The sequence below is a fragment of the Thermobia domestica genome, chromosome 15 (genome assembly GCF_964235325.1).
Source record: "Thermobia domestica chromosome 15, izTheDome1.hap1.1, whole genome shotgun sequence".
Classification (NCBI taxonomy): Eukaryota; Metazoa; Arthropoda; class Insecta; order Zygentoma; family Lepismatidae; genus Thermobia; species Thermobia domestica.
The window spans coordinates 161823169-161967347 of NC_137468.1; the positions used below are offsets into that span (position 1 = coordinate 161823169).

At 36.8% G+C, this 144179-nt stretch overlaps 1 protein-coding gene across 1 annotated transcript; it reads right to left on the reverse strand.

Annotated features, from left to right (window-relative positions):
* Nucleotides 1–40482: 40482 nt before the first annotated feature.
* LOC145671324 (uncharacterized) lies at nucleotides 40483–119120 on the reverse strand. The gene is made up of 7 exons (XM_081740325.1): nucleotides 118995–119120; nucleotides 104878–105055; nucleotides 90291–90395; nucleotides 54289–54461; nucleotides 53424–53454; nucleotides 51625–51730; nucleotides 40483–40703 (listed from the first exon to the last, which is right to left on the reverse strand). Exons 2-7 carry the CDS (start codon nucleotides 105049–105051, stop codon nucleotides 40633–40635), a joined length of 660 nt encoding a protein of 219 aa, XP_081596451.1. The 5' UTR covers nucleotides 105052–105055; nucleotides 118995–119120; the 3' UTR covers nucleotides 40483–40632.
* Between the last annotated feature and the right edge of the window lie 25059 nt (nucleotides 119121–144179).

The window sequence follows — 144179 nt, forward strand, 5'->3', positions numbered from 1 at the left end:
GGCGTACAAGAACATTTTTGATTCAAATTTATTGGATTTTTCGATCCAATAAGCACCCGAGTGGATTTTCTCCAAAAGTGAAATTGGGTTTACTATCAATTCGAGAAAAACATGAAAGTTGGAATAAATAGTTCCATCTCGATTCTTGCAAATATTTGTATCTTTCGACCACAAAGGAAGTTTAATAGTTGAATATAGCTCGGAAGCCGTCGTTTGTTATTACTCCGCAGGAACAAGCTATAATTTACCCAAGAATATCAGTGGGAATGCGTATAAAGAAAATTGACATCTGGCGGGTGAGAATAAATGTGTATTTGCATGATAATTGTTTCGAATATTTAGCTTCCCGGTCTCCAAGTCACTAAAGTAGTTTCTAACTTAGTTTATTTGTTTGTAGAAAAGTGATGCATGAGTGTTACCTCTAAATGTACATATTAAAAAAATGTCTACTTTCACTTGTTTTCTTTTTATTCCAAAAAATGAGTTACTTTCTAGATAGCCCTCGTAGTTACCATACATGTATTTCGCGCCGGAGAACCCAAGTTCGATGCCAAATGAGAGATCACGTGGTTCGAATCTTACACTAAAACTGTAGGTCCACGTCTCACATAGCTTCGCTATTGAAATGGATGCTAAACTCTAATCAATTTAATGCTGTATGCAAAAATATTTCAACAATAAACGTAACGAAATCGAGAATTGTGCCATTGCTTTGTGAACTAAGAAAGGATGAACTTGAATGAAGTTACAGAGTTTTAAGTTGACGAACTACGTGTTGAAGGTGTACTCGAAATCTAATACGCAATCGATTTTATTACAGTTCTTTCTTTAGGATACTACTCTCGACAAAATTGATATGATATTATCAATTGTATAAATCTGAATAAATAATTAAAATTGAAAGGCACATTAGATTCCTGTAAATACGATATTTCATTCCCATAGTCATACCACTCGAACGTTCTCTCTTGGTTTTATGATGATCAATTAAAACTGAGCTAAAAACACAAGTTTTTCTTATAAAGTGTGTTATATAAAGTATACAGACGTCGCAAATATTCACCCTGGATTGGTATTCCAATGGAGTTATCTTCTTTCCGAAAATTAAACGATACAACAAATGTAATCTTTGTACATTGTGATAATCATTTAATCATGTACTAATATTATATTCTTACACAATGGGCATTTGTAGAGTGAATGGTAGTAAGAATTCATGACTCTATTTCGAATTATAACTAATTACACCCAGGGTTGGCCCTAGGCAATTTGCTGCTCCGTGCAATGACATCATTTTCCGCCTCCCCCATTCTTTAGAAAGAACAAATCTTAAAAGCCACAATTTTAAGTATGCTACCCCCACCATGAACAACAAATGGGAGGAAAAGCACACTCGCACTCGCACTCTGAAAGACCGAAACATTACAAATACAATGTCGTTGTATGTTTTTTTTTTAAAAATAATAATGTATTATGTTAGTGAAAGATAAACACGCCTGTAGAGAAAAGACGGTAATCCTTTTTATAAAATTCAATATCGAGCTTCAATCTCAATATATGAGATTGCAATTCCAGCGCAACTAGCTCTTTTATCCTTATTTCTTGATTTTCCTAATACATCTTTTAATGCTTTAAAACTTGCTTCCACCTTCAGTGATAAAGAATTTGTTTATGACAAAGACAAGACTAGTTTTCATATGAAAATTGTGAGAACTAACTAAATGGAACAAGTGTTCGCTACTGTTCGAAAATTGAGTTCTTGTATTTGACAACAATTAAGCTATTCATGCTGGGATTTAGGCCTATTTAATCATTTGTTTTAGCACTGTCGATGTGACCTTAAACTAATGCGACCTAAACATGATTTACGAATGTAGTATTCAAGTAGAAGTAGCTTAGTAACTTAAACTACCATCATCATGAAGTCTGTTTCCGTCAAGAAATATTTATTTCAGATAATATAGTTATGGCAGATTTTGCCGTCCCTCAAAATTTGCCGCTAAGTGCAAATGCACGTGTTTCACACATGGTAGAGCCGGCCGTGATTACACCTTGAAGCAAGCAAGTGAGATCTTTTTATCCCAAACACTGAAAAATAAATCACTGTTAAATTTGCAACCCTATGCAGGGTTCCCTAAAAGAAAGCAGTTAAGGCGCCCTGAAAGTAGTGTCCCGTCGAAATGTTTTATGTTAGAAAAACTCTGCCTCGTCTCTATCCCGTCGGGAAAATTCTGTTTTGTCACGTCTCAAAGGGAAACTAGTTAATACTCTACTTACATACACAATAGCGTAAGTTACAGCTCTAGTGAAGTATTCCAGAACTCAATGAATGAAAGATATTCAAGATAAAATACATATATCCAAAGCTGTATTGAAGCCCTGACCGCCCCAGTCTCCATGCAAAGTGGGAAGAACAGAACCTCTAAGCAAAGTTGAGGTTTGAGTACAGAAAACGTTCTTGCCTAGGGTTATAATAAGGCGGCCAGCTCCTTCCCTAGGTTACCCACAATGCACTTCAGACTGTTGTATCCCAGAGGTTACAAGAGCTTTTGCCGGGCTTATCGTTTCTGTTAAACACCTCTGAGATATGAAGGGATGTAAAAAGGGGACAAAGGTCAACGTCAAGTACAAAATATTCTAACATACTTCTCTCCTTAATAATAATCCCTAGGCTCATACATGCAAAACTGAAACCGAAATATAAAATACAAAATCATAAATATATATACAATACTATTTTATACTTACTAACAACCAATTCTCTCCACGTTCCGGATCTATATCCTCTGGAATTAGTTAAACATAATAATCTTCCTGCCAACCTTCTCATTGGCTTATCAAGGAGTCAAAAATACCTCGTTATCTGCGGTTATTTAACGTCGAATCTTCTAATCTTCTTCTTCCTCTTCAATATATAATTTGTCCTCTTCTTTCTTGAAATGGCGTAACTGGAAGCAAGGAGTCTTCGGGCATTTGTCCTCATCCTAATGTGCTTCTACAGAAGCTAGGAATCTCAGAACGCCTGCCCTCGTCCTTATTGCTTCTATAATGAGGCGTCAACAGACTTTGGTCCTCCTCCTAATTCGCTTCCGAAGAAGCTAGGATTCTCTGGACTTCAGTCCTCGTCCTCTGCAGTTACTTAAACGTAGAATCTTCTAATGTTTTTCTTCTTCCTCTTCCATATATAAAATGTCCTCTTCTTTCTTAAAATGGCGTAACTGGAAGCAAGGAGTCTTCGGGCATTTGTCCTCATCCTAATGTGCTTCTACAGAAGCTAGGAATCTCAGAACGCCTGCCCTCGTCCTTATTGCTTCTATAATGAGGCGTCAACAGACTTTGGTCCTCCTCCTAATTCGCTTCCGAAGAAGCTAGGATTCTCTGGACTTCAGTCCTCGTCCTCTGCAGTTACTTAAACGTAGAATCTTCTAATGTTTTTCTTCTTCCTCTTCCATATATAAAATGTCCTCTTCTTTCTTGAAATGGCGTAACTGGAAGCAAGGAGTCTTCGGGCATTTGTCCTCATCCTAATGTGCTTCTACAGAAGCTAGGAATCTCAGAACGCCTGCCCTCGTCCTTATTGCTTCTATAATGAGGCGTCAACAGACTTTGGTCCTCCTCCTAATTCGCTTCCGAAGAAGCTAGGATTCTCTGGACTTCAGTCCTCGTCCTCTGCAGTTACTTAAACGTAGAATCTTCTAATGTTTTTCTTCTTCCTCTTCCATATATAAAATGTCCTCTTCTTTCTTGAAATGGCGTAACTGGAAGCAAGGAGTCTTCGGGCATTTGTCCTCATCCTAATGTGCTTCTACAGAAGCTAGGAATCTCAGAACGCCTGCCCTCGTCCTTATTGCTTCTATAATGAGGCGTCAACAGACTTTGGTCCTCCTCCTAATTCGCTTCCGAAGAAGCTAGGATTCTCTGGACTTCAGTCCTCGTCCTCTGCAGTTACTTAAACGTAGAATCTTCTAATGTTTTTCTTCTTCCTCTTCCATATATAAAATGTCCTCTTCTTTCTTAAAATGGCGTAACTGGAAGCAAGGAGTCTTCGGGCATTTGTCCTCATCCTAATGTGCTTCTACAGAAGCTAGGAATCTCAGAACGCCTGCCCTCGTCCTTATTGCTTCTATAATGAGGCGTCAACAGACTTTGGTCCTCCTCCTAATTCGCTTCCGAAGAAGCTAGGATTCTCTGGACTTCAGTCCTCGTCCTCTGCAGTTACTTAAACGTAGAATCTTCTAATGTTTTTCTTCTTCCTCTTCCATATATAAAATGTCCTCTTCTTTCTTGAAATGGCGTAACTGGAAGCAAGGAGTCTTCGGTCATTTGTCCTCATCCTAATGTGCTTCTACAGAAGCTAGGAATCTCAGAACGCCTGACCTCGTCCTTATTGCTTCTATAATGAGGCGTCAACAGACTTTGGTCCTCCTCCTAATTCGCTTCCGAAGAAGCTAGGATTCTCTGGACTTCAGTCCTCGTCCTCTGCAGTTACTTAAACGTAGAATCTTCTAATGTTTTTCTTCTTCCTCTTCCATATATAAAATGTCCTCTTCTTTCTTGAAATGGCGTAACTGGAAGCAAGGAGTCTTCGGTCATTTGTCCTCATCCTAATGTGCTTCTACAGAAGCTAGGAATCTCAGAACGCCTGACCTCGTCCTTATTGCTTCTATAATGAGGCGTCAACAGACTTTGGTCCTCCTCCTAATTCGCTTCCGAAGAAGCTAGGATTCTCTGGACTTCAGTCCTCGTCCTCTGCAGTTACTTAAACGTAGAATCTTCTAATGTTTTTCTTCTTCCTCTTCCATATATAAAATGTCCTCTTCTTTCTTGAAATGGCGTAACTGGAAGCAAGGAGTCTTCGGTCATTTGTCCTCATCCTAATGTGCTTCTACAGAAGCTAGGAATCTCAGAACGCCTGCCCTCGTCCTTATTGCTTCTATAATGAGGCGTCAACAGACTTTGGTCCTCCTCCTAATTCGCTTCCGAAGAAGCTAGGATTCTCTGGACTTCAGTCCTCGTCCTCTGCAGTTACTTAAACGTAGAATCTTCTAATGTTTTTCTTCTTCCTCTTCCATATATAAAATGTCCTCTTCTTTATTGAAATGGCGTAACTGGAAGCAAGGAGTCTTCGGGCATTTGTCCTCATCCTAATGTGCTTCTACAGAAGCTAGGAATCTCAGAACGCCTGACCTCGTCCTTATTGCTTCTATAATGAGGCGTCAACAGACTTTGGTCCTCCTCCTAATTCGCTTCCGAAGAAGCTAGGATTCTCTGGACTTCAGTCCTCGTCCTCTGCAGTTACTTAAACGTAGAATCTTCTAATGTTTTTCTTCTTCCTCTTCCATATATAAAATGTCCTCTTCTTTCTTGAAATGGCGTAACTGGAAGCAAGGAGTCTTCGGGCATTTGTCCTCATCCTAATGTGCTTCTACAGAAGCTAGGAATCTCAGAACGCCTGCCCTCGTCCTTATTGCTTCTATAATGAGGCGTCAACAGACTTTGGTCCTCCTCCTAATTCGCTTCCGAAGAAGCTAGGATTCTCTGGACTTCAGTCCTCGTCCTCTGCAGTTACTTAAACGTAGAATCTTCTAATGTTTTTCTTCTTCCTCTTCCATATATAAAATGTCCTCTTCTTTCTTGAAATGGCGTAACTGGAAGCAAGGAGTCTTCGGGCATTTGTCCTCATCCTAATGTGCTTCTACAGAAGCTAGGAATCTCAGAACGCCTGCCCTCGTCCTTATTGCTTCTATAATGAGGCGTCAACAGACTTTGGTCCTCCTCCTAATTCGCTTCCGAAGAAGCTAGGATTCTCTGGACTTCAGTCCTCGTCCTCTGCAGTTACTTAAACGTAGAATCTTCTAATGTTTTTCTTCTTCCTCTTCCATATATAAAATGTCCTCTTCTTTCTTGAAATGGCGTAACTGGAAGCAAGGAGTCTTCGGGCATTTGTCCTCATCCTAATGTGCTTCTACAGAAGCTAGGAATCTCAGAACGCCTGACCTCGTCCTTATTGCTTCTATAATGAGGCGTCAACAGACTTTGGTCCTCCTCCTAATTCGCTTCCGAAGAAGCTAGGATTCTCTGGACTTCAGTCCTCGTCCTCTGCAGTTACTTAAACGTAGAATCTTCTAATGTTTTTCTTCTTCCTCTTCCATATATAAAATGTCCTCTTCTTTCTTGAAATGGCGTAACTGGAAGCAAGGAGTCTTCGGGCATTTGTCCTCATCCTAATGTGCTTCTACAGAAGCTAGGAATCTCAGAACGCCTGCCCTCGTCCTTATTGCTTCTATAATGAGGCGTCAACAGACTTTGGTCCTCCTCCTAATTCGCTTCCGAAGAAGCTAGGATTCTCTGGACTTCAGTCCTCGTCCTCTGCAGTTACTTAAACGTAGAATCTTCTAATGTTTTTCTTCTTCCTCTTCCATATATAAAATGTCCTCTTCTTTCTTGAAATGGCGTAACTGGAAGCAAGGAGTCTTCGGGCATTTGTCCTCATCCTAATGTGCTTCTACAGAAGCTAGGAATCTCAGAACGCCTGACCTCGTCCTTATTGCTTCTATAATGAGGCGTCAACAGACTTTGGTCCTCCTCCTAATTCGCTTCCGAAGAAGCTAGGATTCTCTGGACTTCAGTCCTCGTCCTCTGCAGTTACTTAAACGTAGAATCTTCTAATGTTTTTCTTCTTCCTCTTCCATATATAAAATGTCCTCTTCTTTCTTGAAATGGCGTAACTGGAAGCAAGGAGTCTTCGGGCATTTGTCCTCATCCTAATGTGCTTCTACAGAAGCTAGGAATCTCAGAACGCCTGCCCTCGTCCTTATTGCTTCTATAATGAGGCGTCAACAGACTTTGGTCCTCCTCCTAATTCGCTTCCGAAGAAGCTAGGATTCTCTGGACTTCAGTCCTCGTCCTCTGCAGTTACTTAAACGTAGAATCTTCTAATGTTTTTCTTCTTCCTCTTCCATATATAAAATGTCCTCTTCTTTCTTGAAATGGCGTAACTGGAAGCAAGGAGTCTTCGGGCATTTGTCCTCATCCTAATGTGCTTCTACAGAAGCTAGGAATCTCAGAACGCCTGCCCTCGTCCTTATTGCTTCTATAATGAGGCGTCAACAGACTTTGGTCCTCCTCCTAATTCGCTTCCGAAGAAGCTAGGATTCTCTGGACTTCAGTCCTCGTCCTCTGCAGTTACTTAAACGTAGAATCTTCTAATGTTTTTCTTCTTCCTCTTCCATATAAAAATGTCCTCTTCTTTATTGAAATGGCGTAACTGGAAGCAAGGAGTCTTCGGGCATTTGTCCTCATCCTAATGTGCTTCTACAGAAGCTAGGAATCTCAGAACGCCTGACCTCGTCCTTATTGCTTCTATAATGAGGCGTCAACAGACTTTGGTCCTCCTCCTAATTCGCTTCCGAAGAAGCTAGGATTCTCTGGACTTCAGTCCTCGTCCTCTGCAGTTACTTAAACGTAGAATCTTCTAATGTTTTTCTTCTTCCTCTTCCATATATAAAATGTCCTCTTCTTTCTTGAAATGGCGTAACTGGAAGCAAGGAGTCTTCGGGCATTTGTCCTCATCCTAATGTGCTTCTACAGAAGCTAGGAATCTCAGAACGCCTGCCCTCGTCCTTATTGCTTCTATAATGAGGCGTCAACAGACTTTGGTCCTCCTCCTAATTCGCTTCCGAAGAAGCTAGGATTCTCTGGACTTCAGTCCTCGTCCTCTGCAGTTACTTAAACGTAGAATCTTCCTGTTTTGTGATTAGATCTATATGTATAATCTTCGAACTGTAGAGATTGTTTCACTTTGTTGTTAAATTTTTGTTGTTGATGGAGTTTATATCTTCACATCCCGTGAATGATCCATATTTGTTTATCTTCTTGATGTTTATAACATCAGTTGTTTAATTATTTGCCGTTATTTTTCTCCTTCGGTGATCTTCCATTTTAGAAAGCTGTTTGAATAAAAGGAACAAATAGTACAGTTGATAATTTATATTTTACATTATGTTTATTCTTATATTAAAATATATGACCTATTACTATTTAGAGGAGATGCTTAAATGACTTGTTATGTTTTAGCATTTTGGTTTGCTTGCAATATGTTTACATGGTCGATGTACATAGTACATTTATACTTGAGAGCTGTTTTATTAAGTAGATTTTATTGAAAGAGACACTATTGAAAACTATTTCCGAAATGTATAAAAGAATCGTGTTTGTGGAAAACCACTTTCTAGCTCTGTGTGGAGAAGTCTGAGCAATAAGAAATTTTATATATTTTTTGTTAAAGTAACCGTTATAATCCAAAAGTTAAAATGTTCCTTCTATGGTAACCAAAAATCTCTTAATTTTTTAAAATGTGATTTTCCTAGGAATATGGGTATTAATATCTATCAATATATGATTTTGTTAAGTGTTATAAACAACGTTAGTTATTTCCTTTGTTAGCCATTATTATACCAAGGAAAATGCATTTTATAAATGTGATATGATGTCTAAATGTATGTTTCTGATACCCAAGAGGTAAATCGGAGTAAATTAAAAGAGTAATCGTAAAAATATTAAACAATAATAATCAAATATAATCGTTAAAGTGATTTACACTACCGTTCTTACGTAATTTGTCTTTAGTTTGAAGGCTTACACAGGGCCGGATTTAGCATTTTGGCGCCCCTAGGCCCAATAATTTTTTCCGCCCCCTAGTGTTGTTAAAGTTACTTTCTTAAAAACCTTCATTAAAAATTATATCAGGGCTATATGCTAATTGCTTAAACACCACTCCACGATGCAATTTTATCTTTAACTTTTCCAACAATTATTTGTTCCAATGAACTTCAAAATCAGAATGCTTTATTAGCCTGATTTTTTTAATCAATTCAAAAATATATGTTAAGTTATGGCTATTTATTTTTATTTCTAGATATTTTTTAATTTTTTCTCTCGGCCGTCCGCCTCCTGGGAGCTTGCGCCCATAGGCCCGGGCCTACCGGGCCTATTGGGAAATCCGGCCCTGGGCTTACATTAGATCACAAACAAGGGAGAACGTGATATGCAACAAAAGCTTTTATCATGCTCTGAACTTTGTAATGATTATACTAGGAAAGGTAAATTATTATTTATACAAGATGGTTTATTTAGTTCTGTACTTACGTCCAATTCTTCTGACTAATCATATTTAAATCTTCTAACAATTTTCGTCCATCTATCTTCACCCGTATTGATTGATATTTCTTGATTTAAAATTAAATTATGGCTCCTCAATTACAAGTAAGTAGATTACGTTTCCTCCCAGTACCATAGCAAAAAGTGTTGTTTGAAGGCCGTCCAATACATCTTTCATTTGACGATATATTTAACGATTCTTATCCATTGTAAATTCCAAGTATTATAGTAATTCACCAGGTCTACGGAAGACAATATCCCTTCAGGCTTCTCTTTTCTTACGCCACTGTTTTCATCATAGTGTGGTGTTTTGATAGTTAATCGACTCAATCTACATAAAACAAAAATAGAAGGGAAATCTGTTTCAAAGTGGATTAATTTCTATCCAATGTAGGAAAATTCTGGAAACATTTATTTTATATTAGTTTTCAACACCGCGTTCATGTTCATCGCCAAGGCTATATGAGACGTGGATTTACAACTTAACGTGGGATTCAAATTACATGAAGTCGAATTCGGGTCTCCCGCGCTAGAAGTATAATATATTCTTTTTAATTGTATTGTAGGAAAGACTCATCTCCCATATAGGAGACTTAGAAAGTATCTTTGTTTATGCTTTGTTGCAGTTTATATTAATAACCCAAACGCTTTTGCAAATGCTGATGGTTTCCATATCGAAGTTTATTATTCTGCATGCATCGTATATAGTCGTGCCATATGTTCTGTCTTTTATTCAAATGGGCGAAGCAAAACCAAATTTTATAGTTCATTGAAATCTTTATTGCGACGTGTACTTTAGTACCAAAGGAGCGGAAAAGGAAAAAAAAAAACACTAGTCTATTCAAAATGGCCTCCACACATCTTCAACCGTTGAGGTCACTCGTCAATGGTTGCACGCACCACATCTTAGGGTATGGAAGCGGCTGCTTTTACTAAACAGGCCTTAAGCGACTCAATATAGTTGTGAAATTTCTTGCAGGCGTTCTCCTCTAAGTAGTCCCAAAAGCGGTAGTCCAGCGGGTTGAGATCCGTGCGTCTAAAAGCCAATCCTCAACGGCTATGAAGTGGGGAACATTGTTGGCTAACTACTGCTGGTTCATCTTCGCCTTATGTGCCGGCGCGGAATCTTGATGAAATATCCATTCTGCGCCAGAAAACACAGTGTGATTCAATGGTTTCACTACCTTCTCCAAAATATCGTTCTGCTAATTTGCTGCCTTGATCTTGACTCCCTGTTCGCAAAAGTGTAACTGGGCCACCCCGTAGCAAGACACGTCCCACCAAACCATCACGGAAGCTGGGTGGTGGTCTCTTTGGATCCTAAGAATTTGTTCGGCACCTTCCGGAGAACTGTGGGCATAAATTCTGTAATTTTATCGGTAGAATTTTTATTGCACGCTGACTATTTTTTCATCGGTGAACAGGATTCGCTTGTGTTTTCCGTTCGCGTGCCCCTGGAGTATCCTCTTGGCTCTTGTGGCTCGTATCTTCTTTAAAGTTGCTATCAACAGTTGTTCTGTGATTGTTCTATAAGCCCCAAGTTTAAGGTTCTATTTGATGATGCGGGACATCATTCTCTTCGGTATATTCATTTCTCGTGCCATGATTTTGTTTTCGAAGAGGATTTCGACGAATTCTCGCAGCTACGGCTTTCACAGCTGCTGGCGTTCTTGAAGTGCGTAGGCAGCCACTTCTTGTTCTGTCATCGGTCAAGAAGTGTCGTTGAACCGTTTGATGCACCGATACACAAATTTTTGCGTAATTTGCAAATTCTTTAGAAGATTGAAAATCTCTACCGGCGACTTGTTGCACTTATGCAACGCGATCACACCGGTACGATTCTCTTTGATGCCTCAATCCGTGTTAACTGGACGAGTGAACGACACAAACTGGGGACTGGTTTGCACTACAGATTTGGCACGATGTTGTTTAAACAAAGTTGATCGCGAACGTCAGTTGAATTAGCCGTGTGGCGCTAGTGAACTTAGGTACAGATCTTATGGCATGACAATAATGATAACTAAATGGTCATTTGTAGTAGTATCTTGTAACTAACTAACTCTATGGCCTATGGAACCCGGAGGTTCAATGCCGCGTTCACAAAAGTTCTCAATTGACTTTTGTCCTTAGTCAACTGGAACCTACTTTGTATTCCTATTTCTACAAGATCCATCTTAATATTGTCCTCCCATCTGCACCTAGATCTTCCTGATGGTCGTTTTCCGATTGAATTTCCAGTTAAAACTTTGAAAGCGTTCCTACTTTCTTCCATTCTGGCTACATGACCTGCCCATCTGACTCTCTTAGACTTAATGGACCTTATGCAGAGTCGTTTTCAAGTCTGATTAACACCGTACTACGGGGTTGACTAACGTATGGTTATCAACATTTTATTCAGAGTCTCTGATCAGGACGTAGTATTGGACGAAGTTAATCACATATGACTAATTAACTAATCTTTTACCCACGGTTTAGCGTGCGACACAACATTTCGTAATTCATGTATTTTCATTTTTACAGACTACGCATGCGCTGATCTACTTTTCCGTAGTTGTCACATTTATTTTTCTCACCCGATGCATTAGGGTTATATAAGTTAATCATATCCAAATCATCATTTTAGTTGTACTCAAAGTAGACTCTGAATACCAAAAAGTGCACCTTCATTAGTTGAGTTAGTATGCTTACTAACTAGTCTGTGACTAACCTTCGATTAATGAATTCTCTCTGAATACCGCCCAATGATTCTAACAATGTTTGGTAAATGGTATAAATTATGCAGTTCCTCGTTATGGAGTTTCCTCCACTCCCTGTTTCCGTTCTTCTCGAGTCCGAATAATCGTCTCAGGATTTTATTCTCAAATACTCTCCAACTAAGTTCTTCTCTCAGAGTAAGCGACCATGTTTCGATAGTCCCTTCTGCTATCATTAAAGTGAAGAGAGTAGTAACTGACACCAAAAGGAAACACAGTACTTTGGACCACAAAGTTTATTTTATGGAGTTTTTTTTTTTTTTTTTTTTTTTTTTGCTACCATACTAAGGTTTGCACTACATCAGATATATCTCGACAAACATATTTTTATTGCATTTGTCCAAAATGTATTATATGGTGAGGAAAGTAGATGAAAGTTTATAAATCTGGTAGTAAAGTTATACGAAATATGTCGAAAAATGGAATATGAGTAGAATTTTTTTTATAATGATACAACTAGATAAATGATTTTGGTCAAAACCGAAAAATGTTGGAATAGACCTTTCTCCCCTTAACCATCCCCTTTGGTCGTAAGTTTGGTATAGGTAAAATGACAATGATCAACTCTCGACTTGAGATTATATAGAAACAAATTTAATTGTACTTAAACGTAGTTTTCTGTGTTCAATGGGTTAATTAAATAAAATTGTTACCGTACCTTCAACCTATTTCCTCATGGTAAAAGTTTTGGTGTGGGAAGAATCTGTTATTTGGATACATTTGCCTCCCAAAAATTTACACTATGCATGCAAATTTGGTATTACCATTCAAGGTTAAGGTGAACTTCCTTGAAAACAAGTGCATTTTTTTTTTGTCTCACTTGTCACAACATTGCATCATCCAAATATATAATTTCTAGAGTTGAAGTGACACTATGAAGGGTAACTCAATAAGTAACACTTAAACAAATACACCCTATTTTTTAATCAGTAGGTCTACGTGTTAGGATAAACCAACTCTCTTGCGCTTAAGAAATTGGCATGCGTTTAATTTTTATTTTTCTATCAGTAGTTTTATCTTAAATTTTTGACCCAAATGAAGTTACAATCTGTAAGAAGAAAACTAATTATATCCATCTTTGTTCAGAAGACGTTGAATAGATAATGGTGCCTTTAGCTGTCGCAGAAACCGTCTTCTGACTCTTGAACAAAAGCGCGCTAAGTAAATCACATCATTGGATATTTTAAACTGTTTGAATGTGAGTAGAACAATTTTCGGTCGCGATTCGTCACTATGGACGAATGTTGCGTTTATCACTATCAACCCAAAAACAAACATCATTCCAAGCAGTGGAAGTACCATTCATCCCCTACCCCAAAGACGACAAAGACCACCCTTCTGCTGTCAAGGTAATAGCATTAATTTTATGAGATTGAGATTATCAAGATATGCTATTGATTGATTACCTTCAAAGGAGTCACATCATCACAATATTATGCTTGTAGTGTTAGGAGACAATATTATGCTTGTGAAGAAAATTAAAATATCAAATCCAAGAAAAAAGACCACAAATGCCGACCAGAGCAGTTCTCTAACATTCGACGATGCTTCAGGCCACATCTCAGAAGTTTCTGTAACAAGTATTCATAAATATGAATTTGAACTCTTTTTTTTCCTCATCCACCTTTTTCAACAGATTTCGCTCCTCATACTTCTATTTGTTCCCGAATATTTAAAAAGCTCGAGCTGCACAAGGTTTCACAACTGATGCTGACATCATTACAGCGATCACGACCTAAATATTCCTTTACTGCTGTGACAAGGGCTCTTCAGCATCGCAGCATTTACAAGGGAAGTATGTTGAAAAATGAAAACGTTATGAAATCTGTATCTCTTACAGTTAGTTGAATGAAAATTAATGGGAAAGCTTTAAATGGTAAGAAAATAATAAGGCGAAGTAAAAGAATTGTAAATGATAAGCGACTATATCTCAGAGCAATCTACGAAACCCCAGAATCCTTAAGCCTCGTCATTGTTCCCTCTCCTGTAAAAGTATTGTCTAACCTCATATTCACTCGTACAAACGAACACATTTCTTACGGACAGTTCGATTGACACTGGAGAGCGCATGCAATGATGATGAGAGAAAGTGGGACCGGTCTACAACCAACCACGGGATCTCATTTTTGTAAGGTGTTGCAACATTGGGATCAACTATAGATCGTAAAAATATTCCTAAGTTTTCCATTAAAACAATATCAAATTACTGTAGTACGAAACTTTTATACATTTTCTGGTTTTACTTCGAGTAGACCAAAGATATCTTCATGTTTTAATACATCATTTCCACTTTACTGAGAACAGTTTGATTTTAGATCTAATTTAGAAACACACTTTAAAGAGGCCTTTCGTGGATATGGTTAGCACACTCGCCTTCACGTGTAACATGCGGATTCTGATTTCGACATTAAGTTGTAGATCCATCTTTCATGTAGCTTTAGTTCTGATAAAAGACAATAAACTGAAAGCAAACCAAACAAAGCAAAACGCGATTATCCAGATCAATATTAATACAAAAGATTAATTTCATTAGTTTCCAGAATGTTATTATTATTATTATTATTATTATTATTATTATTATTATTATTATTATTATATTAAATCAATTTTGGGTCTGCTCTTTAGGCTAAAGTTGACGGATGATTGATGAAAGTGATTTATTATAAAAATAATTGGGGGAATGAGAAAGTGGAAGGAAACGGGACAACTTCTAAAACATTCACAAACACCACCACTACACCTGTGTGAACAAGATCGGACCAGGAATCCGTTGCACCGACGGTGAGCGTTCTACAATTAAATAATAACAAAATTGTTATTTTACATTAATCGTGTCCATGGGATTTCTTGGGGCACTCCCGTTTCCTCCCAATTTCTCATTCCACCAATTCTTCCATAATCACCCACTTGCCTTAATCAGGTCTCCCTCAGCCTAAATGGCGTGATCATGGGACGTTAAATTGAAATATTTTATTTCATATTTCATTACATCTTATGTCAAAGTGAAATTTCTGTGTCCTTTCGAACAAAGAACAAAAATTGTATTAAAGCAAGCTTAAATGACATTTTGAAACACCATGTACACAAGCTGCACAAAGTTAGTCAAATCCAAACAACTTTCCTTACTCCTTTTCTCTAAGGCAGTAATTCTCAAAGTGGTGTCCACGGACACCTTGGGGTCCGCGGAACCAAACCAGGGGGTCTGCGACGCCTAAAAATTGAAATGTGTTGTAATAAAATGGAACTTACAGCTATTATACAAGAAGTATTTTTTTCAGTTACTAAAAAGAAAGTAATTAGAAATTATACCTACGCTTGTAAATTTAAATATCTTCGTACTTTACTAAGTGTCTGCCCTGTAAGTATGAAGAGACGTCTAAAAAGACATTGCGACATTTGATGCCTTTCCCTACTACTTACTTATGTGAGCAGATCTTTTCTGCTCTTTGCAGTTTTAAAACATTAAAGTGAAATCGTCTTAATCTGGAATCGGACCTAAGATTGATGATAACAGAACTTATTCCAGATTTCAATATAATTATGGAAAAACAGAAAGAATTTCATTCCTCAAATTAGTGACCCTACATTTGAGAACATTGTTTATCAAGTGGATTTTCTTTTCTTTTCTTTTTTCTTTCTTTCTTTTTTTTTTAAGAAAAAGAAAACATTGATTTTCAGTCTTGAAAGTTATTGTACAGCGTGAGCACAGAAACAGTACCTGATTTTAAAGTGACATTTAATTGAATATTTACATGAAATTTTGTACAGAGCTCAGTAAACTCAAAGTATTTTCCCATCTATCTTTTCAGAATCCTAGTTCTGACTAGGGCAGCTAGAGGGCAGTAACATAGAAAATGGCGTTCACCCCACAGCAACGAAGCTGGTGCGTTTTTCAATTGAAATTTTGTTCACTAGGAAACAGTACCAGTGATGCATCTTTGGAATAAATGACTTATTGCATTATGTTTCTTCATCTTTTTCTTGTCACTGGTAATTCTAATTAGTATATTTTAAATACCATGTAAAATTTCAGCAAATAGCAAATAGCATTGCAAGGAGGTCCGCAAATCACTTTCCGAATGAACAGGGGGGCCGCGTTGTCGGAAAGTTTGAGGACCACTGCTTTAAGGTCGTACATTCGTTGCAAGACTAATTACGAGAACTTAAAAAGAGTTTTGAAGACGCTACTTTTTAAATAGAAATAAATGATTCTTTCGTGTCAAATTTTTGCCTCATCTATAAATTGATCACTGAAAATAATTTAGAAAATTATCATTACTTGTTTTGAACGTTACTTTCATATTGTACCCCTAGTAATGCCACAAATTTTGTATGAACATTCTATATTTTATTTTTCATTAGTTTTATAAAAGCTTCATTTGTTTTAAAAAAAATCGTTTATCGTTGAAAAACTAGTTCACATTAACACCAGAAACACTCGTCAGAAAATAAATTGAATGAAACACTGTCTCTGCATAATCACGTGAGTTTTCGTCTGGTGGGGAAGAATAGCCCGAGTGTCTTAGGTTATATCTTGGAAGTGAGAATAGCAAAACAAGAAAACTTTGAGCAGGCTGCTTGTTTCATATAGCCTCACTACTGAAACGGACGTTAAACTCAAAAACAACTCATGCGTGGATTTAATCGGGGTTCCCCGTTTCCTCCCAGTTTCTTCATTCCAGCATTTTCATTCATTTCTCATCATCACCGTCTCCTTTAGCCTAACCGGCATAACTGTGGGACGTAAAACTCAAAGATTTTATTTTTTCATTTTCAAAATCAACTCAACTCAACGTTGGTGAAAGTTCTATGAAAATTAAAATCAATGCACAATCGAAGTGACCAGACTCAACAATGAGAAACTGGCTCCATTGTAATGCAGTGGACAGTTTGGTATCAAGCATTTCCTTTCACCTAAAGGGCATAATCGTGGGACGTTAAACAAAAAACAAAATATTTTGATGATCAATTATTTCAACTGGTGGATAGTTGATAGTGCTTGGAGAAACTCCGCTAAGGCAGTAAAAAAGATCAAACGAAATTTCAATTACCAACTAGCTATCAATTTAGTCTATCTATTCCGAAGAAAACAGATTCAGAAATTCGCTTTAGTTCAAGTTATTGGGAGTAACGGAGTTAGATATTAACTTTATAATGCTACAACGCTATGAAGCCCACTAGCGTCATCTTAATACTAAAAACTGACCCCGACTCAAGTCTTATTTTCAAAAATTTTCAATTGGCTCATCCATTCTATCCACATCAGTTTAATAAGTAACTTGGTCCGCATGCTATAATGGCGCTAACGTCATCCGCTTTTCCAACCATAAAGTTTGCTTCCTCATAATCATAAAGATGGGTGCTGTTTACTCACTCCAGAGCGGAGAAAAAGACGTGTCGCTGAACAAAAATTGGCCTAGCTGCGATATGAACTGCTTCCATGTTCTGCCAATTCACCAGATATAGCTTCATCTTTCCAAAATTTAAGACTTTCCCAACACGACAAAAATTTGAGTCAAATGAAGAGATCATACAGGAAGTAACATTTACTTTGAAAGCCTCGAAGAAACTCATTTCCATGTAGGAACCGTGAAGCTGGGGACACGTTGGGGCACGTGCGTTGAACTTCGATGGGTACTATAAAGGTAGAGAAAGAAAGTTCTTTTTGTGGAGGTTTGTGTTCAACTGACACTCACACCGTAAATTGAATGCGAATGGAGGTAAGGCGAAAGGCAATTGTTGGCATGAGTATCTAACATACTATCTGGTTGTGGCAGATCAGTTACACCGTGAACTTACGTAAGAACAGAGGGAGCATGGGACCTCCACAGAGCATCGCAAGGGTGTGTATGCTGTACGAGTTCACACTGGGGTCAAACGCCGCTGCAGTGCGGCGGATGATATGCCAGGCCTTTGGTGAGAGTGTCGTGACTATGCGGACAGTGCAGCGGTGGTTTAACAAGTTTAAGGAGGGTGACGAAACACTCGAAGAAGCACCGCGTGCCGGAAGACCAATACATGTACAAAATTAAGATCTTCAGGCAGCAATTGAGGCGAACGGTGGCCAGACATGTGAAGAACTGGGACTACAATTCAGTGTAAGTGCAGAAACCATGCGGCCTCCATCCACCATGCGGCCTCCTCCATCAACTTGGGAAGCACTACAAGTTGGGTCGATGGGTCCAACATGATTTGACTCCGAGTCAGAAGGCAACGTGAGCAGACACCTGTGTTTCTTTGCTGTCTCGTCTGACCAAGGAGCCATTTCTGGACAGACTGTTGACATGTGATGAGAAGTAGGTCTTGTACGAAGCTCCACGGCGCATCATCATTGGTTAGCATCCCATGAACTGGTTCCAAAAACAGCCGAAACCAGCATTGCACCAGAAGAAATTCATCCTGTGTGTTTGGTGGACTGCTCGCGGTATCGTGCATCGGAACTGCTACCGCTGGTCACAGCATCAATGTAACTGTGCACTGTTAGCAGTTGAGCTGTGTTCAAGAAAAACTCAAAACTCTCGAGAAAGCACTTCTGAATAGCAAAGGGGTTCTCCTGTTACAGAACAACACTAAGCCCCACGTGGCTAGGATGACCCGTGACACCATTCTATGCCTTGGATGGAAAGCACTATTGCATCTGCCATACTCCCCGGACATTGCACCGTCCGATTATCACCTGCTCCATTCCTTGGACAATCACCTTAGAGAACGGCAGTTCAAATCCCTACTAGATGTGCAAAATGCATTTGATACCTTCTTTGCTTCACGGCGCACCAAGTTCTACCGCGATGGAATCCATGTTCTTCCAGAACGTTGACAGAAGGTCGTCGATGGTGATGGGGACTATTTTTGATCTTCCAGGTACGTCTTAAGGTACATATCGATGTTCGAAGATGGTGGGTGGAAAAGCGACAGAACTTTCTTGGTTACCTTTATAAGATCACAGTGCACTTAGATTTAACAGTTTAAATACGTCAATATGTTCACATTTCAAAGCTTACAGAAATAATCGGAAGCATAGATACGGAAGGAACAGGAAAAAAAAAAAAAACACGATTGTATGGTAAGATAGCCAACTCCTCCGTTCCTCATTGGGCGCTGTTACCAATACGATAGACCGCATTAGGAACCTTAGAAAATGCAGACAGATCAGAGAATTTGGAAAAAAATATATGCGAACGGAAATTGAAGGGTTGGATCCAAGAATTTGAATAGGTGCGAATTTGAGATTTTGACATTTTCCAGTAAATCACTCTACATTGTGTGCAAGAATCATGTGGATACGATGATTATATTCAGTTTTATAATGTAAAAGGAGGTACTACAAACCGTGTTCATCGTCAAGTTAGAGCAAGAAGCAGGCAGCTCCGGACAAAATTCTAAAAGTGGACTTACCTGGTTCTTGCATTCAACCCTTCAATGTTTACTCTCAAACGACGGACATGTACACAAAAATTTCGACATATGATATCCCTAGTTAACTGGGAAGTTTTGTTCTTATTGACTTGACAGGGATTTCCTGCATTGCTGAAGGAAGACTGGATTTAGTCCCCTTCCTTTTTTTTCTTCAGAAATGGAAGTATTTTGACGGAAGAACTTTGAGAAACTGTTGAAATCACATTAAACTGTGCTAGTTGTTCAATGCATTTAAAATCCTTTTATTTGTTTGTTACATAAAAATTGAACCTACCATTTATGGCGGAATCCAAACCATCATAAAGCATTTAAATCTTAAAAATTCTTCTACCGTTAATCAGACTAGTAATCACGTGCACTAAAGACGCTCATTAGCCATTAGACCACCGAGAATTGCTTCAAATGCTTTTGCTTCTACGTAGATCATCAAACAAAATATTACTTCATAATAACATTTTTCTGCGTACAAACAGCGATTGTTAGGTAAAGTGAATTTAATTCCGTGCCTCCAAGAAAATTATCTCAGTTGCCTGATCTTACTGTTCTGGGCACGGACCTGCTTAGAATCGAACATAAAACACTTCTCACAAAGACGAGTTCTGTATTATTGAGTCACGGCGGAAGATACAAATAACAGACTAATACAAATACCGGTATATTACTCGCCATTGTCAAAATAATATAACAGTAACATTTCATATATTGTTACAAGTCCTGATAAAGTCCTTAATGGAGAAATGCTGTGGTATACAGTTGCATTCAGTTGGAAATGAACAATTTCTACATTTGAAACTTTGTACCGTATACTATTACATATCTATTCTATTTAAACTTACTTACGACATCTTCACTTCAGAGATGCATGCCGATAACGATGATTTGATATTTAAATTAGTTTTTTTTTTAAATATGTTTCCTAGATACTTCAATCCATTGTTGTGTAAAACTTATTGAATCCTTAATAGTCATAGCTTTGAGACTATTATTTATAGATCTCGATTGAACAATGAGATATTGTGTCCAGTATAAAAGGGAAATAATTGCTACGGCAGTAGTCCAGAGAGTAGAGGCTACGGGCGGTAGCGTAACGATAGGTGTGCGGGTCTGCCCCTAAAAAACAATTCGGGCCCCCTAAAAGTATAGTCTCACCGTCGAAACTAATTGAAAATGAAATGAAATTTCTGAGTTTTACGTCCCACGGTTATGCCAGTTAGGCTAAAGGAGACGGTGATGATGAGAGATGGATGAAATGGTGGAATGAAGAAAGTGGGAGGAAACGGGAGAACCCCGAGAAAACCCACGCACACGGTGTTTGTCCACCACAAAGTTCACTTGGCGGGAGCAGGGTTTGAACCCAGGACCCAAAGCACCAGAGGTGAACGCTCTACCACTGAGCCACCGCGGCCCCCTCGAAACTAATTGAGTTTCCATGTTATAGTAGGCTTGGCACATCTTACGTTTTTTGGGACATCCTACGTTATTCGTTTTAATTTATCCCGTAAAACAATTTATTACGTTTTTTTTAATAAATGCGAGAAATGATAGTCCTAAACGCCAGTAAAATAATTTTTTTATAAGTTAGTGCATTTCTTAATTATTGTTATCAGAGGAAGTGATTTCTCACACAGTTAACAAGGCAACTCATCAAAGGAGAAAGAGCATTCAAGATGGAATATTGCTCTCCCATATGGGCTATGGTAGCACCTACACATCTCTGTAGACTTGATTCTGTTCTCAATTTCTTTATTGCTATAGTACACTTTCGTGTCCCCGCGCTTCGAATATTACCTAAGGAGGAACTCTTGAGGAATTTTATTATCCAGACTCCGGGAGTACTCAGAAATAACTCTGACCTGAAATTCATTCAAAACATAGGCAGTGGCAACTTGATATCGGAAACACTACTTCAGGAACTGTCCTTACGTGTCCTTTTCCGAACAACCCAGAATACGCACATATTCCATCTTGCCCGCCCCAGGTTGGAAATTATAGTTTTTTTTTTTTTAACAGAATACCGAACTATTATAATCATCTAACAACTGATGTGGACATTTTTGTCGAGGTACCCAGTGTTTAGTAGTGCAATTAAACGACTTTTGACAAAAATAATATTACCTTTGTACTCCTTGTTGACAGTTTTTTTCCTACTAGTTAACATTTCCGTGTGTAAAATGGCGAAGTTATGCTTTAACTGAGAATTTGTTCAATAAATAAATAAAATGCAACAAATTGCGTTTTTATCTTCTATCTAAGCGGGTCCTAAACCGTATGTTTAAAACTAAGCGTTTTTTATATACATTATACATTTGACTAATATATCATCATTCGCGAATTTTGAGACACCCTGTATAGGATTTGCCTTAATAGGATAGTTTATTTAAAATGATTGAATATATTGTGTAAATTATTATTTTGTAGATAACTCTCCGAAGTTATATGTTATTAGTTTTAGGATAATATTTGGTCTAGGAATTAATTCGTGCGGTTGGTACGCACACATTGAAGCTGTAGTACAAACACAAAATACATAAATACCTTAAGAAAAATATTGTCCATCGCTAACCACCACTTTCGCCCATCTGTCAGGCAATGTACGGATTCCGTGGCGAAAGAAGTCCTCATCCTTGGAAGCGATCCAGTCAGAGACCCATGTTTCGATATCTTCTGAAGAAGGAAACCGCTGTCCAATCAAATCGTTGTTCATGCAATCGAACAAGTAGTAGTCCGAAGGAGCAACGTCTGGTGAATACGGCGGGTGGGGTAAAACTTCCCATCCGACATTTTCTAAATAGGTTTTGACCGGTTTTGCGACATGTGGGCGAGCGTTATCATGTTGAACAATAAGTTTATCATGTCTGTTCTCCCATTCTGGTCATGTTCTGGCCAGAGCTTGCTTCAAACGCATTAATTGTCGTCGATAACGTTCTCCATTCATAGTTTCACCCGGTTGCAGCAGCTCATAGTACACCACACCTTTCATATCCCACCATATGCACAGCATAACCTTTGCACAGTGAATATCTCGTTTTGGTTGTGATGGACCTGGTTCACCTGGTTTCACCCAGGCCTTTTTTCGTTTAGGGTTCTCGTAATGGATCCACTTCTCATCACCCGTAATAATTCGATGCAGAAACCCCTTTCTGCTCTGTCGTTGAAGCAGCAATTCGCAAATGGTTTTTCGTCTTTCAACGTCTCTGTCTTTCAATTCATGTGGAACCCAATGTGACATCTTTTGAATCATTCCCATGGCTTTCAAGCGTTTGGAGACTGTTGTTTGATCAACGCCTAATGCTGCTGCAAGTTGTTCCTGCGTTTGACACGAATCCTGCTCGAGCAATGCTGTCAATTCTTCGTCTTGAAATTTTTTTGGCTGTCCAGCTCGCTCTTGGTCTGCCAAGCCGAAATCACCACTTCTAAACCGTGCAAACCACTTCTGACACGTTCGCTCAGCTAGAGCATGGTCACCATACACTTCCACCAAAATACGATGACTTTCAGTCGCACTTTTCTGCATGTTAAAGTAATGCAGCAGGACACCCCGCAAAAACATTTTATCAGGCACAAATTGCGCCATGTTCACTTAACTACAAACTGGTGTTGTTGACGCTTTAATCCACTGCCCTATACTACGAACGATACGCGATGACAGGGGTTTTAACACATGTGTGGATACACGGAACTGTGGGACGCTCCGTTCGTTGCGCCATCTCTTGTCCACCCGCACGAATTAATTCCTAGACCAAATAGTTTTGGTGTGTCATATCGTTTACCTGCGAATGTACGTATTATTAATATCTTACTTTGTGAATTTCGCCATAAATATTAGGTTATGGTATTATTTAAGTGTGAATTTTATCATTTTTCATCGTTTCGTGCTGCTTTTATAGGAAAATCGAAACAACAAGTCATTTTAAGAAATCTTTAAAATTTATTTTCGAAATATTCTTCTAAATTGTATGCCTTGATATCAGTCATTTTATCTTCTTTAACTACCTTCTTCACGGAGAAATTAAATGTCGAATAAAAGCAGAGAATTCGTGTTACTATTCGGTTCAAAATCTCTTGTCGTCGCGAATTCTGTCGAGGAATTTGAAACTTAAAATATACAAAACGATAATCATGCCTGTTGTTCTGTATGGTTGCGAAACATAGTCACTTACTCTGAGGGAAGAACATAGACTGAAAGTATTTGAGAACAAGATCCTGAGACGAATATTCGGACGCAAGAGGAACGGGAATGGGGAATGGCGGAAACTTCATAACGAGGAACTACATAATTTATATGGTTTACCCAACATTGTTAGGGTCGTCAAGTCTAGGAGGCTTAGGTGGGCGGGTCATGTAGCTAGAATGGAAGAAAGTAGAAACTCTTTCAAAGTCTTGACTGGAAGACCAATCGGAAAACGACCATTAGGAAGACCTAGGCGTAGATGGGAGGACAAGTAAGCCCGAAGCTTTCGAACATCTTCTTTGGACTTTGAACTTCAGTTTACTCCTTTTTAAATTCTTCTTGTCCTATATCAGTGCCAGAATTAAAATAAACTCAATTTCACCAGAAATATTCAAATCCAAACGTAGAATACATTCAGTACGAGATGAATTAAGTTTTTAATCTTATTTTGCTCCAAACCGTGGATCGTTCCGTCGTGGAAAATATTATTTCAGAAATATGAGTTTCTTCTGTTTCATATGCGAAAACCCTTCAAAGAACAGAGTGGAGTAATGATTCAAATCTCAAGTTTTAAATAATCTTTTCAAAAATAGCAATACAAGTGCATTTTTAAGCGGAGGTTACGATCACTAACAACTAACTTCAGAAAAGCGTGTATCCTAAATACAATCCTGCGATAGCCACAAAACGGAGTTTTATTATGTTAATACACGAATTGTTCGTCACCAGTCATACCGGTGTCTAGTAGCGTCTTCGAATCCCTTGTGCATTATTCAATTTATATAGGCTATATGTTCGCAATTTTCCAAAACCTTATAATTATTTATAATTAATATAAGAGAGAAAAGAACTGAATAAAATTATTTGTTTAAAAGATTGCATATAAAACTGGGAATAAAAGTAAAAATTACAGTAAAAAAAACCTCCCAGGATTTTAACCCAGAACCTCCTGACTACCAAGAGAAAATATTAACTATTTTGTACGTAATTTGCACTTTCTGTCCCACTTTACAAACAGTTTTTGATAAAAGAGAAGCAGCATCGATGTCTAACAAGCCCAATTCACACACAAAAGTTAGAACTCTAATACAGGATCGCATAAACGAGTTAGATGATCTAAAGAGATTATGTGAATCTCTTTACAATTAAAACGGAATTACGACATGTCAAACAGTAACAGAGAATCTCCTTGAAGAAATCGTTGAAGTATGTAAGTTGCATACGATGCTGTTTCTCACTGCACCAAAGCAGCTCGGCTTGCTGAGAGTCCCCGTTGTGAAGGCATAAAAATGTTCAACAACCTTCCTGTAGAAGTCACCATGATTTTCTGAAAACTTTTCCTTGTTAAATTCGTTCACTTGAAAATTTCGTGTGTATGTAAAAAAAAATCCTACAAAAATCTTTAGTGGATTAAACATTTTACATCTTTAACAGGCAGTTTCGAGTTTTAGACGATTTTAAATTTTATTAATTCGAACATTTTTTTAAAAGAAAAAAAAAGCAAATAAGTTTCTGTGTTTTAATTTATCCAGATGGTTGAAAACCGCAAAGTATTTGTTATGCTTTTGTCAAGTTATCTTCAAGGTTCATTATCGGAGAGTTTACTATGCTTCTGAAATACTGTAATATGCTCTGAAGAAAGTAGAAAATTGCAAAGAGGCTAATGCATACATGTTATCATCATTCCAGAAACTCGAAGAGGATATGCCTGTAAATTTTAGTTTCTGAGTTCTAATTTCTTCTCAAGAAATTGTGCTGTTAGCGCTTCCCAACCTACATGCCGCAGAGTTCTAATAAGGACCTAAGGGAAATTTCAAAATATTACTCGTATTTGATATTTTATTGTATGCACTAGTATAACAGTATACGGTTAATATGTAAAGAATCTGTCTCTATTTTGTTAATTTTTAATTCTGAAGGACGAAGATTTTTGCAAAATGGTTCTGATAATTTTCTACAAATTTTATAAATAATTATTCATTTACTTAGTTAGGGAGCATAAGTTTGTGTAGAAAGAATAGTTAATTGAAGAGGTTAAACGTGACATTAAGAGTATTCACCAAACGTCTTAAGAGTACAAAACAGTTAATGACTAAGTATCTCAATTAGAAACGTATTAATATTACTGAGAGTTTCTATTTCCTTTCAAATCAACTTTTCTTTCTTCGCAGAGCTACGAAGATCTTTATTGAATTAAATATAACTTCTAAACCTGACGATACAATAAGAAAACAAATTAATTAAGACATTTCAGAATGTAGCTACCTTGAGATTTTTTACTTTTCAAAACATAGTTCTAATACAGAGCGGGACATAAGTTGTTTGACACTAGCAGTTATTTAATTCTCAATTGACTAGAGTAGTTGATTGACGTAAATAATACGTTATGCTGTGGTTCGTGACAGTATGTGTGTTATCAATAATGCTTTGGAAGAAGTTATTTTATAAAGGATTATAAAGGATAAAGTAAGTTTACAATGAGTAAAAGGTTATCACAGGATGAACGTGTGTACGTTTTCAAAAGTAGTGGTCACACGACCACAATTACCAAAATGTGATTGAACTCAATCGACATTTTTGTCGGGAGAATGATGAAAAAGTTTTTTGTGAAAACAAAAATGGTTCTAGAACATTTAAAATAATATATTATTTCTGAATTCGATAAATTATCATCCAACAACATTAGGATGTAGCATTTCTTGAGTGTTTGAAAGATTTAATTTATACATTGAAATAATTGGGGACACTTTGAATACTTGAATTAAGTACCCTAACTTAATATTATGATAGGACTCATGATAATGGCATAAGTCATGTCTTATGGGCACTCCTATATATAAGAAGAGATATATTAATTAAACTGTGTTGAATGAGGCTTATTCTTTTGAGAAGATTCTAAACTTAAAAATATGGAGAGCTACTGCCATTAGCGACGACTATGTGAAAATACCTGCACAAAATCTTTTAGAATGTCTACGGAAACAAGATAAGCATCACTAGCAGATTATTGCTGGAAAATTATATCGGATTTACTAATTTTATTTCTCAAATGGATGAATAATTAAATGTGTACAGTTAGAAGTGCGAGTAGTTGTCTATATTGTAACTATCATAGTTGAATAATCATTTTTACTGTTCTGTTGGTGTTAACTTAGATAGAAAAGTTATTTTATTTTTCGAAATTAATAATACTAATAATACTAATAATAATAATAATAATAATAATAATAATAATAATAATAATAATAATAATAATAATAATAATAATAATAATAATAAGTTGATTGATCTGATCAGCGTAGAACACAGACAAACTTTAAAACACTTCACCACCCAAGCTGAAGAAAACAGAATAAATTGAGTGGTAACTTTGCCAGTCAGATTTTATAATACTGAGAATAGGTACTATATTTTTTTTTTCATATACGTTCATACTTCCATTTGCAGAATTATTTTATTTTTATATATAATTCTCAATTTGGAGTATTCAATGTATAATCACGTGCTCTGCATTTATGATATATTTGAAATCGTTCTTGTATCTCCATCATTACCTCACCAATTTTTTACGTATTCATACATCATTTGTATTATCTTCACTTGTTTTCGTTTTATTTCTTGTATTTCTAGTATTATTTCTTTTATTGTAATTTATCATATATACCTGTTATTTGTCACTTGATAGATGGAGTATACGTACAGTATAGTTCTGTCAAGGATATTGACATAAATAAATAAAGAAATAAATAACAGATTACAAAGCAAAAGGACATTTTAGGCAAAGTTTACCTACTGCTTAGATGTATATTTGCTAGTCTGCTTCAAAGAAATCTGGGATATTCAAGTTTGTGCACAATTTCGGACATTCTTTGTGGTAAAGAAGTTAAGCTGGATAACAGTGAAGTACAGTAAAATATCGCTAACTCGACTCTCGATATCTCGACATTTTGTATAACTTGACTATCACTTTTTTAATGTTTTCTATGATGCTAAATGTTCTCTGCTTGTCAATAGAACATGATCTTTCATATAATGTGGTGGTGTATTAGACCATTAACTGTCCGATTGTTTTTTTTTTAAATAATTTTGTATTACCTCACAATGCCATACATTTAATTATAATATTGAAATATGTAACAGAAACCAAAGAATTAAGCCAACTATAATTAATATCATTGTGTTAATTGTTACAAATGTTGAGCAACTACATCCAACTGTTACATGTGAAAGAACTAAATTGCCAAATGGAGACCATGGCTGTAACGGGTTAATAGCTGGTATTTTTTTTGTCCGTAGATTCGTCTAAAAGGTTTTGCCCTTTCTTCGGGTAAATGCTTCATATATAAAAGTTAGATTGCACTTAAATATGGAAATTCCAAGACTAATAATCAGTGGCGTCTCCTGACGTGGATGTTAGGGCGTTGGCAAGAAAGGAAAATTATATTAATCTTCACAACCACAGGCGAAATTAGAGGGGACCCCCCTCTTCCCAGGAGCAAAGATGGCCCCACCCACATATTTTTACTGATCGAAAATAATGTGATAAGTTTATCCCAATTTACGCATAACTACAGTATTTTAGTGGCATTTGCATTCGACATACGAGTATTTAATAGTGACTATACTCTGCTCACCCATCGATTTCTTGAATATAGTCTGTGCCTGAAAGTTCTCGCAATTTTCGAATGTAAGGGATCATGACCGTCCGCCCATAATGTCCTAGTTACGCCAACCTATAAATGGCAATTTTCTTCTAACAATTTAGACTGCAAATTATAAAGATGAATCAAGAAGGATGTTATTACGTGAGGAATACGTTTAATTGAAATAATTATATAAGTAATTGTACCCTCAAAATATGAAACTGAAAATCAAAAACAAGTAATTATTTACTTACAATTACTTGAATTCCAGCTACAGTCGTCTTTCTTTTTGTAGAAACTTCTGGATTACTGCTTTAGAAACAGTAATAGGGGGCTCGAAACCGTAAGTCTTGAGGATGACCCACTAACGACAAAGTAAATGAAAATTAGGGAAAGAAAAAGGCAGAATGGAAAACCGTTCTCTAGCTTAACATCCAGTGTTTTTTCTTCATCAATTGACTCTTCGAACACAACTTTATTGGATCGAGGGAAAAATGATGATGCTTCTTTTCACCATGTTCCTTACATGTATTTGAGCAAGAAGTCGATTTTACCCTTAACTTATAAATTGAACGATATGTTCAACAATAAAAAAAAGTATGTACATCATACCCCCCCCCCCCAATGTATTCAGTATTGCTATAAAAATCTGTACATCCACAGATAAATCTACAGACTTGGCAACACTTGAGACAAGTAGAAAACTCAAGACGTTGTCTTTCTAAACAACGCCTTGGATCACAGAAGCACAAGGTGAAAAACACGAGTCTTCTAACGAGAATATGAGTCTTCTAAAGCAGTGAAAATTCTACCAAAGCATTGCCAACGACTTACTCGCAGACGTGCCTCCTCAAAACATGACGTAGATCGCAGAGCACTTATCTGTTTTTCTGCATTTCAACAATTCATTCTGTCTCGTTGAAAATAAAAAAAATCCCTAGTTCTGACAATCTGTTTAATTAAATTAGAATACTCTTTTCTTCAGTTTTCGATGGGCGTTAACACACGACTTGCACACCAAGAGAAGATGCTACTGCTAGTGATAATACATAACATTCCATATATGGTACAAACGAAGACGAAATAAGAGACAGTCGCAACCACGAGATGTTTTTCCATATGGAACTAGTCATTTCTTTAATTTTGTATATAGTTTACTTATTATGTTTTAATTTTTAACAACTATTTTAGTGTACGTTGTACCTTTCCGTGTCCTGTATTGTGGTAGAACTTTCATTATTGTAATAATCAATAAAATATTATAGGTTGTGACTAACATAACCATTATTTCGTAAACCTCAAAATTTTCGTTAACTTGACACTATCAGTCCACATTAGGTCAAGTTAGCATAGTATAATTGGATATGGGATTTTACTATGGGGTAACAGTAGTCAAGCACATGATGTTCTACTGTCTGTTTCAGATGTAAAGCATCACGGGCAGTAGCCAATGGTGCGCTATATTCCGCGCGGTGTTGCCGGATTTCGGACTTCCCTATCCCGTCTCACTCTTCCTCCAGTTGAGATTATGACACATACATTGGCAACATTATTCACAATACAAATGTACTATTCCAACAAACTCAAGAATTTTGACTGTGCATTATAGAAGTACGTATATATAGCAACTAAATTACTTACATGTTAACTATTCCAGTGGAAATGCTAAACACTCGTCTTCAACACTACTTTCACTGTCATTTATGTCAGTTAATATTTCGTCATTGTCTGAATCCGAGTCTTGTAAATTTATTATTATGGGTTCCAAAAACTGTAAACACAGAAATTAATCCTTCGAGCTTGACTTCGTAACACTTAATAAAATAAATAAATAAATAAAAATAAAATAAAATAAAATAAAACTTCGCACTTGTACTCAGTTTGCTTAAAGACATTGTCAACTATAATTTTGGAGAACAAACGAACTACCACGAAAGAAAGCAACTGAATTCTCTTTGTGCTAGAAGAGAAGTTACGTTCCTACACAACTAGCCCCTTTATTTTCTTATCCGTTTTCATAACAAATAACACATTTGGGCTTGGTGTAGTTGTCACGAAAGCAATCCGTCTGATTCCTAAGCAACTCGATATGCTCGAGTTTGTTTTATGTTACGATAATTTATGACACCATTCAGACGCCTGATGCTTTTGAATCTCTTATAGAGGAGAAAAGAGGGTGTTAAAAGTCGCACATAATAAGGCAGTGGAACGTGAAAAAAAGAAGAAAAAGAAACAGAAAACATACTGCGTTTCTTCTGTCGAATAAGAAAGAGTCTATCTTGAAGTAAATTTCAAAACAAATTACGAACTTCCCATGCTTTATTCTTACGATGTTAGGCCTATATATATAAATTGAATCAGATTGCAAAGGTGTGTAGCCACGGGGGAAAAGGGGGCCCTGTCTTTCCAAATTATTTCCAGCTTCAAAATGAGGTTCGTCTGGTATATGTTTAATAAACTTATTTAACAGTTAATGCAAATGAGGGACGTTTATAATAATATATATATATATATATCAGTAGCGACTTGTAGTCTGTACAAGCACCGGTTGCAATGTTGCAATATCAAAGGTATGTAGGTACGCGCAAGTGTTCCCCTCCCCCAGCATTCTTGAGTCTTATCCAAAAAATATTCAGGAAATATGAAGAGGAAAGTCTTCTAAGCTCTATTTGTATATTATTGATTAAATTATTTCTCTAATATTGATTTAATATATAAGTTATTTCCTTTTTTTTCAAACAACCACTATCAATGTACGTTTATACACTATTTATATACAAAACCTCTACAATCATGTTATTGAACATGAGATAAATCGGATATATAGTATGTGCTGTAAGCCATGAATGATAGTTTAATTCGAAAAGGAGAAAAAAAGCAAGAAAATTGCATGCACGCAGTTAAACAAAATTATTTAATTATATAAACTATGCATTATTTTAGAATGGAATGTCTTTTTTCGATCTTTTGGGCTTCAAATTTTTCTATGACTATTGAAATCTGAAATGCTGCTCGCCAAGTTTCTCTGAATAGAAAGCATCGCTACCGCAAATATTTTCCGCTTTATTTTCTTTAGGGTCCAGAAACACCTCTCTCCTCCGACAATATGCATTTTGTTAGAATTTCTTTGTATAAATATACGGTACAAAAAGTCCATTTTCAGAAACCATGTATTTTTGCTTGTAAAGAAGCATGAAATCTAAGATGTTTTCCTTTGAAAATGAAAAAAAAAATAGTTTAACATTCCAGCAAATTAGGCTAGCTAGGAATTAGACCAGTAGCAAGACATTTTCTTCTTCGAGACTCGATCGACCCCCCAGAATAGGATTTTTTTTTTAAAAAATAAAACTTATCCCAAAAATTTTCACCTTTGTATTATAAATGTTAAATAAAATCTATTGACTTCGAACAACCGCCCCCCAAACTTTCAGCCTGGATCCGTCCCTGCTACCACCAGACTTACATTTGTTCTTATCGAGTTTATGTTTTGTGAATAACTTCTTTTTTCCAAGCGTCTGTATCTCCCTCACTCTATGAATTGAGTCAAGCGCTGCTAAGCGGAGGAATTCGTAACTATTACAGAAGCTAGCTGACCAGTTGCGGAAGAAAGTGCAACCGCAAGAGAGCAATACGGGAAGATAGGAGCGATGCAAGAATAGATCCGCTTCCCCATGTTAAGAGATAGGAGCTCGCTGCCATATGCTCAATGTTACTGCTTCCAGTGGCAACGTTCGCTGCCACTGGAAATGTAAATCTCTCTCTTTCTTTCCGTTTTTTAATTGACTTTTTTCAGAAATGCATCAATACTGTTTTGCGCTCAAGAGCAAAGGTTTATTTTTTACTGATACACTACTTTAATACTTAAAAGTATTTTTAGTATTAAAAAAATATCCGGTTGCACATCCATGCAACATATAGTACCAGCCGCCGCTGATATATATATATATATATATATATATATATATATATATATATATATATATAAAAATCAAACATCAATACGGTTTCTATACCTAATTAAAACAACTAAAATTAATCATATGCTTTATATTCTCATTTTCCTAACTGGGCGCACTGTGAACTCCTACTATATTTTTGCATAATAATATCTGAGTTGATAGTTTTTCGAGTTTTTTTTCCCTTTAGTATTTTAACCTACATAAACACAAAGCCAGATAAACAGACTGCTATAAACAGCATTTGTTTTGTTATGAATAGTTTATTGATTCATCTCATACAATCCGGTTTTCAACTTCAGTACTGTCAAGATCCGCCTTTTGACAAGGTAGCATCGTGAAAACACAATATGTGTTTAGTATACATGGGGAGTTAAAATGCTTTCATATTCTGAAAGATGTCGTTTGTTCTGTTTCTAATGTGTGAAGCTTTCTTTCCCCTGAAAGTACTGTTCCCCTAGAACAATCTGCTGGTTACGCCCCTGATTATCCTCTAATAAAAGTTGAGTTTCATTTACAAATCGAAGAAAAATCTACTGGAAATTAGACGCGGGACTCAACGCTCGTTTTACTAATTGTTTTATATGGAAACCTTTAAAAGTGTGTATTATGACAGCCAGTTGTCATAAAAAGATGTAGTTTTCATGTATGTGTTCGTAATTCTTTTCTCTACTTCGTAAAGTGAGCAGTTAATGTGCTAATATAATATTTCTAACAAGCACCTCTGGTATTGTCAAGATTCGCATTAGCGCGAGACGTCAGTGGGCAAAACTGTTTGTCTCGAATTGTCAACACCGCTCAAAGCCAATTGGACGCCGCGTGAAGCCAACTCAAGGTCATACCGCTTATCATTTGAAACACACAATAGTTTTGCAAAAGGAAGCTGTCAGGGTCATTGTTGGAACACATGATAAAGAACATTATAAATTACTATTTATCAGGTTGAAGATAATGACGGTAGTTAATTTATATATTTATCATGTACTATTTTACACTAAGCAAAATTTAACAAATACGACACATAGGGATGAAGTATATACATATAATACTAGATGGTGTAAGAAAATGTATGTATTTTTACTAGATTATCGAGGATCAAAAATAATTATTTAGTCTTAGGACCGAAGCTGTTTAATACATTAACAACCTCCATACAGCAGGTACCGTTAAATGTTTATAAAAAAAGTTATACGATTGGTTAATAGCGAATCCATTTTACTCTATTCAAGAGTTCAATGAAAGTAAAGAAACTTATCGTAATTTCCAGTGTCCTTTTATTTCAAATATTAATTATTAGGCTGTGTATTATAGTATTAACCAGAAACTGAATGTTTGTATGCCATGACTTTTTTCCTTATCTATATCTATATGTATATCTCATTTGGACGTTGCCTATTGCTTGTAAAGCTCAATGAGAATAAAATATTCTATTCTATTTTACTTGCAGAACTCTGCAGTAGAACCTCACGAAAGACATTCCGTTCCTGAAACATGTAGAACGGTATATTTCTCCGAATATTGTCAGTGCAAATTGGAGGTCCTTAATTTCAAGAATTTGAAAATGTATGTTATCATTGAATGAAAACCTACTCCAAGGGAAAATTAAGGTATAATATAAATGGTTCACTCGCTATTATTAGCGCATTTTACTTTCCACGATAAAATAAACATTATTTTCGTTCATACTTTTTCTTCATAGAGTCAACATTGTGCTGTCGTTTATGATTCACGATTTAAGAGTATTTATTTAGGGGAAAAAAAAAAAAACATAGTGCATTGGCGAAGGTAAGAGTTACTTGAAGAAGAGGGATGCTACAGTTTTCTGTCGTTCCGAACTTTGATTGTTTTCAAAAGAAACGTTAGCGATCAGGAGAGAGAGCAAAGAATGATATGTGAAGTCTTTTACACTTTCTCTGTTTTGTAAGCTTTTTTCTATCTCAATAGCTATAGTAGCAGCAATAGTAAAAGACAGAGAGAACAAGTTAAATGTAACTGTACCCTTTCATGAGAAATTGATGAAAACATACTAACAAATCAAAAAGAAAATCATGTATTATTTCTGATCTATCTTTACCTAGTGTAAAATATTGAATGATGTGGGGCTGAAACATTCACGTAATAAAAAGAAGGGACGAATAGGGTTTGCGTGTGTTCTAAATTTACATATGGAGAAGAATGAAGCAATGAGGTAGGTAAAACGGAACACCAATGAGGAAATGTTAGAAAGAACAACAGTTGAAATATTTAGGAAAGAAAAAAGTAAGTATGTAATATTGGGATTCCATTTGAGAAGAAATTGTCTTATTAGGAATATAAAAAATCGTTCGAAGAAGAGGAGGAAGAAGAAAATACGACAGTTAATGCAAGATAATAAAGAGAGTAATTTTTACATCAAAATGAAGAAGTTAGTGAAAAACAACGTGACCGTCTGGTCGGCCACACAACTCACTTATTGGACACTCACTTATCTGTATATTTTCATAGACTTTTAGTCAATATTTAAAATTAATATTTTTTCAAGTAAAAAAACATTTCTTTCTTTGTTCTGGACGCTTTATAGCAGCAGAGAAACACTTCTTTTTTTTGCATGTAGGTGTACTCCAGACATGTTTGCTGACAGAATAATACACAACCATTCTTTATTGAACTGAATGTTTATCTAATTAGCAGAGTGCTTCAGAAAAACAGAAATTTTATCTTTTCTTGAGTGAAGTTACCAACTCATGATTTTGGATACTAAAATTATTTTGTGTGTACTTTTCATATAAATGAGTATTAACGTTTAGAAACCTTTTTAAATACGAAATTGCTACATTGACAGACCATGTGCAAAGCTCTTCACACTAACGCTTTGTTATCTAAACTCCGATCTCGTTTAATAGTGCAAGCTACCTATCCAAGTAAATAGTGTTCCAGTGTATGTGAGTATAACTATGCGTTACGGGCTATATTCATAGTTCATTTATTTTCCATATGTACAAGGTGGTTTGGAAGTGGGCGTACCCCGCTTTAGTTTCAACCGTATTGTGTTAGTTGTGGTAGAATATCTGTACACAGTTACCTTGAAGTCTTAAGAGTCTTACGAGTCATAAACATTGGTATGATCACCATCCATGTCGTAACACAGCTGAATTCTGCGCCAAGTTCTCGCAGATGTTTTGCGGAGATACTCTGGAGTCACGAGGATGAAGGCGTTTTCCACAGCTGCTTGTAATTCCTGCGTTGTGTGATATCGAGTGTTTCTTACTTGTTGCTTTATGAAACCCCAGACTTCTTGGAGGCCAGGGAAAGGGAGCTGATGAAGATGCACAACCTCTTCCAATCCAGCGGCCAGGAAACGTCTGATTCAGGTAATTGCGCACGTAAATCGCTAAGTGCACTGGTGCTTTATCCTGCTGTATCACAACAGTGTCATTGACGAAGTAGTGTTACCAGACAATGCGAAGCAATGTTCCAAACAAATGTGGGTAAAACCTAAACCGTCAGAAAACACCAATTAGGGGTACGCCCACTTCCGGACCACGCTGTATATATTCATATTTTTTATTGTTTATTGTTCGTTGTATTGTGACGATGTGCAGGTCTCTTTCTGTTTACTTAGCTCGTTAAATTCCACATAATGTAGAGAACTGCTCACGCTATTTCTTTAGCGGTTGTAACAAAAGAATTTTAATTAAATTACACCATGATTTTCATTGGAAAAGTGGATTAATCTAGGGGAATGACAACATTATTTCTAAAAAGTAAATTTATTACATAACTAAAATGGTAATATACAACAACATTTAATTGAATGATTCAACACGAGTAATTTGATATCTGATAGTTCATTTGCTAGTTTGATACCTTAATATAGATCGATTAACAGGCAAGATATCCAGATATTTAAGTTATTGGAGATGGAAGATGAAATACGAATATGCGACAACAGTTCTTAATCTTGAAAGTTTTACTGTAGGTAGAACATTTTGAAGTACTGCATGACATCTCTAAACTTGAAATTACTGATGCAACAAGTGCTCATACATACCTTATAGTAATAGTCTTGTAACTCTTAGAAACTTTCGCGATGATTCTGTCACCTTTCAACCGACGTCTCGAATCTCTTGAATCTCTGAACCTCTCAACCTCTGCACCTCTGGACCTCTGAACACCTGAACAACCGTTTGAAACCTTGAGGTCCTTTTATACTAATTTCGAGGGACACACCCAAGCCTCGTATCAGTCAGTTCATCCGTTTGCATCAGATCCACAAATATGGAAACTTATTGCTCTTTTGCATTCTGATTGGCTCTTAATAAGGGCCGCACCCAGGGTACATGGCATGACACACATGTACACACGTGTACTGTCATAGCCGGAAGAATTCAATGGCATGATTTCTAGACTTATCCATAGATCCTTAACTATTTAACCAATTTCCGCACATTAATGCGGAAATTATGTATCCTGTATGATGACTATGAGCAACCTTCGACAAGTAAACTTCCTACAAAATTGCGCAGCAAAGCAACATCAGTCACCTTCAGAAAGTTTTACGTATTTCCTTTCTCTGTTGCTAGCTTGTGGCAAGCCAAGAGAGAAAAATGTCTTTTAAAATGCATATTAATTCAAAATGATCTTTTAAATTCCTTCAATAAAGAGCAATGTAACCATATTTTTGGATTCAGCGTCACAGTATCAAGTGTTTCATATTTCAAAAGTGTGTGTGTAGTGTTGTTCACTCAAGCATTCGTGCTTTATCAAGTGGGAATTTGTGTGTACTCATCAGTATCCTTTCTTTTGCTATATATATGTAATAAATATAAATTTGTTTAAGGTACTTTTTTTCTTTTTCATCTGTGTGTGTACGAACACTTACGGAATTATCAACTCCGCCAATCGTATATATGTGTACATATGCGCACAGGTAAAATCAGTCGAACCTTGATATCCGAACCACTGAGGCTACCCATGTCGTAGTTCTTATTTTCTATTTTAATGAATTTGCGCTTGAACAGGACGTGAACTCTGAACAAGGTTACCAACCATTTCTTTAGGGACTATTCCAAGAGCCAGTACCCAAGGCAGACGGTAGGTAGCAACTATTATTAATGAAGCTTTTAAAATTTACATTAAAGTAACCTGCGAATTATGGCAGAATAATTGATGAAGAGGAAGATTATGATGATAGACTACTTGTTATTTAAGACCCAAACTACCTTTTTCTTTTTTTCATTCCATCCTTATAAAGGAAGTTGGGAGGAAGTTTTCCTCTATGCTCTAGCCGTAGTCACTACGTTTTATTATTTCTATTGTTAATTCTAACTCAATGCTTAATGCTATTCTAAGATTTGGCATATGATAAATCCAGTTTTATAGTAGTGTGAGGGACATTTTCAAATATTCGTTTGAAGGTACAGTATGATTCCAAAAAACAGAACAGTTGGACAGTGTCCACCAGTTATTATTTGATACAAAAATATTCAACATCCTCTTTGGTATTGATCAACACTAATATAATCTCTCTATGACATACGGTGCCCGAGATATGACTCCTTAAATCTCCGAATCGGAACTTTTTGGTCAATATCTCAGGAACGGTAAGAGTGACGCGAAAAATTCCATTACTTTCTCAGATAGGTTTTGATGCTTTATCGAATGGAGGGCTCAAAATTGAAAAGTTCGTAAATAAGAGTCAGACACACACAAAGACACAGAGAATTCAGTAATTAAATTTTTAAGTTCGTTGAAAATAAATTATACTGTATGTGTTCTAAAATGGCGTCATTGTTAATATTAAGTGTGATAAATATTTTTTAAATGTTTTTTATGAAATTATTTAATTTTCAAAATTTCCTGTTTTTTGAATCACCCTGTATTTCTTTAGATAGAGCAGCCAATTTCTATGATTTAAAAGAAGAAAAAATAATTTCTTTCTCTTCTGTGCATGATATCAATAAAATGGATTAGAAAACTTACAAGGGGAAGATAATTAGAAAAAGTTTAAGGTTTTGCAATTCTGCTTTCACATGCAAGTTTATTAAAAACAAAATATATTTAGATGAAACTGAAGTTTCTTTTCTAAGTGTTGGATAGTAAAATGTTATCTGGCTCGGAAGCATTGCATAAAGTAGTGAAGAATCTATGGATGTGAAGCATGTACGCTGACAATCAATTTGAAGATTGAACCTTTTCAATTTAAAAGGAAAATATTAGAAATAATTAATGGTTCGAAACGGGAAGAACGAAGATGGAGGATTCGACGAATCAAAAAAAAAAAAAAAAAAAAAAAATGAAGAATATAAACTTGTAAACATAATGGAGGAGATTATGATAGGCAAGCCATTTCATTAGAATCCTAAAAGAAAGAAACCCTAAGAGGATAGTGTACAGAAGATTTTATAACATGTAACCATACAGTTCAGTTCAGTCAATTTTTTAAGAAGAAAATTTTAACTTTTTAAATGAACCTCGCATAAAAGTGCTCTCAAGAATTTTTCTCTCAGCCAACAAACGAATGCGCATATATGTATGTACGTTTCGTCTGTGACGGAGATCGCAGAGTTCCTCTCTCCTTCCCAAATAAGGAGACAAAATTCAGCACAAAGAACAATCGTCGTCTCAAAACATTCCTGTCTATGGGCTGTCATAACTATATTTAGCTTCTGACATCACCAAACTGCGTAGCAAACCGATTCTTTGCCTAGCAACAAGGCGAAACGGATAAAAAAGTAAAGTTAGTGTTATACATACACTCGAAGCGGCAACCACGAATGAATTAGCTGGTGCGAAAATACAGCAATAATGAAGAGTCTGAAATATACGTTTAGTGAAGTCATAATGAGAAATTAGAACGAATTATTGAAATAAACGAGCAACGTTAAATAATATTTTCATCAAGTGTGAATTAAAGTTGTTTTGGCAGCGTGGAGCAGGAGAACGGAAAACCATCCAATCTATCGCAAACAAGATGAGAGGAAAGCAACCCGCAACCTACAGGACATCCCCCCTGAATTTCCAATGTAGTCCCCCTTCTAGTGTCAAAGTAAGTGAACAGTGCTAGTGAAGGAGTAAAAATCAGCAATGTAACGAAACATAACTGATAATTCGAGGCGACCGCGTCAACCGCGTCTTCGATAATCAACGGGCCTAAATTAAATTAAAATATAATTATCATTACCAAGTATCCATTTGAAGTGCCAAAGTGATCTGTTATATGTTCATAAAGTTTTAGTGTTGTGAATTAAAACAAAAAAATCGAAAGCTGAGTATCCTTTCAAAATGATAATCATGGTTTAAATTTGCAGATGTTAATTTTAAGAAATAACCTAATTTATTTTTCTTTACAGCACGAGTGATTAGTGCCTATGCAACTTAGTAATACGTACATTAATAAATTGCATCAGCGCTAAATGTACAATTAGAATCTATTTTATGTTGGTTCTCTAAAACGTTCTGGTTCGAATTCTTAAGTTGTGTGTCCAGTAGCTATATGGAAGGCTGAAATGGATGATCCGAGTTGATAATAAATATTAAAGGAGACATATTAGTAGCAAAGGATCGAATCCCGGACTATGGTAGGTGTCCGACCCCACCTAGGGATCTGTAGGATCTATGTATTGCAATTAAAGTCTTTACTCTGGCAACGCACACATGAGGATCGAACCCAGTACTATCACAATAAAAGGCGTACCGAACAAGATACGGACCCACTCGGGTCATAAACACAAGATTAGTAAAGTAACCAAGAACAAGATGGGAGAATAACATACGTGTTGACGCATTGCAGATGATAGGGGTACAAGTATGGACAACAATAGCAGCAAATAGAGAAGAAAGGAGGCCAGAAACTAGTTGGGGATATAACACTTTGTAATTAGATATATATGTATGTATGAATAGCAACAACTTGGTAATTTTATTTGTATATACTGGTATTCGTAATAATATTCAAACTGTACTACTAATTTGAAACAACTACACTACTACTGTTGCTGTTACTACTATTTAAAACTAATTGAAAGGAATCATCAAAGGCAAGTTTTAAAAGATTCCCTTCAATTCTTCTTTCTTTGTTCGAATAGCTGTTTATTGTGCTTTCGAAGGGCTATAAAAGAAAAAAATGTATTCTTTTGTTTACGAGAGACACGGACAATGAAACAATGCAAAACAACGGGTAGAAGTCCGTCTATCATGAAGGTAACGCTGTATGCATTATTTGATGAAACCAAAAATAAACAAACACAAACAAAAATATTTTTCTTGTACAGAAACATAATGAAAATTATAATAAATATTCTAGACACAAATGAAATTTAATATTCTACTAAAAGATAATTAGCAAAAATTGGCTCCTATACCAAATATTACAAATCGAGTAATTAAATAAATAAATAAATAAATAAAAAGCATATTTAATTTGTATATTTTTCCCTTTAATGTACATTACTTTCCGAACAACCTCAATAACAAATTAATAGTATAGACACCCGTACCAATTGAACCGGAAATCCTAGAATACCGTTCCCCTCTTTAAAATCATCATTTTATGTTCAGCACATGGGACAGGCATTCTTTCTCACTCTAGGTCTCGCTTTCGACTTGCGGTTGCTCTCGTCGTTCACTAGAAGAAAGAACGAATAAACAAATAAATAAATCAGAAGATATTAAACTTCAAGCAAACAAAAATACACATTAATAAACACAAACACACAATAACATTTCCCAATGTAAGATTTCGGTAATATTAATGCGCAACTTTTAATAGCTGACATCCGTTACGGCTCCGAAGTGAGAGTGAAAATAAATATGCTAGATTACAGCCGGAGGAATGCTATTTTATGAGGATGATTCAGAAAGTAATGCCTCTAAGGTGAGAACTTTATTTGTGTTTCACATATAGCACCGATGCAGTTATCAGTGGAAAGCTTGTAATGTCAGCTATAAATGGCGGCATCATTTCTCAACATAGTCCCATTACGGGCAACGTACTTGCGTCAACGCGAAACAAGGTGTTTCATGCCGTCGGCGAAGAATTGTGGTGGTTGCTGGCGATACCTTTGCCGAACTGCTGCTTCCACTTCCGCGTCACAACTCTAGTGTTGGCCCTTAAGGTGGTCCCTAAATTTGGGGAGGAGTACAAGATCCGGACTATAGGCAGGATGAGGCAGAATGTCAGCAACACTTTGCTAGCAGCTGGGACAACTTTGACATTTTTTTTGGCGGAGGAGAGAACGTGTGGCGGTACTCCATCGACTGATGCTATAACGTTTACTCCATAGGATGGTAATCCAAATAGAGCAAACATTATATAAAATAGTCGTAAATAGGATGTTTGCTCTAGCGTTGACGATGAAACAAGTTATTATAAGTAATAGCTCCTTTCAACGCCAACTACACATAAGCAAAAATTCTAAATACAACCTTTAAAAACACCAAAGATTCAGCATCATATTTTTTGAAAAATAATAAATTCCACAAATAATAAAAGAGAAGTATTTTCTGTACCATGCACCTAAATGGATGGCCACGAGGCTTGAGGAGATGACATGCACAATCGTAGCAAACACGCACAAATAGACTTAAAAATTTTAATTATTAAAATACTTACAAATCCCAATATTATAGTATGGGATATTATTTTGATAATTATATGTTGATGGATTTCCAATACTCTGATATCAATGGATAATTACATAATTGTTGAATTATATGTCGCAGCTAGAAAATCGTGCTTTGAGTAGTGAGTCCTTTGGCGCCGAATAGTGTTGCCTACCGCCAACTCTCTCTAGTTCTCGCTGTTCGCAGGAGTTTCTCGTGTTGGGTGACGTAAGAGCGGACAGAGCGATGATTGGCTGGAGAAGCGCTAGTCAAGGTCACGCCAACCGCCTGCATCCTCTTAGTGAGAGAACGCACACATAGAGACGTCGTCTGCTAGTAAGTGTCAGTCCTTTTAAATAAAAGGAGAATTAAACTGCTTGAACTGCATACAGTCAAAATAATGAATAAATGAGTTTATGACAAATGGCACCCGAACAGCTGATGGGTAAAGTTCTGATGAGATACGTTTATCCTAAGAACCCTGGCAACACTTATTAGCACTTGCATATAACGGGGACACACTGTAAGTTTTTTAAACAAACTTCAAATGGTCCATAGTTCACATTACCACTTGGTTAGCACTGCACTCACTAATATAAAATGTTTATTCAGTTCTAATTAGACGATATATGAATAACTGCGTAAATATATATTTATTATAGCCATGATAGTTCAAATGCAAATTCACTTAATACTTATAGAAATTGAATATTTAACACAAACACTTAAAATATTGCAAAATAACAAGAATAAAATGAGAAAACACTTGAAACAATGAATTAATTTCAACTTATAAAACACTTTCACCTTTGCAATTAAACATTTAAAAAAATTAATATTGAAATGAATATATATATATATATATATATATATATATATATATATATATATATATATCAGTTTGAGCATAACACTTCACTGTTCATTTATAACACACTGTTTGTACTTTTACTATCTGCACACGTTACACTGTCCGAATTGTTCATTATCCACAATCAACACCATGTTCCAGAACAATGTCCAATCCACAGATCATCTTCTCCGTTCATTCTCTTCCCATTGAATGAACACTCGGCGATTAAATCTTCTGCTCCTATCCTCTTCCCACTGGATAGGGCTAGGTCCATCGGTGGAAGTTCTTGAAGTTCTCGGCAGGCCATAGTCCTTTATGTTGCGTAGGACTATTTTCCAAAAATTCGACGCCAATATGAAGATGCTGAGGGTATTGTAATTTATTACGCATAAACTTATTCAACGTTTGATTTGCATCTTCCTTCTCCTCTTTTTTATATATAAAATCTGCTGCACCTGCTATTCCTGCATTCGTGTTAATTGGAGGTAAATAGGATGTGTTCTTCTTATTGGTTGGACCTACGTGTGTTCTTCCTTGTGTTTTATTCTTCGTTATTGTTATATACTTGGGATGGGTTAACAAAAGAAATGTAAGTATTTCTTCTTTCACTTTTTTCTTTTAAATCTTTTCATGAGTATCAACCACGACAAGCACGTCCCAATCCTCAATACCTTCGTAAAACTTCATCAAATAAGTACATGGTACATGATAAATTAATATTGAAATATACCTATATAGGACATGATGCTGAATAAAATATATATAGATAATATAATAAGCCTATAGACGTAATCTTAATGATGACTGTTACATGAATATTATAATGAAGAGAGAAATAAACCAATATAAACTCGAATGATGGAGAATTATATTGAGGCAAAGTCAGGTGTCTACAGATGCCAACCTGTATCCATCTAAGGAATGGTCTGACGACTAAACGAGGAAGAGCCAACCCACAAAAACCATATAAACCTACCCACTATAAGTACGACCACGAAGACACACAGAGATGTGGTTAACAAAAGTAAGTTATGCTACAGAAACCCCTTAGAGTTTGTATAGAAGACAAAAAAAAATGATGCACATAAAATTCATGGCGAAACGTGGTCGTAGGTTTTAAGGTAAAAATTTAATGTTGTTCCTATAACAACAAAAGGAATACTGTAATAAATGTGTATATTACTCTAATAACTCCTAATATATCTCTACATTTAAACTGACTTCTTCGAAGTGCTAATGGTAATATTTCTCTAATAAACTCAACAACTTTCCTTCGTCTAAATTACCATGTCGCACTTACCACACAATATTTTCATCGAAAAAACTGGAATGTACTCTCACTTCTTGATCTTCATTATTGATGATACACAATTGATCTTTGCTTTCTTCTTCTTCTTCTTCTTGGTTCATGTAATCTCCATTGGCTTCCTTTTCAGCTTTCTCTAAAATATCACTGAACTGTTCTTCATCCACATGCTTCTTTAAAACTTCTAGCCATTTTTTCTAGTAGCTGGTGTTGGTCTCCACAACTTCATTCTAGAAACGTTCTGAAATCCAATATATTTGCCACTTTGCGGATCCACTACTTCAAAAACATTTTCGCTAACTTGTTTCCACAATAAGTAAGGTCCACGGAACACTTCACCCAGTTTGGCTATACCTTTGTCCACTAAGCTACTAATATTATACTGACGTAAGAAAACTAAATCACCTTTACACAAAGTTCTTTGAGTTCTCTGATGAACGTTCAACTTTTCGTTTCGTTGCTGAATGATTTTCTTTCGCCGTAAATCAGCCATGATTAATTTTTTATTCCAATCTATACCTTCTTGCTCATCGAGTGTTTCGTTGGTTTTCACAATTCCAAAATGTAATAACGTGAATTCTTCTGGCTTGATGTTAAGATGTAATTTTCGGGTGCTATTCCCAAACTGGCACTAATAGTATAATTCAACAACAAACACGCTTGAACAATATATTCTGGCCATGAAGAATGAGAATCTCGGCACAACACACGCAAAATTCTTTCTAAATCAGCATGGAATCTTTCGATGACATTTCCTTGTGCGTGATAAGGCGTAGTATAATGTATTTTGATATTATACGCTTCCATAGCTTGTACAAATTCCTTGCCAATAAACTGTGGTCCGTTATCTACCAAGATGTTCATGAAAATACCAAGATGAAGCATGTATGACTCAGTAAGACATTTTGCTACACTTGCACTTGTTGCACGTCGAAGTGGATATGCCACTAAATAACGAGAGTATACATCACAAACTGTTAGTAGCTAAGTTTCACCATGTTTATTTCGAGGGAGAGGGCCAACTAAATCTGCTGAAACCAAATAACGAATGCTTTTCGCTGGCACTGATTGCATTAAACACTTCACTGGGTGATGATCTACCTTCGTCCCCATGCAGACCTCACAATCAAGAATGTACGATTTAATGTCACTACGCATGGTTTTCCAATAAAACATACGGGAAATGATATTAAACACTTTCATGAATCCAAAGTGACCGTAATGATCATGGTAGCCAATTAAAATGTTTTTCACTAAACATGGAGGTACACACAATTTCAATCTGTCTGGAAAGTGAAAATCTCTCACCATCAAAATACCATTTTCCAAAGTGTAATTTTGTTTCCAATTTCGTGCACTACTACGAAAAGAACTTTTATTTGCACTGTTTTCACTTTCACTTATATTACCTTGTAGGTAACTGATAATAGGACAGTACTCGTCACATTCCCATTGTAATTTCGCAATTATAGACGGATCTAAATCGAACACTTCTGATTGAACAGCCTGTATAGGGTTCACGTTCACCATTAAATCTTCCTGTGTTGGTAACATACGAGATAAACAATCACTTAAGGTGTTAGTCTTGCCTTTTATGAATTCTATTTCGTAATCGTAAGATTAAAGTTCAAGAGACCATCTCATAAGTCTCGCGTTCCAATTACGCATGCGTTTTAACTGCACTAAACCTTTATGATCTGTTCGTATGTATATTTTCGCTCCTTTAAGCCAAACATGCCACTTACGAATACCCCACACAAATGCTAAACATTCGAGTTCAATTATGGCATAATTCTGTTCGTGTTTATTAAGAGTACGGCTTGCATATTCTAACACACACTTTTCATCGTCTATAATTTGATAACACACACAAGCCAACCCGAGTTTGCTTGCATCACTTTCGAGGTACAACGGCTTGTCAAACTGAGGATGGTGTAACTTCACATCTTTCACTAATTCAGCCTTTAATAACTCAAATGCCTTTTGGTGTTCATCTTGCCACTTCCATTTCTTTTCCTTCTTTAAGAGTTCATAAAGGGGTTTAGCAATAACAGCATGAGCTTTGACTGTTCGCGAATGCCACTGAACAGCACCAAGAAATGAACGTAACATTTTTAAATTTTTAGGTACTGGTAACTTATCGATTGCTTCAGCTGATTTCGGATCCTTTCGTATGCCTTCAGAAGATACATAATAACCTAAATAGTTAATTTCACTTACACCAAAAATGCACTTCGATAAATTTAGCGTCATATTCGCATCACTCAATAAATTAAGCACTTCATCTAACTGCTGTAAGAATTCTGGTACGGTTTTACAAGCAAGAGCTACGTCGTCCATATACCTGATTAATTTCTCCTGTAATGTTAAGGGGAACACTTTATTCAAGCACAATTGTAACACAGACGATCCATTTTTTTTACACCAAACACCATGCGTATATATTCATATAACGTTTCTTCAAACAAGAAAGCTAAATATGGCATAGAATCTTCCGTAATTTCACATTGTTGATACGAACTAGTAAAATCAAGAGTACCTAGCACACGTTTTCCACTAAATTTAGCAGAGGTCGGACAACTTTTCTACACGCAGAGCTGGATTCTTAATGTGCACATTCAAAGCTCTACAATCAGTTACTATTCTCAACGCTCCACTCTTTTTCAATACTACGTGCAACGGTAATAAATGACATGATGAACTAGGTCTGATTACACCCCACTTTAATAATTTTCGGATCTCTTCACGCACTCCTTCCTTATATTTGTGCGGAATATCGTAAGGACGAGCAACGATGGGTTCACTAGTGTCTACTTCTAATCGGTACTGAAATTTATTACACAGGCCAGGAAAACGGGCGAACACTCTTCTATGTTTCAATAACAACTGAAATAATTCTTATTTCTCGTTCTCATTAAACAGCGTAGCGCGTGTAACTGCATCCCTTATTTCATCTACTGTGAAATATAGATCTGCTGGGAAGTCCTCCATTAAGTCACTAGCTTCATTTTTCTCTAAAGGCTCGGCGCATCCACTGCGGAACACATTCACCGTTCTCGCATAAAACTCATTAAGGTCCTTTATCTCGGACAACACAGAAATAGGGACTACCTTGCACTTAACTTCATTTATATTAGCTACAATGACACTCTCACTATTTCTCTGTATTAAAGGCACTTCACCACTAATTCCTTGAAATTCAACACGCAAGTTACTTCGCTTAAAAACAATGACACTGTTTAATTTCTCAAGAAAGTTTGCACCGAGTATTACATCTTCGTGCAGTTCTGGTAACACAAGAAATTCAACCGGCACTTCCACATTTTCAATTCGTACCGTTAAAATAACTTTTCCTTTCACGCTCTTTTTCTTTCTTCCAAGAAAATCGCACAAAACGATGTGCTCTCCTTTCTGCAAATGCACATTTGTTACACACTTTGTTACTTCCCGAAAATATTGTACCGTAATAAGCACAATTCTGATCCACTATCTAATAGACAAATTTTGGGTTGATCGTTTAGGAAAATTTTTACTCTCATTGTATTATGACCTAATTCGCATTTGATCACTTCTTCTTCATTATCATTACCTATATCATCATCTGCTTGTAAATCTTCTTCGTTGCACATATGTGGAAAAGTAATCCTGTTTACATTACTGAAATCCCTCCCCTTTGCTTCGACCACATGGGAAGGCGGTGCTAGTTTAAAGGCACAGAATTCTGTGGATAAAACCCACTTTTTTGGTATGTATACTGACGTTGCTGATTATTACCATTATTCACGTTGGGACCTCAGTTAAACGTTGGAAACCAAGTATTGTTTTGATTCGAACTACCTTGAGAATTCGACGCACTACTTTGGTTTTCGTTTGCCCTTGTACCTTGCGTTTCGTTTCGATTTTCACTTGTACTCGTGTTTTGTCGGCTATTGCCTTGTGACTGATTACCACCGTTGGAGTTATTATTATTTCTATTAAAATTACCTCGCCGTCCACGTCTATGAAATTTCTTCTTCCATCCTTGTTTGAAATTCGGGCGTGCACTATTATCACTGCTCACTTCACTACCATGTTCTACTTTCACATTATTCACACTAACACCGGCACCACCTTGCTGTTTCTGTTTATTACGCTGATTGTCGTACATATTCGTTATCCCTGACAATCCTTCAATAGACTGCACACTCGCAAGGAACTGATTTATATTATCTGGCATAGAGTCCATCATAGCTAATTGGTACCGCTTGGGCAGGAGAGTGATGATGTGTGACAACGTAATGGTTGGATTTTCATATTCTTCCCGGGCTTGAATTTGGCTAAAACGCTGTCACAAAATCAACAACACTACTGTAACGTTTTGGATCAAACGGAATAGAACGCAAATTACGTAGACGCGTGGCTTTCACTAAGGGACTCTCAAATGCATTCTGAAACTCTATCACAAATTCTTGGAAAGTTTGACACTTCTTACCGTGCAAATCATACCACTTAAGCTCACTGTCTTTAAGAATCAATGGCATAATCATCAAATATTCGCTCTGAGGCACTCCGGCGAACGACATTTCACTACAGAAATTTTCTAAAAATGCACTTGCACTTTCCTTCATCATATCCCCTGAAAATGTAGAGAGTTGCTTAACGTCTGCTAATCGCAATGAACAACGCCTTGCGCTCACTTCACTGTTTCTTGCTCGTTTGATATGCGGACTTTCCTTCTCGGTTTTGATTCTTGGCACGGTCCTCCTTATTACATCACTTTCCACTTCAGTATCAGACGCCGTCAAAAACTCACTACTCGATTTTCTTTCACGCTTCACACTGCGCACGGAACCTGTATTTCTTTGCGACCTATTACTTCCTGCGTCTTGGTGCTCATTTGCTAATTCTATACGTTGCACACGCTCTGATAATCGTTCCACATCTTGCTTGGTTTGTTCACTTAATTCACTGGCGCAAAGACATGTTTCAAAACACTGCTGGTTAAATTTAATCTGCTCGTGGCACACTTGAATACACTCTTGTACTGCTACACCATATTCACTTCGTTTAGTCTCGCACTTCTGAATTCTACTTTCGCGGTACTTGTCGAGACTTTCGATTCTTTTCTCGTAATCATCTACTCTATTGTAACATTCACTTAACTGACGTTGTTGGTCGTTTACTTGGCGCGTATTTTCTTCAACTGTGCCTCGTATATCATGCACTGTCTCTGCTAATTCCCGTACGCTTCTACGTATGTCTTCACTCGTATTAAAACACTTTGATTCCACAGCTTCAATTCGCTCTATTAATTCATGCCGCACTGCACTAATACACTCATTCAAATTTTTGATTTCATTCTGCATGGTAACATTCACATTGTTAATTTCACCGGATAAATCATCTTTACATTGGGATATATTTTCACGGCACTCGCTACGTAATTCTTTAATATCATCTTCCATCCTCTCAACACTTTCACTCACACGTTTTTGATTATCACTCAATTCATTTTGACTTTCTTTAATTTCGTTAATTGATGCACTCAGTTCTCTCTGCATCGATAAGAGAACTGTTCTAAGATCACCCTCAGCCATGATGTTGTAAATATAACAAATTCCCTAACACAAATAATTGACTAATTTCTTCAAAAATCTAAGAGTGCAAATAATTAAAAAATAATTCTCTAATTTAAACAGGATTTAGGCTCCAATATGCAAGGACGAATGCACTGGATAAGGATACAGTAACACGAATTTTATGTGCCTTGTAGTACCCTGAGATGGCGGCAAAAATTACGCAGTAGGTTTTGAACATCAAGAATACCTAGGCCTATGCTCGTAAACACAAAAACTGAGCATTTATACAAAAAGAAAGGTCCCTGATTCGATCCCGGGTTTCCGCACCATTTTATAACGTTTACTCCATAGGATGGTAATCCAAATAGAGCAAACATTATATTAAATAGTCGTAAATAGGATGTTTGCTCGAGCGTTGACGATGAAACAAGTTATCATAAGTAATAGCTCCTTTCAACGTCAACTACACATAAGCAAAAATTCTAAATACAACCTTTAAAAACACCAAAGATTCAGCACCATATTTTTTGAAAAATAATAAATTCCATAAACAATAAATGAGAAGTATTTTCTGTACTATGCACCTAAATGGATGGCCACGAGGCTTGAGGAGATGACATGCACAATCGTAGCAAACACGCACAAATAGACTTAAAAATTTTAATTATTAAAATACTTACAAATCCCAATATTATAGTATGGGATATTATTTTGATAATTATATGTTCATGGATTTCCAATACTCTGATATCAATGGATAATTACATAATTGTTGAATTATATGTCGCAGCTAGAAAATCGTGCTGTTGAGTAGTGAGTCCTTTGGCGCCGAATAGTGTTGCCTACCGCCAACTCTCTCTAGTTCTCGCTGTTCGCAGGAGTTTCTCGTGTTGGGTGACGTAAGAGCGGACAGAGCGATGATTGGCTGGAGAAGCGCTAGTCAAGGTCACGCCAACCGCCTGCATCCTCTTAGTGAGAGAACGCACACATAGAAACGTCGTCTGCTATAAGTGTCAGTTCTTTTAAATAAAAGGAGAATTAAACTGCTTGAACTGCATACAGTCAAAATAATGAATAAATGAGTTTATGACAATGCTTCGTTTCCGGGTAGCAATGGTGTATCCACGACTTGTCGTCGGCGATGAATGTTCCTGGGCGCACAACCTTCGGCAGTCAGAAATTCAATGACAGCCCGCTGTTTCAACCGAACGTCACAACTGGATGCCATTGATTGCTTTATTACTCTGGAACGAGAGGAGATAGGAAAGTGAAAAAAGTGACTTTTATGGTTTACATATCAGTGCATTAATGATAAACAGTTCAGAATGTTCTCAGTACTATTGGTCAAGAAGCGGGATTGAAGGCATTACTTTCTGAATCAAACATGTATTAGCAGTGAAGTGTTGTTGGACACAAGCACAACGCGCTTTCGTGAGTATTGGCTTTATGATAGCAGTGCAGTGGACAGCACTTCAATGTTAGGAAACAGGGAAGAGTATGAAATCGACATATAATACAAAGGTGGGGAGAATAATTCCATATTCGCTGAAAGCAAGATTGAGGACGAGGTCAAGACAATTCCATCCAGAATGGCCGCATCTATAATGCATAATTTCATTTGACGATTTTCAACTGTATATCATAAAGTATTGGCTATATTCCTCTTGTTATTTTTAAGAAAAAAGATATCAGGGTTCCTACTGATCTGGAAAAATATATTTCCCTGACTTCTACCTGGTCTTTTAAAGGAAATTCTCTGACTTTCGAGACAAGTGTCGGATGACGTTGACATATAAATAAGGAATAAATAACGATGAATATTTATATATGAGAACATTTATTATATAGGGACAAATAGTAATCAATTGCTCATAAGTAAAGCAACAAAAAAAAAAAAAAAAAAAAAAAAAAAATAGGTATTATAATGGTTGGCTAAGCTGAAATTGGTGTACAATTAATGTTAGAAAAAAGATATTTCATAAAATTTTCCTGACTTTCCTTGATCTCCAGTCTTTTTCACTGACTTCCCTGACCGGTAGGAACCATGGATATATATGTAATCAGTTTAGTTTACAAATGGCATTATGTCTTTTATATATATATAGATAATGGCAGGTTTTTCTGTATATATATATATATATATATATATATATATATATATATATATATATATATATATTTATTTATAATGGAATAAAAAATGAAGGAAGAGAGAGGAATTACTTACGAGTTTTATCAAAGTATTCTTCAGAGCAACAACCGCAAAAGTACGATACCACACTCAACGGAAATCTCCTACATCTTGACCTCCACGATGATGGAATGCGATGGGCCTATAATAAAAGAATATAAACTTTAACTTATAATTAATACGATTCATGATTAACGAATAACAAAACCTTATTTAGGAATATTATATGTTGGGAATTGTTGTTGGAAGTTCTAAAGGAGATTGGGTTGGTGTGGAAAGATCGAAGACTAATAAGAAACTAACAAGTAAGTGTTAGAATAGGGGAGGAAATGACAGAGGAGAGTGCAATTGGAAGGGGAGTTCGACAGGAATGCTGTCTCTCGACAACATTATTTTATATTTATTTAGAAGAGATAATGAAAAAGAGCCCACATAATCAAGACGGCATTTCAGTAGGGACAGACGATATGGCACTTGTTGTAGAATCTGAGAATCAATAGGATGTTAGAAAACTTGAGGAAGGGAAGGGAGAAACAAGATGTGGGAGGAAAAGAATGGCGAAAGAAGCCTTTAGGAGAAAGAAAAGTCTGTTTTGTGGGACCTTAAATAAAGAGTTGAGAAAAAGACTTCGTGTGGAATGTTTTACTGTATGGGACGGAAACATGGACATTACGTAAAAGCGATGGAAAACAACTGAAAGCCTTCGAAATGTGGTTGTGGAGAAGAATGGAAAGAATTAGTTGGATCGAGCGGAAAACGAATGAGAGGGTGTTAGAAATGGTGGGGGAGAAAAGTACAGCTTTAGATAAGAGGAAGGAAATCTGGTTGGGACATTGCCTAAGAAGAAATTGTATCATGAGGGATGTGCTAGAGAGTATGGTGGTAGGAAATAGAGGGAGAAGGTGAAGGATTCTACAATTAATGGACGATATAAAAACAGAGAAATCGTACGTGAAGACAAAGAGGTTAGCGGAAGACCGTGGAACATGGAAGCTTCTCAGCTGCGGCAAGTGATCTGCCAATCAGGGCAGAATACCTATGATGATGATGATGATATACACACACTGCGAATTCTGACGAATTATGCTACAATTCAAATAAATAAATAACAGTACTACAAGTATTTCAATTATGCAGGTGAATTTAGAATAGGAAACGTATTTTCTTGATTAGGACATGCATTGCCAAAAAAACACTTTTTTTTTCTCTTGTTTTCATTATTAATTTCGGGATGTGTTGATTTTAATTCATTTATACATTAAAAACAAAAATAAATAAATAAATAAATAAAAATGAGTACATGATAGCAATCTCTTAACTACGGCCAACAGCTTGAAAGCTGATGAAGGACAATACGACTCTTTGTATTCAATTATTGATACTAAAATAGGGCTCAGGTGACCTTCTTGACTTTAGGTGAAAGCCAATGACTTTAGGTATGACATTGTCTGATCGCATAGTATGGAAGTGTGCTACAGCAACACTTAAAAAAATATATTGAACATAGAAATGTTATTCTTTATTCGAAATAAAAAAAAAAAAAAGAAAACATACATCATTCATTCTAAAAACATCTTTCCTAGATAAACTTCGGGAGCAAATATTTACTCAGGACTTTTACAAGGAGGAGTAAAACTGCTCTCATTAGGCAACATAGCACGCTTACTAGCACTAATTTTGTTTTACAACGGCCAACACATCCAAAATATCAAGAAGTTTGAGCATAACAATAAACCTCTCTCCTCGTACCTTCAACAGCTCTGATATTATCAGAGAGAGAAAATGCACGTTTTTTAAAATAAATAAATAAATGTAAATTAGTGGTCTCTACTTACCTTTGACTTCTTGCGAAAAATGGACAATGGTCTAAAAACAACAAAGAGAAAAGAGAAAGAGAGAGAAAAATATTAGTATTACATACAAAATACAATGATCTAACTATATAGCTATCAAAAATTTTATTATTTCATGCAGTGAGGTAATTTGTTTCAACTTGCAACAAGCAGAAAGCTGAGCATGGGCGTCCACAGGATATTTTGTGGCCTTTTCGCACATAAGGCTACACTCACGATGGGAGCAGGAAAAGGAGTCAATATACAGGACTGAAGCGCTGATTTGTACAGTATCATCCTAGTATTCAGAATATATTTACGCAAAAAGACAAGTGGTTATACGTAATATATTTTGATTACTACTTACCATCATATCACAAGTATTTTAAATTGGAAACGTAAAGAAATAAGGAAAATATTGGAGAATTAAATTTAGAAAATATTGCTTATGCCCATAAACTGAATTCAAATTATTGATTTACTTGAATTTCAAAGAACTAACCACGCTCCCTCCTCCTTATCCCCTTGGGAATGTCCATAAAGCTGAGCAACAATCAGGTAAATTCTGATTACCTAAGAAGATAGTTCCTAACATGGAGCACTTGGTGGTGGCTGTGGTGTATCTCTTACCTATCAGTATAAAATTTAAGTTAAATGTGAAACATTCAGTTCACTGATGTAAAAAAAAAAAAAAAAAAAAAAAAAAAAAAAAAAAACGGAGCTTGACTTTACAAATAAGCAAAAATAAATAAATAAATGTAAAAGTGTTTGATAATCATTACGTTGAACATTCAGGAGAGGGAGGATTATTGTGAACTTTATTAATATATTAGTAATACAAGGGTAGGACACTACTTAGAGGTATTACCTGGTTTTTGTACTTTCCCTTGCTGGTACTTGAACTACGGGAGGTCCTTCCTCTGATTTTTCAACAACTTGTGCTTGTGGCTTCTCTGGTAAAGGACACTCTACAATAGAGTCCAACTTAGGCGTTGGTAGCTCTGGCGCTGGCACTGAAGGTTGTGGAGCAGGAGTTGCCGACTGAGAAGGAATAGAATAGAATATTTTGTTGTCGTTAAGCTTTATAAGCAATAAACAACGTCCAAATAATATATCTAATTAAGGTTAATATTGTAAAATTACCTAGTTAGAGCAATTTATACACGGAATTTTAATTTCTTTTCATAACTTTTTATTATGAAAGTTTTTGTTATAAAACAATATAACACACATTTACTAAGAACAACACAAAATCCACTAAGTAATTAGGGTAAATAGGTGTCCCAAGGTACAGGCAGCCAAAAGAAGGATATCCACAAAGTTCTAGGCAAACTGAGTGGAAGTGGGCTATGATTCTCAGTGCTTCACACAAGCAAAGAGAGGTTGGAGTTCCGGAAACCTTCAGGCAAACTAAGCGGGAAGGAAACCCACGAAGCTCTAAGAATAGTTGCGGCTAGAAATCTTTTAGAGGTCTACTCAAACTAGGAGAGCAGTTAAGTTTTTACAATGCTCCAGGCAAGCAGAGTTGGCAGGAGGTCTCAAAGCTCCAGGCAAGCTAAGAGAGGGGAGTTGACAAGCTGAAACTGATGTTGTTTGAGGCGATGCATCGAGTTTTATCCTTTCTTTTTTTTAAAGTAGCGTAGCAATGGTGCTAGCCTTTTTCTTATCACATAACCAAGTGGTAACGAAGATTTTTGTCTTTGCTTTATGTAGTAACTTTTAGTGGAAGGGCATGTGTTCTTGTTTATAAATAAAAGCACATGCTGATGTTTACAAATACAACCACGTGCAGAATATTACAATATATATGGGATAATTTTTTTTAGCTACTTTTGCAGCTGCAGTACTTGCAGAATTTAGAACTTCCGAGTAAACGTTCTTTCGATTGTTCAGCATCTGGTCCTGAAATATGCTGTCCTCTGTTAATGTGGACATGAATAACTCAGGTATTGAGCTTAGGTTCGTTACCTGTGGCCTTCATTGACCTACCATACGAGTGGCGCAAAGGAAATAACGGAGAAAAAGTGGAGACACCTATGTCAGAAGTCTTCGAGGCCTCGCCTGTTGTCAACTAAATGGAAGGACGCAAAGTGTGAAAAAGTAACTGACTGGACCGCGACTCGAACGTGGGTCCTCCGGGATACCGTGCCGATGCATTAACCACTACGCCACAGAAATATAGAAATATTAGTCTCAGATCATACGCGTAAAAAAAAAGACAAAGAGACAAAATGAATAAACAAATAAGTAAGTTCAAAGTAAAACATAATCTTTAACGTCACATGGCTATGCCCTATATGCTAAAGGAGACGGATAACTAATGAGACTGAATAATTGTGGAAGACTTGGTAGAATAAAACAGGAGAACTCCGATAAAACTCACGTAAACGCTGCTGATTAGCCCACTAAAGAACATTGTTGCTCTTACAGGATTCTCTTTGCTATGATGGAGAAAGGTACTAACTAACTAATTCTATGGCGTATGGAATCCGAAGGTTTAATACCGCGCTCACAAAAGCTCTCCACCGACTCCTATCCTTAGCCAACTGGATCCAGTTCCTACTTTGTATTCCTATTTCTGCGAGATCCATCTTAATATTGTCCTCCCATCTGCGTCAAGGTTTTCCTAATGATCGTTTTCCGATTGGTCTTCCAGTCAAGACTTTGAAAGCGTTCCTACTATCTCCCATCCTGGCTACATGACCTAGCCTTTTAGACTTGATGACCCTAATAATGTTGGGTAAACCGTATAAATTATGTAGTTCCTCGTTATGGAGTTTTTGCCAATTTCGTTCTTCTTGGGTCCGAATATTCGTCTGAGGATCTTGTTCTCAGATACTTTCACTCTACATTCTTCCCTCAGAGTAAGCGACCATGTTTCGCAACCATACAGGACAACAGGCATGATTATCGTTTTCTATATTTTAAGCTTCAAATTCCTCGACAGAATTAGCGACGACAAGAGATTTTGAACTTAATAATAACCGAGTAATAGGGGAAAGATTTTCAAAACAAAATGAAAGAAATGTATGTGGTGTTCGTTGATTTAGACAAAAGTTCGTTAAATGCCTTTTCTCCTTCCTAAGGCTTTTATGTGCCTGAACTGGGTAATTTTGATGGAGATACTAAAGAATTTCGAGACGGTATAAAATATACCAAAGGCTTAGAAGAAACTTACATATAAAGAAACGATTGTGGTTAGATGAAATAGTAGAGGACCATGTGACAGATGTTACACCAAAACATTGCATTTCGCCAAAATTATTTAATACCTATTTGCAAGAATAGTGAAGAATGATTTGAGCAGAAGGAAGGGAGGTATAAGGCAGAAGGGGGAAGAAAACAACACAGATGACCAGTTTTTGATATACAGATAATATTGTTACTAAAATTTTAATATGTGAATGGAAAGTAGAAAGCTAGCATAGAAATGACGAAATATTGCGAAGAAGAATAAAACAAAGTATATTATATATGTCGCTGAATGAAGACTTAGAAAGATTCATCAAATATTGAGTATTGTGCTGTAAGGAGCAGAAACATGATAGGTGAAAGTAACTTTTCTTAACTGGAGTTTAACTTTTCTTTCAATCACTGAGATTACAAGTAACGGAATCCACTGTTTAAATCCTTCCTTGTGTTTTGGTGCAATATTACAGTCTCGGTCACTATAGCCTGTTCTGTGTTGGGCGTAATATTAGTCCGCGAATACAATTTACTGAATTTAGCTGTGAGGAACTGAATAATATGTTTGTCGATGATAAAATATATATTTTGCTATTCAGGATGAATTGTGCTGAAGAAGTAATTATTTTAAAATATTACTACGCAAAGTAAGAAAAAAGCACACAGTGCGGGAAAGCATTTTGTTCCAAAATTACACAGGGAGGGGATTAAAGTGAGATCTGAATCACTTTTGCAAGAACGTCCAATTGAAATCGAACCCTAGATTACACACGTAGCGTGTTTACCACTTAACCATACATGAGCACAGGCTTCGTTCGTATGAAATAAATGTTTAAAAAAAAGTATACATTAAACTACCTAGTAGTTTAAAAACATTACAAGATAAACATAAAAATGTAGAAAGAAAGGGAATGCTTTGCAAATTATTAAGCAGAAGTAAAATTTTCCACTCCCACGTTATGGAAACAAGTCAATTGATAGAATATCTGGTTCCATGTTAGTTTATGTCCAAAAGATAAAGTTCCTTTATTTCTCACATTATGTGATGTAATTTTGTGAAAATATTAAATGAACATATGTTTAGTTTGAATTCACATGCATGATACAGACTATGGAACCATAAGAGTAAAAAAAACCGAACTATTGTCCACATCAATTTCATAAGAGGGCACTATGCCAACCTGAAACATTATAAAATCCCTTCTCTAGAGGCAGAAATTCCTATTTTGCTCTTGAATTTCCCACGTTATACTGCTTACAAGGGACATCACCCAATTGTCCGGCTCTGATTTCCATGAAATTTTTATTTTCTGATAGAAGGCATGTATGTATTATTTGCGATGACAGAAATTTTTGCCATGGTGCATATTTTCTATTTCTTTATAATTTTAAAGAGTCGTAATGTGGTTATTAGAGATTACTGCAGAAGTCCCTTACTACCCTTTGTAAACGGAGTGTTAATGAAAAAAGTGAAGGACAACCATGTGGATACATATAAGGCCTAGGGGAAAGTCGTATGGTAGGTATGACCTTGACGGCAGCCATCTTGAAATCTGCCATTTGGAATTAAGGTTAAGTTTTTTTAAATTAGAAAAGGGTAATATGATACATAATTTCGGGCTAGAGTTTAATCAGGAAGGCAATTGTGAAGTTAGTTTTAAGATACGCACACTTGGGGAAAAGTTACAGGCATAATAATTGTTTACACTTACTATGTGTATAGGTCCCTTACCTCCGCTTCTACCCCGCGTATTAATGATAATAAGTTGATAAAAGCTTCGGTAATACATATTAGGCATAGAGGGAAGTGATACGGTAAGGGTAACAAGCAATAAGCATCCAGCAATCCTTCTGAATTTATTCTGTTGCTTATCCCAACACTATTCATGAACTGACAAATCGCAAGTCTTAAAAAATGTAGTAAATTTAGAAAACATGAACCATGGCAGCAATTGCAAAGTGCAAGTTGGAATCTTAAAACATGCGGTAAAAATTAAGAGTGTTACCAACTTGAAAGATCGAATAATGGACGTTTGGTGCACATTAGAAGCAGTCCTAAATTCATATTGGTTAACTATAGAACAACAATAAGCATACCATTGGACCCTTTTGGGAAAATTTGTTATTGAACTGAGGTGTCACATGCTATGGTTATCATTTTTCAAAACTTGACTTTAATTCAAACTGGTGGATTTCAAGATGGCTGCCGTCAAGATCATACATACCATACGACTTCTTCCTAGGCCTTATATGTATCCACATTGTTGTTCTCCACTTGCTCTCCAAAGGGTAATAAGGGACTTCTGCAGTAATCTCTAATAACCACATCACAACTTTCAAAAATTATTTAAAATAATAGAAAACATGCACCATGGCAAAAATTTCTGTCATCACAAATAATGTATACATGCCCTCTATCAGCGAAAAGTATTTCATTGAAATCGGAGCCGGACACTTGGATGATGTCCCTTGTTAGGAAAAAAAAACTTTAATATGTGAAAAATGAAACTATTGAACCTCATTTACTTGATTCAATTTATGGGTGAACTATCCTTGAACTCCGATCTTCCACGTTTATCAAATACTACATGAACAGCCTACAGCCTACATGATCAAATACTACATTATCAATACTACATATATCACAATATTGCGAGCGTTGATGAAATTTAATGAGAAAAGCAAAAAAGCTAATGGTTGAGTGAATGCCTATTCCAATGTGTTTAATTTTTGTTTACAGAAGATTTGTCTTTACATTTCTTAACCTTTTAGCCATTTTTACCCTTCCAAACTCTCCTTCATGTTTCAAATCCTTTTTGAATTTTAAGCAAGCCGATGATGGAAAATGTTTCTTCTCAAAGCTCTACTTGTTACATGTACAAGGTGGTCCGGAAGTGGACGTACCTCCCTCCCTTTATTTTCAACAGTATAGTTAGTTATGGTAGAATGTCTGTACACAGTTACCTTGAAGTTTTAAGAGTCATAAACATCGGTATGATCACCACCCATGTAGTAACACAGCTGAATTCTGCGCCAAGTTCTTGCAGATGTTTTGCGGAGACACTCCGGAGTCACGAGGGTGAAGGCGTGTTCCACAGCTGGTCGTAATTCCTGCGTTGTGTGATATCGAGTGTTTCTTACTTGTTGCTTTATGAAACTCCAGAGAGCATTGTGTGTGTCGTCAGATCGGGACTTCTTGGAGGCCAGGCAAAGGGAGCCGGTGAAGATACACAACCTCTTCCAATCCAAATAACAATTGCAAATAACTGTTACCAAGCAGAAAATAGCAGAAAACAAATGAACATGCATAACAATGTTGCCAGACAATGCCAAGCAATGTTACTAAAGAAATATGGGTAAAACCAAATGTGGGTCAGAAAACACCAATTAGGGGTACGTCCACTTCCGGACCACACTGTAGAAGAAAATTCTGCTATATATCTTTTGCGATGAGTATTAGCCCTTTTGCTTTTCTCAGCCTTTAAATATTTTCCTTAATTGAAAGAGACAATTAAAAATGATGAAAACAAGTACAGTTCGTTGGTTTGGTTTAGTATTTACATCATGCCTTTGTGCCATCATCTAATGAACGTCACAATACTAGAAGAACTTTAATCGTTAGTCATTTTGTGTGGAGCGTTTTCCAAGTTGGTTGTTTCTGATTTCACATTTTACTTTCTTCCGTAAATTATTTTCTTTCAAAACAATACCAGCGCATTATTGGACTTTGTTTTTAAGATACTTCTGCACTGGCACGCATTTTCCAGTATCAAAACTTAACAACACTGATTTCAAGCTTGATGACTCATTAGTCTATTTCACACCCCTAGAGAATTTTATTACTGTCGATAAAGTATACAGGGTGAGGCAAAAAGATGTTAACATTAAATGAGAGCTCTTTTATTTCTGTCTTGCAGATTAAACTACAGCGTGCCGATATTCCACTGAGGAACGAAGGAAAATAGCTGGCTGGCTGGAGGTTTTTCAGTCGCCAAGCATTGTACACTCCGCATCATCAAAATTGCGGCAGCCAACGCCGTTTAGTTAGACCACGCAATATACACCTTCTTATCCCATAATCGTGTCAGGTAAAGAGACCCCTCTCTCTCCTCCTTTCTTCTCTCCTATACTAAAATTAGCTAACAACATGAGAGCAATTCTTATTTCAAACTACACATGTATTAGTCTCGATAAAATGAAATAACAAAACCGAGACGAAACAAGATTCATAAGTTGATGTAGGGAGAAACTGAAACACACACAATGAAAAATTGAAACCAATGGATGTCTATTACACAGAGATTCTGAAATGAAGCAGAGAGAGAGAAGAGGAGAGAAGAAGAAAAAAGGGAGAACAGATAAAACTGTAGAATTCAAACGTAGTAAGAAAAGAACCTAACATTATAAAGTTCCGTCTCCAGAAATCCAACAGTAATATAGAAATAACATTTGTCTTTACATATTTTTCAGAACTATTCGAATATATAGAGGATGCTTTAAACATTAATTGTGTCACTTTCATAATGAATAGCATACTCAATTTCAAGTAGAACTGTAAATCTCCGAGATACATCTGGGATAATGTAATAAGTTTAACACACACGCTTTGTTTCCGCGTGGTTCGATTGCAAATTCGGTAGTGTTCATTAAACGTATTGTTCCAAAATACATTCTAATATACCCAGTAGATAGAGTTGGTCATATCTTTCATTTCACACTACTAATGGAAATTGAACAAAAAAGGAAAAAAAGAAAAAGAAAAAAGAAACAAAGAGAAAATTGAAGAGTTCTATTTTACTGCTAAATTTCTACCAGAAATACCCTATATTAAAGGTTCAAACTGTATCGTAACGAAAAGTTACAAATGATTGAAAGGAAAAGTTTATGTTCCTCATAAAAGTTGCATGTTTCAAATTTCAACGTGAAAAAAACACATTGAATTATATGATAGAAACAAATTTTGTGTCGAACTAGTATTTAAAAAAAAATGTGTTTTCAAATAACCAAAGAGTTACCATTTTCTAGCCTTTTCCGAAAATTTATCTGTTCCGAACATCCAGCATTGATTTCATCTCTTGCGGATGTAACGTAATTTGCACAGATAGAATAAACAGGCTAGGAGCTCAAACGGATCATCGTGCCAGACGGATGATATTGGTTAGGTTATAGGCCACCACTGGGTCCAGCATTCAAATCCGTAGTGACCCAGTAATTCGACTGAGACTCGGTAACCCGGAGGATAAAAAAGAAATTTTACTTATTCCCTTGCGTTTAAACAGTATTTCTGTCAGAGATGACCAGGACTGGAGATGTTATCCCCAGAGCACGAAAAACACGACGCCGAAGTTAACAGTTAATTAGATTCGCCAGACCAGGTATATCGGGCTCTTGCTCAGTTTTAACTTTGGAACATGAAGTGCGTGTGTGTGAGAGAGGGAGAGAGGGGAGAAATGAAAAATGCAAAGACAGGATAGGGAAATGTCAAGACAGAGAGAGAGAGGAGGGCGAATATAAATATGAAACATACTTATCATTATAGTTTATGATATAGAGCGTACACACTGTTTATTTTAATTATCGCCAGTGATGCCTTGTAAGTTCTTCATCACAAGATAAATCTCTGCAGCCATTATTTTATACGAAAAAATCATACTACCTGATGGGGAATAGAACCTAGATTTTCCATTTGGAAGTCTGGCACGTTACCACTACACCACCGATTGCTTTAGCCAAACCTTATTTAACAAATGGTGTAGTGTTTCTTTCTGAGAACGATAACACGAAAAGTGTATACTGCAGATCAATGATGTCTTTGGTATGTCCTGGTAATTCCCTTGCTCTTTCCCAAACAACATTCGTAAATCGTCTCAATCATGATACAGGTGTTTGCTTCCACATTCTTATGTAATGCTTGTCCAGTATGATAAGTCGATTCTTCACAATCACTTTGTAAAAAGTTTAACTTTGGCATGAGCAGGATTTGAACCTACGTTCGATAGTTCTATTATTCATAAGGTCATTACGTTGCTCCTACACTATCAAACCGTCTATAATTACAAGTCAGATATTACGTGCTTTAGGCCTGATCTTTGGAACGAACTGGCTTCTTCGTGTAACGTTATTTGCACCAAAGTGCACAATGAAATTAATTTATTCGACGGCCTAGAGAGAAATTAGTGTCCACTGATAAAGGAAAAACATATAATCGAGGGAAAAATAAAGAAATAAAACATATTTTGCAGTACTTTCGCCATGCAAGTTCAAAAGTACGCAAATAATAATAATAATAATAATAATAATAATAATAATAATAATAATAATAATAATAATAATAGTAATAATAACCTATATATAATGTTGAAAGCAACTATGTTTGTGACTCCTAATCTCTTCAACCACCCGACCGATCTCGATGAAATTTTCAATATTGATAAGGTTCGGGCCTGGGAAGCTTCTTTGTCATTTCATTTTAACGATAAAACTTAGGGTTAGGAGGAGAGGAAGAGGGTTGATATATAAAAATGAATAAAACGTAATAACTCTTGAAGCACCAGACCGATCTCGATTAAATTTTTAACATAGATGAAGTTCGGCCTAAGATGGTATTTATCTATTTACTTTGACGATATAATTTAGGGTTTGAGGGGAGGGAGGAATTATAAAGAATAAATAAAACTCGATAACTCGTGAAACAACATATGAATCACGATCAAATTTTTAACATAGGTGAGGTTCGGGTCTGAGATGATTTGCATCATTTCACTTTCACGGGAGAACTTGGGAAGGGGAATGGGAAAGGGAGATACATAAAACTAAATAAAACTTAATGACTCTCGAATCACCAAACCATTCTCGATCAAATTTTCAACCTAGGTGAAGTTCGAACCAGAGATGGTTTCTGTCATAGCACTTTGACAGTGTAACTTAAGAATTGGGGAGGGGGAGCGGCATTTAAAAAAGAACGAAAAGTTACCGGTGTAAGTGGCGAATCTATAATTTTTGGAGTTGCTGAGATTAAAAGTGACACATCTGATGCTGTTTAAATCCAAATTCAGGTTCTCAACTTGGAGGAGGGGGATACATATAAAAATGATCGAAATAGCCAATATTAGTGTCGAAATCATATTTTTCCGGATAGCTGAGAGCAACAATGAGACTGCAGATGCCGTGCTCCACAACATAGGGTGGGGAGGGGATATATAAAACACATCGAAAATGACCGATAAAAAGAGCGCTTTAGTAATCCTAAACAGTGACTGAGTAACGGAACATATTACTATTTTTTTCTCAATTTAACCCAACGAAGCGGATAATTGATAATAATTGATAATAATAATAATAATAATAATAATAATAATAATAATAATAATAATAACAGTAATAATAATAATAGACTACTATACTGTGAATCTGAACATTTATTATTATTATTATTATTATTATTATTATTATTATTATTATTATTATTATTATTATTATTTACATACTTTGAACTTGCACGACGAAATTGCTGAAAAATATGTTTTATTTCTGTAATTATTCCTTGATTGTATGTTTTCCTTTATTAGTGTGAACTAATTTCTCGTTAGGCCGTCGAATAAGTAAATTTCGTTGTGTACTTTGGTTCGTTCCAAAGATCAGGGCTATAATAAGTAATATTTGGCTTGTAAGTTCAGATGGCATGATAGTGTAGGGGTAACGTAATGGCCTTATGAATAATACAGCTATTGAACGTAGGTTCAAATCCTGTTCACGCCAATGTTAAAATTGTTACAAAGTCATTGTGAAGAATCGACTTATCATACTGGACAAGCATTACATACGAATGTGGAAGCAAACACCTGTATCATGATAGAGACGATTTACGAATGCTGGTTGGGAAAGAGCAAGGGAATTACCAGGACATTCCAAAGACATCATTGATCTGCAGTATACACTTTTCGTGTTATCGTTCTCAGAAAGAAACACTACACCATTTGTTAAATAAGGTTTGGTTAAAGCAATCGGTGGTGTAGTGGTAACGTGCCAGACTTCCAAATGGAAAATCTAGATTCTATTCCCCATCAGGTAGTATGATTTTTTCGTATAAAATAATGGCTGCAGAGATTTATCTTGTGATGGAGAACTTACAAGGCATCACTGGCGATAATTAAAATAAACAGTGTAGTCGTTCTATAGCATAAACTGTAATGATAAGTATGTTTTATATTCATATTAGTCCTCTTCTCTTTCTGTCTTGACGTTTCCTTATCCTGTCTTTGCATCTCTCATTTCTCTCCCTCTCTCACACACGCGCACTTCATGTTCCAAAGTTAAAACTGAGCAAGAGCCCGATATACCTGGTCTGGTGAATCTAATTAACTGTTAACTTCGGCGTCGTGTTTTTCGTGCTCTGGGGATAACATCTCCAGTCCTGGTCATCTCTGACAGAAATACTGTTTAAACGCAAGGGAATAAGTAAAATCTCTTTTTTATCCTCCGGGTTACCGAGTCTCAGTCGAATTACTGGGTTACTACGGATTTGAATCCTAGACCCAGTGGTGGTCTATGACCTAACCAATAACATTCGTCTGGCACGATGATCCGTTTGAGCTCTTAGCGTGTTCATTCTATCTGTGCAAATTACCTTATATACGGAAGATACGAAATCAATGCTGGATGTTCGGAACAGATAAATCTTCGGAAAAGGCTAGAAAATGGTAACTCTTTGGTTATTTGATAAGGAAATTTCATTTATACTAATTCGACACAAAATTTGTTCCCATCATATAATTCAATGTTTTTTTTTCACGTTGAAATTTGAAACATGCTTAAACTATGAGGAACATGAACTTTTCCTTTCTAATATTTGTAACTTTTCATTATGATATATTTTGGAATTTTAATATAGGTTATTTCTGATAGAAATTTAACAGCGAAATAGAACTGTCTTCTATTTTCTCTTTCTTTCTTTCTCTTTTCCTTTTTCGTTTCGTTTTTTTCTTTTTTGTTCAGTTTGCATTTACTATTGTGAAATGAAGGATATGACCAAAGCTATCTACTGTATTTTGGAACAGTACGTTTAATGAACACTACCGAATTTGCAATCGAACCACGTGGAAACAAAGCATGTGTGTTAAACTTTTGACATTATCCAAGATGTGTCTCGATCTACAGTTCTACTTGAAAAGGACGATATTTCCATTATGAAAGTGACACAATTAATGTTTAAAGCATCCTTTATATATTCGAATAGTTCTGAAAAATATGTAAAAACAAATGTTATTTCTATATTACTGTTGGATTTCTGGAGACGGAACTTTATAATGTTAGGTTCTTTTCTTACTAAGTTTGTTTTCTACAGTTTTATCTGTTCTCCCTTTTTTCTTCTTCTCTCCTCTTCTCTCTCTCTGCTTCATTTCAGAATCTCTGTGTAATAGACATCCATTGGTTTCAATTTTTCATTGTGTGTGTTTCAGTTTCTCCGTATATCAACTTATGAATCTTGTTTCGTCTCGGTTTTGTTATTTCATTTTATCGAGACTAATACATGTGTAGTTTGAAATAAGAATTGCTCTCATTTTATTAGCTAATTTTAGTATAGGAGAGAAGAAAGGAGAAGAGAGAGGGGGTTTATTTACCTGACACGATTATGGGATAAGAAGGTGTATATTGGGTGGCCTAACTGCACGGCGTTGGCTGTCGCAATTTTTTTGATGCGGAGTGTACAAGAAAAATTCATGGCTTGAACCGGACAGGATGCACCATCCCGCCTGACAACTGGCAGGATCTACGAGGTTTGTAAGGACGGGGTTCGTTCAAGACAATTACTAGGGAAACAGTTGTAGCAAAAGATCTGTCCGAACTGAAGAGAATATAATTCTCGTCCAGGAAGCGATGCTAACCAGCCAACCAAGTCCTCGCGCAGACCTTTTCTAGAGACTAACATTTCTGAAAGGTCAGTGGTTAGAATTTTGCATCGAAATTTAGGAATTAAGCCATACCACTTGTAAATTGTGCAGCATCTTACAAACGCGAACAAGTAAGCACGTATGAATGCTACATAGATTATCTTGGAAATAATGCACATGAAGCCGGACATACTGTTCATGTTTTCTGACGAAGCAACATTCAAATCAGGATCATGTTTATGCCAGCAAACGTATAACTTGGACCACTGCCTCACCTTGTATACAGGGTGTTCATTTATTATGTAGCCAAAATTCACTGGTGAAGTCCTCACACCAAAATAATAAAAAAAAATCCATATGAACATAGGGCGAAAAACGCATTGTTTCAAGATGTTCCGAAATCGAGAAAATTGTAACTTTGAGGTTGCTTACCTCGAAAACTATGAGAGATATCAGAGGCGGTTAAAGAAATATTAGAGAAACTATTTGGTCTAGGAATTAATTCGTGCGGTTGGTACGCACACATTGAAGCTGTAGTACAAACACAAAATACATAAATACCTTAAGAAAAATATTGTCCATCGCTAGCCACCACTTTCGCCCATCTGTCAGGCAATGTACGGATTCCGTGGCGAAAGAAGTCCTCATCCTTGGAAGCGATCCAGTCAGAGACCCATGTTTCGATATCTTCTGAAGAAGTAAACCGCTGTCCAATCAAATCGTTGTTCATGCAATCGAACAAGTAGTAGTCCGAAGGAGCAACGTCTGGTGAATACGGCGGGTGGGGTAAAACTTCCCATCCGACATTTTCTAAATAGGTTTTGACCGGTTTTGCGACATGTGGGCGAGCGTTATCATGTTGAACAATAAGTTTATCATGTCTGTTCTCCCATTCTGGTCGTGTTCTGGCCAGAGCTTGCTTCAAACGCATTAATTGTCGTCGATAACGTTCTCCATTCATAGTTTCACCCGGTTGCAGCAGCTCATAGTACACCACACCTTTCATATCCCACCATATGCACAGCATAACCTTTGCACAGTGAATATCTCGTTTTGGTTGTGATGGACCTGGTTCACCTGGTTTCACCCAGGCCTTTTTTCGTTTAGGGTTCTCGTAATGGATCCACTTCTCATCACCCGTAATAATTCGATGCAGAAACCCCTTTCTGCTCTGTCGTTGAAGCAGCAATTCGCAAATGGTTTTTCGTCTTTCAACGTCTCTGTCTTTCAATTCATGTGGAACCCAATGTGACATCTTTTGAATCATTCCCATGGCTTTCAAGCGTTTGGAGACTGTTGTTTGATCAACGCCTAATGCTGCTGCAAGTTGTTCCTGCGTTTGACACGAATCCTGCTCGAGCAATGCTGTCAATTCTTCGTCTTGAAATTTTTTTGGCTGTCCAGCTCGCTCTTGGTCTGCCAAGCCGAAATCACCACTTCTAAACCGTGCAAACCACTTCTGACACGTTCGCTCAGCTAGAGCATGGTCACCATACACTTCCACCAAAATACGATGACTTTCAGTCGCACTTTTCTGCATGTTAAAGTAATGCAGCAGGACACCCCGCAAAAACACTTTATCAGGCACAAATTGCGCCATGTTCACTTAACTACAAACTGGTGTTGTTGACGCTTTAATCCACTGCCCTATACTACGAACGATACGCGATGACAGGGGTTTGCAACACATGTGTGGATACACGGAACTGTGGGACGCTCCGTTCGTTGCGCCATCTCTTGTCCACCCGCACGAATTAATTCCTAGCCCAAATAGTACAGTGTCTATCTAAATTTCCATGTTTCAGAGTTGGGACGTATCGGCGGAACGGGTTTTATAGAGGGATCTGCGGTATGGGTTCCGCTCTTCCACCTCTCTCTAAAACCATGTGCGCCGGTATAACCTAACTCTGAAACATGGGTATTTAGATAGAGAATGTACTAGTTTCTCTAATAGTTCTTTAACTACATTTGATATCTCTCATAGTTTTCGAGCTAGGCAGCCTCAAAGTTACAATTTTCTCGATTTCAGCATCTTGTAACTTTGAAATAACGCAGTTTTCGCCTTATGTTCATATGGATTTTTTTTTATTTTTTAGGTTTGAGAATTTCACCAGTGAATTTTGGCTACACATAATAAATGAACACCCTGTATATGAAAAGTCCTATATATGATGCCAAATGAGACGAAAATTCTCTTCATTCTTTTCCGAGAAATTAATATTAATAATTCTCACAAAATGGGATTTTTCCCACGTGTTGGCATCAGTACTCTTAGTTATATTTCTGCTGTTAACAGGGTGGTTGTTTGGTTGTTGAAATTTAGTCTCTTGTCAGCACTGAGGTATATGATGCGTGGATGTACAGTTTAGGGTAGAATTTAAACCACCGTAATGCATTCAAATTCCAATGTTCTTCCACCGGCAATCGAACTCATACGAGACTGAAACATACATGATTAACTGCTTGATATGCAGTGGCGTAGATAAAATGTGAAAATTACCATTATATATATATATATATATATATATATATATATCGGGTGGCCCAAAAGTAGATGTGCTAGGCATGTGCCATTTAGATGTCCCAGCTACTTTTTAGGTACCCGTCATTTGGAACATATGGGATTCAGGGGCGCATCCAGGACCGACTTCTGGGGGGGGGCGGTGGGTTGTCATATTGTTACTATTAAGGGCTCCAAACTTTGGGATGGGTTTTATTTATATATATAAAATAAGAAAGTTTCCCCTGGATCCGCCCCTGATAGGATTAATGTGCTAAGTATGTACTTCAGCTACCTAAAGTTTTAGGTGCTTGTTACACCTAATTGATATTTGCGACTATGTACAACAAAGGTAACAATTACAGATGGTGATCAGAAAAATGGAAACACCTGAACGAAATTGCAACTTACCAGATTAATATGGTGTCGGGCCACCTTTCGCCTTCAGAACAGCCTTGATGCGACGTGGGATGGAGGCATAGAGGTCGTGAATGGTAGCAAGTGGAATTTTACACCATTCCTCGTGCAGGGCATCGGCCAGTTCTGTGAGAGAGGATGGAAGTGGAAATCGTCGCCGGAGTCGTGGTTCCAAGACGGACCACACATGTTCAATTATGTTGAGATCTGGGGATTGGGCGCGCCAGGGGAGGTGTTGAACTACATCCCGATGTTCCTCAAACCACGCTGCAACAACGCCAGCTGTGTGAATGGGTGCATTATCATCCTGGAAGATGACGTCATTGTCCGGGAACAAAATCCGGACCATAGGATGCAAGTGGTCTCCTAAAATTGCTACATAATCGTTGGCAGTGATTCGTCCGCTATGTGTGACCACAGTACCCATTGAAAACCATGATATGGTGGTCCACAGCATCACCGAACCGCCGCCATGTTTCACAGTTGGGCGGAGACACTGTAGATCATAAGCTTCTTTGGGCGTTCTCCACACATAAACACCGCCCGTGGTTAGGAATAGGGTGAAGGATGACTTATCGGACCATATCACACGTTTCCAGTCCTCAACGGTCCAAGTTGCGGCGTGCGAAAGCGTTATGGTCCCTGATGAGCGGTTTGGCCCGTGCAACACGACCCCGTAAGTTCATGTCATGTAATTCGCGGCGGACTGTGATTGTCGAAACAGGGTGGGGGAGGTGCTGATTGAGTTACTCCGTTACTTGCTCCGCAATGGCACGGCGGTTCTGCGTGACAATGCGCTTTAATACCCGGCGTGACCTATCACTTATGATTTTCTTCCGCCCACTGTTCCGCTTCCCTGATGTGGTTTTCCCGTGTGTTGTGTAGGTCGTCATCACCTTCGATACTGTCCCACGCGACACATCTAACACATTAGCCACTGCCGTCACACTCACTCTACATAACCGCGCACCAACAATTTGCCCTCTTTGAAAATCTGAGAGGTCTCCCATTTTACACTACCTCCGTCTGCTGCAGCCACTTGACACAGGCTATTCCACTGCGCCTGACGTAGTATGGAGAACGACGTAACACACCACCACCAGCGGTCCGGCGCTGCGGGCGCCACGACACCACTGCCAACCTATACATCTGATGTGTTGCCAACTACAGGTGTTTCCATTTTTCTGATCACCAACTGTATATACCTGGCTCAGTTTCACACTGTGATAGTCATTTGTTTCTATATCGTCACTTGGGACATATATCTTTCATATTCGAGGTACTCCCTTTAGGTGCATACTTCTTCAGTATGACACATAATTGATATCTGCAGCGACGCACAAATGACAGTCAGGTGTTTCCATTTGCTCATGAGCAGTAACATGCAACGGTTTCTCGCTTTGTGCTCCACTTTCTGTCCTTCTAGTACACAATCGCTTAGAAAAAAGAAGCATGAAATGCATCAAAATTGGGAGATGAATTTAGAAGAAAGAAATGACATAACTGGTGAATAAAAATTAAGATGAATCTCTCGTACATATGTGAACAGTTAATTACTTACGTAGATATATATTCCTGACAAATTGTTCCTAAAGTGAACTCCAGGGATCAAGAGTAACCCCTGCCTCTACATCATGAAGTGAAAAATCTTGAGATGAATGCGTATAATTGTATTTTTTAGATGCCAACAGTCGCCGATCATTTGAAAGTGAATATGGAAGAACCATTAAATAAAGAGACGCGCGTCATTTTGTTATAAAATTACATGGCGAGCGGATTTTATCTGATCCCAAACGGCTATAGTCGAATATACATGGTTACAAGAGCATTCTGATTAGCCAAGTTAAAAGACCCTAAGGATTTATCCCTCTACAAGCGACGTTTAATTTATCGCCTCCTTGGCCAAGTCGGAAGAGCACGAGCCTAGTAATCAAGGGATTGGTGGTTCGCACCCAACTCGGCTACTTTTTTCCCTAGTGTTTTTTAGACTCATCTTAATGTAAACAAATTATGCATAAAGGCTATTTAACATATTTTGGGGGAATAATTTTCTCTAACGGTATGGGGAACAACATTTCTAGAACATCGCCAGGTACATGTCAGCCATGTGCCTAGGGGCGGACATAGACTATGACTATCACTTGCCATCCATGTGATTTCTCTGTCATAGGTGCATAAGGCACATACTGAGCACATTCCCATGTGCTGAGGGGACATGATAGGCACATGCCTGCTATGTAATTGTGCTATTAGGGTGTACACCCCTGCTTTGATCAAGTATAACATTGTAGTTTATGGGTTTATTTGCTTCGGCTCTTTCGAGCTTAACCTCTACGGTCCCCCAGTACTCATTTGAGTACATTCATTTTAATATAACATAAATATATGTCGTTTCATTTCAATCGCACCCTTACACGTTTTGCTTCTCAAGTACTCATTCGAGAACAAATTTAGTGCACTCTGGGTCCATCAGATAGTAGCATTGAGCATACAGTGTTACATTCAAAAGTATGGCTGCAGCAGGAGAGGAACGGATTGAAAGTCCTGACAAAAAACGTTAGTATATTATTTGATTTACCTTCGGTATAGTACAAAAAATTATTTTCTTGTAGTTTAATAGAAACTTCTTGATATAAAAACATTACTCGTGATTTGGCCATTTTGTAAATTTCAGAACTTAGTAAAAATTATCATGTACTCAGATGAGTACTTCGGGACTTATGTATACATATTATTCCCCTGTACTCATTTGAGTACTTTTCATATTGCTAGATATTTTTTATCTTTCAAAAGCTATTTTAAGTATTGGTTTCTTTTAATTGCATTTAGAAATAAATATGCTCCATTTTGTAGATAACTTATCTCATGGTTCCGAATCACCAGACAAAATTTGGAAAGTGAAGCCAATAGTTGATGAGATACAACACGCTTGTAACCTGCTGCTACAAACAAAAGTCCGTTGCTATCGGCGAACAAATTATACTTTTTTCAGGACAGAAAATAACTAAAGGTTTGAAGCAGTATGTTCCTTCTAAGCCCAATCATTGGTGATTTAAAAAATTGCTCTAGCAGCGTGTGATTGTTTGGTTTTAATTTTTTTGAAATATCAAGGTAAAAATACATTTCCTGAAGAGTTAATGAAAGTGTATGGAGTAGGAGGAGCTGTTGTAAAAAATTAGTTGAACCAATGGATTCTGTAAAATTTGTTTATACCGACAAGTTCTTTACTAGTGTGTCCACTGCTGAAAAAGTGTTGGAGGCAAATGCATATTGTACTGGTACAGTAATGCGAAATAGAACAGGAAGAGCATTTAAAAATCTGAAGAGTGATAAGGAAATGGTAAGAGGCGAAGTGATGTCGTTTGTAGAAGTGATGGTAAAATAGTTATAGTTAAATGGAAGAACAATAAGAGTCTTCTCTTGTTATCTACGGCTTTTGGTAGTTTACCACAAGATCAAATCCTAAGATACAGCAAAGAAGATAAGTATCATGTTTGTGTTCCTAGGCCCTCTGTAGTAAAACATTATAATGAGAAAATGGGGGTGTAGATTTGCAAGATAGATTGATTTCGTACTACAGAATCTCCACTAAGACTAAGAAATGGACTGTAAAAGTATACACTCATTTCTTGGATTTTGCTGTTGTATTTTGAATAAAATAGATTGTAAGCTTGCAGGTACATCAGGAAAGACGATTTTGATCTGTTAAGAGTTTAGATCAGACATTGCTAATTCTCTATTAGCGTCTGACCCAGAAAACGTGACAGTCCCAAAGTTGACAGGCCAAGTAACAATAACAGTAAGGTGATTTCTGTGAAAAAGAGAACACAATGTTATGCCTATGCCTCAATTTCATGTAAAGTATGATTCAGTAAATCACTGGTCAGATCATGTCCCTGGTAAATCACAATATCGATGTAGGTTTGAAAAATGCAGAGTAAGAACAAGGATTAAATGCATAAACTGCGAAGCTTTCCTTTGCTTGCAAAATAGAAGTTGTTTTCTTGCGTTCCACATCAAGTAAATCCATTCATCGGGTTTGCAAGGTTATATGTTATGAAAACAACAGTGCATGCTAGATAGTATAATACAAGGCAAATGTAAAGTTATTCTCGAGATGTAAAATGCATGATTGTTCTAATGAAACATTGAATGTACATGATTATGTTAGCAGCTTATCTTATAAGGTACTGAAGGTAAAAATATACAACTAGTACATTTTCTTTATTTCTCATTTTGTTAAGATATATCACAAAATTATAGCATAATTTGTTGTAAACACTGCAACAATATTTTTGCCATTAACTTTTGATTTTTCACTAAACAATTGCAAAAAGTCGTTTACGGTATGCAGTGAATTCAACTAAATTCTCATAAGTAATTATACTCACACTGAATGTATCACGAATGATGTTAAAATAAATAATTTTGCTTCAAAACCAAACAACTAAATCTTTATTGATACCTGGCTTCTAATACTTGCTTCGTTTCTAGCAAAAACATCCTTTATTTATTTTTATATTTACAATAAATATACGTAGTACGCCCCTAAAGTACTCAAATGAGCACATTCCCTCCCTCTGCCCCTATGGCACATTTTAACATGAAATTGCTTTTAATACACTGAAATACATATAACTAACTAGAAAATATTCAGAAATAATTTGTTGGTGTAGTAAAAAAAATTCGGGACCGTAGAGGTTAAGCTGTAAGTAAAACACATTAAGAACAAATAATAAAGAAACTAAGTCTACCTGATGGATAACAATAAGAAATGATATAAAATGCATGCTGATCAGTACGGTACTACGATACTGTATACCTACTTTCAGGCCACCCTATATATATATATATATATATATATATATATATATATATATATATATATATATATATATATATATATATATATATATATATATATATAATAGAAAGAGTAAACAGGTGAAAAACAAAACTATTGAATATATATGTCATCAAAATGGACAACGGGTCTTTCTTCTGGATGTAGTCCTGTGGCGTGTCAGTCTTTAGAAATTCCCAGAGGCTCATTCTTTAGTACCTTCTGGCTTGGAACGAGATAGGAAAGTGCACAGAAACATGCACATGTTAACTTCGTGGAGTGCACTTAGCGCCCGTAGATTTAGCGCCCACATATAATATCGTATACTTAGCGCCCAGAAAATATTTGATGCTTATCAGTGTGCTAGGGTTGACCAAAGAGAGAACTAGTTTATATGTATAAATGTAGTTTCGTACTCAAATCATCTATCCCACCCCCTCTCTTTTGACGACTAAAGAACAAAAATTTTTCACTTGAAAGATCCTGCTTAAGGGGTTTTAAAACTTCCTGCACAATTGTCATGTCACTTTTAAAACCCCTTAGGCAAGTTGAAAGAAATGTGTTCTTTTCTTCCTCTTCTGTTCATCACCGTCTACACTCTGACTTTTCATGTACATCTGTAATTACGTACAATTTAATTACGACTTAAGAGCATTACCATATCACCTATGAGATTTTCATATATGGATGTGAATTCATGTGCCAGCGTTCAGGCACGTAGCCAGGATTTCGTGAAGGGGGGGGTCCGTGACATGAAATACTGCGGTCATCACAAAAGGTGCTCGATCACTCTAAACTATTTTACTGAAACATATATTGGTTCGTTTAGCCAGGATTTCGTAACGGGGGGGGGGGTGACATGAAATGTGAGGGCCCAGGAGCTCGATCAATCTAAACTACTTTACTATCAACATATATTGGTTTGTTAGGACAATAAAATGAGGATATGTTGGCAAGTATTTTAATAAACTATGAAGAAATTTCGAGCAAAATAATAATAAAAAAAAAAAACATTGAAAAAGATTTTGCAATATTTACGTCCTTCTGTTTATTCAAATATAACAATTTTCCTTTCGTTATGACCTCAATTATTATAAAAAGTACATACTGAATACTGTCTTGTAAACTATCTTCTAATATAAATAAAATAAAGAGTTAGTTTGTGTGTTTGTCTGTCTGTCTGTGTCCGGCCTGGGGACCAGACGAGTGGACCGATAGTTACCAAATTTTGGTCAGAGGTACCTTGGCCCAGGCCCCAGATCAAGACCAAGAGTTTTTTTTTTTTAATTTCGAAAAAGTGGGGTCTCAGGGGGCGTTTACGGGAACCGGCTTGGGAACCAGACAAATCGACAGAGAGTTACCAAATTTTAGTCACGAATACCTTGGTCCAGGCTCCAGACCAGAGTTAAACGTTTTTGCAGAAATTCGAACCAGGGGAGTCTCAAGGAGGGCGTTTACCGGGACATGTAAAAGTAGTAGAAAATGACCGATATTTATTTGTTTAACAATCATCAGATACAGCTCAGAGGCCATTTTACATTGAATATCCAACAACATTAACAATGGAAAGGAATTGGGAAGGTATCGGCCAGGGCTGTTTAGTAGGTGCCATCCCGGCATTTGCCTGGTAGGACTGAGGGAAACCCTGGAAAACCTCAGTCAGGGGAGTCAGCGGGGGGTGGATACCGAGCCATGTAAAAAAAATAGCCCAAAATGACCGGTATTCGTATCAAATCCATAGTTTTCGCGGTCGCTGAGATCAATGGTGATACTCCCACAGGCGTTGACTTCCAAATACAGCCCCTGTGCGAAGCATGTGTATATTCAACTAGTTTTACAATATATGCGTTCCTTTCTCTGTTGAATCAAATGCTAACAGAACTTTCTTTCAACATAATTTTTGGTTTTTATTATTCCGTCAATTACTGTCGGTTCCAAATGACAGGTTAAAGGAGCAACAGAAAATTGTCCTTGAAATAACATGTTTGATACTGCAAGGATGCGATGACGAAAAGTTATGATTTAAAATGTCCACGCTGTTACACAACGGCACTTATGCTTTCGAAAGCTTGAAATCTCCCTGACTAGTAGCAGGATTTCTAAGAATTCCATAACTTTTCTTGAAATTCCAAATTCCCTGACTCTTCCAGAATACCCGCTTACCTCGCCACCATATTGCAAGTAATACAATTCCTCATAAGAAAGAGTAAGCAAAAGCTTCCTGTAGTTTTCTTTTTAATTTTTAACGCAGATCCTTCTTTTTGTCATTTCATTTTGTTTTATCCTTCCTTAATTTTTTTCATTTCTGGTCTCGAAGGGGGGGGTCCGGACCCCCCGGACCCCCCCCCCCCTTGGCTACGTGCCTGCAGCGTTATTTTAAAATTTATATAGTTTTAGAAAAATATATTAAATAAGTTGTCTTGTTCAGCAGTGTGTTTATTTTTCTGATTTTATTCGCAAGACGTTGACTATGAGTGTGTGTCAATATAGTTTTAAATAATAATAATTACACGCACCTTAATGCAAATACTACTGCATGGAAAACAGCAATTATTTATGCACATTGCATAACTTCATTTCCTATCGTAAATACAGGGTGTCAAAAAATACAAATGCCAAAATTTGCTGGGTAATTCTTTATATCAAATGAAAATAAAACGTTCTCATGAACATGTGTCAAGTGTTATAAGCCGCCCTAAACGCAATCAATCACATTTTAAACCCTAGTTTAAAAATAATGGAACATATCGTAAGTAGTTAAAGAAATTCGGCAAGAACTAGTATTTCCTCTATCTAAATATCCATACAAGGATACACTTTTAACCCTAGGACCACGGGCGGCGATTAGGGGGGGGGCAAAGGGGGGCAGTTGCCCCTCCACTTTTTGAAATGACCCATTAATGTATATAGTTTCATTTGGAAATATAAAGTTTTGTATGTATTATTGGTTCATAGAATACAAATGGTGCCATAAAATATTTGCCGTTCCATGAGTACGTATTGGTTATCTTTCCGTGAAGTTAAGAAAGCTACAGAAATTGCGTTTTAAAAATGACACTAAAAATGGCCCAAAAATTAAGCTGTTGGAGCGAGACAATTCGAGCGTACTTTCATTTCATCTTACAAGGGCTCGATATGTTGGTAAGCCGCTCTGGATCTAATTGAGATATCATTTCGCAAGAAAAGAAGTCCTTCACAAGTTATTCTTTAATTGCACAAAAATTGATAGTTCCTAAAACAGTTCTTTTCTTGAAAAATTGACAGTTCTTTTCTTCTTTCTTATAGTAAGGAATATTTTGATTTGATTTTTTTCAGTTTAACATCCTCTTCAGCAGTGAAGCTATAGGAACGTGAACTTAATGATTAACGTAGAGTCCGAACCACGTGAGCTCCCTCCGGGAATTGAACCCAGGTCTCCCACGTCAAAGGTGCGTACGTTAACGGCTTAGCCACGAAGGAGCTCAGTAAGGAATATATAATTTTGCAGTGTAATATACGAGTTTAGGGGTGTACATATACAGTTTTGTTATACAATTAAATTTAGTAAATTCAACATAATTCTAGGTTTTAGGATTATTTTGTATAACTGGAATGTGAAGTGACTAAGTATTGTTGAGTTTTGATGTATTCCAAGAAAATGAAAACTGTATCTAATGGCAATGAACATGTTTCGGGAAGCTGCAAAAATATTTCTTTGAATGTCGTAGCATATGTTTGTAGTATTCACTGTCTTTCTAAGAGTAATAACACATATAATAACATGCGTGGAATTAAAAATTTAAGTTGTTCATTAATTTCCAGTTCCAATATAACTTTTGCAGAACCAGCCTTATTATCCATTACTATGATTATTTGATTAATATTATCCTTTCTATTTATTTGTTTTGCAAATTTGTTATTAAATAGGTCCCTAATCTGATCTCACAATTTTCCAGACAGAATTTTAAGATGCATGATTTTATGATTTTTTGATTTCATGAGCAAGGAATCAGATCTCTTCTTATACCTTCGTTGTATAAGAGTACAAAGAGTTAGTATCTTGTGTTGCTCTTGTCAATTTACGTAACAAAATATGAAACAAGATATACGGTATTTTAACTGAAAAAGATAGTTATACAGTTATACAGTCTTTAGTCTATATAACAGCCTCCTAATAGTTATACAGCCTTTAGTCTAACAAAGTGTTACAAGCAACCAGGAAAAGTAACATTGACATACAAATACTGTATTCAGATCATGTCTTGCCTCCCTACTTTTAACGTCCAACCGCCGCCACTACCTAGGACTACCAGGTGGGTCCATTGCACTCGTACGCATACTTTCTTTAATAATTACTAAGGCTTAGTAAGTATTGAAATTCTATGACATTTCCCTGGTTGTGTTCTTGTATTATGTTATTTAAGTATTTTTTTTTCATTTCCGTGAATTAAGTGATAGTTTTTAAAATTTATAGCATTGGGTGCCGAGTGGGTCCATTAAACTCGAGCCTTAATGAAGAAATATGAGGATAGATTCAGAATAGATTGAGATTGTGGCTCGTAGCGGAGTGAACGTTCTGATAATCTTCTAACTGTCCCAATGAAGTAAGATATAACATATTGCAACTTTATGTGTTATTATTTAGTTTGATTGATTTAATTATTTGCAATTTATATTATTTTAGTAGCAGCTTTTCTTTATTTATTCACTTATATAAGTCCATTGTCAGAAGCATAATAGTTGCTTTTGTCTATCAAACTGTATTAATTTTTCCATTGTATGCAGTTGCGTATCCAGGGGGAGTTTCCCGGGATGTGAACTCCCAAGAACCAAAATTTTAAAAAGTTGCTAGAATAAAATCTAAATTTGTGCTTTCAGTCTCCACATTAACAAAAAAGTTTTCCGGAGTAGGACACTGACCCCCCCCCCGAATAGAAATCCTGGCTTTGCCACTGATTGTATGTAAAGTTTTGTTTATTGTTAGTGTGTTTTGATCATTGCACATGGTAGACAAACAGATCACTAACAATACACGTCACTATTAATGGTAGAGGAGGAATATTTTTGGTAAATCAATAAACAATGAAGAAATTGATTCCCGACAGACGATAAGATATTAGCAGACTTATATACAAATGCAACTGAAGTTTCTTGTTCAGGTACCGATATTGAAATGAGACGTTGAGTAGTTTTCTTATCCAGAGGATTGATTAGAAGTTTGAAGCGTAGCACCTATAGCTAATGCAAAAGCATGTGCTAATGCAAAAAGCAAAACTCCGGAGAAAAGCGATTCTACATGAGCTGCCTTATGTTTTGATGACAACATCGGCGCTATTAGAATACCTGATGATGAACTGTTCCTAATTTGTGAAGTTGCAGATTCTTCACACACTCTGCAATATAATTTTATTCTTACATATAATATGACTGTAGACGAACAATTTCTTATTTTTTGGGTGCGCTGTCTCTTTTGACAATATATACCCAGTAAGATCACCCATTGCAAAACACAATGCACAACTATGCTGAAGTGGTCACTTCTAGAGCGGAGGAAAAACTCAAAGTTATCATATATTACAACACAACAAAATCACACGTTCACACTAACAATCATATGGCTCGCTGTTAGATTACAAAACAATGAACAAAATGGCCTATGACAGTATTTTACATAACTGATGTAAGTGGACTCAACACTTATGGTATTGTGTCATCAAAGCGTAATTTCAAACGAGAAACAGACATTAAAAAAGTTTGAAATGCCGTAAATTCTTCATTTCGTCTGGTTAGCAGTTCGCCAACGTTGAGAAAAAATCACGGAGAATGGAAGCTTCCCTGCATACTGAAGAGGAACAGTCTAAGAAATTTTCTCCAGCAAAGAGGGAGCACAAAACAAGAACTTTCTGCCGCAAATGCAAGCTACATGAATGTACTGACATGTAACATTTTCGAAGTGTAACACTCCGACTTTGATAAAATTTGGCAGGTAGATATTACACATGAAATAAACGAATACGTGTTTTTTCTTTTCTGGGGAAAACTGTTTTAAGGGTAAAAGCCTCCACCCAAAATTTGGAGAAATTTGAGGTCCGAAAGACAAGAAGATGTTAGCCGGAGTGAATGAAATTGTGCACAGATATTATAAACGTTAAATGATGGAATATGTGTTTCGTATTTTCCTGGGAAAAATGGTTGGGTGGGGCACAGACCCCTTCAAATCTTTGATCTCGAAATATCAAAAGCGCTAATAACAGTACGTCAAAAATGCCTACTGGACATGGAGAATTGCAACGAAACTATGTTTACATTTCATCACGACTTATCAAAGTGCTAATTAGTGTAGTGAAAAGTACCTAAAAAGAGATGGAGAATTGTAAAACAATTACCTGTGACTAATTAATTTTTAAATTTTGTTACGCAGAAATAAGTTTTCTTCTTGCAAATTTCAATATTATACTTCTGAATAGTGTTTTACTTCATAATAAAACCTCCCTTTTGCAAAAATAAAAAAAATAAAAAAAATAATAAAATAATAATAATAATAATAATAATAATAATAATAATAATAATAATAATAATAATAATAATAAATAAAAATAATAAATAAATAGGTTTGTATTTAGTTTTATGTCCCATGGTTTTGCCAGGTAGGCTAAAGAAGACTTGAATTTACTGATTATAGTGGAATCCGAACCACTTTGGTCATTCAATGCTCTCCCACCAGGAATCGAATCTTGAACCTCATACGCCAAAGGCTTGCGTTCTTGCCACTAGACCAGCGAGGAGGGATAAAACAAACATATATAGGAATATGTAAATTAAACTCACAACCAGACGTGGCTAGTGAGGGAAGTCGTAAGCCAAAGCGTTCCAGACAAGTCACACGAACACGAAGTACATACTGCAGCACTTGGGATTGGCGAATTTTTACAGGGAGAATGAGAAAATCCGATTTCTATGGAATGGTGGACGGATTTGTTTTCCTTCTCTCTGACAAGGGTCAGAAGTGATGGATTACTTACAGCAAATCGTACCAGAAGAAACTGAAGAATTCCTAATTTATTTTGATCAACATTACGCATCAGGTAGTATCTGGAGTATGCGACTTTCATCTTACGGTGATCTTACGATTCAATTTCTTTGCTAGCCTCTTTTGTTTCCTCGCAACATACCCGTTCATATAGCAAAATTACAGAAAGAGACACGAACGAGTAAATTGATAGAAGCTTCGAATTTGAAATTCCAAAAGGTTGAACCTGTCCATCCTTCCTTGTGGATGGACATTACAAAAGGATGAAGCCATGGTTTCAACTGCATCGAACAAGAGCAGCGATATGAATTACCGAAGAAGAGGGTAAAATGGAAGACGACTAGCCTTCAAAGGCGCTTGTTCAACTTAGTGATGGATTATTCTCAAAGAAACACCATACTCATTCAATATCTGATTGGAATTGATTACTGCATAAGGCTGTAACTTTAGGGTATAATGTGTGGAATAAGGTTCGTAGAGCGATTAACTTATTGGTTCGTAAAGCAACGTTCTTTTTATTATAGAACATTACGTTGTTTTTCAGTGCTTGTAGTGTGATATCAATTGCTTAACTATATAGATTTATATTACGCATAAAGCTGTGAAATATGTATCAGACTTAATGCGGATAGCTTGTTAGATTTTTTTTTTCTGAAACTGTGTAATACCATATGATAATATGACTTTTTTTCTTTTTTAGTATCAAACCCGATGTTGTTATATAGTCAGAGTTACCATATGACAGATTTTTACCGGGACAGTCCCGGTTTGGAAGCTCTTGAAATGAAATGAAATCTTTGAATTTTACATCCCACGATTAAGGAGATAGGAGTAGGATAGAGGAGACGGTGATTGTGAGAATGAATGAAATGGTGTAATGAAGAAAGTGAGAGAAAACGAGAGAACTCCGAGTTTATCCATGCACGCAGCGTCTGACTACCACAAAGCCCATTTGACGCAAGATGGGATAAAACCAGGGATCCTATGAACCAAATGTGAGTGTTTCTACCACTGAACCACCGTGACCTCCATGAAGACTCTTATCGCGGTGTTTCGCCAGTCTACATTTTGTCCCGGTTCTCAGTCGTGAGAATATGTTCACCGTTTTTTGTATACCTTATCCTCATTGCGGTATTCTAGATTACGTCTGTTTTACATAGTTTTCACATTAAAAGCTAAATATGTAACCTTAGTTTATAGTACATTTAAATATTGTAGAGCATTGCATACCACGGAGTACAGTTACATACATGCATACATACATACATATATATACACACACACACATACACACACACACACACATATATATATATATATATATATATATATATTTGGTCTAGGAATTAATTCGTGCGGGTGGACAAGAGATGGCGCAACGAACGGAGCGTCCCACACTTCCGTGTATCCACACATGTGTTGCAAACCCCTGTCATCGCGTATCGTTCGTAGTATAGGGCAGTGGATTAAAGCGTCAACAACACCAGTTTGTAGTTAAGTGAACATGGCGCAATTTGTGCCTGATAAAGTGTTTTTGCGGGGTGTCCTGCTGCATTACTTTAACATGCAGAAAAGTGCGACTGAAAGTCATCGTATTTTGGTGGAAGTGTATGGTGACCATGCTCTAGCTGAGCGAACGTGTCAGAAGTGGTTTGCACGGTTTAGAAGTGGTGATTTCGGCTTGGCAGACCAAGAGCGAGCTGGACAGCCAAAAAAATTTCAAGACGAAGAATTGACAGCATTGCTCGAGCAGGATTCGTGTCAAACGTAGGAACAACTTGCAGCATCATTAGGCGTTGATCAAACAACAGTCTCCAAACGCTTGAAAGCCATGGGAATGATTCAAAAGATGTCACATTGGATTCCACATGAATTGAAAGACAGAGACGTTGAAAGACGAAAAACCATTTGCGAATTACTGCTTCAACGACAGAGCAGAAAGGGGTTTCTGCATCGAATTATTACGGGTGATGAGAAGTGGATCCATTATGAGAACCCTAAACGAAAAAAGGCCTGGGTGAAACCAGGTGAACCAGGTCCATCACAACCAAAACGAGATATTCACTGTGCAAAGGTTATGCTGTGCATATGGTGGGATATGAAAGGTGTGGTGTACTATGAGCTGCTGCAACCGGGTGAAACTATGAATGGAGAACGTTATCGACGACAATTAATGCGTTTGAAGCAAGCTCTGGCCAGAACACGACCAGAATGGGAGAACAGACATGATAAACTTATTGTTCAACATGATAACGCTCGCCCACATGTCGCAAAACCGGTCAAAACCTATTTAGAAAATGTCGGATGGGAAGTTTTACCCCACCCGCCGTATTCACCAGACGTTGCTCCTTCGGACTACTACTTGTTCGATTGCATGAACAACGATTTGATTGGACAGCGGTTTACTTCTTCAGAAGATATCGAAACATGGGTCTCTGACTGCATCGCTTCCAAGGATGAGGACTTCTTTCGCCACGGAATCCGTACATTGCCTGACAGATGGGCGAAAGTGGTGGCTAGCGATGGACAATATTTTTCTTAAGGTATTTATGTATTTTGTGTTTGTACTACAGCTTCAATGTGTGCGTACCAACCGCACGAATTAATTCCTAGACCAATATATATATATATATATATATATATATATATATATATATATATATATATATATATATATAACTACGTTTCTGCGTTTCACCCTTTCCCCCGGAGGTTATGATTCATTGAAGCGTCATAATCAGTGCTATTGGCTGGTCTCTCTGTCTTGCTCTCGCTCTCTCTCTCTCTCCCTCTTCATAACAGTTTTACTTAGTGGACGCTAAGTACACGGAACATGGATGTAAGAAAATAACAAGAATTAACGACCTGTGGAAAGAGTGGTAAAATGAACTGGATATCCCTGATTGTGAGATAAAATCAATATAAAATTCCTCCTGTGAGCCAGAAACACTGGGCGCTAAGTCTACGGGCGCTACATGCACGGAACCGTTAACTTCAATCCTGTAAGTTACACTTTCATTGAATAGATGTTATGTAAAAATCTAAAGAAAAAGTTCTGAGAAATGCTTAGGTCTACCGCAGAGAGTGCAAATTCTTATTGTAAACAGCTAAGATTCAAATAATCATGCTTTATTCACATTTAAGTAATACTTGAAATTATAATTATTTATAAATCTATTGGTGTAGACATTTCATATCCTTTGTGTTTTCTTCTCATAACTATGAAATATGAATTAGGCCTTGTATTTCCACTATGCTATTGTTCGTTCACTCTAGGATGGAAAATTGTTTACAAACAACAATTGTAGTGCGAGCGTCAACACCTTGCTTCTCACCCCTACATGGCTAATTCATGGTTGCCAGGCACATGATTCGCCGAACCGAATGTACCTACTTCTGCACAGTCATAGAACAATTATTATTACTACATAAATTGCTGTTTTGGGATGACTGAGGTATTAACGTTGTGACAAATCGAGTTAGTTATTATGTAATACAATCTTACATATAGTACACACTCAATTTTATACAAGAGTGTTCTTGTTCGAAAGTGTGCGAAAACCTTGTACGCCTGGCAATATTGGAAGCATGTAGTTTGTATTGTAAACAATAAACAGAGAAAGCGAAGACCGTTAGGTTCGCTGGACAGCATTGTTTTCATTATAAGGCGACAGAAACATCTTGTACTGATTGTAAACAGAGGCTGGGAATTTCGATGCGAGTATAGGTGGAAATTTTCTCACCACATTATTGCCTGTTTATGAAGGTTTGCAATGTTGCAAACTGCCAAGTCTAGAATTTCATACTAATTGAACGAGCTTTGAGAAGAATTAGTATGATGCAATAATTATAAATACTGTACTAACAACCATAGACTTAAAGTATTAGGAAATAAAGCATGCTGCTGTAAGAAGAATATAATACACATTGAATTACATGTTCAAAGTACAGTATAAAGCGAATTTTAACATGTAAATAGGGCTATTTTAAAGCAGTACGCATTTACCCTGTTTGGGTGCCCTTACCAGACACTGTCCAACACAAAAAAGGCATTAAAATAGGTAGATCGAGCGTGGGCATGAACTCAGCTCTGGCTGGTATTCCTTATTAAGGTTTTCCTCAGTCCCACGAGATGAATGCCTAGACGATAGCTTCTGTAAGGCAGGGGCGGATTCAGGACGGACTTCTGGGGGGGGCGGTGGGTTTTAGTACTGCTACTTAGAGCTACTTTTAAGAGCTCCAAACTCTGGGGTGGGTTTTATTTAAATATATAAAATAAAAAAGATTCCTCTCCAGGGGGCCCCGATCGTCCCCTGGATCCGCCACTGCTGTAAGAACAGAATTGGGCCAAACACTGAGGCCCCAGAATTGGCGGGAAATATATTACACCCAGTAGCGTAGCGTGATATTGCGAAAGGGGGATGCCAAAGTTAGTCATTTGTGCGATTACTGCAAACAGCAATACATAGCTATTCCGAATAGAAATATAGGGTTATACAAAATTTAGGAGGAAGCCCCCCTAATTGGAGGTCTAGTGGGGCATAGAGAAGCGAATGCGTGGATTACGTTAGAATTTAAAAACCAATTGTCTCAGCTCCTTCTTGCTACTACCGTTGTGACGAGAAAACTAGGGTCCACTTTTGTATGAACATTGTTTCCAGTATCGTTCCCTTCATTTCTTTCTCGTGGGCGGCTTTTTTCTCCACATACCACACATCAATCTCGTTCTTTCAAAAAAAAAAAAAAAAAATATCGCCCCTAGAAATTTGTCATCTTGGGTCCGGAACTCAGACGCCCGTTCGTGAATATGGGCCTGATTGTATATATCATTTGAAGATGTAAATACAAAGCACTTAAACCAACTCTGGGGGCCTGTTTCTGTATCCAGATACTGAAGTCAAGGGCGCAAATCTGTCTTCAACGTTCGTGAGATGGGTAAGACTGTTCCCATAATCCTTTCCTTTTTTAACGATGTTCAAAATATTTATGAAGTTGAAAAAAATGCTGTGGAGGATTAGGGAAGCAGAGTTGTCTATAACATCGGCAAGATGGTACATTTAAGGCTTATTGTGGGGGAGGGGAGAAGAGACTCATATTACAGTAGATGAATCAGATTTCTGAGGTAAACCTGTTGTACTCGTATATTATATACCAAATAATGTAGATGAAATAGTGGTACATATCATTATTACAACTCAGTGCCGTGAGCACATTTTGAAATTTGAATATATGCATAATAATAATTGACATGTTTCTACTTACGCATCCACAATGATCCACATTAAAATTTTAGGACATTTGTTTTATAACAATACAAATAATGACTTCCCCAAAACTATGAAAGAAAATCAATTAGGCCTATATTTGGCGCAACAATACTCTTATCTGAGCAAAATTATGATTACCACAATAGCATTATAGGAATTGTTACAGGAATTAAACAAATAGTTGAAAATAGACTACTAATAATTAATGACAATGAAATATTAAAGAATGCGATTCTTTTTTAAAAATGAAACAAGTCAAAGGACATTAGTTTCGTTTGTGGCAGTCGGATAGAAATCATCATCACAATCTCAAATCGGATTATTGGGGGGTGGACAAGATTGTAGGGAACATGTTTCCCTTATGTCCCCGAGATTTGTGCCAGTGACTGAAGGGCCCCGGCACAATCTTTGCGAGTGACGGGGAGTGGTGGCTCTCTTGTCCTACCAGATCGGTGATCGTAATTCTACAGAATGCTTTATATTTATGCCTGTGTCTTTGAGCTCCTTTACGATGAAGATTACAATTACGATGCATTTAGTTGTGATTAAGGCATAACTATTTTAATACTATTATTTACATAACCGGCATGCTTCAAAAATGCGTTGAACTAACCATTTCCGTTTTGTTCTATTTCCTTTATATTAGGGCTCGTACGTTTGTTCAGAAACTATAGCTTAGTTCAAAATATATACAGTTGGAAATACTTGAATATGCCGGCGTATATCTAAAGCAAATGTAGGGTTGCAAGGGATGAGGAGGAGTGAGAAGGGAAGTATTGCGCATGCGCATTCAACAGAAAGCAGACGAAAACCCCGATGCTTTCAGGAGGCCTGGAAGCCCGAGGAAAATAGCATACGACAGGAGGAAAGACAGAAAATGTGCATCTGAGCGACGCGCATGCGTAGGTTCCTGTTGTCAAAGTAAGTCGAGAGAGCGCGCCAGAAGATTGCAGTGGAAATAATTGTGATAATTACAAGCAAACAATTTATATATAATGAAATACGTACTTTTTCTTATTAACAGGAGATGCCGGGCATACCGGCGTTCTCTTACGCTACGCCGCTGATTACGCCAGAATGTTGCCAACACTTCTACAAATATTATGGTGGTGGGTTCCGATATTCCTTTTTCGTTTATATGTGTTTAAATTTATTATGAAGTAAATGTAGAAGTGTTTCTTTCATTCTCTTTCTTTCTTTCTTTCTTCTCATCCTCGCTCTCTTTTCCCCACCTTCTTAAAATCTGAATACTATCCTCCTGTAAGATGTTTCTCTCCACGACCCAAGGTTTAAAGAGACCAACCTGATATAGTTAACTATTGGCAGAACTGTACCAATAAATTCACATTAGAGACAGCGCCGTAACTTAGATTTTTTTTCTGGGGGCAAGCATTAATACGTGTATTGGGCCTCCTAGAAAAAGTTTTTTCTCATTCTAGGGCCGTCCCCTTTCTATCTTTCTCTTACTATTTGTCCCCCCGGAGCCTGTGGCCCTCCCTCACGGCAAGGTCTGCGGGGCCGTTACTTACGCCCCTGGGCCCCTTCCATACATGACAAATTAATTGAGGGGACAATATTGACAAATCTCAAAACCATACGAATAAATGTTATTTCTAGGGCCCCTAATAGAAGACGTTTTTTACTGAAGTGGGCCCACGACTCACTTTTGTTGTATTTACCTTTAGTGTGCTGTTTTGTTTATGTAATGTAGTGAACTTGTTTGATGCTTCATTTATAATTTCATGTTCGTATCGTATATGGATTAAGAAAATTTTGCCTCAAAATGGGCCCCTTCGAACGGCGGGGAACCTCCCTGGGGGCAGTTGCCCCTCCCCTGCCCGACACAAGTTATGGGCACTGATTAGAGAAGAAGTAAACTGTTTCGAAATTTACGCAACTTGTAAATACCAAACCCTACTAGAGCTAAAGTTGATGAGTTAGTGCCACTGTTACCACTGCGATAAGGGGAAAGAAGGGGAAGGACTGCTAACAAGGGAACCTTCCGAAAATGATAGTTGCAGTGAAAGATGTGACCTATGCCAATTGAAAGAACTGTAACAGAGATGAGCATTCCTCAAAAATTAGCTGCCCATAGCAATAGGTTCAAGAAATATAAGGGGTAGAAGTTCGGGAAACAGCAAGGTTGGACAAGGGGGGAAAGTGCAAATTCCGCAAAAAAAGAGGGCACGGCAAAATACAATGCTGATAAGTGATGTTTAGAAAGAGACTTGCCACAATAGGGAACAAATGAAGGCCAGCAGTAGGGTTAACAGTGTTGCCAACTGCAGTGAAAAGTACATGTTTTGAAAAGAGCACTATATGAATTCAATATTCAGTGCAATATTCAGTGTCAACCTGTCATGTAGAACATAAGATATGACGTGCATAATCAGTGGTACAATCTAACAAAAAGAAAATAGAAAAAAACAGAAGTACGAAAAATACGGAAAAGACGGAGTTGCCCATAATGCGCCACATTTGATCACGAGCTGTGCATATTAGAATGAACAAAATAAGAAAGCACCAACTATGCAAGAAACCGACGTACCTAGAGTCGAACAGAAAAACGAGTTCCAAAGTTGGCAGCACTGGCCATGAAAATCCAGATAAGTCTAATATAGTTAGGCCAGTCGCTTTACAAAAATAAACTTCCGGAGTGATTGATGCAATGTCAAGTCGGGGAACATGAAATGGTTGGGTTGAGCCAACAACCGATAATAGAAGTAATGAACATTATATCACGGTTGGGTCGTATGTGGGAATATACTGGGTGTCCCATCAAATTTTGTGACCTGAAAGATTTGCGAAACGAACAAAAATGTAACGGATCCAGTTGTTCAGGAATGTACCAATGTTAGGGGGTGACAAAAGTCTATGAGAAGCAAGTGCCCCCAGGATCTCCATCATATTGCGAAAGGAGCCAACTTCAAACTTTCAAATGGCAACATGGACCGAATGGTACCTCTTTCGACAGATCATGGAATGGGCAACAACACTATAGGAAACATTTGCTATATAAAGCATGGTTTTCGAAATGGCCGCCACAAATATATGTTGCGTCTTAATATGGCATTGAACATTGTGATCAAATGTGGCGCATCATGGCCAACTCCATCTTTTCCGTATTTTTCGTACTTCTGTTTTTTTCTATTTTCTTTTGTTAGATTGTACCACTGATTATGCACGTCATATCTTATGTTCTACATGACAGGTTGACACTAAATATTGCACTCACTTTAGATAGTGCTCTTTGCGAAACATGTACTTTTCATTGCAGTTGGCAACACTGTTAACCCCACTGGTGGCCTTCATTTGTTCCCTATTGTGGCAAGTCTCTTTCTAAGCATCACTTGTCAGCATTGTATTTTGCCGTGCCCCCTTTTTTGCGGAATTTACACTTTCCTCCCTTGAACATCCTTGCTGTTTCCCGAACTTCTACCCCTTATATTTCTTGAACCTATTGCTATGGGCAGCTAATTTTTTGGGAATGTTCATCTCTGTTACAGCTGTTACAATTGACATAGGTCACATCTTTCACTGCAACTATCATTTTCGGAAGGTTCCCTTGTAAGATCCGCTAGCCAGGTTTTGTGTCAAAACACAGTGCCAAGCTACAGTAAACGGACAATACCATAAATAAAAGTCTGCATTCAAATTAACTATATTAGGTCATTTTATACACAACAACACAACTCTATAAATAATAATGTACCGAAAGAACATTGCAAAGGAAAAGAAAAAAAATTCAGAACATTTACCTCTGTACAACATCTCTCTATGTCTGAACACTTTCTTAACAGATCGTCATGAGATCGTCTGATTGATTCTTTAAAGCTGATTATGTGTTGTATTAACTGCTCGGCCTTGAGGAAAGAAGAAAATAATAAAGTATTTTTCATCTTTATCTCATTCTTATTCTCACTTAACATTACACTTACATTATGCATGATGGTCAATACTTACAAATAACAATAATATAACTAATCAAACTAATCAAAAAAATTAAGAAGACGCAAAACATTCAATTAAAGTAAACTCACATAGCTCACATAGCCAAAATTGTAGCTGCAGAATCCAAGAGGTTGGGACACTAGGGCTCGAGAAAGATCAAAAGTGGAACATCAGTACTTTAAGGACATGGTGAGAAAATGCACATTTTTCTTTAAAACTGGTCATTATAACGACACGAAATGAGCATACATGGATACGATGTGGTAGATTTGATCTGTTAAAATGATAAAAAGAATATCCGCCATCTTGAAAGAGGCCATGTTAAAGCTGGTGCGATTGGAGTAAATGAGAAGAGGGTCATGCCATGCATCAATTTGAACGTAAATAGACACAGAAACCTGTTGGTGAAGTCTGTTGTGGGATTGCATTATCCCTGTGCCTCTGGTAGAGTGGTTTATTTACAAGATTAGCAAAGCGTATCTCATGCCACTCGCTATAAGTAGGATCAGTGTAACTAGAAGAACAGAGCGAAATATGATTTTAGCACTACGTGATTTGTCTCAAAGACAACATATAGTTGGTATGGATGCAGTGCTATGACGTATTGAATCTTCATAATAATGCCATAGTTGGCATACACTTGTAACTATTTATTATATTTCCATTAATTCGAACAGAAATCAGAAACAGAATTGTTCTGCAAGAAAAGACTACAAGAGAATGTTTTTTACGTAATATATTTGCTGATAACAAATTATACTACAAATGTATACATTATAGTAGAACAGTATATTGGAACGGAAAGGCGATATGTATAATTTATGAAAGAGTTACAATTGTTCTCATATTGGTTACCCAAAGATATTCCCCTTCTATGAAGCACTCATCACTGAAGAAGGTTCAATGGTTGAATATCACATCACAAAATGATGCAGTTGAAGTACCTGCAAATTGTTCGTCCTTTTTTTTTTTTTTGTGATAATGGTATGCAACGAAGAAATGTTCAAAACATAAGTCAGCTGAACAATAGCTGCACCTGATAAAAGAGTATATGTCAGATCCCACTACTGCATTGCACAATTCCATCTTCTGTCCAAAATAGAATGTAGTAATGCCCATGAACTTGTCTGTCGACTCCACGAGACCAGCTTTATACCAAGCATAATGATGCGATCCCTGAAATCGAGGAGACGTGAATTGGTTATGAATTAGGGATTGGAGACGCAAAATATTATTTCGCTGTTAAAGATTGAATTGTTGATTGTAGTAAAGGTCTGCCGATGAGATCTGTCTTGCCATGTGTTTTGCCATTCTGAAATAATGCACATCCAGTGGTTGGCATCTGCTTGTAGTTTTCTCTGGAATTATGTGCGTCTGAATTCTATTTTCATTCAACGATAGGTCACGAAGTACTTCTGCAACCAACGTATTGTCCTTATGTGGACCATATGAATCTACTATAAGCGCCGCATATTTTCGAAATACACTGAACTCTAGCCAGAAGGCATTGTGAACGGGGTTACGCTTGGCAACACTGTAGGAAAAATGTGTAACTCTCCAACAAAAGTAAATAAATAAATAAATAAAAATAATAAATAAATCTTGGCTGAAAAAATTATGTTTGTATCTACCCAGAAATAAATAAATAAAAGAAAATGAAATTACGCATCTGACTTATGTATTGTATGACGTTCACCTTCCCCTGATTGAGGTATGCCCAAATGCATTGCAGGTTTAACCAGTCACAGACCTGTTTGGGCCCCCACAGAAGTGCGCCTGGCAACCCACAAAACATTCGTGCACTCCACTATCATGTGAGAACGCTGAACTCAAACGGGGTAATGTGTGAAATATTTCTTTGATTCTACGCAACGACCGAAAGAAAGAAAAAAAAAAAAATAAAAATAAATTTTGAAAAGGTTGTTATGTCTACTTTTGGGTTCCCCTCAAACGCTATCTGTACCGTTTCACTTTCAGTTGATCTTTCACTATAATTATTACAGACCGTTGTTACTGAATCTACCCTTGTACCATTTGAACGTACCTAAAATTCCCTAAACTACTGGGTTTCTCTGTATTTATTCGAAATGAAAATATTAAGTTTCATATTTTATCCATTTAATGGGTATCTCAAGAAAATTTTAATTAAAATAAACAAATAAAATAAAATTGTAATGTATACAGTTATGCTACATTTCTTTTGTTCAGCTGCACGCATGCTCACCTTCTCTATCTGTATTACATTTACTATATTGAACGTTATTACATGCTCTTTACCACAAAATAAAAATAAAAAAAAAAATCATCTTTACAAAAGTTCGCTTTCAAATCTTAAAAAAAAAAAATCCAAATTGTTACTACATCGTCCCGGTTACTTATTAGAATCATTATGAATCATAGCATTCAGTTTTATATTTTATATATATTGCAGGGAATTAAACATCCTGCCCCTTCAAGTTTTGTGTGTGCTATATTACTTATTTTGTCATAAATTATTCATTACAAATTATTCAAGCAGGAATATTCAACTGCTATCACAACCTTCATTAAATTTGCACACATCAACATTACATTCTTACCCTAACTTAACCTAATCTTAACCTACGCACAAGTACATACATAAACAAAACACAAAATATCACACTATATAGCTATATATGCACATATTAAGTATAGGGACGTGCCAGAAAGCGAAAACGGATATCTTTAATTTCCATCATTTTATGTCTAATTGTAGCGTTAAAAAAAAATCTTTCAAGGTGAACAGCAAACTGATTGTTTTGAAATAAAAGTATCGAAGACGGGATACGAACTTCGTACCATCAGTGACGTGGTGCAGCTGTACACACAATAAATTTTCCTTTCTTTCGAGAGTGTACAAAATATTACTACAATGTAGATACTTCAGAACGCGTTACTACCGAATTCTCAAATTTTGCTTTGTATGAATCATTACGGTACTACCTAATTAATTTGGTACAGGATTATATTAAGTAAATTTTGTTATGCAAGCCTAAAGAGATATCGAAATTTCTATGGATTTAGTTACCTTCTACATTGCATACGAAATAAGAGACTGTATGTTATGTACATTTTCGATAACCCCCCCCTTTTCCAAAGAGAAACTGTTTGCCTACATGTGAATGATCGAAAAGTAGCTCTGTAGGGAACGGGGTTCTTTACTCGAACATATTGTAAATGGATGTCATTTTAAAACCAAATGCACTACACCAAACACGATTCTTTAACACAACTTATGAAGTTGGAGAAACTTACATCCGTCACAATCCTGCCTTTCTATCTCCGACACAAAGTTTATACTTACAGTACCAAAATCCAGATTTTTGGATGAAGGGGTCCGTAGATCTTTAACTTACTTGAGGTACATTGCTTCAATTCTCGCGCTATGCAGATCAGTTTCAAAGGACGAACGAATCATTAATTTCACTCCGATTTCTAAGCATAATTTTTTTTTATGTATCACAGCTTCATGTCCAGTTTTACTTCCCAATTTCCCACAAACTTTGCCACTCTTATCCTTAAGAGCTTTCAGCAATCAAAAAATTTATGTACGAAACCATCCTACAAATCACTTTGCGCCATGTTGCGTAATACATTGCAGTACACTTTTCAATTTTGTTTCTTTTCGTTCCGTCACTAGGCTTTCCTTTTTAGATTTTTTATAACCAACTTGAACGTTCACCACTTTGGCTCCCTTTCAAAACTAATTTTCCACTTAAAATAATCCAAAATCTTTGTATTCCGCCGAAAATTATTCACAATCACAAAATCCGTACCATCCACTATGGATGCTACTCTTCAAGGCGTCTGTCTCACAAAGATGATTACGGGGATTGGCTGATAAATCTCGACAACAATAGGATGAACAAATCGTGATTTAAGATGAAAAATACCGACCAATTAACTTTTGACACCTGATAATTCTTCGTTTACGTCAGATGGTGCATGTAGAAGAAAGTAATGTTCGATTTAAAGGACTTTTTAAGAATTTATGTTAAGATGGCCGAAAATATAGAAACCAGAAATTATTAAAAATTTACGTAGAAAATTATGAAACTTTTATAGATGACTCCTAACTTCAGAATTCGATAGGAAAATGTTCTGAAGACATGAAAAAACACTAAAATATGAAGTTTTTACCACAAAAAATCATAAAACCCAAGAAAATATACAAAATGACACAAAAATTCAATATACTACACTTCTACGAACTAAACTAACCTAACCAAGACACCATTTTTCCTAATGACACGAAATACGACCAAAAAAAATAAGATTTTATACCATGAAATACATATCTATCTACAATATCTAAATTATTTATATATATAGGGTGTTCCAAATTTTCGTCACATGATACCTGTCATCTTGGGAGGTATCATCTTCCGGGTGCCTTAGAGAAAAAAAAATTGTTTTCGTTGATAAAGGAATACAATTTTTTTTTTTTTAGAACATAATACTCAGAATACTTACATCTACTCCTTAAATCTAATCCTTACATCTACAAGAACTTTACTTTTCATTTTTTTTTCAATTTTTATCAAGTACCTCACTTGTTTCGTTAAGAAGTTCTGCTCGTTTCTCCTCCGAACAGCGAAACAATTTTAAATTGTCGAAGTTCTGTGTTCCAATATTTTTACCAGTTAACGTCTGAAGTTGTGCTGAGTTTCTAAATAATTTTGTTCTAAACTCTCTCTGGTTGGCACGAACTGCTGATAAGACGGGAACGAACCCGCTGCCGTCGCCATGTGCACCGCCTGAGGAGGCACAGTGTTGGGCACTGCTCCACCTCCAGGAGGAACACCTGACGAATACATCGGATAGGTCGGCGTTCCACCAGAAGTTCCTGCACCTGTCATGTACGGCTGAGATGTACTCAGGTTGTTAAACTGTGGGCTGGCACCATATCGATACATCTGTCCTTGCTCCCCGATATACGGTTTGAAGCGTGGTCTTCCATTGCCTCTTTCCTGCGAGTTCCAATTTTGATAATTCCTATTTCTCCAATTATTCGATCTGAAGGAGGCTCTTCTTCCTCTATTACCAGTACTCGAAGTACTCTGTGAATCATTCGACGGATTTTGTTTCTTGTTTTCCTCTTCCGTTTGGGACGAGGAATCCTTCATCTGTTTCAAGTTCTTCTCTGACTTCTTGGCAATCTTAACTTGACGCACGTATGGTCTTTTCCACTTCCGTTCAATGACAGACTCTGAGTTCTCGGGATAACCTTCAATTTCGGTTAGTTTCAGGATCAGCTGATGTATAGTTTTCGGTTCCACTGCTCTCAGAAGCTTTGATTCATTGGCTGGTAGACAGTCGAGTAGAATTTCCAACAGTTCTGCCTCATCGGGATTTTGAATGGCGGTATAATATTCATCAATTATTTTCCAAGCAAAATCAGTGAACCTTTGATATTTGTTCTTATCATATCGCATGCCTTGAATAAACTTTTTCTGAATTCTTTCCATCTTGCTCGACAAGAAATTTTCTTTAAAAAGTTGTACAAAGTCCGAATAACACTGAATTTTGTCTACTATCGTTCTATACCACGCTTTTGCTCGAGCCGTAAGGCACTGTGGTAATAGTAATAATTTACTACGCTCTGAAACGGCTAACAACTCAAAAGTCCGTTCAAGGTCTTCTAGAAAGGATCCAGCTAAACCATACTCACCCGCAAAAATTGGTAAATTTCTTATCTCGGATAAATTAAAGTTTAACGGTCTATTACCTATTAAAGTTTCATTGCGATAGTTGGCGTTCGGAAGAGTGTTACAACCAAATACGGTACTCTTTGCCCGTTGCGAATTTTGTTCCGAAAAGGGTATAGTTACACAATTTTGTCCTAAATGATATGTTTCTGGCGCAGAGGAAACCGTATGATTGTAGACACCCTCCGGAATTCCAACGTTCATGGAAACCGGATTGGAAACAACCTGGCTAGACATAAGAGGCGAATGACTTAACCTACAACAACCTTGCGAAGCATTACTAACAGAATTGGACACAGGTAAACCAGAAATTCCTACAACACTCGGTATTCCATCAATTCTTTCATTGATCCGTACCGTACTCCCATCAATCGATGTCAATTGACCTGTTTTAATTATTGAACCCATATTCACAGTGTCACTGGCCGTTGAATGGCAGACAGACACCGTCATCGTGGTGACCGCTCCAGTTTCTCCAGTAGAAGATACCGGAACTTCCACCTGGATATCGGAATCTGACGTATCCGATCCAGCGGAACCAGTATACACACGCTTGAGCGACCGTTTACGTGATCTAACTTCAACACGATTGACGCGGTTAGTTAAAGTCTGCACCTTCACATCAAGTAAGCAAAAGCAATCTTTTTGCTTTGATTCCAGATATGATAACTCTTTCGCAAGAGTATCGCATCTACGATTCAAAGTGTCTTCCGACAATGTCAACTCTTTCTCTATTTCCGTGACTTTGTTGTTCACCTGTCCTTGAAAATTACTGAATGTGGACTGAAGGTCCTTAACTTCCGTTCGAATTTCTTCAACGTCCCTACTCACAGATTCTACTTTTTCAGAAACAGATTGAGTTATCTCAATTTTGAACCTTTCAAATTTTTCATTAAAATTATCATTCATCTTAACAAAGTTTTCATTTACATTCTCATTAATTTGTTCGATTTTTCTGTCTAAATTTGTACTCAGCATTTGTGCAAATTGTTCTAAGATGGCAGTCATATTGACTGAAGACCCTGTCTCATTCGGTATCTGATCTACACCTGTATTTTCGCGCGCACTAAATGAGGGAGTTTCGTTCGTGCGACCATCGTTATCGTCACAATTGTCCGAAGACTCAGGAAGATTGACACGTGAAATCTTATTTAACTCACAATTTTTGCATAACCAAGGGTCTGTGCTTTTATCCAATTTTGCAACTTCCTCATCGGAAAGATCATAACATTTTGCATGTATCCACAAGCGACAACCATCGCAAAATACACTATATCCTTCTATTTGCTCTTGGCAGCACATATATTCTTCCACTTCATGAGTTTCTGTGCTAGACTTCTGACTTGTCATTATTCTTTTTCTATTTCACATTGTTCCCCAGAGACTACCTTCCAAGCACTCACATGTAACCATATTACTCTCGAGAAAAGGAAAGTAACTATTCTTTCAGACTTTTTTTTTTTTTTTAACCTTAACCTAGGCTCTCGATTAGTACACTGTTATTCGTAAATTAGTTAAGATTTATGTACACACAAAACTATTTTACTAACATCTTCACTCTTTTAAGGCTTGCATTACATTGATGTCTTTCGGTACAAATAAAGTTTGACAGTTCCAAAACCAGACATAATCCTGGCTGAAAAGGCGCCATTTTTGTAACTCTCCAACAAAAGTAAATAAATAAATAAATAAAAATAATAAATAAATCTTGGCTGAAAAAATTATGTTTGTATCTACCCAGAAATAAATAAATAAAAGAAAATGAAATTACGCATCTGACTTATGTATTGTATGACGTTCACCTTCCCCTGATTGAGGTATGCCCAAATGCATTGCAGGTTTAACCAGTCACAGACCTGTTTGGGCCCCCACAGAAGTGCGCCTGGCAACCCACAAAACATTCGTGCACTCCACTATCATGTGAGAACGCTGAACTCAAACGGGGTAATGTGTGAAATATTTCTTTGATTCTACGCAACGACCGAAAGAAAGAAAAAAAAAAAAAAAATAAAAATAAATTTTGAAAAGGTTGTTATGTCTACTTTTGGGTTCCCCTCAAACGCTATCTGTACCGTTTCACTTTCAGTTGATCTTTCACTATAATTATTACAGACCGTTGTTACTGAATCTACCCTTGTACCATTTGAACGTACCTAAAATTCCCTAAACTACTGGGTTTCTCTGTATTTATTCGAAATGAAAATATTAAGTTTCATATTTTATCCATTTAATGGGTATCTCAAGAAAATTTTAATTAAAATAAACAAATAAAATAAAATTGTAATGTATACAGTTATGCTACATTTCTTTTGTTCAGCTGCACGCATGCTCACCTTCTCTATCTGTATTACATTTACTATATTGAACGTTATTACATGCTCTTTACCACAAAATAAAAATAAAAAAAAAATCATCTTTACAAAAGTTCGCTTTCAAATCTTAAAAAAAAAAATCCAAATTGTTACTACATCGTCCCGGTTACTTATTAGAATCATTATGAATCATAGCATTCAGTTTTATATTTTATATATATTGCAGGGAATTAAACATCCTGCCCCTTCAAGTTTTGTGTGTGCTATATTACTTATTTTGTCATAAATTATTCATTACAAATTATTCAAGCAGGAATATTCAACTGCTATCACAACCTTCATTAAATTTGCACACATCAACATTACATTCTTACCCTAACTTAACCTAATCTTAACCTACGCACAAGTACATACATAAACAAAACACAAAATATCACACTATATAGCTATATATGCACATATTAAGTATAGGGACGTGCCAGAAAGCGAAAACGGATATCTTTAATTTCCATCATTTTATGTCTAATTGTAGCGTTAAAAAAAAAATCTTTCAAGGTGAACAGCAAACTGATTGTTTTGAAATAAAAGTATCGAAGACGGGATACGAACTTCGTACCATCAGTGACGTGGTGCAGCTGTACACACAATAAATTTTCCTTTCTTTCGAGAGTGTACAAAATATTACTACAATGTAGATACTTCAGAACGCGTTACTACCGAATTCTCAAATTTTGCTTTGTATGAATCATTACGGTACTACCTAATTAATTTGGTACAGGATTATATTAAGTAAATTTTGTTATGCAAGCCTAAAGAGATATCGAAATTTCTATGGATTTAGTTACCTTCTACATTGCATACGAAATAAGAGACTGTATGTTATGTACATTTTCGATAACCCCCCCCCTTTTCCAAAGAGAAACTGTTTGCCTACATGTGAATGATCGAAAAGTAGCTCTGTAGGGAACGGGGTTCTTTACTCGAACATATTGTAAATGGATGTCATTTTAAAACCAAATGCACTACACCAAACACGATTCTTTAACACAACTTATGAAGTTGGAGAAACTTACATCCGTCACAATCCTGCCTTTCTATCTCCGACACAAAGTTTATACTTACAGTACCAAAATCCAGATTTTTGGATGAAGGGGTCCGTAGATCTTTAACTTACTTGAGGTACATTGCTTCAATTCTCGCGCTATGCAGATCAGTTTCAAAGGACGAACGAATCATTAATTTCACTCCGATTTCTAAGCATAATTTTTTTTTATGTATCACAGCTTCATGTCCAGTTTTACTTCCCAATTTCCCACAAACTTTGCCACTCTTATCCTTAAGAGCTTTCAGCAATCAAAAAATTTATGTACGAAACCATCCTACAAATCACTTTGCGCCATGTTGCGTAATACATTGCAGTACACTTTTCAATTTTGTTTCTTTTCGTTCCGTCACTAGGCTTTCCTTTTTAGATTTTTTATAACCAACTTGAACGTTCACCACTTTGGCTCCCTTTCAAAACTAATTTTCCACTTAAAATAATCCAAAATCTTTGTATTCCGCCGAAAATTATTCACAATCACAAAATCCGTACCATCCACTATGGATGCTACTCTTCAAGGCGTCTGTCTCACAAAGATGATTACGGGGATTGGCTGATAAATCTCGACAACAATAGGATGAACAAATCGTGATTTAAGATGAAAAATACCGACCAATTAACTTTTGACACCTGATAATTCTTCGTTTACGTCAGATGGTGCATGTAGAAGAAAGTAATGTTCGATTTAAAGGACTTTTTAAGAATTTATGTTAAGATGGCCGAAAATATAGAAACCAGAAATTATTAAAAATTTACGTAGAAAATTATGAAACTTTTATAGATGACTCCTAACTTCAGAATTCGATAGGAAAATGTTCTGAAGACATGAAAAACACTAAAATATGAAGTTTTTACCACAAAAAATCATAAAACCCAAGAAAATATACAAAATGACACAAAAATTCAATATACTACACTTCTACGAACTAAACTAACCTAACCAAGACACCATTTTTCCTAATGACACGAAATACGACCAAAAAAAAATAAGATTTTATACCATGAAATACATATCTATCTACAATATCTAAATTATTTATATATATAGGGTGTTCCAAATTTTCGTCACATGATACCTGTCATCTTGGGAGGTATCAAATGAATGACGTTTATATCGCGATCACGAGTCATGACCTACATATAGCACAAAGTAAACGCCAGCTGTTGTCGGCCCTGGTAGCCGAGTGGGCTAGCGCAACATACTACTAAGGAAAATCGTTGTTAGCGTAGGTTCAAATCTGCGTTAGGAAAGTTTTTCTTACTATTTTTAAAATTTTTTATAATACTTCTTTCGTTAAAATAAGATTAAAATAATATTCAAAAAGTGATTTAACGATTATTTTTTAAAATTTTCATTAAAATAAGTTTGCCCTTGTACTTATACAGATCCATAGCAAAAGTAATAATAATAATAATAATAATAATAATAATAATAATAATAATAATAATAATAATAATAATAATAATAATAATAATAATAATAATAATAATAGGAACGGGTTAGAATGCAATTCAGCATTCGTTTCCGTGCGATGTTGCCAAACCTAATGCCTTCTGGCTAGGGCTGAGTGTATTTCGAAAATATGCAAGCAGGTTCTTGGCACCTGACTGCTTCTGCTAGAAAGTCCTTATACAGCGCTTTGGTCATCTTTCCGGAAGAATGCCACTTTATGATGAGATTGTCTGGTTTGAACAATGTCTGTTGTACTCTTGCACTAATATCCGTCTCTGGTAGAATAATAAACAATTTCTCTGCAACCTTTCCTGACTTCGAAATCATTGGAACAATTGTGTATGAATGCGTCGTTGCAGGTACAGATTGGACACGTCCATACACTTGCGAAGCACCACGCTCATTTAGTGTTCTTCCTGTCGTCATCTCCTTTTGAAAACCAGACTCGTCTGCATCCCAAATATTATCATCTTTGTAAGAAAGAAGCAGTTCCTTGGTTAACATTCGGGATTCTTCAGCACGATTTCTGATTTGTTGTTCGTCATCAAACGTAGTGGTGGTGTTAAGCCTAGTGATTTTACGACTGACAATATTGAAATGAGACTTCAAATTAGATAGCCACCATTCGCTCGCTTTGAACGTCCGAGTTCCCAGTTCTCTTGCTTTTGTTTTCGCCCACTTTTGAAGATCGCTGTCATGTACTATACGGTGCTGTTGTCTTGCTTCTCTGAACCTTTGTACAGTAAACTCTGCAATCTGTTTTAATGCTTCTTTTGTTGTAAACAATTGCCCTTTCTTCAACATTGCTTTCCAGTAATAGAGCTGACGTTCGGATGTTAGGAATCGAAACCGTGTTCTCATCGATAAAAAAGTACGATGCTTAGCAGTTGTTATGTTACGCCAGTATCTAACACCTGCAATCTTTTTGTCTGTCGGAATGTAGCAGTGCGCCTTATTTGGCGAAGGTACGTATTCACTGTCTGAAGACGACATTGATGACCTTTCCGCATCTTCGTTCATAACGTCACCATCAAATGCTTCTTCTGGTTCCGGCTCATACTCGTCGAACTCAAGAGAGTGTTCTTCGCTCACTTCCATATTAGTGTGCCAATTGTTCAAGAGATCCCAAATGTACTGCACACATGTGTTGTCCTTTTCACTAAACACTTTTTCTTTACCGAGTACCTTTTCTTTTGCCATAGACATAAATTTTTCCACCACATTGTATAGATTCATGATGTAGGTACACATTCGACGTTTAGAACGCTACAGTAGTGTTCGTCGCACATAGTCCAGTAAGTTGTGAGCGACAAATAGACAAGATCCAGTGGAGTTGTGTTTGAGTGCCACCTATCTATTTTCACTCGCATCAACGGGCGTGTGCCTCCCCCTTGCCCCTCTTCTACTTGCAGTTAATTTTCTTGTCCACAGTACGAAATGCAAATTCTTATCGGTTTCAGGAGAGTTTTTCGTTTTATTACATTGTTTTTCCTTTATCTCGCTAAAACATACTCATTCAGGACAGACACTTGAAAATTAACCACGTTGTGTTGACAATCATTTATTTCAGAAGCAAAGGTCATACATACATTCATATGTCCACGAATAAATACGAAAATTAGAATGAGTAAAACAAAATGTTGCTAAATGGACAAGAAAGTTTGATTTTCGTTTTATTGTTCTTATTTACTGCTCTTTTGACATGAAATTTGCCGCATACATGTCTTTGCCGATTATACACATACTAACATTATAAGAAATACCAGGCGAATTCGTTATCAAATTATATTCCTACAACAACATATTTACAAACATGCGACAATAATTTTGGACATGAGTATATCTAAACCACTCTACCATAAGCACAGGAATAATGCAATCCCACAACAGACTTCACCAACAGGTTTCTGTGTCTATTTACGTTCAAATTGATGCATGGCATGACCCTCTTCTCATTTACTCCAATCGCACCAGCTTCAACATGGCCTCTTTCAAGATGGCGGATATTCTTTTTATCATTTTAACAGATCAAATCTACCACATCGTATCCATGTATGCTCATTTCGTGTCGTTATAATGACCAGTTTTAAAGAAAAATGTGCATTTTCTCACCATGTCCTTAAAGTACTGATGTTCCACTTTTGATCTTTCTCGAGCCCTAGTGTCCCAACCTCTTGGACTCTGCAGCTACAATTTTGGCTATGTGAGTTTCCCGAGGCACTCTCCCTTTATACACAATTTCATTAAGATCGGGCTCTGATAGATACCTAGGGTTCCTTGTTAGAAGAAAGATGGGAAAGTATAGAATCAGCACTGAAAGAAAGAGCAGATTATCGCACTGAAACAAGGGAGAAGAGAATAGCAGTTGGTTAGCGAAGAATGTAAGGACTACAGAAGACTAGTGTAATATGTACGTACTATAAAGACAAATTGAAATGAATTGAGTAAACACAAAAAATAAAGCGAAACAAAAAACGGTGCAGAGACAAACAAGAAGCTAACTACATGTCAACTAGCAAACTAACTAACTGTATGGAGTATGGAATCCGGAGGTTCAATGTCGCGTTCACAAAAGTTCTCCACTGACTTCTACCCTTAGCCAACTGGATCCAGTTTCTGCTTTGTATTCCTATTTCTGCAAGATCCATCTTAATATTGTCCTCCCATCTGAGTCTAGGTCTTCTTAATGGTCGTTTTCCGATAGGTCTTCCAGTTAATACGAGGGAAGATCAAAAAGTAATGCCTCCCTCATTATATTATTTTTTTCTATTACAGCTACTGACTTATCTATGCATGACGTTATAGAGGTAGCCTTCCTCCACTAATGTAGTCTTTTGTTTTTCAGATTGAGTTACTAGAACTATGGTTCTGAAGCTAAAAAAAAGAGTCGTCATCGAATTTTTGGCGAAAGAAGGTTGTCCACCTAAGGAAATCCATATGCGCTTGAAGAATGTTTATGGGGATACAGTAATGGACATTAGCAATGTATGGCGTTGGTGAAGAAGTTTAGCAACGGAGAAACAGAAATCGCTGATAAACCAAGAAGCGGCCGGGCGACAACATCGACCACAGATGCAAATCGAGAACGTGCTGAGGAATTGATTCAAGGAGACAGGCGCATTACAATTCAGAGTGTTGCTGATGCTTTGAACATTTCGTATGGTTCTGCCCAAGGAATAATTGCTGACTTGGGATATCACAAAGTGTGTGCTAAGTGGGTACCTAAGCAATTGACTGTTGATAATCGGAGACGAGTGGACATTTGTCAAGAGCTCCTTGACGCATTTGCAGCTGAAAATCAATACTACGGGACCTACAGTAGTCGGGAACTGAGGAACTGAAGACTTCACTGTGGGCTATCCAGAAAACAAGTTTCAGAATCCTAAGGTACTAACGCAACAATTTTTATAGAGGAAGTTTGGCTACGGACATATAATTTGAAGTACTTACCAACTACCTCTATAAAAATTGTTGTGGAAGCACCGCAGGATACTGAAACGTAGATATTTAGATAACGTACATACTAGTTCCTAAGTGAAGTCTTGACCCGTCTACGGTAGGTCCCATAGCATTGGGACTATGGACCTTTAAAGTTAATTTTTTCATGTTTTCGGCAGCCTATAACTCCGAAATGACGGATTTCTGCGTCCAGTTTGGTCTATACTTTTTGTCTATTCATTAGTTCGTTACAGAGGGCGTTTTCCACCAGACGAAAAATGGACATTTCATTCGCACGAACAGAATAATTCATTAAAACTAGTTTACATTATAAATGAAGTAAGAAATGAGTGATATAACCTGTACCGCAGTTTCTTCATCTATACAGTCAGGTAGCTGATGCTGGTATCTTCTGAGGATCTGAAGGAGGGAAAATCTCACCTCTATCTCCATAATCAAGCTGTCCTTGATCGTATCTTTTAGGAACTGCACATCTAACTTCGCTGCTTCCATTTCTGATGGTATTTCATCCATCTTTCTGTAAAGGGAGAAATGCCCAACGTAAGGGTGGGAAATGGTGCACTTCTTCGAACAACAAAGAACGTAAATCAAGTATTTTAAGAATAATTATTTTAGTGACAGGACCAATATTGTCTTTTCACTAAATTAAATGATGTAACTTTACGCCTCTCTACTACTATTTAAAGAGTCCTCAGGGCATGTTAGCTCACAGTTTAAAATAATATAGAATACAGTTATTAATGGTATTTGATTTGGTAAATTAAGAATTATGCAGAAATTATGCAAAAATGTGTATGCCAACAGCATGAGCCTTTATATCCAGCACGTATCGGTAATATTTAAATTGATTATCTATATTTTTCCTCTTTGTATAACCAAAATAAACGTTCTCTGCGTTTGTCTCCCAGTTCCAAACCCGCTTTTGTCCATTTACAGCAAATCCCGGAAAACTAACTGGAAATATTTGAGGATGTTCAAATGATTCATATGAACACATTCAAGTATTTCCAGTTCTACAAAACATAGGGCAGTGGCGAAGCGTAATCCCATAAGTAGGGTAGGCCCGATAAATGAATATTCCCATTTAGCTCCACTACAAATATTTGAAGTGCAGTTCATATTTTCTTCTGTCTGGGATTTGCAGAGGGATTGAGGGGAATTTCCTCTTCACGTGCTGTTTTCATTTCCTGCATATTTGAAAATGGAAGGAGAGGAAAAGAAAGTATTCTTACTGTTAGCTGTCAAATTTCTTGGATAAGCGTTTGTTATTTGCATCTCCCACTTTAAAGTAAATACAATACTGCATTTACTTAATACATCACATGATAATAACTTCACTGGAAATGTTAATGCTCAGAAGGAACTTGATTTGAATCCACGCAAGATATTTAACATTGTATTCTAAGCAGTGGCATATTTAAGGGGGTGGTTCTGGGCTTAACACTCATCGAAATTTTATTGCAACTTTTAATTGTTTTATATATATTACAGAATTTTCACATTTCCAGGAATAAAGTTAGCAAAGCCCCTCCCGAAACAAGCAAAGTCCCCGAAACAAAATCGTAAATACCCCATTGATTCTATGAAATGGAAAACAACTAAAATTATACAGAAATATTATTTTATCCTGTATGGTAGCGTTTGGTAAATTTATAGATATCTTTAATGTATCAGGTTTATATTCTAGATGCTATTATGGACCAGGCTCCATGTTGAAAAAAAAAAACAGCTACTCTGAATAACTCCTAAGAATATATACGTAAATTAAGCAAGTTATCACTTATAGAGATACATAATTCTACACAGAAACTTCTTTCTCTACATAAGGAAATAATTTAATAACATATTAGTATTGAAAGATGCCTTCACCGCTAAAATTAAACTCCCAGAGGCGAGCCTTCGCACCTTCCCGAGAATGCGCGCAATCTCCAGCGATAATAGCTTCGTCCCTTGAGAAGCATAGCCCGTAAGCCTGTCTAGCAAGCCGATGAGGCTCAGACAGAAGGTCTTTAAGTGTTTCCAATAGAGATGCAAAAAAGCCGGCTTTTTTGAATCGATGGTTTTTTCACATAAAAAGCCGGCTTTTTTGGGAAAAAACGAGAATTTTGGAAATTTTGGCTTTTTTCATTTTCATGATTTTTCTATCTAAATAGGTTTCTTATAGTATATTCTATAGTTAGATAAGAATTCCATGACCTAAATGCGATATTTCGCTCTGAAATTCACCATCAAGATGGATGAAGCACATGTTTTACAAATTAAAGCTAACGGGCAATTTTAGAGACTATTTAACTTTATTTTAACTTTTGAGTTATCGACATCTTTCTTCTTCTCTAGATCATTTTAGTTTGCCATCCGTGTTTCATTTCTAAGAGCTTTTAGTATTCTAGCTTCTAGCGCAAAAGTTAAACTTGCCCGTTTTTCTATTTATCCGTCAAAGCGTACGTTTTTCAATATATCGTCAAGCCGTACTTCCACATTTCTGTTATACTGTAGCTGTGAAGTGATTTAGCAATAATTTTCCGGACACAACCTTGAATACCAATTTATACAAATAATCAGTAGCGGATTTAGAAAAGTACTTTAGGGGGGAGGGTTCTGATTGTTTCGTTTCCTAAAAAGTCCTAATTTTATTTGGGAGGAGCTTGAAGTTTATGAGTACAGGCATAACTAATATTTCGTTTCGTTTATATGTTTAGCAATAATCTTCCGGATACAACCTTAAAAATCATTTTATACTGAGAATCAGTGGCGGATTTAGAAAAGTATTTTGGGATACGTTTTTCTTACTAATGTTTAGTTTTTCTAAACATTCGTAATTTTTATTTGACGGGAGCTTAAAGTTTATGAGTAAAGGCATACCTAATAGATATTTCGTTTGTTGCAGACATTACGTAACTTTGGGGAACGGGCTTCAGACCGAAAGATCGCCCCCCTAACCTTCGCAAAACCGTCACTGCTGGTAATTAGTAATAATAACGATTTAAAAACAATAAGAAAGAAAGTCTGCCAACACAGTACATGCACTATTTCTACATTCACAGATGGAATGAAAAAAAGCTTTGTCAGAATGGTTGAATGCTGGTTGAATCCCGGACTTCCCGATAGAAGCGCAAAAGCTAATCACTCAGTCATGTTTGTTGTGCAGTTGTATTTAGCTTAACTTAAATATATTCCGTATTCCTTTTTGGGGGGGAGGGGGGTCCGTAATGATATGTTGAATCCCTCTTGTTAAAAATTCAGAAAACTTGAGGATTGGGTAAACCGTGATGGTGGTTATATAAAACTTAACTGTAGAATTTCAAGAATATACAGAAGCAAAAGTTCTAGATGTGCAGCCTTTAAGTGTATCATATAAATCTAAGTATTTCTCTTATGTTATACTTTAATTTTATTTTGTTTCAAAAAGAGGGTATGGAATATTTTGAAGTAAAAATACTACATACTACCGGTATTTTGCTAGTTATTTGTGTATTTTTTTAAAAGAAGTGTTTACTTTTAGGGTTGGCTGGTTTATACCAACTTTTTTTTTTATTATTAACTGGTTTAAACCAAAAAAAAATAAAAAGAATGAAAAATGCGAATCGTGTGAACTTCATGGTGACGTTTCCAGATATCAAACCACCTGCAATAGTTTTATTTCCCTTTCACCTTTTAATCAAGGTGTCTCATGTTCAATTCTCGGTCGAACCACAACCCTTCTTTCATGCGTAAACCAAGTAGCGGTTCGGATGTCAGTTTAAGCGAAAGTCTTCTCCTTGATAACCTCGGTATTTCGTAAGGATATTAATCCTAAACATACGAAACGAAACCAAATTGTATATTTCTGCATTCCTAAATGCCTGTGTTTTATAAAGAAGCCAAGATTGCTTAAATATAGATTGGCAAAATTTATCCATTGCCTACGTAGCTTCTAACATTAGCTTCGATTGGATTTTCAATGGTATTTACGTACTAAATTTGTAATTTAATACCTCAGTTTTAGCGTACTGATTATGATACGTTGACCTTTAAATTGTACATGCAAAGCATTAACAGGATTTTCCCGTTATTGCCTTACATTTCAAGTAATGACGGGATTTTTCCGATGGCTAGGGCGGGAGATTCTCAATTTAAGAAATTTACTGACCGGACTTCTTTAAGCTTATGGGAGTTCTTCCGGCATAACCCCGCTGTTGCATAATAACACCAAGGCGAAACAAACTTATTTATGTGAATATGTAATATAAATACATAAAGCAAAAAATCTAAATAAAAAAAAGCCTGGTTTAAACCAAAAAAAGCCTGGTTTAAACATCTCCCAAAAAACGTTTTTTTTGGCATTTTCAAAAACAACCATGGTTCTTGCCAACTCTGCTTACTTTTGTATATAGGAGGTTAAAAATTTTTTATTATATTCATTGGTTAATCCTATGGAATTCATAATGTAAATATGTTGAAGAAAAATTGTTTGAAATATCTTTTCGAAATTCATAGTTTATTTTCGAGGTTTTATATTATTATCAGCATCAACCACTAATTAAATGACTTCTTGTGTTATAGAGAAGCGAAACAAAGTCTGCTTTATCAATTTAAAGCAGAATTTTGAAAAAAGCCCAAAATTTCCCAAGCAAAAAAGCAAAGCAGAAAAAACTGTTTTTTTTTTTTTTCAAAAAAAGCCGGTTTTTTTCCGAGCCCTTGCATCTCTAGTTTCCAATCGACTATTTTTTTTTACTAAAGAAAGAAATTTTGAAGTATTGACTTTATTTTATAAGAAATCAAAGATAACGAAAATATACGGTAGAAAAAAGGTAGGCCCGGCCTCAGAGCTTCATAGTATGTTTCGCCACTGATCAGGGGCACACCCACGGATGCCCACCGAGTTCGGACTCCCTAAAATATCTTCTAACTCAACATATATTTGTACACTTTCTTAATAAAACTATGCTTGTTTAACAGGAAAATGATTGATGTAGCATGAAAACTTTATCTTACACATCATCTGTATTCATTCTCTTATAAAATCAAAATAGTTCTATCATTTTTTTCCTAAAAATATAGGTGGAAATATTTTACAATTACTTATAATTTTTTCGGGTGCAGAATAATACAAGTTCAATACTACATAGACGTAATGGATTGTAGTATTGGACCCTCCCCCAAAACTTGTACCCCTCCCAACGAACATTTCTAGGTACATACGTGGATCCTGTAGTTTTTCTCAGTTTTCCGAAATTTGCTGTAAATGGACAAAAGCCGATTTGTAACTGAACAATTCATGTAAGTATGATTTTGTAAGGCAATGCAAAGTGATGCTTTCCGATCTATGGTGATGAATTTCACAAGCCATTGTAGCATCAGTAATAGGCATGGGCGCGAGACCAGACGAGACGAGAACTGAAACAAGTCTCGTCTCGTCTCGCAAAATCAAAAGCTGTTCTCGTCTCGTGTCTCGTCTCGTCTCGCAGACCTAAGTTCTCGTCTCGCGTCTCGCAAAAATTTGGAAGTCTCGTCTCGCGGTCTCGCGCGAGACTTCTCGCGTTGGTCTCGCGGTCTCGCAAATCAATATTGGAATAATGTAGTCTTCATTCGACCCTTTTGAAATAATGTATACTCAAAGTTTACATAGTTTTGTTTCATAGTTGCATTGTTACACAATGCTTATCCACTCATTCCGATTCACAATGTTTGATTTTACACCCCACATTCTCGGTATTAAAAAATGCCAGTTTTCTGTAGTCTCTGTTTATGTGAAGTATGAATGAAATCGGTACGTTACATTTGAGTAATTTTACTTGGGAGATAAAAGCTTTCAAATAACTTGGTAAGAACGGTAACTCAAATAGCAGTATTTATAGTAAACATGCAGCGTTAGTAATATATATTTCACAACTTAAATGCACTTTCATCTAAACGTTTTCTTAACAATTGAGAGTTAAGAGATTAATCTTTAATAACTACAAGAAAGACTACAATGAGCTTAAATAAAATTATTATTATTATTATTATTATTATTATTATTATTATTATTATTATTATTATTATTATTATTATTATTATGAAATAATATTTCAAACTGTTTGCAATCTGAAACACTAGTTTTTTCCTCAAAATCAAAACAAAACCATAAAAAAGTAGTGGAGTACCGACAGCATTTTTCTCCCCCTCCTTTTCTGACGAATAAAAGCTAAGCAGATATCAGTTCTGGTTTTGGTGAGAGGATCCATCTTGCAGCCATAAATCCATTTATCCTAAATTTATGTTTACGGAAAGAAACAACTGCTTTATTTTGACTAAAAAATTTTCCTTCTTAAACAAGCCAATAGGCCCTTTTTCTGCCTTCATAAAACAAGTTACCGTAAGAAAACAATTTGGTGGGCAGAGGGAACAAATCTGTTCTAAACCCAGAGGCTTTACATCACATTGGAACTAAACACGTGTCTTTTTCCCTCATATTATATATATATATATATATATATATATATATATATATATATATATATATATATATATATATATACAAGGGCGGATCCAAGGGGGGGGCTAAGGGGCTATAGCCCCCCCCCTTGACGCTCAGGTTTACACTGGATAAAATTTGCTTCAATTCAGCTTTACACTGGATAAAACGGCAAATTATGGTTTAGCCCCTCCCTTGATCATATCCTGGATCCGCCACTGTATATATATATATATATATATATATATATATATATATATATATATATATATATATATATATATATTATAAGAAAGTCAGAGTGTCAGAGACAGACAGAAACAGAGAGAGAGAGAGAGAGAAGATATGGTATACTCTGATCAACGCCTCGAATTTCTGCACTGAAGGAAAAATCAAAGCGAGCCGTATATTTTTGAACTAGGATATTTTTACCGAGGGTGCAATAACAGAAGACCGGAAACCGCAGCCGCGAATATGCAATGTTACCTAAGTTCATTGTTTCCGTCTACAAAATCTTTCGAAAAGACAGCTTCCAAATATGTCCTCAATAAAGAATATTTTAAAAAAATGTATTGTACTGGTGTTTGCTATCCTGCTTTTATGATTTGTCAAGAGGTTGTCTCATCATCAGGAGGAGGGTGGATACACAAGACAAAACGTGTCGGTTTTTTTTCTCCTATTTGCCTCCTCCTCCTCAAGAACTTTATGACCAAAGATCTTGGCTCACGACCCCAAAGAGAAAATAAAGAAAACAGTGTAGATAATGGAAGAATCTATTTTATTGCATTTTGTGAAAGTAGTGAGAAAGAAAAACTAACACAATCTTTATTTCTTGAATCTTTTGTCATGAGAAAATCTCCTAAAATAACTAGATTTTGATTAACCTTGTTAACTTAAACCTATTATGAAATCAGTAATTGTGACAACCTGACCAAACCATTTGAAGAAACAAGAACAGCTAACTAACCAACTATCAGTGTTGCCGGAAAGTCACAACACTTACCCCGTTTACTAGTTACTTTGAAACTACCAAAATAACAGTAAAACATAAAAAATCAATACAAATTTCATAATACAAAGGAAAATTGTATTTTTTTTTAATTTCCACTAGTCAACATAATTTATAGTAAATGTTCAAATAAATGCTAGCCCAGAAGTTTAGAAATAAACTATTAGTTACTGACTTGCCTTCGTCTACGATTGTCTCTACGATTTCAGGTGATGATGTTGTGTGGAAGGGATGTTTCGATGAGAACCATGCACTTCTAAGGTGTCAATTTTGTAGAACATTAACATTTTTGGGGAGTTCATAATTATGACAGTAGTTTTTATATTAATTAGTGATGCTCACGAGATGCGACAAGAGGAAAAATTAGTCTATCTTGAGATGTCATTAATGTATTATCTCGAAACAAATTTGAACTGTTTCTTGAATATCACCAGTATTGGTCACGAGGCGAGACAGATTTGATTTTGTCTCGCCCAGTCTCTATCTCTCGCCTCAAAAACAAGATTAAACAAAACAAAATACGGAAATTTAGCTGTTTGTTTAGGCAAATAATAAACATTTTCAATTTTGGTATGACCAGGCCTGAATTCAATTCATTTTTGGTGTTTATTTAGCGTGGTAATGGTATAAGAGGAGTTATATAAAGAATAAACACGCGAAATCAGTGGACAATATACTGAAGATATTTTCAGCGAAACAATTTTTGTTCTCCTTCTTTTGCGAAAGCTTCATCCTCAACCATATAAGTGTCTACACGTTCAGCCGAATCTTTATCGAATTCATCGTCTGAACCGGCTGAATTATTGTCAGCTTGTCAGAATTTCTCTCAAAACTGTTTTCGTATTGAAAACATGGATGATAAGTTCCGAAGGCTTTTGGCAACAACAGATCCTTTCATTTCTTCTTTGGGCAAATCATTCCATAAGAAAATGAAGAATTTGTCATCTGAAGCTGTAAACCTTTTAATTATTTCCAACACGGAAGCTGACAAAAATTTAGACGACTCAAACGAAGGTGATGAAGGGAATAAGTTCCATGGAGATTCGGCTGAACGTGTAGACAATACCTATAGAGTTATTCCATGTGGAAACGACAAATTATGCCAAAATCTTCGTGCGGTCGCATTCGAGATTTGAGTGTTTGTCTCAACACTTATCAATATCTGATAGGAAGGAAAATGAAATGGTTTGTAATGCACGCCATTCATGTTGAAGATACGGCCATAGTTGAATCTTAAGTTATGTTCATTTTCTTGGAGCTCTATCGAAAATGAATAAATAAATAAATAAATAAATAAATAAATAAATAAATAAATAAATTGATAATTGCACTATAGATATGTGGACAGTCTTTTTTTTTTTACCACGTAATAGTGACGCAAATACACATTTTGGGTTGCGAAATATTTGGATCTTTTTAGTCCAAGTCGATGAATTAAACCAAAATTATATTTTCGGAGGAAATATTGAAAAATTTGTTGTGTCAAAGGGAACGTAATTTTGAGAGAATAATAAGCATCATCTGTACTTTCTATAGAAAAGAAAATCATCTTTTGTGTTTCTAATTCCTATTAGTGCTAGTGGTATAAAGTATATAGTGCATAGAGAACGGATGCTGAGCTATGCCCCCTCTAACTTCTGATCGGAAATGACTAAAACGCTCAAATTTGTGTTTCTGAGCCTCACTAAAGTATCTGTTTTCTTGTTGTCACTTTATATTGTTGTTGTTGCTCCAAAATTCAAAAAAGAAGAAGAAAGAAAGAAAGAAAGAAAAGAAAAGAAAGCAATACATATCAATCTCCAAAACAGATGTGACCATTACAGCCTTTTGAAGCTCCAACGCTACATCAAGATTGTTGTGTTGTCTGCATTCCAGGGTCTGAAACCGCTACAAACAAAATTAAATTTTGCAAGCAATTACAAACAATCGTGAACTGAGTCTACTAAAAGGAGTGAAAACAGAAAAACTCGACTCTCGTTTGTGATTGCATTCCTTTTTACGCCCGGACTTTGTTTACAAGAATGTTTTTGTGGAATTTTACAGCTGCTAAGGAACGTGAAGCAGCAAGGAACGTGCAGCCACGTAAACACATGCCGGGACAGAAGTAAGTCTAAATACAAATTGAAATTTTCACCACTTGTGGAGGAAGCATATTTCTTGCCGGAATCAAAATATTGTTAGTATTCCACTGTGCCTTTTTGTTCCACACGGTTTAGAACTTTATATATATATTTCTGGTTATTATCATTCACATAATCGACCGTCTTGCTCGATTTTTCGCTTTCAAGTGGAATGATTCTATATGGTTGAGGACTAAGGTTTCGAAAAATAAGGGGGAGAAGAACAATTATTTAACTGAAAAATTAAAATGACTTCATTAAGTTATATTTTAATTAATAAATGACTGGTAGATTGACTCTGTCCTAGCTATTGAAGTAGACAAAGTATCTTTCCCTCTCGAATCTCAAACTTTTTCAAACATAGTCCGCTATATGGATCCGCCATTTTGAATTTTTAAATTTTAATGTCAAATTATTAACACTTAAAGACCCATGGACAACTATAGTTGCCCTCTTGTTACGAGGCGTTCAGTCCCGGAGACAACTTTAGTTGCCGTGCAGCCATCAAGGTCAGTTCCCGCACTTCAACACGCAGTTGACGAAAGAAGCCAACAGCTTCATACAGCTAGTCCCTTCTGTTTACTTTTCACTAATATTTATCACCTTCATGCCAACAGGTCACGTACTGCGTAGATTTATATGACATGCTGTGTCAAATGTATATTCCCCAAAAAGATATGAGTACTCAGAAGGAAAAAAAATCATGCAGTTATTTTTCTCTCCTGTCTTATATGCCAGTAGAAGTGTATGTGGTTGTTTCAACATCCTTCTTGTAATTTGCTTAGGGTTCACTTTCTCTTTTTAGTTGAGCTTTTGGCCATGAACACCACCGCAACAAGTCGTGGTTCTTATGATAGTGGCGTATTTTTGCCCGGAGAAATTACGGAAATAATAGATGATAGCGACTCCGATTCTTTTGAAACGGACGATGAATCTAATATTTAGACATTGCTACAATATTAGAACAACTAGAATCTTCCGACAGTAACACGAAAACAACACTCGATGCTGTTCCTAGCACTAGTTCTCAACCATCGCGCCGCGCTTCTAAACGTCCTCGCACCTAACATGTCACCAAAAGGGAGAGGAGGGGGCGGGGTGACATATTGTGATATGTAGTGTATATTTAAACTTATTTATATTTAGTTGTATGGTCGTTCGCAATTTACACGAAATTGTCGGACAATGCACCTTTCGATTGGATTTCCAACATACAAAAAATATCCCTTAAAGTTTGCAACACTGTGTATTCAACGGTAACAATGCTAAGTGCATTACTGCTTTTCTGTTGTATTAGTACATTTTTATTTGATTGAATCTGAAAGTTTCATTCACTTTAAAAGTGTAGTTTCTGAGTAACAAAATTTTAAAAATACATTTAAAATGGCCGGGATCCAAGCGTTTTTACATTTAAATCCCCTCCGGGTCTTTAAGTGTTAAGTTTGTAATCAACAAAGTCAAATGCACCAATGTACCAAGTCCAGTTCGCCAATTTTACTTTTTCCAAATTTGGTCCTCCATTTTTTTTTATTTGATGTCAAATTGATAATTAACAAGATCAAAAGCCTCATTATAGCAATTTTTGTCCATTTTTACTGATTTTGAATTATGACCACGTTTCAAGCATTTGATCCATATTTTATCGATCTCTGTGTGTCGCCCTTTTGGACGGTCGCTCTCCTGGCTGTCGCTTTCTTTGTGCGTCGCCTTTTGACCCGTCGATCTCTTGGCTAACGCTCTCCTGGTCGTCGCTCTTTTGCCATCACTCTCTTTGCTGGCGCTCTACTGTCGGTACACCCATGTTTATTACAAAACTTGATCCTGACATTATTAACTATCTTCTCTTCAATATGTATGATGGTACTTGCAAAAGAATACCATATCAATATCACAAATGTAAACTATGCGAGACCGCGAGAAGTCTCGCGAGACTTCTCGCGTGAGACTTGTTTAAGTCTCGTCTCGCGTTCTCGTCTCGCAAAAGATATCAGGTCTCGTCTCGCGTTCTCGTCTCGCAAAATATTATAAGTCTCGTCTCGCGTTCTCGTCTCGTTTGCGAGACGAGACGAGACGAGACTTCTCGCGTTCTCGCGTCTCGCGCCCATGCCTAATCAGTAAATTCTACCTGAAAGTTGCAATAATCGGCCTCTGTCATTATGTTTTGTGATTGCACAGTGGTCAGGAAACATGGATTTTTCCGCATAGATATGCTTATACAGCGGCTAAAAGAAACTGATACAGTGAATTGACTACTAAATTCGTGACCCGATTAAATATATAAATACATATAAGCGAAACAAAAGTACTATAGGCTTGAAGCAGAAGATATCCTACTGTAATGACTAAGATTAAACAGATGACTCAGAGTACATCCAGATTTATTTTATGAGGATGTAATAATACAACACACTATGCATCGAATGGGTGTTATTTAACAACCAGAAATAAAAGATAAGCAATGTTTAAGTACTAACACTATAGTTTCACGAAAAACGAGAAAGTTAGACTGTTTTTATCAGAACAGAAATAGTACAGATGATGAGTAGGATCAAATCTTTAGTCCATATAAAATTTTCCGCTTGCTAAACAAGTATAGTTTTTTTAAGAAACTGTACAAATATATGTAAAGTTATGAAATTCTGGGGAGAGGGGTCCGGACCCGGTGGTTCCCCCACGGGTACGCCTCTGCTCTACAGCCTTTGTATTTCAAGTGTTCCCATGCTGGCGCTGCTGTCAATGCGTGTTTTTTCCCGTACCTCCCTCGAAAGAGATGCAAGTTGCTGTGGCCGAGATCTTTCAATAGTTGGATGCGGACAGGGTTCTTTCCCCAAAGCAAAAGCAAGGTTTTCTCCGTAGGAGGTCAGCGGGGATGAGGCCGAAGAATGTTTCGCATTTTTTTCGAGGGCACACTTGAAATAGAAAGTGTCTAGCAACAACCCTATTTAGGGATGAACTAGTTGTTAACGATATCCCTATCCTAATCGGCCTATGTTTAGCAGAAGGGGTCCAGCTCTTTTCTCTAAAAAATGTTACAATTGTGGCAATTTCTGTTCACATTCGGTTAGTTTAGGGTAGGGTTGGTTAGTTTAAGTTAGGTTAGGCTAGTTTAAGTTAGGTTAGGTTAGTTTAGTTTATGTTATATTAGTGTAGGAGTCCCGCATAATTTTCCAAAAAATGATAGAACGTCGCTTATTTCTACTAATATTACATTAGTTTAGGTTAGTTCAGGTTAGCTTACGTTAGTTTATGTTAGGTTAGGCTAGATTTGGTTACGTTATGTTACGTCTAAGTACTTGCATCACTCATTTCTCCTGTAAATTTTGTGTTTTTTACGTGCTTTTGGACCCCTTATACTAAACATACCCCTCCTAATCTTGCATAGTTGAATAATTAAGAAGTTTAAACATGTGAAATTTCAGTGCGAAGATTTTTTTTTATTTTTCTTGTCCCCCCTCACTTCAACTGTTATGATTTCGCACCCTTAACACACTAAGGTATCCGAACTGTTTAGGTGTTACAACTTCCTGAAAGCAAGAAAGGTATCTCCACACAGTGGTGCCCACCCCCCTTATATACATGACGCACCCCCCTCAATTGTCTATCCGTAGGTGTTCTTCCATGGGAAAAAATCTTTTCGATTAATTTTTACACACCCTCAAGCATATTTATATAGATTTTTACCCCCCCCCAAATATTTCAATGACGCAGTTTGCGTCATAGCCCCCCTTGTGGGCACCCCTGTCTCCACACATGGAGCACTGCACTCTAGTGGACAAACAATGAACCTCGTTAAAAACATGTATTATGACGCACTTCCCCTCCCTGTCCAAAAAAAATCCGTTGTTTCGTAAGCGGCAAAACTGTTTTTTCCTTTATGTCAGCGGGAGGGCGATAGCAGGTAGCAAGCAAGACGTCCCAGAAAATTGCATGTGGTTCAGTTCCTTGCGAGATGAAAAAAAAAGTGTGTTTCTTTCAAGACTATGGTGAAATATGGTAGGGTTTCAAGATTTTTTTATGACAGCTACAAGATTCATTTTACGTGGCAACCAGCCTTAACCGACATTCAACTAAGCTTACTAGAAATAATTATATGTACTTCTTATGATATTTGAAAAAAAAAACTCTTATTCCTTTCATTCTTATATCTACTATCCGATATGATTTGAAGTAAGTTATTCTACACAATAATAATAATTTATTTTATTTAACAATCACCAGATACAGCTCAGAGGCCATTTTACACTGGATATGGACAACAACAATGGAAAGGATTTTGGGAAGGTATCGGCCAGGGCCTGTTTAGTAGATACCATCCCGGCATTTGCCTGGTAGGACTGAGGAAAACCCCAGTCAGGATGGTCGGCAGCGGGAATCGAACCCGCGACCTTCCGAATGCGAAGCCAACGCTCTACCACTTCAGCTACTTCGCTCGGTCAATAATAATAATAATAATAATAATAATAATAATAATAATAATAATAATAATAATAATAATAAATTACCGTTACCCTCTGTATCATTCACCTAATAAGTATTGGAAACAACTGTCAATGTAGAACCGAAGAACTACATTGATAGCAGTTCCTCTGTACAGTCTTCACTTTGTCTACAAGTAACAGACAACTACAACTAACTATTAAATTGGTTTAAACCGTGAATAGTAACATTAGCATTCCATATTACGTTTGCTTCTAAACTAATAATGTACAATTACGTCATTGTTTCCAATATTTCTCAGTCAGTGCAAGGATTATTCTACCTAACAAGCAAAGCAAGCACTATTAGATGGAATAGATAATACAAACCAACCAGCAACTACAGAAAGGCGAAATTTCAAGATTGAATTTTGGCTTAACAATTTAGCATACAAAGGCTATAATCAGAAATATACCTAAATTTATTGTCTATTTTTTAGTAACTTCGAGTAACCGTGATCTTTATCTATCAGTCAGAAGTCCAGCTTTCAATTGTCTTCTGTTAATATTAACGACAACTATCTCACATTTACTAACAATTTGAATAATGCTCGTGAAATTCGCCTCTGTTTTCTTCGAATTTTTGCTCGATAAAATTCAATCTTGTCACTAACAATTAAGCCTACATAATAAATAATTTGATAGTCTCTTCGTCCGATTTTACATTTTTTCATACTCTTATGCAAAGAAACCAAATAGCAAATGCTACAGAATCAATGTTAAAGTAATCTCTATTTTAAATAATCAAAGGTAAAATAGCTGAATTGAATGATTCAATGTCTGAAGGGCCCAGGCAAAAGGCAAAGACAGAAGGGTATGAGTGAAAACGGCCCCACGTCAAAAGGGACGTAGCTCGAAAGGACCCGGGTAAAAACAGCACCACGGCCAAAAAATATGAAATCAAAGTACGAGTGGAAATCAGGGGCCACAAAAGGATGATGTCCCTTAGTAACTTGAAGTGTTTGTCCAAAAAAAGGAAGAATATCGGTGGTTAATATAACAAATAGGAAACTTGAAGCAGGCCCGTGCTAGCCCACCTGGACATGTCCCGGTGCGCCCTCCGAAACATCGCATTATAAATAAAGTTGTTATTGATAAAGAACCCGTGAAGGGTACAGTGCGCCCTTTACGTAAGGCGCCCTTGAGAAACGAAATCATAGATAAAAGGTTTAATTTATTCTTCGGTATTACAAATTTCTATACAATAAATACATACTGTTACTGTTGGTAAAGAACCAGTGAAGGGTGCAGTGCACCCTTTACGTGAGACGCCCTTGAGAAACAACATTAAAGATAAACGGTTTTATTTATTTTCTGAATGGCACAGTTCTATAAAATGAATACATGCTGTTAGTGTGGGTAAAGAACCCGTGAAGGGTACAGTACGCCTTTTACGTAAGGCATCCTTGTGAAACATCAAAGATCAACTATTTTATTTATTTTTCTGTATGGCCCAGTTCTATAAAATGAATCCGACATTTTGTTCTGGATTATGGCTGTTTTTGCATTTTTCCGAAAATTTTCGGGTGGTCATCGCTCCGAGCAGGGACGGCATTAAGGGTGGGCGGGGGTGGGCGACCGCCCACCCGATGGAAGGCCTCGCCCACCCATCCGCCCACCCCAACAGAAGTAGAGTAATGAAGGTAACATCCCGTACTTGAAAAGTAATAGGTATTACTTTGGATTGTAATGTAAAAGGTTCTAGGACTCTGTTGAATTCTGCAACGAACAATGATTTTAATACAGATACTTGTAATAATATAATGATGCCAAAAGTCGTGGTTAACCTTTAAATTACTCGGGCTTTAAATTTCAGCACCTCGCGAACTACGAAGCCATTTAAACCGATTTCGTAGGGTTGGAAAAAATGTAATTATAATCACTCGTAATTGCAGCAGACATATGAAACAAACAAACAAACAACAAAAAAAAACTTTTGTTACTTAATATCCCTACTTGAATTTCAGTTATTGATATACGTGATTTTTATTCTTTTATGCATTATTAGTATTGTTGTTACTGTAAATTTCCTTTTAGGAAGGAAAACTAAGATTTCTCCTTCCACTCCTCTTCAAATATACTGATAGGAGGAATATGTGTTTATTATTCCTTGAATTCCATTATTTGACATCACAGTGCATGTAAACCTTCCTTTCTAATTCCAGTTTTTACTCCAGGAGAAAATACTACGAAAAAAATAAAACTCACCTGGTATATCTAGTTTTAAAGGAGAATTTTCCCATCATTCCCAGATAATTCGCAAATTGCTGTGGACCAATAAAGTTAGTATGGCTAGAATTGTTAATATTGTTTCCCCTCGCATGGTGTAAACATGATTGCTAGCTTGTTCTATTGGACATGAGTATAGGTGACTTGGTTTTATTCGAGCTCATTTAATTACACATTTCCGTATTTTGCTCCTCCATTAGCAGTACAGGCTGCTCGCGTTAATCCAAACCCACCGTAATCCGAACTCCGCGCTTGTCCGAATGACATTTAGCCGGCGGGGTTGATATTTTTAGATCGGTTGCTCAAACAGAAACAGTTGTTGTGAATTTTTGGACTAGATCAGGTCACTTTCCTTGAATACAAGATTATTTCAAATGACTTTTGAATGCTTAACTACGTATACGCTACTGTACATGTTTTATATTAGAACTTAGCCTTGACAAAAATTCGTTTATAATTGGATTTGTGGCTTTTGAGCACTCCCTTTATACACCAAACAATTTAATAATCCGAACAGCTCAAGCAAATATTTGGATTAACGCGCGCTTTCTGCTGTAGTTATCGAAAATTATTACTGGTTCAAATTTTGTCCGCACAGTTACCGTGAAAATAAATAGATGCGAAATAATGATACTCCTATTGACTTTCCAGTGTCCCCGGTAGATGAGTGGATACGCTCGTTGCTTTGTAAGCACGGAGTTCCGGATTCGATTCCCAATGGGAACACAAGTGATTTGGATCTCACTCTAGATCCCGTTCTTAGGACGTTATCATTGTTCCATGGAAGGCTATGGCAAGCCATCATGGGTTCACTTTGCTCAGGGACCTTCGGGTCAAAGATCGACCTTCGGACACGACACTGCATTATCATAATAATCTTCCACTAATCGGTCATCGCGTCCTTTGTATATTGCTTATGTGTCGTCAGTGATACTACACAGAAAATGACGGTATCTAATGTAATTACTATCTTCTTATGGTATTCAATATATAGTATTATTTATGGCATTAAGTATATTCTGAATCACTAACGAAATATTTTTTACCAGTTTACCTTAGGTTGCAGCTTGTGTGGCTATGAAGAGAACGATTAGGGCACTTGCTGAGATAAGTAATGAAAATCGCAGTCGCTCTTCTGAAGCAAGACGTCTATTGAGTGAAGTGAATTTTCAGTTTGTTCCAACTCAACTTGTTCACACTTCTTCTTGGAAAGTTGAAAAGATTGTCAGATTATCTACAAAATAAGGAGAGAAACCTGCCTGATGCTGTTTTAGTTACGAAGGGTGTAGTGGAGTATTTTACTGAAATTCGAAACACAGTCGAGGAGTTCGAAAAAAATTGGAATGAGTCTTTGAGGCTTGCTGAAAATAACGGTATATCTCTAACGGTCCAATGTCCAGAACACGATCACTCCCCCATCATTTACGTTAGTATATTATGACTGAGCAAATCTCGGTTGAGGAAAAAGATATCAAATACCAAGAAGACTACAGACTTAGGATATTTATTTCTGTACTTGACAGAATACTTGCAGAAATGAATAGGCGTTTTACAGAAAATACAGGTATTCTATCTGCCGTGTCGTGACAAAACGCTGTAACTTTGGCGAAGAAGTTTTGCGAAAATGAGCCTGAAAGTTTTCATCCGAAAATGTGATCTGTATCGTGTAGAAATAGTGTATTTTGACTTTGGAAACACGTGGTTACATGTAATGTTACGTAAATGCATGTTGTGTGATTAAATTTGGTGAAAATTGATTGGTTGACCATTATTGCCTAGTTACACTGGTTCTACACGATACAGATCACATTTTCGGATGAAAACTTTAAGGCTCATTTTCGCAAAACTTCTTCGCCAAAGTTACAGCGTTTTGTCACGACACGGCAGCTATGTGGGATAAGCAGTGTTCACCTTAAAAGTGAACACTTCCTCTCATTTGAGAAAATTGAATCATTTGCACGTCATTATGGGTGTGATGTCAATAGTGTAGAGGTGGAACTGAAACTTCCCCCGAAAGTTTTGAAACGTTATGAGGAGGAAAACCAATGCAAAATTACGTCCGTTTCTCAGTTTACTGAAGTGATGGATCGTTTCGAAATTGCTTTTCATGAAATTCACAAATTAGCCGTAATTGTCACCATTCCTGTATCTAGTTCACCATGTAAGCGTTCTTTCTTGTATCTTAGAAGGGTTGAAACATATCTAAGAAATCGAATGGCAAACGGTCGCCTAAGCGTTCTTTGTTTTCTTTCAGTAGAAAGAAAACTTGTAATGAATATTACTGTAGAGGATGTGGTAAACGCATTCGATGTTGGACATAAAAATCAACGTATTGCACTTCATTAAAGTGCAGGTATAAAAATTTATTGTAAGCTTGTTCGTACCATGTGATCAGCCCTTCATAGTTTAAAATACATTGTTGTTTCTGTGGATCATGATGGAAAATTCTTAATTGCTATTTACTTCTTTATCCAATTTATATGCTATCTCAAACATGCATGCTGTCGAATTTCCCTATTCTTTTAGTAACATAGGTCTTTGCCGTTGCATATAGAGATCACGTCAAAAAATTTTGTTTTACTTTACCTACTTATTGTGTAAATGGTATGTTGTAAATGTTATTAACGAAAGGTAGAGTATTACTTATTAGTTTGTGTTGTTTGAACCTTCTTTTATTTCTATGCCTTCATGTGCATTCTTGGAGGGAGAGTAGGTAAAGTTGTCTTGAACTTCATCGACTACACAGTCCATACTGTTATTATCGTAAAAAAAAAAAAAAAAAAAAAAAAAAAAAAAAAAAAAAACTGGAAATAGAGGTAGTCCGTCTGCCACGCAGAATTCGGTAGGTCGAACATATAGCCACGAACTCCCGCAGCCCATCCTATGTCCTGCACTTCTTCAGTCCCGCCAGACGAATGCCGGAATTGTACCTTCTATAAGGCCAAGATAGCTGTTTTTCACATCCTTGTTCCTCCCCTACTTCGGTCTAGCCTTAGCTAACTAAAGAGTATAAAAATTGAAACTTAATTACTGTCAAAAAATGTCTAGATTGCCCAGTTCTCATTTTCATTGTCCGCCCACCCACCAACTAGGTCCGCCTCTTTCCGCCCACCCCATCAAGCGTTTCTGGCGCCGTCCCTGGCTCCGAGGCATTTATTTCTACACCCAGGTTGGTCTATACTTTTCCTTTTATCTCGGGCACAGAAATCAACTCCCAACACACACACACACACACACACAAACACACACACATATACACACGCACACACACACAGAGAGAGAGAGAGAGAAACAGAAATAAGACCCTTGCTTCCTGTTACAGAAAACACAATCAGCTGTCCTTGCTATTATATAATCGTTTTCTTAATATACGTAACTAGGCGACTATGGTGGTACAATGACATAAATCCATATAAATTACATTCTGAAGACATTTCAAAGATGTAAGTTTATTCTCAACAATACAAAACAAGGAAAATTAACATAAAACCATCGGCGACCTTATTCAGTTGCGTCAAAGAAACTAAAAGTGATTTTTCAACACTTTTAAAAATATGATAACCATCTATAGAACAGAAAACTCAATTCATTCACGTTTTTTCCTCTTTTCCAACCAAGAAAGGCAATTACTACGATGTATCACGTTAATACATTGCAGTTGAGTATTGTGTTAAATATATATAATTCTTTACAAATACTGTATGTAGTGTGCCGGTGCTGTGCCATCAGTTGTAGCTCAGAATAATCTCTAAAATACTCATAGAATAATGCAACAATAGGGGATGGAATTGATGCACAACACGGTACTTAACAACAAAATTATGATTGAATTTAAACGAAATTCAAATGTTTTAATTTTCAAGATGACTAGTTGGGATAAGGTGTGAGAGAGAAATAGGTTATGATTAAAAGATAAAGGTTGAGCACTAGCCTGACAAATCCAATTAGACTGGTGTCGTCCTGGTCATCTTGAACGATAAAGGGTTTGCCGTGAAGGAACCTGGATGTTCTGGTAACAACTAACAACTGGAACTCAATCCTGCTGGACTGCTAGGGGCGTCGATTTCTCTCCGTGATGCGTCTCCACAATAATGCGTCTTTAGGATGGTTCTCCTACATCTTCATTCCACTATTCTGCTGACAAAAGTGTCTGCGGCGATAAACCGCCAGAATGATATTCTTTAGACATGGAGTCGGTCGTCCTCCAATGGTGGGATCTGCTTGTCTCCGATGATTCTGCACCTTCCTCAACTTCCTGGCGAATACCCCTTGGTGATGTGTCCCTCGTGGTTTTGTTCGGCTGAAGATTGATGACTTAGGAGTTCAATGAATCGTGAAGTATCAGGCTATGCTTGAAGGTATGTGCAAAGGTGATGAGGAAGCTAGTCGAGTTTATTGACAAATATGCGTTTACAACAGGTGTCTGAGAATATATAATTTTGATCAAAGTTTTCTTCCAATGAATTTTCAAAAGTTCATGGTTCTTTCGGAAATAATGTAATTTAATAAAATAATCGAATTTAGTGAATTAAATTAGAGTTTATACAATTATCTCATCGTCAGTTCGTCACTTCATATCCAATACACAGTTACTTCACAGTAGTTAAGTGCTGTCATTTCACGCAACAAAATAAATATGGAATTCCGTAAAGAACATAAAAATCTGGTAATTCCTGCGAAAGAATTATAAAACTATAGCTCCTTCTCCACTAATATATATTAAGTTATAAAACTTCATATTTATATGAAAATATATCCTATATATGTTTCCATTGCCTTCGCTTGTGCGGTAACCACTGGCAAAATAACTTCACTGTTCCCTCGGTAAAATGTCAATGCTTCCGATTTCGGCTGTAAAACAGTTTTGGGTAGCAAAAATTTCGGGATCACCACCGGCAATAGTGAAAACTCTATCCCCCGGCAAAAAATGATGCCTCGGTGAAATCACTTTCACGTCTTGTACTAAGATTCGAAGGTTTCGGTAAGTCCATGTTTTAAAAGCAATCTATAAATCCTTTTCACTAAAAACACGGGGTATTCAATATGCTTACTCCATCACGTGATATCCCATTCCACATCAACCGGATCTCCACAGAATATATTAACTTCTTATATGTGTAGTGTCTACATATTTCATTTCTTTAAACATTCTAAAAGATGAAATCATTCATTATACGTCATAATCTCTTTCCCTATAAAACGTCAAATGATTAGTTTCTTTTCTACTTCCTAGCTGCATATATTATCATGTTTTGTTATATATGTGTGATCTGTATATTTCATTTCTTAAAGCATTCTTAACGCGGAGTTATTCATTATACATCATTCTCTTTCCATATAAAACGTACGCTTCGTAATTCATAACTACATATATTATCATGTTTTAACTATATGTGTGTGTCATTTACATATACAAAGTGGATCATTAATATGCGCAGGAAGATGTATCATTTATCTAAACTGTCATACTATAAAAGGACCGCCCGTGAATGTAACCACAATATATCATTAAGAACTGTCAAATGTCAAGAATCTCCACCGAATATATAATCAGGAACTATCAATGTATGTAGAATATCGACACTCATGAATATAGATGAGTGACGAAAAGTGTTCCAGACTCTACTGACATTCATACTATTTCTTATTCACAGTAAAAGAATAGCTTCTCTTGTAACTAATGGACATTTTTCATTCAAAAAGACTTCACTCTTTTCCTTTGTTCAAATTTAGGTAAATGTAAATTGAACTTATTTTCATGTTTTATTATGATTAATATCTTTACGGCTCAGTGGTAGAGCGTTCACCTCTGGTGCTTGGGGTCTCGGGTTCGATCCCAACTTCCGCCAAGTGAACTTTGTGTTGGACGAACATCGTGTGCGTAGGTTTCCTCGGGGTTCTCCCGTTTCCTCCCACTTTCTTCATTCCACAATTTCATTCATTACTCATCACCGTCTCCTTTAGCCTAACCGGCATACCGTGTGACGTAAAATTCAAAGATTTCATTTCATTTTTTACTATCTTTATGTTTATTTGGTATAAACTACATTTCAAGCAGAAATATGCTTCTGTAATCATAATTATGGGATGACATGCACCATGTTGGATGTTATTATTAGTGTATGTTGTAACATTTCCCACTTAAAAATGTATATTTAAAAATAAATGTTTCAATTCAATTAATAATTTTTCTGTTAACATTGTCTTTGTATTTGCCTATGCCACGGTTAGCGCACAATCGTTAGAAAAGGAAAATGTATTTGCGCCGTCATAAAGTAGCACATGCAATATTAATTACTTCTATATATATATAACAGCTATACATAAAGGTATTGGTCCAAACTGTATACTACCGGTATATTAGGGCAATGTTTGCTTACGTTTTTGTAACATTTTCAATGCTCTCGTAGAATCAGTTCTACAGCAAATATTTTTATTCGGCTAAATTCTGTTTTCAGACCACTGTGCGCCGTGGAGCTTTGTACAGGACCCACTGTTCATCACATATCGACACCCTGTCCAGCAATGGCTCCTTCTTCAGACGAAATAGAAAAAAAAAAAACACATACACAGGTGTCTGCTCACGTTGCCTTCTGGCCCGGAGTCAAATCATGTGGAACCCAACTCGGAGTGCTTCCCAAGTTAATGGAGGTGCTGCCGACTTGTTTCTCCACTCACACTGAATTGTAGTTCCAATTCCTCACATATCTGGCCATTGTTTGCCTTAATTGCTGCCTGAAGATCTTCATTTTGTACATGTGTTGGTTTTCCAGCACGTGGTGCGTCTTCGAGTGTTTCGTTACCGCCCTTACCCTTGTTAAACCACCGCTTCACTGTCCGCGTAGTCACGATACCCTCACCAAAGGCCTGGCGTATCTTCCGCTCTGCTGCACCTGCGTTTGACCCCTGTTTAAACTCGTACATCATACATGCCTTTATGACGCTCTGTGGAAGTCCCATGTTCACTCTGTCCTTACGCAAGTTCACGGTGTAACTGAACTGCCACAACCAGGTATATTTGATATAGCCATACCTAAAACTGACCTTCGCCTTATCACTCTTCGCATTCAACTCACTGTGTGAGGCTCAATTGAAGACAGACCTTCACAAAAAGCGATAGATCATTCTTGGTTATCTTTATAAAAAGACCCATAATTTGATTTACCGTATGTTTTATGTTTAATCATTTTTCTTTAAGCGCTAATAACATTGTAGGAATTTCACGTCATAGTTAAAAGTTAGTTGCAACTTTTCTTGGTTGCATTATGAACAATTTCTCCAGAAAATATTCGTTCAGCTGAAAATAATGAAAGCTTCAAAACTTTTAAACTCTTGTCTAAAGGAGAAATTCTATTGAAATTTAATATACGTGGATCAGTCAGAAAGTTAGTTGCACTCGTTCGTAAATACTATTTTCGGTCAAAAGCTATTTTGATGATACTGTGTGGCAACACTGCAGACATATAGCTGTATTGTGTGACGCAGCGGCTTTCACGAGGCAAGTGAAGGTGTTCTGGTAATCAGTCGTAAACATGTCTCGACAACTGCAAATGGCGTCCAAATTGGAAATGCATGCAGTGGTTCGTTTTTTGTGGGTAAAAAGTGTAACAGCACTAAAATTTATCGGCAATTGCATGAAGTGTATGGTGAAAATGCAATGCAACGTCAAGCTATAGCAAAGTTGTGCAACATGTTTGCGAACAGACATACAGATATGGACGATGCTGAGTGCAAGGTAAGATAATCAACTACGACAAGTCAGGAAATCGCTGCTTGCGTGAATGAATGCATTCTTGCAAACAGACGCATAACAATAGACGAAATCGCTAATGAACTGAGTATTTTTCATGGTAGTGTGCAAAACATTATTGCCGATCAGCAGAAATTTCATAAAGTTTGTGTACAATGGGTGCCTCGCCTATTGACGGCGGAACATAAAGAGAAGACCTTTGCAAGTGTCCAAAGGCATTGTGCTCCTGCATGATAATGCAAGACCGTATGCAGCACAACAAACGTGCGAACTTCTCACAAAGTTTAGGTGGGAGGTGTGAGATAACTCTCCTTATAGACCAGACCTTTCACGGTGTGACTTCCTTGTGTTTGGTCCCAAATGCTTAAATAATGGAGAAAATTACATTGGAAAGTAGATTGTGAATGAAATTTTACGATACAAATAGTTATTGTAAAATTTTTATTTTCGTTTTACTTTTTGACTGACCCTCGCATTTGTTTTCTGTACTATTAATATTAAGTATTCTACTACCTGTTCGATCAATTACTTTTTCTTAGGTTCGGGGATAGAAATCTTTCTTCCATGTTTTTCGATCTTCAGCTTCGTCTTTTACCCCCCTGCGTTTTTCTCTGGTTTTCAAATCATCGATCAATTGTGTTTTCTTCTTCTTACTCCACGCTTTTCTTCCATCTTTTCCTCTATGACGGTATGAAGAAAGTATTTTCTTCGCAAGATGTGTCCAATGCAATTGACCTTCCTACGCAGGACGTTGGCGGAAAGCGTCCTCTTCACTTCTACCCATTTTAAAACCCGATTAGATATAAAACAGTTAAAAATACGTTTGTTAAGACAGTGGAGTCTTATAGGAAGTAACATCAGTAAAAATTAACATTTCATTGCTACTAGCCAAAGTAATTGGTACATATTTTATTGCTACAAGCTGTATACGCATATCTTAAAAAATAACATTTTATTGCTACTAGCCAAAGTAATTGGTACACATTTTATCGCTATAAGTTGTATACACGTATTTAAAAAATAACATTTTATTGCTACTATCCAAAAGTTAAGAAGTTTGAGAGTTTTGAAGAAATATTAATTTTTTTTTGTTGATAGCTACTTCTAATAGAAATACGAGTAACGTGCTCCTACACAACTTATCAGCATAGGATGCTTTTAACATGTTTAGATTGTTAAAGTAAAATTTAATAAAACTTCTGTCAATCTTTACTTGTATTGGCTTGCGTGTAAGAGATTGTATGAACAAAGTTGATTGTAGAGATAATTGTAGTGTAGCTAATATTGTGATTATTAGATTTGTGTATGTGATACCTCTTCCTGATTTAATTTGTGCTTTTAATATTGCTGAATTTACATTATGTTAGAAACATTGATATTGAAAATAAGTCTGATGTTTCAAATACAACTTCAATTAATATTGATGAACCTATTATAGAGGTAGCTGAAGTGTCTGGCTTGTAGACTCAGTTTGTTCAAAATATTGTAGCGCCAATTAGGATTGAAAAAAATATGTAGTTTATTAGTTAAGCGATGAATTGAATAGTCTTCAGATAGAAAATTAGTGATGGAGAAAAAATTGAAAATAAGAGATATTTAGCAGGATTATTTGTCTCCAGTAACTTTCCAGAAAATATTGAACCGTTTAATCTTATTGTTGGCTCTCATAGCTATGCTAATAGAAATTTTACTGTACAACCTAATTTTACTGATAAATATCTTAGTGATAGAAACGAACAGTCGCTAAAGTTAGACCCTGTTAGATCTTATGAGTCAGTTATTAAGAGTCACATGGTGTTAGTTATAATTTAGGTAACCTTGATATACTTGTTGAGTCTAGTAGTCTTGGAGAAACATTTATGGACACATACCAGTTCAGAATTCGAATTTACGAGGGGTATACTGAAAGTCGTGAGCAACATGTTTTCACAACCGTAATCTGGTTGTAAGTGAAACCAAGTATATCATTTTAATCTACAGACCTTTCTTTCTTTCCAGACGTTGACGCTGTTTGTTCGTAGCACGTGACCACAGGCAGGATTTCCAAAATGGCGGACAGCAATGTTTTGTTTCGACATCGTGCTGTAATTGAATTCCTTGTTAAAGAGAAACAATCTGCTTCTGAAATTCACCGCAGACTGCAGCATGCCTATGGAGAAGTGTGCATGGCTGCCAGTAGTGTTAGGAGGTGAGTAAACCATGTTAAGGATGGAAACACGTGTATCGAAGATAAGCCTCGCAGCGGGGGCCCTCGAACTGTCTCCACGAGACGCAACAAGGTAAAGGTTGATGAGCTGATTAGGGGAGATACGCATATCACTGTGAATGAAATCGCTGCAAAACTTGGTGTTGGACATAGTGCGGTGCAAGAAATAATTCACACCTTAGATTATCGGAAGGTTTGTGCCCACTGGGTCCCTTGTTTATTAACCGAGTACCACAATCGTCAGAGACTGACCATTGCCCAAATCCTTCCTCAGAGGTTTCGACATGAAGGTGATGACTTTTTGAAGAGTATTTTCACTGGAGATGAAAGATGCTACCATCATTATGATCCTGAAACAAAACGAGAGTATGAAATGGCACCACTTGAATTCGCCACCGAAGAAGAAAGCGAAGACAGTGCAATCGGTAGGGAAAGTTGTGGGGAGCGTCTTTTGGGAGGCAGAAGGTTGCATTCTGGTTGACTTTCTTGAGCCGGGACAAAGCATAATTCTGCCCGCTACATCCAGACACTTTTCAAGCTCCGTCGTGTCTTGCGTGATAAATGTCCTGGAAAGATCATCTTTCAACAGGATAATCCGTGTTCGCATACTGCACGTGCCACTATACAACATATCAGATTTGGGTGGGAAACCCTTCCACATCCTCTTTACAGCCCCAACATGGTACCCTCCGACTACCATCTTTTCGGTTTTTGAGAGAACAGATGCAAGACCATCGCTACAAGACACTGGAGGATATTCGGCAAGCAGTGCGTCAGTGTCTACGGGCAGCTGGAACGGAATTCTATCGCAATGGTATTTTCAAACTTGAAAAACGATGAGAAAATTGTGTACAAAAAAACGAAGACTATGAGGAAAAGTGAGAGAAAGGTCTGTAGATTGAGATGATATATTTGGTTTCACTTAGAAATAAAGATTACGGTTTTGAAAAAATGTTGCTCACGACTTTCTGTATGCCTCTCCTAAATAAAAAGGAAAAAAGTGGAAAATATAAAAAAAAGGAAAGTCAGGGAAAGTATATAAAATTTTCAGTCCCACCTTCTCATTTGTATTATAAGGGTATTATCCCTAACGTAAGACTCTTTAGGCCTCAAATGAAATGTAGTTGTCAAGATATTCGTAAAAAGGAAACTGATGTAGAAACACAAAGGAAACTGTGGTTGAAGAACAAAACAGAATTTTCAACAATCGCCACGTATGAAAATAGTGTGGGAGCTCAAGGGTTTAAAAGTGTTCCTAACAGTGGCGGCTAATGGTAGTGTTGCAGCGTTGCGCAACGACCAAAGTTTTTCAAGAAAAATTATTATTAACAGTAGTAGTAAAAAATGAAATTTTACTTTATTTTACTCTCATATATATTTTAAATAATATGCTTTTTACTTCTGTAACTGTAAAATCCATTAATCCGTTTTCAAAAACGAGAAAACAGCCCATCAAGAGTCTCTAATTTATATTGCGTTGCAGCAAGCATACAACGACCAGATTCCTTCAGCGCGGGAATTGGAGCAAATGTTAAGTCTCCTTTCCCCTATCTCAGAAGTTAAAGGGACTGGTCGTTGCAGTGCTTCTGCAACACGGCACGGGTTTTAGTGAACGAGAATGCTTTTCGCACTACGAAAGATTTCTAAATTTTATTACACTATCAAGAAACAAACGAAATCCATTTTTATCCTTTCATATATTTAAATTACGGGATTGTGCTGAAGCAAACCAATATAATGATGCCTTTTTAAAACAAGTAATCACAGAATTATAAAATAAGAAAAAAATACGTAGTAGCTTAGAAAGCAAATGAAAGTAAACACGCATTTACAAATTAATTATTAGCTTATGTAGATAATGAAGGATTCTTGTAGAATAATTTGAGTTGAGTTGATTATGAATTTAACGTCCCGTTCAGCAGCAGAGTAATTTATAAATACAATTTTAATACATCAATATAAAGAATCATACTTGAGCTCCTTCGTGGCTAAACGGTTAGCGTACGCGCCTTTGGCGTGGGGGACCCGGGTTCGATTCCCGGTGGGAACTCAAGTGGTTCGGATTCCACGTTAATCAGTAGGTCCACGTGGCATGTAGCCTCACTGCTGAACGAGACATTAAACTTAAAGTCAACTCAAAGAATCATACTTCAAGAATTACTATGTTTTCTAAATTTCCAAACACAACGAAATTCGTATAACTAGCAACCATGCGTGCTTTTCCTTCTGACAAGAATTGCCAATCAAGAAAAAAAATCTGTTATGCCTTAGAACCTGGGTTAATGTAATAAAAGATCACATTTCTTCCTTCCAAAGCATTATAGCACCAGACGTTTATGTTAAAAATTGTAAAACATCTCCCACTCTGTGGATGTTATTTTTGTATATATATAATTCTTTCATAAAATAAATGTATTTTATACTCCTGTCGACTATCCGTATACAACTGTGATGGAAAACGCTACAGTGCATTTGGAATTGGTTAGCAATGCTGTTTGTTTTGGCGTTGCTTGTGGCTCCTGTTACATGCTGACCCTACATTTGGCAGGTTCAGAGTTTGCTTATCAGAACGTATAACATTAATAAGCATTGTTTAGTCTCATGTGGGAGCAACATTCTATATTCCATTCATGGTGCAGTGCTTACAACGAAGATCGATGATTTGGAATGTTGTTTTTCTTTCATGCACGTGTGTGTGGGTGTATATGTGGCATTCCTGATTCATATACCTTTCGAGTGTGTTTCGTTTTTCAGTGATTGCGTTGTGTATGTGTTCTTATTCTGTGAGTGATTTACAGTTCTGAATCAATTCTATACAATGAATTCTGTAAATAATTTACAGAAGAAGTCATTTTCCCAGCTCTCGGCTGAGGAGAAACTTGCGATTAAAGAACTTGGAAGGCCAATGCCAGACTTAGATATAGTGCAGAGCATAAAAACAGGTAAAAGGCAGTTCAGGAGAGTGTTCAAAAAAGTTATATACAATAGTAATGATTGGTTGTGTGGGTGCGAAGTAAAAAATGCACTATTTTGCTTTCCGTGTTTGTTGTTTGGTGGTGAAGAGTCGTGGACAAAATCAGGCGTAACAGATTTAAACCATTTATGCTCAAACGTAAAAAAACACGAATCTTCGGCTTCACATTTGAGAAGTGTTTTAAAATTCACACTTTTTGGAAAAGTAAATATTGCTTCGCAATTGGACAGTGCTTATAGGAGAAAACTGGAAGAACACAATGAAAAAGTCAAACATAACAGGTACGTACTGAATATTATCATAAACTGTGTTCGTTTTTGTGGCGTTTTTGAACTTGCTTTAAGAGGGCACGATGAAACTGACTTGTCCTCCAATCCGGGAGTATTTAGAGGATTAATAGATTTCAGTTCAGAGTTAGACGTTGCTTTGAGAAATCATTTAGAAAAAGCTACAGTGTTTAAAGGGACGTCGAAAACGATCCAGAATGAGCTCCTACAAGTAATGTTTGAAGTCTGTCAGGAAGAAATAACACATGAAATTAAAGAAGCTGATTTCCTGGCTATTATAGCCGACGAAACAAGTGACATCTCAAATATATTTCAAATGGTTATCGTTTTTCGGTACGTAGTAAAGGGCAAACCAGTAGAACGCTTTTGGAACTTTATTTCACCACCAAAGCACGATGCTGAAACATTAGCTTCTTATTTGCTTGCAGAATTGAAAAACCAAAGGTTAGGTCTTCATGAAAATTCACGCAAATTAATTGCACAAACCTATGACGGTGCATCTGTTATGTCTGGTTCTTCTAGGGGGGTACAAGCAATAGTTAAAGACACTTTTCCTAGTGCCGAATATATACATTGTTACGCTCATCAAGTTAATTTGGTTATGAGCAAAGCTGCTTCCGTAAATAGAAATGTAAGAGTTTTCTTTTCTAATTTACAAGGTATTTGCACATTTTTTTCTGGTAGCCCACAGAGAACCGCAGTTTTGGATTCAATAGTTCAGAAACGGTTGCCTCGCGCAAGTAATACTCGTTGGAATTTTATATCTAGAAGTGTGAATACCGTATTTGACCATAAAAAAGACATCATCCAGTGCATGAATAAGATACTAACGATGGATGAGATAAAAAATGCAAATACAATCCACCAGGCTGATGGCCTAAAAAAAATCCTTATCAGTCACCACTTCAATTTTTGGCTATCTTTCTTCAGCAAAATAATGCCACTTGTAGAAATTTTGTTTGGGCAGCTTCAAAAGAGAGAAATTGACCCTTCTTCTGCACAACAGGCGATTTTAAACTTTGAAAAGAACATTAATGCAATAAGAAATCAAATTGATGACGACAGGAACAAGGGAATAGAATCTACAGAGAGAGAATCAAAAAAGAGGAAGAGTGACAGTACAGAATGGAACAGAGAAGCTAAAGAAGTATGTGATGTTATAATTTGCGAAGCTAAAACCCGGTTTAAATTCACAGGACATCTTATGGCAGCAATGTTGTTTTCACCAGATATGTTTCCAGAGTATGCTGTAAATTTTCCGAGAGAAACAGTCAATAAAGTGTGTTCAATTTACAGTTTTTTCGACAACACTAAGCTCTGTCACGAACTGTCTTCAATCTACGCTGCAGAGGAATTTCGATCCCTGTCGGGGGCTGTGGGTTTGCTAGAATTCATTGTCCAGAATAATTTAGAAAAATCATTCAGTGAATCTACAAAGCTTCTGAAGTTGATATTAACTGTACCTATGACATCAGCAGAAGGAGAAAGGTGTTTTTCCACATTGAAAAGAATTAAGACATTTTTAAGAAATTCGGTGTCTCAAGAAAGGTTATCAGCATTGGCTATGCTCTCCATTGAAAAAGACTTGATAATGGGTATACCAGACTTCAACCAGCGTGTAATAGACAGATTTGCTGCAATCAAAGAGAGAAGAATGGACTTTCTATTTAAATAAGGTGAGTAATCTGATAACATTTTCTACATTAATTTTTAGTTCTTTTAAACATTATTTTATTTATTTTCATATGCCACATAGTACTTGCATCTAAGGTTAAAATGATTAATCAATAAGTCCAGTTTATGTCTTCCATCTCCAATCGTTCGTACTGCAACACCCGAGACCACAATCCACCGGCCGCCACTGGTTCCTAATGCTTATAGAACTAGACAAGGTCCATTCAGATCTCAATATTGTGTATTGCTTAAGGGTTCAATGCCTTTAGACATACGGAATTCGACTGTGAGGATAATTGGAAATCTTTTAATCTTTTAATAGATAAGTACCGTATGTGTTTAACAAGATTATTCTTATTGATATTAAACTTGGTACTTTGAAGAAGATTAATGGTAATGACAGTTTCCAAGTTTTAGAACATCTGCTTATATTAAACGATCTTATTTTAAACTAGCTGAATATACCTATTCTTCGTGGCTGTATTTGGAAGTCAACGCCGGTGGGAGTATCACCATTCATTTCAGCAACCGCGAAAACTATGGATTTGACACTGATATCGGTCACTTTGGGCCATTTTTACAAGTCTCGGTATCCTCCGCTGACCCCTGGCCCGCATACAATGGTAGCTGAATTTGCAAGTCATCGCTAATGGAAGTGTCACCATTGATCTCAGTGACCGCGAAAAGTAATATCGGATTTGACACTAATATCGGCCATTTTGGATTACTTTTACATGTCTCGGTTCCCCCCCCCCGGTGACCCCCAGCCCGCAGCCGCAGAGGGTGAATTTGAAAGTTGATTCAATCGGAGTTTCACCATTGATCTCAGCGACCGCGAAAACTGAGTTCGATACTAATATTGGTCATTTTCTACTATTTTTACATGTCTCGGTAAACGCCTCCCTGAGACCCCCTGGTTCGAATTAAAAAGAAAACGCTCCGCCTTGGTCTGGGGCCTGGACCAAGATATCAGTGACCAAAATTTGGTAACTCTCGGTCAACTTGTTTGGTTCCCAGGCCGGTCCCGGTAAACGACACTCCTGAGACCCCCTGGTTCGAAATTTGAAAAAGATCGCTTCGTCTATTTGGGGAATTTTCGGTCCACTCGTCTGGTCTCCAAGCCGCACACAGACAGACAAACACACAAACTCATTATTTTATTTATATTAGTTTATAATTTCTCTTAAAGAATGATTTGATATTTCGTTTCTGTCAAAACTTCAGGGTTATTGTACACAGAAATAATGAATGGTATCACCTTACATAACACTTGGTCTCACTTAAGTATGACTTCGTTGAATAAATTACAGGGTCGTATCCAGAAGTAGTTGGACTGATTTTTTTTCAAAAAGTAATTTAACATTTTGGTACATCGACTTAATTACTCTTCAAAATAGACCCCTTGAGCATTCACACACTTCTGGTAGCGAGCCTTCCAGGTCGCGAAGGCCTTCTGGAAGTCGTCCTCCGGGATGCCGTTCAGCGCCCTCGTCGTCGCCGCTTGGACTGCTTCCACCAGTCGAAACGATGCCCCTTGAGCTGCCTCGATATGGGGGAACAGGAAGATGTCCGGCGGTGCCATATCAGGGCTGTAGGGGGGTGAGGCAACGCGGAAACGCCAAATTTGGTCAGGAGATCCCTCACAATCCACGCGCCGTGACACGGTGCGTTGTCATGGTGGAGCTTCCATTTCCCCACCAGGTCTGGTCGCACGCGTGTGATCCGATTTCGCAGCCGTGTGAGCATTTCTACGTAAAATCTTGCATTTACACTCTGTCCAGGAGGTACAAACTCCTTATGGACAATGCCACGACGGTCAAAACATGCAATCAACATCGATTTCCTCGACGAGCTCCCTCCCCTCTCGAAACAACTTGTGCCGCTCAAATATCGAGGAACGGCTCATGGTACCCTCCTTGTAGGCCTGCGTAAGCATGTCCTTGGTTTCGGTCGCTCATTTTCCCAGTTTGACGCAAAACTTGATGGCGTACCGCTGCTCCAAATTTCGCTCCATCGCAACTGACGACGAGGCGTCACAACAGGAGGTCACTAACACAGTGGTCCACACTCAACTAACGCACGCAGGCGACTGCCGCCGGTCGACACCTGTTCCCAAGGCTCCCCTTCATAACATCCGGTCCTGCAGCGCCCCCTACATTGCTCCGCGCGCGGGGGAAAAATCAGTCCTACTACTTCTGGATACGACCCTGTAATTTCTTTGAACGAACTAAAGTGTTTAGGCCCATGAAACCTAACGATCATGTAATGCAATTTATTGATGACGTGTATAATTCAACCGAGGTTTTAAATGTGGGGTCAAGCGAGTTTGAAATCCTAGAAATTATCATTCGAAGTCTAAATCCTGTGTACAAATACAAATGTTTGTCAGACAGCATTCCACAAACATTTTACCGAAATTAAGTTTATAATTGAACAACTCGATTTGAAAAAAGTCAGAAAGGGAATATTTAGAAGCTAATGCCTGTAAAAACAAAAATTTAGAAATTTGTTTTATTACAAACCATGACCAGGAGATAAGAGTGGCCAGTACTGATCCATCAGCAATGAATGCTTATAGGGCCAATTAAGCCTAGTAATCCTAATGAGGGGATTAGAGTGAAAAATATTACGAATTTTAGATCTAATAAAGATTTTAGAAAATTTTCTCAAAATAAATTTTCAAAAAAATAACATCTTTAAGAAAACAGATTCTGAAAGGGTAAACTCGGTGTACCTAGTAATATGAGTTGTTCTCAGGTAAGTCTAACCAACTCATTCTCAACACAGGAAGTCCTGAGAAATCCATAAATGAAAGGAAGATTGAAAATGGTTCTCCTACGTACAGGGTGCCTTCCAGTGGAGATAATTGTTCAACCTTCCTGATTGGGTCCATTAGAAATGAGACCTTCTCTGTGTCTTGACAGCGGAAGTTCCATAAACTTAGCATCATCGAGTCTAATAACTCAAGTTAGTCATCAAACGAGAACGATCGATTCCGTCTATGAAAATTAATTCTATGATGTGTTCTAGTGTGACAGAACTCAGAGAGATCACAGTGAACTTGAACTTGCGTGGACTTAGATTTGAAGTGGACTCCGTACTAATAGCTTCCATAGTGATGCTATGGAGTTTAAAAATTCTTTGAAGAAAATATTATTCATGAATCCAGCTCTGAAGGGTGAAGACTGGAAGCCTATTTGTATTTATCTAAATGGCTTTCGTCGTCGAAACAACTTTATGACTTCAGTTCATTGACTCTAGGAAGATTGAGTTCAGTGTGAACCAGATCCCAGTTTGATCTACCTGGAACCGTAAGATATGTCAGCTAACGCTATACCAACATTAGTTCCTGGTCTTTTGGATCAACTTGGATGTGTCAATGAAATTGGTGATTACTAAAAATAACCAGATATTTAAGATCGTGTTAGTAACTGGTGATGTATACGTCGATAAGGATTGAGTACTTGAATTGGTAGATCCAGATGAAACTTGAAATACTGAAAATGAGTGAAGCGAAACTTTCGAAGAATTCAGTGAAAGATTTAAGGAATTAAAAGAACTTGGATTGGAACCTTCGAGTAACAATCGTTTGTGAGAAACCACCACTTGAAAAAAACGAAATGAACTTGGATTCAAAGGATTTTCATAAACCAGACAATGAATCTCCTTCTACTGGTAGTCCATCGGAAGAAAATAGCGATTACTGGATTTATCCAGACAATCACTTGTGCGATCTGTAAAACAGGATTATTCTGATGTTGTTAGTGAGAAGGTTGGCTGTTTCAAAGGTTTTAAATGTAAATTGTACCTTCGAGAAGAAAAAAAATATTTCCGAGAAAAACCTACCGGAGTACGAATAAAAAAAGATATATTTTTGAGAATGTGATAAAGGAATTAGTTGAACATTGAAACTGATCATTCTAAACTTGGCAGCACATGTTTCATCGTAAAGAACCGAGATGCTTCATACAGATTAATTGTTAATTTTCTTAAATTAAATACTATGTTGTCAGATAATGTTTTCTGCTTGATGTAGGAAGCAGACTTGCTATCATAGTCACGCCTATTGGTACCGGTATCTTTGAATATAAGAAGCTCCCAGTTGGAATTTAGGTTGGAAGTAGTATTTTATCTAAATGTATGAAATATATTCTAGATGATTTTGAACCATATAGGATCCATGTATACTTTGATGACATTTTAATCGCAAATAAGGATAAGGAATAAACAGGTAATTAGGATCGTGTTAAATAGGTTTAAATATAGCTTGACCATTCAGGTCAAGGTAAATTCGGATAAAATACATGGTGTAATATCTTTGGAGATTACCTTCCCTAGCGAACCCTTGATTGAATCACAACGTAAGGATCCAGAGTTAAACGAGTTAATTTTAAAACTAGAAGCTGCAGAGAATATTAATGAGTATCAGATCAAACATGGCTTTTTGTCAAAAAGAACGAGGGCCAAGAATAATAATGAGTGGAAAATCGTTGTTCCAAAAGATCTTAGAAATTTGATTAATATTATTATTTAGGTATCTTACTGGAGTTCTCTCGGGTATTTACAAAACATTACGTAAAATCATGAAGTGATTTACATGGGAAGGTACAATAGAGTATATAAAAATTTTGTTAGGTCTTGACCAGAATGTCAAAAAAACGAAGCCTTTGAATACCAACAAATATGATAGACTAGGGTAAAATGTGAATGATAGAATCAATTTAACAAGAAAACAACTGGATGAGTGATACCGTAGGGCCTTTACATTCATGTAATGGGTATACTTATCTCCTTATAGCAGTCGATAACTGTTCTAAATATTGCATGCATGAGAAATTAAAGCGAATATCTTCAAAGATAATTTGATATGATATCGCCGTCATTCTACATATGAATTAAATTCATAATATGAGACCCAAGATTCGTTTATTACCCTCTGTTGCCAAATATCAGACTTCTCCATTGTACATTTTCAGCACACGTAGCTCCAACAATGTGCGACACTGTACCATTACACTTCACGGTTATGTTTAGTGATAATAGTGCATATTAAATCTGTGCACTCTTGTATATGATGCTATTTCAAACAAAACACTTATGTTGAGTTGTAACTGATTCATCTATGGCAGCACTGTGGTTTTCGATACGGCATTTTGTTCTCAATATATGTGCACCTTTTGTTTTCATTGCTTTAACGGTTTTCAAGGTATTCACTTTAAACGTACATAATTTCATGATATACTTTCTTTATATTCAATGTTGAATCCCCGTAGGTCCTATCCATAGCACCTTACATTTTGCTCATTTTCATTTCTCATGATGCTCTATTACGTGTGCTATATGGCAATCAGATTTCACCCTTGTCAGATACAAAAATGTGAATGACCGCAGTTATTTAAAACATTTTGGAAGTATTACATTGTTTACTTTCTAGATTTCGAATATTCTTTTCTGTATGTACGAGAAAGGATCAAATGAAAACTTTAAAAGTTTATTATAAATTTCAAATGTGCTATTGGTTTGAAGGTTGGCAATATTGTTTCTAACAGTATTCTTTCTTCAGTAGGTGACAGAAGAGTCTAGTCAAACAAGCGCCAGCACAGGAGCAGTTTCAAGATGACCGTCCCACTGTCTACATGCACCGCATTAGAACAGCGTTCGGTGATCCGGTTTTTGAGTAGTGAAGGTGTGAAACCAATTGAAATTCATCGCAGGATGGCAGCAAAGTATGGTGATTCGTGTTTGTCCCTGCAGCAAGTATACGAGTGGTGTAGGAAGTTTAAAAGTGGCGTAACATCTGTGGAGGATGCTTCTCGACCGGGACAGGCTCACCGCGTAGTGACCGACGACAACATTGCGCTCGAAACAGTTTGTAAAGGACAACAGACGTATTACTCTGAAAGAAATCGCAACAATAATGATTAGCTTTGGTTCAGTTGAACACATTGTGCATAATGTTTTGCATTTGAATAAGATATCAGCAAGATGGGTCCCACGTCAGTTGACTTCTGAATTGAAAGATCGTCGCGTCGACGCCTGTGAAGAACTTTTGCTTCGTTTCAACGCCGAGGGTGATGCATTTCTGGACAGGATTGTTACAGGCGATGAAACTTGGGTTCACTATCAACCAGAAACCAAGAAAGTGAACAAGGAATGGCGGCATAACTCTTCGCCGAAACCAAAAAAATTCCGCACTCAACCATCAGCAAGAAAGGTCATGCTCACTCTCTTATGGGATTCTAATGGAATAATTTTGGAACAGTACATGGAAAAAGGAGTGACAGTAACCAGTGCCTCGTATTCAAACATGCTGAAAAATCAACTTCGCCCTGCAATCAGGCGTAAACGGCGAGGACTTTTGTCCTCAGGAGCACTACTACAGTAGGAAGGGGGGGAGGGGTCGAAAAAATCGAAAGTTTGAGAATTCCTTTGCGGTAGTGCGGAAAAGTTGTGTCTGCATGTAAGTATTACCCCTGCAAAATTTCGGAACCTTAGGATAATATCTTCTGTTTTGGCAAGGTCTTTGAAGTTTCGAAAATTAGGTAAAAATAGGAAAAATCTAAAATTTTGTAAATTTTCAATAGAATCGTAGGCCCTATCGGAGTGGTACGGAAAAGTTGCATCTACATGTAGGTATTATCTGTGCGAAATTTAAAAACTGTAGAATCATATCTTACGTTCTGGCAGGAGGTGCAAAATTTTGAAACTTCGTTGAAAAATTCGCAACATTTATCTTTTTTATTACTTTCTAATACAATACATTTATTACAGGATCTATCAGGGTGGTAACGAAAAGTTGCGTGATACCTATCAACTATAAAAAGTTTCAGAACTCTGGGATAAGAAAGGAACAGGCATTTCTGACCGATCCAACAAAGCGACCTATGTGTATCGGCCCGGTCGATGTGCAAGAAACGAGGAAAATTCAAAAGCATCTCAATAGAAAGTCAAATGGTCTTCTTTGTAATTCTGAAAGTAATGCCTCAATCGGCTCGCTTCATGGCACATCGTTATCGCAGCAGGATATGCAATTCACAACAAATTCAACATTCTCAGAGAAGACGCAAACAAAATGAAGGAGAACGTCGATGCAAGTGCACGATCTTCGCCTCGAACAGCGTCGTCCCAAATGCAAATGAAGCTTACAATTACCGCCATATTAAGTCAAAAGTTCGGGGTATCGCTTCAAACCATTGCTGCAATAGCCACAGGTGTTTTGCACGACGTAGGCCTAATCAAAGCATCGGATACAACGTTAGCGGTTGACGAGAGCAAAATATCAAAAGAAAGATCTCGAACTATGAAAAAACTTAGAAGTGAGAGTTTGAAAAATGCATATGTTCCTATTTTAGGTCTTTACTTTGATGATAAACTTGATAACACATTGTCAAGAGAAAAGCTTGGCGAGAAGTACTATCAGAGGACATTAATAGAAGAACATTATTCTCTTGTGAAGGAACCTCTTTCTATCTCCGTTGGACACGTTACACCTATCTGTAGATCCAGTCTGGACATTTCTGAAAATATTTCAACTGTATCACAACAGAGGTGCTTGGAGGTCTCAACAGCGTTATTGTGCTTGATTGTGATTGAACACCAGTGAACACAGGAGTATATAATGGAGTACTGTGCCGCCTTGAATTTAAGTTAAACAAATCTGTTTAATGGGCTGTTTGCCTCATTCCTTTTAATGAATTACCCCTACGTCACATGTTCCAGTTCCTTGATGGACCCAATTCTGGCCTTTCGTCTTACTCTGGCAGCGAAAAGTCTTTGGACGGCTGCGAGCAGCTTCCGTTAGTAACATATGAGCCAATTAACTGTGCCTTCCTTCGATTGATCCATCCATTCCTAGTAAGGATAAAAAATATCTGATGGATGTTGTTTTTGCCATTTCCTCAGAAATCTGTCCAGCAGATTTAGCCAAATGCGATTTAGGGCGACTCAATGTGTCTCGCTGGGTGAGAACAGTGAACAGGATCTTACGGCTGTATGTTTCCACAACGAAACCTTCGCACAGCCTAAACACCATAGTGGAGTTCATTATGAGAGTTCCGTATAAAAGTCTAACATTCAATTAAGGATGGAACTAGACACGTTCACCAATCAGTGACCTCTAGATATTCGGACAAAACTCACCTCAACGTAATCGACAATGTGATTTCGCGAAATTCTTTCGTTGCATCTCCAGAAAACATTATGATTGGGTTGCTAACTGACGAAAGAGCACATATTCGAGCACTTGCGTTCGAAATTATAAAAGCCAGAGCCAGAGAAGTTGAACAACAGGTGAATCTGATGTGTTCGCAAATTAAATATTCCTAAAATAAATTTTGAAGCTAAGGACTACATTGACATGATCGACTGGCAGATAACCCATCTGACCCCACTACCAGTCTTGAATGACGTAACATCCGAGGATTTGGAAACCATGCTGCAAGAAGAGGTTCCAACTGAATGGCCATTCACTGACTTCCCATG

Coding starts and splice junctions, on each gene's coding strand:
- LOC145671324 (XM_081740325.1), bottom strand. CDS start 105,051: ATGGATGAAATACCATCAGAAATGGAAGCAGCGAAGTTAGATGTGCAG. Junction 90,396..104,877: donor ATGAAGAAACTGCGGTACAG/GTTATATCACTC, acceptor TCTTTCCTCAAG/GCCGAGCAGTTAATACAACA. Junction 53,455..54,288: donor AGGGAAAGTACAAAAACCAG/GTAATACCTCTA, acceptor TGTTGTTTTTAG/ACCATTGTCCATTTTTCGCA.